Source organism: Dermacentor albipictus, chromosome 2, assembly GCF_038994185.2.
Source record: "Dermacentor albipictus isolate Rhodes 1998 colony chromosome 2, USDA_Dalb.pri_finalv2, whole genome shotgun sequence".
Lineage (NCBI taxonomy): Eukaryota > Metazoa > Arthropoda > Arachnida > Ixodida > Ixodidae > Dermacentor > Dermacentor albipictus.
Genome location: NC_091822.1, coordinates 57,788,651 through 57,931,541, shown reverse-complemented (window position 1 = coordinate 57,931,541; position 142,891 = coordinate 57,788,651). Strand labels below are relative to the sequence as shown.

The 142,891-nt window shown below is 46.0% G+C and overlaps 2 protein-coding genes across 6 annotated transcripts; one reads left to right on the top strand and one right to left on the bottom strand.

Moving 5' to 3' along the window:
• Positions 1-27,532: 27,532 nt before the first annotated feature.
• On the bottom strand, positions 27,533-48,201 carry LOC135901887 (monocarboxylate transporter 9-like). Its single transcript, XM_065431714.1, has 5 exons — positions 48,126-48,201; positions 43,050-43,285; positions 40,858-41,001; positions 32,361-33,248; positions 27,533-28,324 (listed from the first exon to the last, which is right to left on the bottom strand). Exons 2-5 carry the CDS (start codon positions 43,282-43,284, stop codon positions 28,038-28,040), a joined length of 1,554 nt encoding a protein of 517 aa, XP_065287786.1. The 5' UTR covers position 43,285; positions 48,126-48,201; the 3' UTR covers positions 27,533-28,037.
• Positions 32,487-124,667, top strand: LOC135901885 (monocarboxylate transporter 13-like). Of its 5 annotated transcripts, XM_070533608.1 has the most exons (6): positions 55,540-55,683; positions 89,127-89,366; positions 109,258-109,401; positions 121,233-121,625; positions 121,800-122,087; positions 124,424-124,667. In XM_070533608.1, exons 1-6 carry the CDS (start codon positions 55,653-55,655, stop codon positions 124,642-124,644), a joined length of 1,317 nt encoding a protein of 438 aa, XP_070389709.1. In that variant the 5' UTR covers positions 55,540-55,652; the 3' UTR covers positions 124,645-124,667. The 5 variants fall into 5 exon arrangements, with proteins under 5 accessions (XP_070389708.1, XP_070389709.1, XP_065287785.1 ...); XM_070533607.1 differs by lacking the exon at positions 55,540-55,683 and adding an exon at positions 32,487-32,577 and having other exon boundaries at positions 121,233-122,087; XM_065431713.1 differs by lacking the exon at positions 121,233-121,625.
• Positions 124,668-142,891: the final 18,224 nt, after the last annotated feature.

The following is a 142,891-nucleotide window of genomic DNA, read 5'->3' as shown; positions in this document are numbered from 1 at the left end:
GTAACCTACATACAGCCATTTCTCCACAAGTTGAGAGCGCCTATTCCCCGGGGCCACCAGAGCCACGACCACTGATGGCATCATTTCTGGTGTACTGTGAATGCTCTTGCAAAGCGAATCCTAGCCCCTTGGGTGCACTCCCTTCCAGGCTCACATGGGCTTTGTGACCACAGGTAGTGCATTCTTCACATTGTTGAGACTTCAACGCAGCCACCATCCCATCTCAAAGAGACTTCAACCAAGATCCGACAGGATGACATGATCGGAGATTGCGTACTCGATGCAGTGCTGAGACAACCCCCCCTCCCCCTCCTCCCCCCCCCCCACAACGACATCCCTCAAAAAACGAAAAACAACCAGTTCACCTCCTTTCTTCAGTCATGAATTAAGCCGAATACGTGCAGTGCTGACCGTCTACTTGACAGAAGGTGCGTCCAAAGATGGCCAGAATTCATTTACTCCAGCTAGACAGCACCGGAACTGTTCCAAGCTATCGTCTAGAAGAAAGGCCACGTGCACACCGGACAAAAATTTTGGCCGCAGAGGGAGACTAACTATTCACTCGCAGAGTGTGAAGTGTGTGCAAGCCGATGAAAGCGAGTTCACCAACCTCACTTAAAGCTGAATGAATTCTCCATAGAATGGCACTAAGGCTCATTGGGTGACACTGTGCAAATGATAAGAATGGAATGTGTTACCTACATGAATAGACGCTAAATTAACCTACGTGAGAGCATGTAACTGAACACTGTATGCCTGTGTGACTGAAATTTTCATCTGGTGCAGCGTTAAGAACAAAAAAATCTGCTTCAGTGTCTCATCCCCGATCTCATTTGCTGTGAATAACCCAGCAATGGTGCGATGCAGCTGTCTGAGCCAAAAGCGACTTCTGATGCAACAGTAAGGAAAAAAAGTTGCTTTAGTGTTTCATTTCTAATTTGATTCTGTTTAGCTTGTAACTGGCTACTGCCTTCGAATACAGGAATTCGGCTGCAAAAACAGTTTTTTTTATTTATTGAATAGCCTGCTATGATAAAATGTATAAGCGTGAGCAGAGTCATTAATTAGGCCTGTTGGTTGAACATAGTGCTATGCTACGGCACTGGAACAAACGGAGACAACCGAGGCACACAATGAACACAGACACAGCGCTAACTTCGAAAAATATGTTTATTTTATCAGTGCGCAGCTAGTTTTAAAGCGAACACTTGGCAAAAAGCAAGAACATCACACATGCGCACGTAAACTGCTCGTACCGTCATCGCACCCTCAATTTTCAATCAAGGTAAGTCAGCTCTTTTCACACAAGGCTATCGGGGGACAACTTACACAGTTATTTCCTGCAGATGAAATTGCGGCAGCCTGGATAATTTCTCTAGTAATGCTCAATTTTCTCGCTATTGGAATCTTGCATTTGTCGAAGGCAGGTTTGCACCCACATTCTCGACAGTGCACGACTAGATGACCTTGAATGGTGTTGTTACCGTTGTTGTGGTGCTCTTTAGCCGATCTTTGATGCATCAACCGCTTTGCGCGATGTACACTTTAGCACATGAGATAGGTATGTCATATACAACGCGCTGGGCAGACTATGTGAAGCGCTGTCTGTGATTAGTTTTACATTGGGCCTTCTCTTGGAAGATAGCGAAAGTTTGCGTACTCAGTGATGCTAGTTTTTTAGGCGCGGAAAAAACATCAACGTTTGCACTCTGGCCATCGTTCTTATGGTTGTGTAAGATTCCATGAAAATACAGAATAAGCTGCCTTTGCGTTGTCACGACTTTGTCCTTCCGTGAGCTGTGTCCGTGCGCGACCAGCTCTTTTAACTTTCTCAAGTGAGCCTTCCGCGACAGTAATCTGCAAACGTAAGGCATACCCAGCTGCGCGAAGGCAGATGCAACAATAGTTCTCTTCACGAATTTAGAATGTACAGTCCCAAATGGAAATAAAGGCTTGTTTGCCCTTGGCTGGAACACCCAGCGCATGTATAGTGTCAGAAACTGAAACTTCAGGCCTATAAAAGGAATGTTAATTTCTTCAGAATGCTCGAGAGTGAAAGTTAGGGAGCTTAAAACAAAACTAGCACAGTTTTCACTGCTACAAAGAGTTCACCGTTATTTGAAACATCAAGAAGAACTAAAAAATTATCGCCGCACCTAAAAATACGAACAACATTTAAAACTTGCAACTGTACGTTAAGATTCCCATCATATTTAGCTAAAGATGTTGTTGCGAGGCGGACACACACACGAGTGTTGCTTATGGAAGGCTAACGCTGTAGGCACCAGTTAACTTTAGATCACGTTGGCCGAAGGGCCCGAAAAGTTTATAATCGTTTGAAACCACAGACGTTTGCGGCCTCTGTGTGCGAAAAGTTTATAAAAAGTTCATAACCGTAAAGCTTCGGAATTGAAATCCATGCATCCGTCAATTCCGCCGCCTCCGCGAGATGCTGCGATGAGCACGCTGGCCTTCAAGATGCCCTTGAAACTTCGTGCTCGGGTGGGGCTCCTTGTGCTATGTGTCTCCAGGTGCATGGGTGTTGCCAGAAAGTCCAGCCCGAGTTTTCAACGTTCGTGCCGAAATGCCTTTTAGAGTGTGAAATAGACATTCTAGACAAAATCCCTAATGATTTCCGGTGCCGGGGGCTGTTTTAGTCAGCGTGCATGACAGTACGAAAAGAATTGGAGGGGGGTGCTGTCCTTAGGCCCCATAAGCCCTCCGCCTGGCTACGCCCCTGACAACATTCTTCGACTTCTCAAAGTGGCATACCAGCCCCACTACGTGTTTGGATGTGCGCCACAGTACGCTGACGTGGACTGAGTGAAAAGCTAGTGCAACGTGATTTGAGATCCTACAACTTTCTACAACTATTAGTGCATCCAACTATATAAGGTCGTGCTGGACGGCATTACGCAATCACAGCGGAGCTGATCAAAAGCTCAAACCATCCACGCGGTGGGTCTTAAGCCATTCTACGCGCGCTTACCAGCTTTGGGACGTTATTGGTTTTCTAATAAACTGGGTTTTGTTTCTCGCTTTCGTGCTCTTTTTGCAGCATCGGGAGGATGCTTTTGAAGAAGGAGGCTATTGACGCGCGTAACTATATTTTTCAGGTGATCGCTTTTCACCGCATATCAAATGTTAAACGCCATTGCTCGGCGCAAGACATTCCTTTGTGCACAGGAAGTCTCTCCAATGTTATCTCTGGTTCTCTTTGCTACCTATGTTTTCACCGAAATTTCTGTAATCAGATTGTGTGCGGGACGGGAACCTGCCGCTATCTTTGTGCTTGAGTGTTGCTTTGTGGGCACCAGTTTGGTTCACTAAGACTTACCCCGTATTCTTAAACACGCCTTCACTCCACGCTTGTGCTCGACTCAGCCAAGTCAAGGCGACGGGACTTCCTTCACTCAAGGCACCGTTGCGTTTCATGAACACTACTCCACCCTTCCTCCGCCGAGGAACGCCTCAAAAATGCGCCCTTGACTCGAGTGAAGTGCACCGTCCAAGAAAAGTATCTGATATCGAGACTATTCCTAAATGTTCCTGTAGAAACTATCATTATTTAGGACAAGTATGTGTTTCCATTAATTCATCTTCCTAATCAAACGGCTACATGGCGCAATGCACAAATTTAGCTCGGCAACGCTGCCATTGCGAGCATTCGACTGAACGATCAAGCCGGAGTTGTGTTTGAGGCCTGGTTGTAAATCAAGAAAATTTGCACCGGTATTTGTCAGCTGCTCCTTGTTTCCCAGTGCTTCATTGGTTGTTCAGGTTGCGGTTGTTAATCGCGGTTATTATGGGTGATTTTGTCCGTGTGTGTATAGTAACTGAGCCAGATTGACTTCGAAAGAGGCCACAGATAGAACGGCCGATGGGCAGCTTTGCTTACCTTCAAGATTCAAGATCGATTGGTGCTGAAAGTTTGCTGAAAGCAACGAGAGGACAGAAATACGGGTGAGTGAAGCATTTTTGCATAGAAGCACATCATGTTGATGCGGTTTTCGCAAGGTTGCTCCGGCGCTGTCGATAAAAGGTTTTCAATATGCTAAAGCATGAATGTTGTTCATGTTACGGGCATTAGCACCTGAAGCATATTTGAAGCAGCATAAGCTTGCGCAAAACAATTTTTTTTACTAATCGGAGTTTGTCGGAGATTTGGCAGGACAGTCTGTTATTGGTTCCACTTTTTAAAACAAAAATGCAGAATGTACCGATCGGCGCCTATGTCCAACGGCCATTCCGATATAGCGTATGAAATCTTTCAGCATTGAGGGGAAGCCGTTATAGTGTTAATGTGGCAGAATGCATATGGTTGTGTGCATAGCACCGGCAGGTTGAAGAAAAGCGTTTTTGAGTCCTGTACTTTGTTTTCGAAACCGTGGTGGTTGGTCGGTTTGTTCAAAATGTAGCACACAAATTCAGTGAACCAGCATTTGTACCTGCATTTCCAGTGCTTCTTCACTTCACATACACGCTACACAATGTTTTAATCTTCAGAAAATTTCACTTGTCAGTAGTTCATCACCAACATTAGTGCTTTTTCTCCTTGCCTTTTTCAATGTGCTATGTGGTAGCATCTGATGCATATTCCATAAACTGCGCCTTAAGTTTACGCTCTGGCCACAATTTTTTAGTTGTGCTATGTCGTTTCATTTCCGTTGCTTAGGTACACTGATTTTACTTAGCGCGCGACCATCCAGTTTACATACCATTTCTGGCATTCTGGTGCAGGATGTGAGCTTCTTACTGCCCACAATTTGTTATGCAGCAGTTTCGTAGCATTTGCAGCCAGCACTTCAGTATTCTGAAGCTACTTTAGCACGAGCTAGTGTACATTAAAATTATTCCATAATTTTATGGTTAATTGCAGCTTGTTTTATTTAGCGGTAGTAATACACTCTATGATGTATTTTTCAGGATCGTCATTGTGACAGTCTGCAAGATCATTTGGCCTGATTTGGGATCCTACAAGACACGCTACTACCCTGCGTTTTGTTTCTCGGTCAAGGGGTGCAGTTCTGCAAGCCCCATAACAGCCAGCTCGCATTAGTGTCCAATAGAAAAAAGCGACATTCAGTCATGAAATTCATTCTTGCAACTCACATAATTCATCTTAAGCTCAAGCTAGAACCAGAGCAGACACAGCATATATTCTGCAAGGGTTGCCATTACATGCCATCGGGTGCCTACACCCGACAGGCTACTATCTGGAATACAGGTGGAGTTTTATTCTAGAATATATTTGTAAGCAATACTACTGTTTCTGTTTGCAAGATCAGAGCTCACGCTGCATTTTCCTAATATCAAAGTACAAAAAAACGGGCATAATGTCAAGTTGGTTTAGAAAAAATAATGGCACTTGGATTGACCAGCAGTTATTAAGGGGTACGTGCTATTTTAAAAAATATGGCTGAAGAAAAACACCTGTATAAAAATACAATCACTTCAGCTACAACGTGCCTATGAAGGCAAATGCATGCAGTCAAACTGCTTTTAGTGGTGACGTTGGAGTTGATAGGATGTCAGATACCATGGGATAGACATAGTCACCAAAATATTGCGACAACTATTGCAGTGCAGCAGGACACATTAACTGGAGTTCTTCGCGTGCACACTAATGCAAGCGCATCCCACACAGCACACTTGGAAACACAGTTGCTCTGCGTGCTTGTGTTGGCAGCCTGGTTCCTGCATAAGACAAAGAGTAGGCGATAAATATACAATGATGTTAAGGCGCATCAAAAGAAGCTTAGGTTCTGTACTCGTTTTCTTTAGTTTACTTTTCGTGCTAATTAAATTCGTTTAGAAGTGTTATCTTCTAGAGCGCAATTTTTTTTTACTATAATAAACTCGTACTATTTTTATTTATATTTGCAAAGAAACATTTCTCAGCTGGTTTGGCGCTTGCGCAGCCACACCGACTTACATTGATCTGACACTTACCTAATGAACCCTCTAGAGAGCGGGGAATGTTCGCAACAAAAATATGCGAGATATATCTGCTACCACGTGCTAGCAATGTCTGTACTAGGAGCTGTCACTGCACTGCTACAGCTTCTTTATCACATTAAAGGATAGTGTGATGTGCAAAAAGTACACTCTGTTCTATCGTTATTGCGTTTTTTACTCAAATAAAACATTCCATTCACCTGTGCATACATGCAGGTACAATACTGAATTACGTTTCATAACTGGCCACTTCCTTGTTGGGCTCGGATGTTCATAGGCATGATAAGCTAATAAAACTTAATATATTGAAGCAAGGCTCACGTAATTATTGTTTACGACTTTAAATCCACCTAGTACACGCGGTCTACACAAAATGAAAGTACATTATTTTGGTTTCCCTAGCGCAACGGCTGCATGGAACTAAAGAAAATCAAAAAAATTTTAAGTTAACGCACCTGCTCTTTTATAGAGATAATCGCCTTGGTGCAGTGTGCTTCGCCGTCATTGGATTACAGTAGTCAGTGACGATCTACTTTAGTGCAAATCGCGCGAACGCGGGCGACTGGCGGCACTTGCACAAGCAATACACACACTAATCGCAGGAATCTTCGTCGTTGTTTTCTTTTCGTGGGTTTGAAGTCCACCGCACTTATGTATCGAGCGGTGCTTGAAATGATGCGGCCTTGTACGATCAGCTGCGAGAAACACGCAAATGCTCTAGCGACAATAGTAGTTTTAAAGCACTCTCGCGAAGAATGCCTGTATGCAGTTCAACAACTGGCTCATGCCAGGAGTGATACGACAGTCACTGCACTAGCTCGCAATCTTCTTCACAGGACGGCCGATCTGTCTCGGCGCTGCACTGGAATAATTACGTTGCCTAAGTGCTCCAGAGGATTGAACCGGTCCCAAAAACGAAGCGTTTGAGAATGCGGAGCATCGTTAACCAAAGGAAATCTACGGAGGGAACTGGCGTCCGTACGAAAAAGCTGACGAGGCGAGCGACAAATAAGAAGGCCGCCATGTTTACGCACTAACTTCATTCAAGGAGCGATTCAAGGTAGCTGCGAGGGTACCTTGACATTCTCGAGTAAAACGCTCGAGCTTTCCTTCACTCAAGGCGCGTTTCGAGTGGAGGGCGATTTATAAAACGAAAAACCGCACTCAAGGAGCATTTCGAGTGGGGGGTCTAGTCCAGGTGCGTTTGCGAATAGAGGGGCTAACTTAGTGACTCGAAGTTGTGCCACTGTCTCATTCTTGAAAGTCACTACAACATGACAATACTGTCTTAGTAACTCGGTGTAGAGCATTGTAGGACCTACCCGTTAGATTTACGGCAACGGACACACAACTTAATGGGGAGCTCCGAGAGGGTGGCGTGTATGAGTTCTAGCAAATGAGCTCGAGCAGCCGTTGCACCATCCGAGTCTCTTCACGTGATTTCGCTTTCAGGTTGTGATCCTACTTAGCGGTACAATGTTTTAGTGCGCATCGTAGACGCAGCTTCTAATATTTTATTTAAAACGAACAAAGGCGTCGATTAGTGACGAAATTATCTGTGGTGAGCGAAACTGCATAGCTGAGCTGCTGCCGCTGGAGAGATGCTTTGGGTCAAGTCTGGCAACAGCACAATGTCAACTCCGCACGCTCCTCCGGTGGCGGTATTTCCCACGTTTCAACTGACTTTAGAAGCTGACGCCTCCGCAAATCCACCTGGCATTGCAAGAAAATTTGATCAGGTCTAAAGGGCAGGATATTTGTTCGGTATATGGAGCAGTATAGTATATTTAAGAAATAAAAGGATGGCAGGTAACGCAACAAATTATGAAAACATTCCGTTATATAAATTTGGAATTACATGCTAGTCCAACTGTAGCCTTTGACCTTACAGCCGATATTTTCAACAAACAAAAGCGTGGTTATAGTTGCGCCTTATGCCAAGACTTTCCCTGAAACCGCAAGATCTCCTACGTTTTCTAAAAGTGGACAAGTACTTCAGGCTGCTGAAAGTAGTTTTGCATTTATTTTGGGCGCACTAAATGGTAGACAATACATTGTTCTTTGTTCGAGTTTACGCGAGCATTCATTTCTCATAGACGTTGACAACAAGGTATTTCAACGTCTTGCTGATGACCGGAAGCGCGATGTTTCGACGGTGCGCACTATTTTCTTTCGCCAGCACACCCAGTACATTTTCTTCTCATCGGTCCGCCAGCACAGATCCTCTACATTTCGGATGTTCTGCGATAGGCACGTGTTTAGAACCAGAAACCGCTTAAGATACCACACAGCACGGATCACACCGTGCTCTGCCGCCTGGGAAGTGCAATGCCCACGGAGCACGAACCGAGTGCGGCCTTGGCCAGACTTGTCCATCAAATCTACCACATTGTGCACCTGGGCTACGGCATCGCTTGCCTCTCCAACAACGTTAATTTCAACACGAAGAAGATTTGGCAGCGTGGAGACCATATTGAGGAGCATGTTGCCGGAGCATCTACCGTAAACTGTGACACTTTCAAGTTTCTTGCAGTCGTACAGCAATTTGATGGCCTTCGGTGTAAGTGTTCGGGAACTAATGCTGACATGCTGAAGCTTCTCTCCACATATCTGTAAGAGGCGGCTGATCTGGTGCTCATCCATGTGGAGCTGTTGCACATCAAAGCATTCCAGTCCTCGTGGCGTTTTGAACCCCGAGTGAATCCATCCGGTGCCGCAGTCACCATCCACTGACAGTATTCGTAGCTTCTGGAAAGCCTGAAGAGCCTGGGCCACTGTGACGTTGTAGTCATTTCGAATGGTGGTCATCTTGAGTGACTGCAGTCTCGGACAAGCCTTAGACACGTGCAACAACGCGCTGGTGGTCATCTGACTTACCGAGAGGCATATAAGCCGCTCCAATGATTCGAGGCACTCCCATGTGCTTCTATTGCTTATGTGATCCGAGCTAATGTGGAGCCGTTCGAGCATAGGGCAGCTGAAGCATATCTCCTGTAAAGCTTCGTCTTCGATGCGTACCTCTGGCGAAATCGAAACCACTTTCAGACATTTTAACGTCGTGAGAGCACGGACGCTATTCGGCAGCAGCGCGCCCGGACCACGCAAGACGATGGTGGCTAAAGACGGGCAGTTTCGCAGGATGAACGGCATCCTCTCATGTGACAGCACGTGGCAAGGGATCAACAGTTCTTTCAAGAACTTGAAGTTGTGGGAGTAGGAGGCAATCTGTTCAATGTAGATGTTTCCATTGATGTCGAGCTTGCGTATCAGGATCGCTCTGTCCAAGACATCGCGCACATGCAGCACGCTACGCATTTCACACCAACGGATACGCACCTCGGTCCAGAGACAAGGGTCGAAGGCTAGGGTCTTCCATCGCTCAGAGACTTCGGCTATCGAGGAAAGAACGAGGTGTGACAGGTAGGAAAATATCTTTAGGATGAGCTCTACTGGAAGGTCGTCGAATTGCGCCATCACTGCGCTGCATTCTTCTTCGTTTTCGACTTCTAGTGCCCTCTGTGTGCATTTCAATATTGTTGTGATGCAAGAACAGTGCACGTGCCTACATAAGCTTTTTTCTTAACTGGAAACCACAAATTTTGAATATTTCTCCAGGATGTTTTACTGCAGACAACAGTGTTGTTCATTCTTCGGTGAAGTTTCTAGGAAATACCGAATAATTCCAGAAAACCACGCTGCGTTGCGCTTTTGCACCCGCGTGACCCCGACAACTTCGCCCACATACTGCAGCGTTGTAGTAGACCTCCTAGCGACCACAGGAACTGTGCTTTTCGATAACATTCGGCCATTTCGTGTCAGCAAATGCGCCGTTTGTACTAAAGCTGGTGTGTCAAGCTTCTCACCCGACTGGGAGCTGGCATGCAAAAACATAGAAGCAATAGCAGTGCTTGCACTCTCTGCATTGCACGCGGCCATGGATAGAGCCTGGCTGGGCACATAAGGCTAACGCAAATGTCCATACAGGCGCACGTCTTATTATTCAAAATGCGTCATTTTCATAGCCTCTCTGCAAAGCGCTATCAGCATATCATAGCTGTACATTCAAGCTGCCGTAGCGCCTCTTGATCAGGAATGCATGGTTCTCCACATTACCAATTTTTGACGCACCTGCCGGAAGATGACGAGCTGACGCCCTTCATGCCATGTTTTTAAGCCAAAGACCACTGTATATCGAACTGGAATTGCTAAAGAATGTTGCTGATGGGCGGCGAAGGAGTAGAGAAGGGAAGGAAGACGAGGAATAACACGACCAATTCCACAAAAATATGGCACTCACGACTGTGTATGGGCACGTCAGAATAGTACATACACTAATATGACGGGCACCCTGATTGTATACTCGCTAAAGTGAGTAGGCACCTTTAAATTTCATCATATCCTTTATGCACAGAGTTTCACTAGTCAGTGGTTGGCCCATTTCGTTGGGACGCACAGTAACAACGTCAGAACGCTCCATTCTTAATTGGTCTGGGGCAGCTAAAACGGCATGTACCTAGGGACCGCAGCCCCCTCTGCCTTAGCTAGGGAAGGCTCGCTTCGCGCCTCTCGGCAGAAGCCCTCCATGTCAAGCGTAGTGGTGAAGTATAGGACAAAAAAAAACAAGTACGGCAGAAGTCAAAGAAAACAAAAAAGCAAAATGCAGCAACGAAAAAGAAGTTTAAAAATTGCCATCATGCGTTTCAAAGACCGGAGCCAATTGTTATTGCCCTACATTATTATGGCGTTGCGTTACGGTGCCGCCATGACACTTTACTTCTTTGTTGCCTTTTTCTTTCGCATATGAATACGCGAGTATAAAGTCTCAAACATTCAAACGAATCTAACTGGCCGGCAGATCTCACGCGCTGTGGGAATGGATGCTATACTAAGCAGTGTGCAGAGAGCCTACCATGGTAATGAAACGAGCATGAGAACACCAAGACGTAGGCGGTGTTTTATGACATACATGACGCGCCTGTCCTGCCACTCATATATCAACCCTATCCTTTATGTACCTCATACACTCTTGTCATGTTATGCCAATTTCGGTACACACGAAGTTAACGAAGCGGTCATGAGAGCACCAAGACATAGGCGGCTGTTTCGTGAACTACATGACACACATATCACGACATTCATGCGACGACGATGTTCGTCATATTAGGCCAATTTTTGCCTACCCTAAAATACCGAAACGACCCTGAGAGCACCGAGACATAGGCGGTAAGATAGATAGATATCGTCAAAGTGGATAATGTTCGCCAAAAATCCTTCGCATTTAAAAAACACAGTTGCGGCTATAAAAAGTAGTTAGCAAGGTTTCATCGAAGCCAAGTCATCAAGCATAGTTTCGGCAACAAAGTGAACTGCGACGCCATAACACCAGAGAGAATGGTTCGCTATTACACACGTTGTGGATTGAAAGCTGTTAGCCGGTCGTGACTATAGTGACCGGCCCTTCACAATAATAATTTGCTAAAGAGATAGAGGGCTTGGGCTAGGGCTTCGGTCTTTATTACATGACAGTTTTTCTCGTATCGCAATCCGGCGGCTATCCAACTTTCTAGCCTTCTAACTTCAATGGCATCAGTAGAGCGGCCACCAGGAACCATGGCGTCCTCTGGGCTAGTGCCATAAAAACTATTACCGTACTGACTGATGGACTGCGTGCTTGCGTTCTCAGTTTCTCTGTGTTAGACTCGCACGCCATGCTTCAAGAGGTGGCAACCAAGATGGCGTCTCTTCTCCGAGAACCAGACCTCAGTGTGACTACTGAAAAGTGCACATCGGTTTGCTTTACGCGCAAATAAATGTGATTGCATCCCGTTTAAATCAATGGTCTAGGTGTGTCTTATGTTAAGACGCATCGCTTTCTGGATGTCATCATTGACCGCAACCTCTCGTGCAGCCCTCACTGCGTCTATCTGAAGAAGTTAGTTGCCATTGCTCAGGTGTTCAAACTTCTCTGCTGGAACAACTGTGGTACACCAGTCCATTCGATGATGCAGCTGTACAGGGTACTATTCCTCAAACTCCTACGTTACAGTCTACCAGTGTTTTCAAATGCATGCAAGACGAACATTCGCACTTTCGAGATCATACAAGGCCAAGCACTACGCACGTGTTTAGGGCTGTCTCGGTGTACCTCATCAGCAGCAACAATTTCCATCGCGGGAGACTGTATTATCCAGACACATGAAGCTATCGACTCTCTCAGAGCGCACATTCGCCATCTGTCAAGGATTCCCGACTATCATTTGGCCTGTCTGCCAGCCAAGAGACCTCAAGCGACCTTTTCAAGATTGAATGGCGCTCATCAAGAGTGCGCACCATCATCTTATACACCAGTGGCGAAGCCTTCATCTCCCCCTGTCGTGCCTGCGACAGCCTCAGGTGAATTGTGCTATTCCTTGAACTGCAAAGAAGGTGGATCATCCAGCGCCAGCCCTTCAGCAACTTACACTCTGATTACTGCACCAGACGTATCATAACCACATATATACAAAGCCTATGGTTCCACCTAACTTACCAGCTCAACTTCCGCATTCGTCGTACCAGCTAAGACAGATTTCAGTTAGATTCATATTGTCACACATGCCCACATCTACATCGGCAGAACTTGCAGCTCCGAATGCCGCTATGACATACAGTCTTGGTAAAAAAAAGCTGCGCTCCGCTATTGCGGTGCTGCGACCGTCAGCGCGCGCCGCTGCTCGCTTGCGCCGAAAAGAAAGAGGGCGAGGGAACCACGTCTCTTACTCTCAAGCGTCGTTTGATAACAGCACTTCTGGAAAACTAGTGCGGCGAGCGCAGCGCGAACGCGACGGTGGCGAAGCGGAAGCCACACGACCGGCTAGCATGCCGTTTGCAACGTATGCTGGCTGTGCGGGCGGTGGTCTCTGGCGACCGCTGTGAAACGCGACACGTTCAAATTTCACAATGCCGAGCATCGTCATCATCCGTTAATGTATTCTGGGACCCAATTAAAGGAACGAGGTTATGAATAGCCCTGCTCATGCTCGAACACCGGCACTTTGCGAGGATCGTAGCTGAGATCTGATTTTGCAGCTGAATGCTATAATAAATAATGCGCCACAGTGGCATCTAGTATTTGTAATCATGAATGTCACAAGTAGCGAATTAATCAAGAAAGCATAAGCTTCAGGGTGTCTCTCGACGAAATGCAGGGGGGAGCATCTCTCGAAGAAATCGCAGGGGGTAGCATGCCTTCAAGGCATTGTGTGCAGCTTGGTCTGTGGTTGCCCCGAACTGTTGCAGCTTGCCCATTTGTTTGATTATAAACTAGCCAAGGTCTCTGGTTAAAAGGACGCTACGTGTAACCCCTTTTTTTAAACTGCCTGAGAAACTCTTTCTCGTAGAAACGAACGATACCACAGTAAACTATATCCAAAATACGTCCAGTGAACCGGAGACAGTGACAGCACCGCCGGTGTGACGCCTTCACTATGCGAGATTCCTATATTCTCGTGGCCCTGGTCTACATTATGCAAATCAAGCGCCCGATTCCCACTGCAAACGGGATGAATTTACACTGGCCTCACATGTGCTTGAAACTCGGCCCTAACGACAATGAGGTAGCGTGCACGATGATATAAAAAAGGCGAGGTAGTGGGCACTTTCCGAAATGCCGAGGGAGTGCGTCTAACTGAATCTGCTACTCAGGCAGGGCAAATGTCTTCTAGTCCCGAAATGTTTTCATAATCTCACTGTAGGTTTAATTAAAGAACTTCAACGCCAAACGCACTGGGGTCGTTATGGAGAAGTGCGGCTTACGTATTTGAAATATTCTAACGGTGGTTACAGGCCCACTCCGAAGAGAGCCTTTGTAATCGAAATTACTGCTTCTGGTCTTCTCTAAGCGAACGATGAGTGAATTGCCCGCATATTACAATAAAACCTGGAGCAACGCTAGAGTGTACTGAGAAATGTCAGTTTATATTTTATCTTTTGTTTTCATTGCGCTCAGAAACACATTAAAAATTTGTATCTAGAAGCATAATGCGGAGGCTCTCGCCTTTGAAAGTGTAGGATAAAATTGTAATAGGAAATTTTGATGATTAGGACAATTGTTGCAGTATAATACGCTGCATGGAAGCCGGGCAGTTTTGCAAAGGCGAGCGCATTTACTCGCACGAAGCGCTGGTACCCCGGCGGCCACAAGACGACCACGCAGCTTGCAGGACGAACGTCGCACTAGTTTCTCACGAGCGCTGTTATAAAAGGATGCTTGAGAGTAAGATGCATCATTCCCTTGCCTTCTTTATCCTCGGCGCAAGCGAGCAACGGCGCGGGCCGGCGGCGGCAGCGCCGCGATAGCGGATCGCCGCCCCTCGCCAGCCGTTCAAAGCGAGTTCAAGTTTTTTTACCAAGACCGAACGTCACCGAAGAACCGACAGAGAAATAGGTCGTATTTTGTGACTCTAAGGCAGCTCTTCACAGTATCGTCTGCATTAAATCACAGAACGTACGAGCAGGTGATACCTCACATCGCGGAAGTGCACTACCATGCTCTGGAAAGAGGGCACAACATTATCTTTAAATGGATTCCTGCTCACTGTGGCATCGTCGGCAAGAACCTTGCTTACAAGGCTGCCTGGTCTGCCCACGAACACTCCGAGACGCGGCCAACACCTTTGGCAAGATGGGATGATGCCAGGGAAGTTCGCGTACTTGCACGCAAAAAGTCACAAGGTCTCTGGATTTCGAGCGCCTTCAATGGCCGATTTTATCAATTGGATTCCACGCTACGGCTACAGCTGCCATCTAGCCTGTGCTGCAGCGAAATGGCCTTGCTACGCCGCTTGTAGTTTGGAGAGGCGTTCACGAACGCCTGCTCTTATCATATATGAACGGCCGAGAGCCCGGTGTTAGTTTCCTGTGGGTGCGAGGAAACCTTCATGCACCTATTGTGTACCTGCCCTCGCTACGATGTACAACGCCTCTCTCTGCGGGCAACGGTAAATTGACTGGGCTCAAGACCGTTCTCTGATTCAAAGGTACTCGTACTGCCGACACACCCGCCACTGGCACGAAAATCGATTCATGCACTAGTGCAATACTTGAAGTGCACCGGCTAAAGAGACCGTTTATAGTGTCCCTGTGCATCCTTCCACACGCACTCAGTGCTCACTCTATCCCTCTTACTATTCCCCTTTTCCCAACACTGAGTGTAGGGTAGGGAACCGGGTGCTCGCCTGGTGGACTTCCCTGCCTTTCCTGTTCTTGCTCTCTCTCTCCTAACGGACAATTTTTTCTTGCAATGCGCACAACGGCCACAGAAGCCTAGCTTTTGCACTTGTTTATTTTGGAAACATGTTTGTACCTGCTTGTTCTGCACGTTTTGTACCTGGAAACCTGTTTAGGTTTCCGAGATTTATATATTATCCCTTGACGATAACGATGACGATGATGATAACAGTTATTGGCATTCGCTCTTTTTGACGGCATGGTGACAAGTAGTCACCCAGCATGCTTGAGCTAAGTAGGTATTGCCTATATGTATTGCAATTTATCATTTTGCCTGTATCACTCATTTATTTCTGTATCAACTAAAGCCCATACTCTAGAGTTCTCCGGCTTTAGGCACAGCGCAATATATACAGGACGCACACAAGAATACACACACAACCCTGTTTTCTGCTGTGTATCCTGTCCACATTGCCTTGTGCCTGTAGCCACGAATAACCAACAAGTCCAACTTTTCGCATCTCTTTGGCTTGTCTGGACTGATTGCCAGGTAATGGTTACATCCGTTTTGAAACCCAGCGTTTCTGGAAGGCAGACATATCCTACGCCTCTTGCTGGGTGAATATTCTGGCATTTATTAGGAATTGCTGAGTCATTTCTGGACTTTTGCTGCAGCAGGAACATGCGCGAATAGTTGCTGCGCTTGTTATTGTGCCCAGGCAGCAAGGCAGGGCATTCAAATACCAACGCACTTCTCTTTCTGATACCGTGAACATTTTCTCTCATGATGTTTATCTTCCCGATTGTTTAAATCTCCATGGATTTTTTGTTTTCCTCCTTTGCGTCCAATTTAGTCACATTTTTTTCTCACTTTATTGGGACTTCTGCTTGTCTACTTGCAATTTCAGTTACCATGCACTTAGCTGCCCGCTTTCTTTACCTCTTCTTTCATTCCGTGTCCATGGTTTTTAGGTGCAGGCTCGCTATGACGTGAAGCTACTCCAAACTTTTCTATTGCGATCCCGTAATCAGCCCTCCACGATGGCTCAAAAAATGTTCGTGCCGCCCTCACTTCACTCTTTCTCACGCAACGTAAGGAAAGCAGCTATAGCTCCCTATCTGGTATGAGGTGTACACACTAAATATGCATGAATAGACCGAATAAAAAAATGATTACTTCTGATTCGGCCTATTTTTCTCATTCATCATCAGCCCGGTTACGCCCACTGCAGGGCAAATGCCTCTCCCATACTTCTCCAACAACCCCGGTCATGTACTAATTGTGGCCATGCCGTGCCTGCAAACTTCTTAATCTCATCCGCCCACCTAACTTCCTGCCGCCCCCTGCTACGCTTGCCTTCCCTTGGGATCCAGTCAGTAACCCTTAATGACCATCGGTTAACTTCCCTCCTCATTACATGTCCTGCCCATGCCCATTTCTTTTTCTTGATTTCAACTAAGATGTCATTAACTCGCGTTTGTTGCCTCACCTAATCTGCTCTTTTCTTATCCCTTAACGTTACACCTATCATTCTTCTTTCCATAGCTCGTTGCGTCGTCCTCAATTTAAGTAGAACCCTTTTCGTAAGCCTCCAGGTTTCTGCCCTGTAGGTGAGTACTGTTAAGACAGAACTATTATATACTTTTCTTTTGAGGCATAATGGCAACCTGCTGTTCATGATCTGAGAATGCCTGCCAAACGCACCCCAGCCCTTTCTTATTATTCTGACTATTTCCGTCTCGTGATCCGGATCCACCGTCACTACCTGCCCTAAGTAGATGTATTCCCTGACGACTTCCAGTGCCTCGCTGCCTATTGTAAATTGCTGTTCTCTTCCAAGACTGTTAAGCATTACTTTAGTTTTCTGCAGATTCATTTTTAGACCCACTCTTCTGCTTTGCCTCTCCAGGTCAGTGAGCATGCATTGCAATTGGTCCCCTGAGTTACTAAGCAAGGCAATATCATCAGCGAATCGCAAGTTACTAAGGTATTCTCCATTAACTTTTATCCCCAATTCTCCCCAATCCAGGTCTCTGAATACCACTTGTAAACACGCTGTGAATAGCATTGGAGGTATCGTATCTCCCTGCCTGACGCCTTTCTTTATTGTGATTTTGTTGCTTGCTTTATGGAGGACTATGGTTGCTGTGGAGCCGCTATAGATATTTTTCAGTATTTTTACATACGGCTCGTCTACACCCTGATTCCGTAATGCCTCCATGACTGCTGAGGTTTCGACAGAATCAAACGCTTTCTCGTAATCAATGAAAGCTATATATAAGGGTTGGTTATGTTCCGCACATTTTTCTATCACCTGATTGATAGTGTGAATATGATCTATTGTTGAGTAGCCTTTACGGAATCCTGCCTGGTCCTTTGCTTGACAGAAGTCTAAGGTGTTCCTTATTCTATTTGCGATTACCTTAGTAAATAGTTTGTAGTTTTCGTTCTGTGCCCACTTCGCCTGTCTGTAACGTGGCGCCACGAGAACGCGAAAACTCACCGCTTCAAAGGGACGTCTACGCGTTAATGATGCATAAATATCCCGAACAAAATTGAATTCTTTTTATAAAAAGCAGGAGACTGCAGTGTTCCAAATGAAATATTTGATGGCTGCCCGCCGATCACTCAGGCGACGCCCATTCGCATCTGCCAGAAAGCATGGTTTTATTCGCGTATAATAAGCTCTTTGCGTGGCAGCATAACGTTATCGAGCCCTTTCGGCACGTATACGACATCGCTCTGCCAGCTCTCCTTTGCTAAGGATCCGTTTTAGCAGCGTCCTTAACCTTCCGCAGCACGCCACCGCAATTTTCGACCAGCCACCGCAAGCTAAGTAAGTGGAAGGCGACCAATCACAAACGCCGGCACCACTCTCCTCATCCGCTTCTCTATTTTCACTGCGCTGGCTTAACCCCACCGAAACCATCTCCGCTTGAGCAAGCTCCTCGCCTACTGTCCGCCAACTAGATAAGAATCACCGCTCGTAGTAGGCAATTGTATTCCCTCTGAAAGCAAACAAATCTGACCACCTATAAACAAAGATAGCGTTCATTTGGGCTGTTCAGATAACACTGCGGGTCACCGCGATATGCTTGGGTAAACGATTTCGTAATTTTGACGTCAGCAGATCGAAAAAAAGAACAGATTGGCACAGTTCGAAGTTACAAGGCTCCAAGCCTATATTTGGGCACTCTACACACGCATTTATTTCTATCCATGTTCCTGAAGCTTTCTTCTTGCACTAATTTTGCTCGGCGCTTTCCCGACTTCAAGAGGTCCTACCCTTGTCACCCTGCAATATCTGTGTGCTCTTACCGTGGCCCCACACAGACGACCGGCTCCCCGAGCCATCGGTGATTTCTAAACGCGGTAGCATTACTGGTTTTAAGCAAAAGGATTGCATTTGGAACGTTCAGCGCTTGCACATTTACTCCTTTCCCAATTTCTCTCACCAGCTCGTATTAATTGGAAGCCCGGTGTTCTATGTTAATTATTTTTTGCATTCCACTTGCATTTTTCAGGTTATCTTCGTGGGTCGCGCGGTGAAATCCCGGCCGCGGCAGCCGCATTTCCATGGGGGCGAAATGCAAAAACAGGCATAGTCCTCTGCATCAGGTACCCTCCGGGCTATTCCCCTATTCCTTCACCCTCACCTTCCTCCTGGGAGACTGCGCTGGCCAGCTCAGGCCCGCAAGAGCAGCGACGGCTGATCCGGCGCGCACGTGGAGTGGCGCGAGCCAATGCGGCCCTGAACTAACGGCTCCACCCTGCGAGGAAATCGGCCAATCTCATGACAAATAAATGTTTTCTCTCTCTCTCTCTCTGTTAGTTCAGTTCACTGCTGACGGCTCAGAGTGAGGCAATGGGCTTCGATTTCCTTATTAAGGAGGGCTATTTTAGCGCGGAGGCGCCTGTTGAGACGTTGCCCTTTCCAGCGGGATAGGATGGATGTTTTAGCCGCAAGGAGGTGGGCCAGTCTACTGTCCATGCGCTCGACGGGGACATCGGTGGTAATGGTGTGCGTGGCTGCATTGGTATCGGAGTGGAGATTTCGGGTCCATGCATCAATGTCCGCTATGCGTTCCGCGTGCTGGTCGGCGGATCGATGCATGCGAAATGCATCCCAGTCAACCCACGTGAACTCACGGGGTTTGGCAGTAACTGCAGCTATCCGAGGGAGAAGTATGGCAATGATGCAGTGGTCACTACCGAGGTCATGTTGTGTGTTGCTCCATTAGGCGTTGGTAACGTTCTTGGTAAATGTCAGGTCGGGGGTCGTGTCGCGGAAGTGGAGCTACCGAGGCATGTGGGGAACGTGGGGTCTGTAACGAAAATGAGGCCGAGGTCTTGGGAGTCTTTCCAGAGGTTTTGTGCAATACTGCTGACGGACAGATCCATTGTCCCTCATCTTGGAAGGTTCTCAAACACCTCCTCCATAGTCAAGCCACCCGCTCTTCCCAACAAGATCGCCTCACTAAACTTCTCTATACGGAAAGGAAGAAACGGGGCCGCGCCCAAGTATTAGACTACCTCACCAACAAGTATCTCCCCGTGGGCCCAGTGCAATCTCACGGCTCCTACACCGGGGCCCCCAACCCCCCACTGGACGAAGACTTTAGTGTCGCTGAGATCCAAGCCGCCCTGCATAAATTAAACAGCCGTTCTGCGCCTGGGCCCGATGGGGTCACTAACAAAGCCCTCCGTCATCTGGATGATGCCTCCGTCACCCACCTGACAGATTATATCGATGACTGCTGGCGTAATGGTGCCATTCCGCCGGCCTGGAAAACAGCAAAGGTCATCCTTATTCCGAAACCTGGCAAACCTTCTAGCCTCGATCATCTTCGCTCCATCCCACTAACCTCATGTGTGGGAAAGGTTATGGAGCATGCCTTCCTCACGCGAATTAACACCCATCTGGAAGACACTGCAGCGTATCCTCACTCTGTCATTAGCTTCCGGGCCCACCTGTCGACCCAAGACGTCATGCTACAACCTAAGCACCATATACTAGAAGATAGAACACGTACTACTAAAGCTATGCTCGGCCTCGACCTCGAAAAAGCATTTGACAGCATAGCCCATTCCACCATTCTTGACCGCATCTCACGCCTTAATCTCGGTGCGCGCTTATAATTACGTCAGAGACTTTCTGTCTAATCGCACGGCCTTCCTTTCGGTGGGGGATCTCCGCTCCGACGCCCAGACTTTGGGCAGTGCGGGAACTCCCCAGGGCTCCGCTATCTCCCTAATGCTTTTTAATCTTGTCATGATCGATCTTGCCAAGGAGTTGCAGCAAGTGGACGGTGTCACCCACACTATATACGCTGACGATATAACCACCTGGGCCCACAAAGGCAGTGACGGCGAAATAGAAACGGCACTACAATCCGCCATTGAAACAGAAAGTGAGAGAGGCACAAAGGAGAGATGCCTCGACCTGCACCACTAGTGTATCGCAGGTGTGAAGAGAAAGCCGAATTTAATATAAAAAATGAGGGAAGATATCCAAAATGCTTTTTTTAGAGAAATAAGAAAAGAAAGAAAGAGGAAAAGAAGAGAGTAGAAGATAGAAAGAAGTAATGTTCATCACCGTCGGCGAAACCACAGCAAGGGAGCGGGTTGGTGCGGGATTCATTGATCAGTTATTTACGTATATGTTTCTTCATCTTGAATACAATGAATTCCTGAGGCTTGCTTGCCTCGAGCCTTGCATCTTGAGGCTTGTTGCTTGACTTGCCCTTGACTTCAGGGGTCTTGCGTCAAGTTGAGTCGAACCTTTTCTCCTACTCTTCTTGGTGGTAGTATGAGGTTCTCTATTTTTCCAGATGTAAAACGATTGATGTCCTGCTTCCATTCTACGGGGATTATTCTATAATAGCTTGGGAGTGGAGCAAGTGATCCCTCGACTTTTCCCAGGTGATTAAACTAGGTAAGAGTGAGTTGGTACCCGATGCCGGACGAAAGTACGTCTTACACCTAGCCCTTCCGGGGGTCGGTTCTCCTTCCGTGAGGCATCCGGTCTGTGTATAAAGTAAATTATATTTACGTGAGTTAAAATTTAAGTTTTGTTGCTATTAAATTTGTGGGATAGAGTCTGTAATTATCTTTACCATTTCTTCGATAATGTCCAGAGCTTGATTGTTTTTAATTATTTCTGGTTTTCTTTTTTTAGGGTTATTTCCAACAATTTTAATTAATTGTTTTCGTTGGATTTCTGTTATTCTACATGATTCCAGATAATGATCAAAATTTATGGCTGCTTGTTGACATTTGCATGTATTCGTGTTGTACAGGTGAAACCTAAAAATGTAATGAGGAAATCTCCCATGACCTGAGATTGCCTGAGATGTATAATAGTTACCTATAAAATTATCTGGGATTGTTCTGACATTTTTTATCCATTCATAGGTAAAGCTATTTTTTCCCTCATTTTGCCATACCTTGTTCCATCTGTCCTTCACAAATATATTGAGTTGTTTTTTTAATAAATGGTTTGGTAGCCGGTAAATCAACGAACTCTCCTACTATACTAGCCTCTTTGGCCAACAAGTCCGCCGTGTCATTCCCTTTGTTGTTGTTATGTCCTTTGACAAATGATAAGGTTATTCTTCCCCGTGGTAATCCTAAAAGTTTTTTCTTTATTTTAACTATGAGTGGGTTATTGTTTTTGGGATTTCGTAGTGCTTGTAAGCACGAAAGGCTGTCTGTGAGGATTTGGAATGTATAACTAGTTTCCTTTGATTCTATGTATTCTATTGCTTTTAATAGTGCTATCGCTTCAGCCTCATAATTCGATGATATTCTGGTAATTTGAACAATTTTGTTGTTAATGTTTCCCCTCTTGAATTATATACAACATATGCTGCTCCTACTTTCTCTTCCATTTTGGAGCCGTCTGTATATATTTTTATGTCCACGTCTTGTTCTTTGTCTGTGAATGGAAAGGATAAGTTTGTAGACGGGTGAAATTCCCACATATCGTATTTTGATACCACCTCATTTTCCGTAAACACTTTATCTTTCCATAAGAAGTTTTTACCTTTTGCGAATATTTGATATGTTTCTATTTCCTTTTCTATAGTTAATGCTATTGGAGGGATGTTGGCTAATATGTTTAGAGAGTAATTCGATGTAGTTCTGTATGCTCTGGTTAGCAGGATTAAAGGTATTCTTTGAATTGCTTTGAGTTTTTTATTAATCTCGATCTTTTTACTGTACCAAACTGGAGAAGCGTAAACAATCATCCTCTCAATCCCTCTAGTATAAATAGTCTTTACTTGCTTCTGTTGTATTCCCTTTCGCCCTGCAGTAAATTTACTTAGTTGGTAAGTTAAATGGGCTACTTTATTTTTAATGTATTGCATGTGAGGGATAAATGACATTCTTGAATCGAAAATAACGCCTAGAATTTTTAATTCCTTCATCATTTTCTGTCTTTTTCCTCCAAGTTTTAAATGTGGTGCATGACTATCATATTGTTTACCTATAATTATAAAGTTTCATTTTTCCGTGTTGAATTCAAGTCTCATTTCTTGTGCCCAGTTATTTATTTGAGTTAGTACTTGATTGGCTTTGTCCTCTAGAGCTTTCCTTGCTTTTGCATTAAGTACAACTGTAATATCGTCTGCGAAGGCCATTACGTACGTGTCTTGAATACTTTTAGCTTCTAATAATTTTGCCACCATCAGGTTCCACAAGAGAGGACTCAAAGGTGAACCCTGTGGGGATCCTGTTGTTAATTTCTATCTACTTTTGCATTGTCTTGATCATATCTTATTTTTCTGTTGGTTAGTACAGAATTTATCATTGATCTTAAGTTATGTGGGCAATTATACTCTAGAAGAATTTTAGTTACTATGTCCGCTCTAATACCGTTAAACGCATTCTTAATGTCTAGTGAAATGATTAAACTGCTATTTTTATCTATTTTATTCCTATTTACTCTCTTTGTTATTTCAAGGAGGGCTGTTGTTGTCGAGGTATTGTGGCGAAACCCAAACTGTTTTATGTTTAAGTTATTATTTTTAAACAGGAAAAAATATAATCTGTCTTTAATTAGCTTTTCTAAAACCTTTCCTAAGATAGAATTAATAGCTATGGGCCTGTATTTGCCTACTCCTATTTTTTCCTCGTTATTTGCTTTATTTATTAGAATTACCCTGGATGTTTTCCATTGTGTAGGGAAATGGCCAAGTTTTAAACAGGCGTTAAATAAATTAATAAAATATGTTTTCTGTTTCTCGTATATTCTTTTAACAAATTCAGTTTGTAAGTTGTCAGGTCCTGGTGCCACATCATTACGCAAATTTTTTATCACAGAGTCCACCTCTAAGGTGGTGAAAAGCGGTTCAATGCTTCCACTTCGTGGTATAGTTGTATTTTCTTCTGATTCCATTACAGGGTGGTCATTGCACTGGTGATCACCCTGTAACTGGTGTTCTAATTTGTTATGAGCTTGGTCTAAATTCCTAGTAAAGGTGCTCTCTTCTACTGGGTACAGTTTTCCTAAAATGTATTCTACGGTTTCTTGTAATGTTTGAGTTTTTTCACCATCTTCCTTTTCAATGCTGGATATAGTAATTTTTTTCTTAATTTTATTATTAGCTATTTTATAAGGGAGGTTAAAAGGGTTTTTTGAGCTAGCTGAACAGAAAGCTTCCCAGTTTGAGTCTTTTGCTTTGTTCAACATGTTGTTATATATGTCATGCTCTGTATAGTATTCTTTTTTGTATGCTTCTCTTATCTCGCCTTTAGCTCTCTGATATCTTCTTCTCATCGCTCGAACTTTTTTCCTTTCTATTTCAAGCTCTGTTGTCCACCAAGCATTCATTTTGATTTTAGAAGGTTTCAATTTTTTAGTATATTTTATTTCTAGATTCTTATTTCTAGAAAGCATTTGACAGCATAGCCCATTCCACCATTCTTGACCGCATCTCACGCCTTAATCTCGGTGCGCGCTTATAATTACGTCAGAGACTTTCTGTCTAATCGCACGGCCTTCCTTTCGGTGGGGGATCTCCGCTCCGACGCCCAGACTTTGGGCAGTGCGGGAACTCCCCAGGGCTCCGCTATCTCCCTAATGCTTTTTAATCTTGTCATGATCGATCTTGCCAAGGAGTTGCAGCAAGTGGACGGTGTCACCCACACTATATACGCTGACGATATAACCACCTGGGCCCACAAAGGCAGTGACGGCGAAATATAAACGGCACTACAATCCGCCATTGAAACAGTCGAGACCTATATCCATGGCACGGGGCTTCGCTGTTCCCCTGCGAAGTCCGAACTCCTTCTCTACAGGCCTACTCTCCGTGGCCGCCGTCCAAAATACTCCACCGCTAAACCCCATTACGAAGACATTGCGCTTCGTCTCATGGATGGGAGCCCCATACCCCTAGTTACCAATATCCGTGTACTCGGCTTGCTCATAGAGGCGAACGGAGCGAATGGCATGGCCCTCGCCAAAATCAAGATGAATACAGCCAACACCATGAGACTTTTGAAGCGGGTCTCCAACCACCGTGGCGGCATGAAAGAGGAGAATCTGCTCCGATTAATCCAGTCATTCGTAATTTGCCACATCACCTACGTTGCTGCGTATCTAAACTGGTACAAGGCTGGACACACCAAGATCAACATACTTATACGCGGTGTCTATAAACAAGCCCTCGGCCTCCCCAGTTGCACCAGCATTGACCTTCTCCTTCAACTAGGCGTCCACAACACACTGGACGAGCTCATCGAGGCCCAACGTAGCTCTCAGCTGGAGAGACTCACTCTCACAGTGACGGGTCGCCATATCCTCACCTCGCACGGTATCACCTACCACCATCAACACGGCCATAAGCACCAGATCCCCTCCATCATACGAGCTTGGATTCACGCCGATCCTATCCGCAGAAATATGCACCCCGAATACAACGACGCACGTCGCACAGCACGTGCCACGGTTCTCACCAAATCCCTTACTCACCACGACGGTGTGAGTTTCGTCGACGCCGCCGAGTATCCCCACGGTACCCGCTTTGCAGCCGTCACCACGCGTGAAGGCTCTCTCCACCATGCTATCAGCTTAGTAACCCCACACGCTGAGGAAGCTGAAGAAGTGGCCATCGCGCTAGCCACACTAGACCCAACATGCCATACCATCGTCTCTGACTCCCGCTCCGCCGTCATCAACAATATCAACGGCCGTATTTCACACCAAGCCTTGCGCATCTTGCAACATGCGCCCCGCTCAACCGACCATCAGGTTACACTCGTCTGGTTCCCGGCTCATGTAGGCACCGTCCACCCGCACCTCCCCAAACTCAACGAGGTTACCCACTCCCTAGCGCGAGGCCTACATAACCGCACGGGAGAAGGGGAGGCTGCCCCCACCGGTAGGGATCGCCTAACACGCTACAATGATTTTGTGAAGTCCTTCTACTTAGAGCGTAGAACCTTCCCCGGCCCACAGAACAAACTATCCCGAGCGCAGGCTACAACTTTCCGCCTGCTACAAACCAATACTTACCCCTCGTTACAACTTTACAACAAGATCTGCCCAGACATTTACCCCAATCCCACGTGCCATATCTGCAAGACACAGACAGCCACACTTCCACACATGCTTTGGGACTGTACACACCAATACCCCGACACTAACCCCACGACCCTCTCGTCGAGATGGCACGCTGCCCTGCGTAGCCCCAACCTTGACGACCCAGCAGGCCTGCGAGGCGGCGAAGAGGCAACACCTCGACGTCCCCACGTGGGAGGCCTAGGCCCAGCTACCATCTCTTGATGGTTTCAATAAAGTTTATTCAGTCAGTCAGTCTCTCTCTCTCTGCATCAGGGGCAGGGTAAAATTCCGCTGGTGGTGAAAACTATTTCACAGTCCCTGACTTCCACGTACCTCATAATGAAATCGTGGTTTTGTCACGGAAAACCCCAAAATTCAACTGAATAGTGTATGAACATACAGGATGCCCCACCTAACTTTAGCCAGAGTTAAAAATATGCAAATGCCGCGTAGGTGGACAGAAGAAAGGTAATTTTGTTTGCCGTATATTGGAGATACACGGATATTTTTTTTCATTCTGCCTAGTTATAACTGAATATTCCTAATTATTTAATCGAATTCTCAAATATTTTAAATCAGTAAAAAGTGTAAATAAAAAAATTCTAGAGCAACACGAAAAACTCCTGATACAGCTTCTGTTGCTCAATACGTGCTACACAAAAGTGTGTTGCCGAGAGTGAAAGAGGCCCGCCAATACACGCACATTGCCTCGAGCGGTCAGTCGCGCGGCAATTTTGCCTGCATTTTCGGCCTTCTTTCATGTTCGGAAAAATACTTTCATGTAGCACGTATTCAGCAAAAGAAAGCTGTAACCGGAGTTTAGCACGTTGCTCTACAGTTTTCTCATGGACACTTTTCATCTAGTTATAGTATGTGAGAAGTTAAGTAATTATTTAGGACTAATTACCGAATTGAGGCTGGATTAAAAATATAGCTTGAGTATCCCCAAGAGATCGCGAACAGCAACAACGGAACGACCAATCCCAGAGTTTTGTTTCTTCAAGAAGGACGCTTGCACAGCTATAATTGTTTTCAGTGCCGTTGCGTCCTATGGTACCTACGTGTGAATACAATGGGTCGGGTTCAGGGCTAAAGGGCCCCTCACAAGGTCCCATAGCAAATTTTGGTTATACGCTGGAAGTTGTCACGCGTCCTCTAGGGAGCGTTCTGCCGCAAAAAGTTTTCATATCGGCTCATTATTAGCAGAAGTAGAAATATTTCAGCATTTAAATATTTCAATACTTCAAATGATTTCAGCAGGTGGGCTCCACTGCATAGCGAGACTCACTCTCTACTCGCCCCGTATAGCCTTCGCAAGCGAAATTCATCCCTGCGTTCTCCCATGCCGCACCTCGAGGATCGAGTCACACACACGTCACGGGCCACGCCTACACTTTTTTTTCCCCTCACTTTTTTTTTCGGCGATGCACATTTTTGCTGGCGGCAGTGTGCGCGAGCTGTTATCGTTTCGCGCAGCGCACGATTTTTAGCGCTGTGCACATGGACACACGGCTAGCAGCATAATTCAGTGTACACAAATACTGAGGCAGAACAAACGGATCGCGGAGCATGATAACGCGCTGGAACACGGTAGAAAATGCCATATTTGCGGTACTTTCGCACGTGACCGCACGGCCGTGAGAACAGGCAGATGAAGCGGAAGTACATCTCCCGTGCACCGGTGCGAATAAAGCAAAAAAGACGCAGGCATTCCATTTGTGCCTTTTATTATTTCTGTAAACTTTAATTCGCCAATTCAAGCAACAGAACACACAAAGACCAGATGGTGCCTTGAATAATTCTTGAAGTCACGTGTGACCACGAGCGAGATCACACTGCGGACTCGAGTACGTAGCCGCAGGGACGCGAGTACGTCATCCTCCGGCTTGGAGAGCGGCGGCCGCGAGGAGAAGAAAAAACGGCGTTCGGTTTTAAATTTCGAATCTTTCTGCGGCGGGTAGCGATGTAATACTTTGCAGAGATGATCATTATCACGCAATGTATGCTCTGCGCCTGTCAGCTCAAAATGGCCAGACCTGGTGAGGGGCCCTTTAAGCTCAGTATCCCGAGACAGAATATGTATGCACACAATCCCCCGTCACCACTTGACTCTAACCGCAGAAATGAAGCCTAGGCCGAGCAGGATATATTGCAAATCTAAATATGTTTTACCTGGACAACGAGGAGCCAATATAAGTAAACGCCATCATAACGATGCTTTGGAATCGAGTGATCTGGTCGTCATAATCTCAGATTTGCGAACGCCTGTAATTCAGACAGGATGAATTATTTTGGGGAACTTTATTTACAGGCTTTTCCACATTCTAGATCGAATTTCTTCACGCCGTCCGCGGTACAACAGCCAGCGCTGGGACCGTGGGCGGCGCCTGCGAAACCTGGGTTGCAGTAAATTGCGTGGCCAGCGACGATGATGGCATCGGTGGCTCCGATGGGCTGCGGCTGCCATTCCTTCCGTTTGCGCCGCTCGCGTAGGAACACGGCTAGCCAAACCAGGCCCAACAAGAAAACGCCTCCGGACAAAAACCGGTACATATTGCTGTAGCAACCAACGTGGTCTCGAAAATAGCCTGCATGAAGAAAACAGGGCTTACTCTCTGCATTTTGCTTTAGTTAGAGGCCCGAATTGGCCACCCTTTCTGCCGCTTTATTACAAAACATCCGAGAAAGCCTACAGATTATCTATACTGGATATTTCGCTCAATAGTTTTGCAAACGAATGCACCAAGAGTCCGAATTTTAGCTGCTGCAATGGACAGTGAGAAGCGCGCTCATTCAGCGAACTTAATATGTGACATTTTTTTATGTTTCAAAGGCCCAATTATAAAGGATAAATGGAGGCATTGGAGGCTTGAAGTACACAACACTATAGCTCTGCCACTACCAATTAGCAAAGAAATATTCAATCACTTTGTTTTATTCTGCTTGGCTGCCTCCATCTCTTTCATCGAAGTGAGGTTGCTGCCCGACAGGAGTGCCACCACAGCCACTCAGCAAACTTGCTTTTACTGTGGAATAAAGCGAGTCAACTCTCCGTTTTCAACCTGTCAAAACGCGTACTACTTGCCTGCGCTAAACCAAGCTCCGAAGAGGTCCGACATTATGTGTAGGGATTCCTCTCTGAATGGCAACAGCAATCAACTTATTTCATGGATTGTGGCATGAAAGGAAATTGGCACGCCATCATTTTCTGTGCTCTATCGCGCAAATGCCCGGCGATAATATGCCGAACCTTAGCGTCAGCGCAGCGCGGCGTTCCTATCCGTTGACACAATTGCAAAAGTAGCTAGTCCCGCAGATGTCGGACGGATAAAAAAAAAAAAGATCCCACAGTTACGAGATCAAGCGACTTTTGTCTGACGATGCCTGTTGCGACGCGCAGAGGGAAAGAAAACTAATAAAGTAAGCACGCGCATAGTTCCATTCCCAGAGGAGGAACTACGGCGCGAACCTCACCGCAAAACCTTCATCAGCGGCCACTTCGAGTTAGAGGATTAACCGTGGGCAGCATTGCTGTCCCGAATGCTGGGAAGCTTATACAACAGCGTTTTATCTTGTTAAGTGAAACTTCTCTGGAAGTAAAGTTTAATTGATGGCTTGCTACTTGGCTGACGAAAAGAAAAGAAAACATCACTAATAGTTAAGCCATATCTTGGATGGCTTCACGGACTTTTCCTTGTACAACATTTTCTCACCTCCTTACGTTACGAATAAATCTCCTCTGCATGCGTTCCCGCTGAACATGTTAATCGTTGCGAACGCACACTCCTCCTCTGTGCACGAAGATGGTGGCGATGTATTTGCAGCTCTGTTGAAACGGGGCGCTGACAAACGGTCACTGATGCGCTTGATTGATTCAGGTTTTACTGCATCTATTGCCGTCTAGCTATTTGCTTCTATAGTGGTAATCTTAACTTTCGTATTAAAAACCTGTTTCACTATATTGTAACTCTTCGCTCGTGGTACCTCGTATACATGAGAGTATCTCGACGAAGGTAATCGCTCCGTCAGAAAACATAGCTTGCTTTGGGTCACACCACAAAGGAAAAGCTAGTAGCAGAGATGGCTAATGTGGCGGACGAACTGGGAAAAAAATTTTAAATAGAGATACGGCACAGCCCGTTTCCGCTGTTTCTGAAAGATAAACACAGTGCAAGTTGGTCCATGCGGACAACTAACCGGCGGCGTGCACACGCAAAGCCACATAAAAAAGCAACGCAACTTCAAGTCAACAATACGCATGCAAATGAACACTTACACACAGATCCGAGGTGCTGTGTGAGGCAATGGCAGTGCCAAACTTGTCGTAGGCAACCCACAACGGCGCACGACAACGCCACGAGCAAGCCCGTCTGGATGTGAGTTTTGTGCATTACACGTAGACAAACCATAGTGGTCTACGCGAGGTAACATTTAAAATCACCTCGCGGCTTCCTTATGTCATCAACATCATCTCCAAATGTCAATTAATGCAAACGCCGCAGAATGCCTCGCTTACCTGAATTAAAAAGTGCGAGGGATGTGCATAATCTTTTGCACGTTACAGTCCTCCTAAACTCTATAGGTATATTACAAATAAAATAAATAAAACGACCTGGTGTGGCTACTTCCCTGCTTCATCAGCAGCCCTTCACATTTTGTCTCTTTTCAAATTTGTATTTAGGCATTTAGGTTCGCCATATTTTCTAATTATATCCTCATGGCATACGTAACAAACACTTGTAATTCGCACGATGTGCGCGCGGGACCGCACTGCGGTATTTACCGTTGGAACACTTACAGCATTATCAGGAATTAATCGACCTGGCTTGGCCTGCTTAAATGAGCACAATGACGAGGCTGCTGCATTGCATAGCCGAGGATGCTGCATTTTACTCGCTACTCCAAATAAATGCTCGTCCCCCTAACGGCAGCGACGGGAAGCAGCTAATATAGTTTCTGTAGCAAGTTCACAAAATACTAGTGATCAAATCGACGCGATGCCGCCACACAAAAAACGCCCCGAAAAAAAAAACGATGTCGAAATAATTTTGCTGTCTACCATTATGCGTACCACAGCAGTGGAAAGACAGCAATTCTTCATTTCATCATTGCCCCAAACTAGGGGACGAAGCGCAGCGGAGAGCGGCACGGATAATAATCTTGCACATTGACGAAAAGGCCGCTATCGTGGACAAGCTAAGCCGAGTGAGAGCCTTAGGCGCGTTCTTCTTACCCCGATGTCCCTTTTTCTTAGCACCTTGCTGCATTCTGGCGAAGCTCTCGCTTCTACCACCTATGTTGTGATTACAATCAAAATAATGCAATGTTTTTAATATTCTTTTTAAAGTTTCTGTGAACAGCTGTCTAATAGACTTTAAGAAGAAATTACGATGGTTTTTTATTCTATATTTAAATAGCGTTCATTTTCATCAAAACTTCACATCTGAGGTGAATTGTCAATATGGTAATCTGTGATACAGCAACAGTATTCAGCACAATTGTTTAATAGGTTAAAAGTCTCACAGTCCATGAAATTTCAACAGGCTACATGGATTGGTGTATTCAATAAAAATCGTAAATAAAGCAACTTTTGAAAATTGTAGGAAATTAAGCAGTTATTCAAAAACAATCATTTTTGCACAGAAGCCTCAAAGAGTGCTAGCTGACACTTCTTTAAGTCTACGTTTTACATACAAAAATGTATTCTTTCTAGCTTTAATATATTGAATTTCATATTGTTGTGAATTTGCGAGAATGCCTTGTGCACGAAATGGGCGCCTCCACGCTGAAGAAGTTCGCTATGTTTTTCCTCCTAAAATATTCATTTGGCAAAGAAGCCACGTCCACTTTCGCGCTAATGAGTAATATGCGCATAAAATACAAAATATTCAATAAAATCTAAAATACGAATTTTCCGAACCGTGTTGATCTCTCGTGGAATCACCGTCCTTATCATGGAGCAGCTAAGCAATCTTTTTTTATAGCTCACCTATTTGTTTTCATCATAACATGTACGCTTCTTCTTTCATCTCAAAATATGTTTTAATAGCGTTGCTCCTCCGTCTCTTTACAATTGAACTCGTTATCGTGAATTCGTTCCCTTGTGATTGCGAAAGGCTTCTGAAAAATAGCTAATTGCGAACACATAGTGCCTTTTTGTTACTTGCTTGATCGCTTTTAGTTACACTTTAGCTTTGATCGTAGCCCTGCTGTTTTATTCAGTGCTCGAAAGTATATTTTTCTTGTCTAACTGCTGCTATAACTTTTTTTGTGTACACTTTTAGAATAAAGGGGTCTGTTGAAAAGCTTAGACCATTTTGAATTTCTTTTTTTTTCATGAGCGCTATTGGGATATGGAATCATTCAATAAAGAACCATAAAAATGCGGAGACACGGCTTCTACTGGGCGCTTTGCAGTAGACAAAAAAAAAACCATTAGACGAACTCATCAAACAAACACAAAAAATAAACCGCTCTTTTTATCAATGTTTGACTTGCCTCTACGGTGATTGCCCTTATGTTCCCAATATGTTCACTTTGTAAGTTGATGCATAGCAGCAGACACTTATGTAATGTTGTATAAGAAATACACCGCAGAAGAAGTTTGTGGAAGAATATACTTACCAATAAATAAGGGTTTAAGTAAGAACAGGGGGCCAGCCACAGTGCCAACGATACCGTAGCTAATCGGTAGCCGCTGAAGGCCCATGTAGTCAGCCATGAGGGCTGGGTACATAGTGACACTGCAACCGATGGCCATGGAGAGGCACATGCAGGCGGCCAGAATCTCATAGTAAGTGCTCACGAGAGGAAACCCGAAGAGCACGAAAGACATCCACAGGTAAGTCACTGTTGCCAGGCAACTACGCGTCACATGCCCTCTGTCCACCAGCAAAGGAATGAACAGGCGTCCAAGCGTATCAGTCATTGAGAACAACGGTATGAGGCCCACGGCAGCCTCCAAAGCTGTGCCCTTGTCGATGGCAAAGTCCACGATAGTGGCCATGAAGACGTCGAAGTTGTAACCAAACACAATGTACGTCAGCATCACAGCATAAAACATGGGATTCTCCAGTACGGTGAGTCCGTGCCGGATGCTCCAGGGATTCAGCGGGTTTTTTTCATCACTATGTGTGTTCCTCACATTCTTCACACCAGAAGTTTCAACAAATGACGTGCTATTCAGTGCCGCTTTCGTGACCTCTTTCTCAATGGTATAGATATCTTTGGCACGCTTCAACGCCAAAGCGTCTTCCACTCGCTGTCGCCGTATCCACGATGGCTCTTTCAGCAGGAGGCTAGCGGCGGTGACATTACTGACAATGGCACCGAAAATCATAACGCTACTGCGGAAATTGTAAGTCTCCTCGAGGTAGAGCAGCAGCCTCGGAAAGACAAAGGCGGAGCTTGTGGATCCTGCGTACGTAATGCCTAGGGCGAATCCGCGGTACTTCTCGAAGTGTTGGTTGATGTATAAAGGGAGTGTCATGAGGACAAGGCCAGATCCTACACCTTGAACACAAAGAGAAAACAGAGAAAGGAGAAAACAACATTTGAAAATTTTAAACAAGGTAGATTGCGCGCTAAAATATAGAGTAATCTTCCATAGTGCACTAAAGAAAAAGTAAAACCAATATCCTCTTTACAACACTTCACATATCACTCTGCTTAGAGTTACACGCCACTAGAACGGTAGGTAACACAGCGTCTCGGTAACATAGTACCGAATTTCAAAAGGATTATATGGCTGACAGTGGTCCTATCTTACATTGCGGAATTATACCTACAAGAATGTTGGCTATTATCACAGCGTATTTTGTGGGATTTCCCTGTAACCATGGACATGTAGTTCTAGACAGAGTAGGATTTATCGCCTATTGTTTGGAGGCAATGAAAAGAATCCGTTATGCACTATGGAGACTCGTGCCACCAGTTCGGAGGCCAAGCCAGAACGTGAACGACGGGCGCCATGTACTAACTTACCTGGGCTTCATCCTGTGCGCTTTAAAAGGCATTTTATGCTCCTTTATAACCATGTCTTAGCTGCTTTTCTGTGGAAAACTTTTTCTACAGAGCCTTTTGACCCGCATTGAGCCGCATTTGCAACGTAAAATTTTGAAGCCAAAGTGCTCTAATCGGCATTTTCTGAAAGTAGTCTTCTTAGGCAGCACATAACGCGGCTTCAGTTGGACCTTAGTTTGACTTGGCCTAAGAAGTGCTACCAATAGAGCAGTGAGAAAGACTACAAATATATTTCATTTATGCATCCAGACCAAAACGCCCCAATGAAATCTTTGTTTCAGCTTTTGTACGTGTGCCTGCGCCCTTCTTTCACTATATATATATATATATATATATATATATATATATATATATATATATATATATATATATATGAACGAGAAGAAAGTGGGTTAACCGAGCGGCCCGATTTTTTATTAGTCATGTCATTTCATCTACATTAATGTCCATCATATTTATCATTTCTTTATTTCATGTATTAAGCACAAGTCATTTCCCCTATGTTGTTCTTGGTGTCAGTGTGTGTTGGCTTCTTATGATGTGACTAATATATATATATATATATATATATATATATATTGTCACGGCTCACTTGAGACAAGAGCGGAGAGCGTTATTTTAACCTTGACAATTAGAACAAGCGTTCAGTGTTCGCTTCTTCTTCTATAGCACGCTCGCTTGCACACACGAGGTCGTCGTCCTCGTCGTCAGCGTGGTTGGGCACAGATGGCGTCGCGGCATTTGCCCCCCTTCAGAAGGAGCATCGTCCCGATGCTTGGCGGGTAGCACCCGGTGTCCAGCCCACCAGCAAGTGTTCATGTCATTCAGTCAAATAAGGTTTCATGCGCACCACGTGCACAGTCTCAGGCAGGTCCTGACGGCGCCTCGAGCAGGATTGGCTGGCAGGAATGACTTCATAGTTGACGTCGCTAAGGCGTCGTAGAACCTTGTACGGTCCGAAGTATCGGCGCAGAAGTTTCTCCGCGAGGCATCGGCGGCGCACGGGAGCCCAAACCCAGACTCTTTGGCCGGGCTGGTAGACGACGCATCGATGGCGTTGATTGTAACGTCGCGCATCACGGTCTTGCTGGCTAGTTATGCGAACGCGTGCGAGCTGTCTTGCTTCTTCGGCGCGCTCTGTAAAATCTGCGGCGTCATTCTCGGAATCGCTCGAATCATGAGGAAGCATAGCATCCAGCATTGTAGTCACTTCTCGACCGTGGAGGAGACTGAATGGCGTCATTCTTGTTGTTTCTTGTCGAGCCGTATTGTAAGCAAACGTTACGTAGGGTAATATTTGGTCCCAGTTCTTGTGTTCCACATCGACATACATGCACAACATGTCTGCAAGAGTCTTGTTGAGGCGCTCCATAAGTCCATTGCTTTGCGGGTGATAAGCTGTCGTCCTTCTGTGTGCTGTGCCACTGAGCGTGAGTACAGTTCGCAAAAGTTCAGCCGTGAATGTGGTTCCCCTGTCGGTTACGATGACCGCTGGAGCACCGTGCCTAAGAACGACGTTTTCGATGAAGAACTGCGCGGCTTCGGCTGCTGTACTGCTCGGAAGTGCTTTGGTTTCTGCATAACGCGTAAGGTAATCTGTCGCAACTATGATCCACTTGTTTCCTGCAGTGGATATTGGGAATGGGCCCAAAAGGTCCATCCCAATTTGTGCAAACGGTGTTTCCGGCACTTGAACGGGATGTAATAGTCCGGCAGGTTTCGTAGGTGGCACTTTTCGTCGCTGACAGTCAAGGCACGTTCGAACGTAGTGCTTCACGTGTGTTGCGACCCGTGGCCAGTAGTATTTCTCTTTGATCCGTGCTAAGGTTCTGGTGTAGCCTAGGTGGCCCGACGTAGCTTCATCGTGACAGGCCTGCAAGATTTCACTGCGGAGAGTTTTAGGGATGACCAGTAGATATCTCTTCCCTGTTGAAGAGAAGTTCCTCTTAAAAAGAACACTGTTTCGCATGCAGAATGATGACAAGTTCCTTGAGAACAATCTGGGCTTGTTTGTGGTGCGGCCTTCTAAGAAATCAATTAGTGAAGCGAGCTCGTGGTCATCTTGCTGTTGTTGAGAGATGGTAGCTGCACCAACAACTCCTAAAAAGCCTGCGGATTCGTCATCATCTCGGCCTGACGACTCGATCGGTGATCTGGACAGGCAGTCAGCGTCTAAGTGCTGTCTTCCCGATTTATAGACCACTGTCATGTCGTACTCTTGAAGCCGTAGGCTCCAGCGTGCCAAACGTGCAGATGGATCTTTCATGTTGGTCAACCAACAGAGAGAATGATGGTCACTTATGACTTGAAATGGGCGGCCATATATGTACGGGCGGAACTTGGTAATGGCCCATACGACAGCCAAGCATTCCTTCTCTGTGGTGGAGTAGTTCGACTCGGCACGTGACAGTGTTCTACTCGCGTAAGCGATGACACGCTCAGCGCCGTCTTGCCGCTGAACAAGGACGGCACCTAGACACACATTGCTGGCGTCGGTGTGGATCATTGTCGGCGCATCCACGTCAAAGTGGGCAAGAACAGGCGGAGTTTGTAGACGGTGCCGCAACTCGTTAAATGCCGCCTCCTGTTCCTCGCCCCACATAAACGTGACATCTTCTCTGGTTAGGCAGGTGAGCGGTGAGGCGATGCGTGCAAAACCCGCAATAAATCGCCGGTAATATGAGCATAGGCCCAGGAAGCGTCTGACTGCCTTCTTGTCCGTAGGCCTTGAAAACTTTGCGACGGCTGCGATTTTCTCAGGATCAGGTCTGACGCCTGTGTGACTTACAATGTGGCCCAAGAACTGTAGTTCTTGATAGCCAAAGTGGCACTTTTCAGGTTTTAAGGTAAGCCCAGCGGACCGTATGGCTTGAAGAACTGACCGTAGCCGACTGAGATGTTCATCAAATGTGGCAGAATAAACAATCACATCGTCTAGGTACACTAAGCAAGTCTTCCACTTAAGGTCTGAGAGAACAGTATCCATTAGTCTTTGGAACGTGGCTGGGGCGGAGCACAAACCAAAAGGAAGAACTTTGAATTCATAGAGCCCATCAGGCGTCACAAACGCAGTCTTTTCGCGATCCCGCTCATCGACCTCTATTTGCCAGTATCCACTTTTTAAGTCCATCGATGAGAAGTAACGTGCATGCCGTAGCCTGTCGAGGGAATCGTCGATGCGTGGTAAGGGATACACATCTTTTTTCGTGACCCGATTGAGCTTGCGATAGTCGATACAAAACCGCAGGCTGCCATCCTTCTTCTTAACGAGTACCACGGGCGATGCCCAAGGGCTTTTCGACGGCTGGATAACATCATCGTCCAGCATTTGCTTGACTTGCTGCTGTATTGCTTCACGCTCTTTCTCAGCCACGCGATACGGATGCTGTCGGATGGGTATTGCTGTTTCCTCCGTAATGATGCGGTGTTTCGTCAGTGGTGTTTGACGCACTCGGGACGTTGTAGAGAAGCAGTCTTTAAAATGGTCAATCAGTTCTCTGAGCCCTTGTTTCTGTTGCGGCGCTAAACCTGGGTCAACGTCGACGACGGGCATAGATGGCATCGTATCGGTGGTTGATTCCTGCTGTACAGCAAAGCAGTGTTGGACGTGGTCCATTTCGTCAAAGTACGCCACAGCGGTGCCTTTACTGATGTGCCGGCGTTCATTCGTAAAATTTGTCAGTAGTACCTCTGTGCGACCGCCGATTAGGCTGACGATACCCCGAGCGATGGCAATACCTTGATGGAACAGAAGTGCAGTTAGTTGTTCGGCTACACCGTCCTTGTCAAACTGTTCTCCGCAACTTACGGAGACAAGACTGCATGATAGAGGTGGTATGCAGACGTCGTCGTCGGCGACACGTAACGATGTACGTCGGCGCTCTTCGTCTTGGCTCGTGTCTGTACTAGTTGACAAGGTTATCTCACCGTCCCGTATGTTAACCACGGCGCCGTACTCCCGCAAGAAGTCCATTCCAAGGATGAGTGATCTGCAGCACTCTTTTAAAATCATAAAAGTGGCGACAAAAGCTGTATTTCCTATCTGGAGCCGTGCAGTACATTTTCCTGTAGGTACCATTACCTGGCCCCCGGCATTTCGAATATAAGGGCCCGTCCATTGCATTCTGACTTTCTTAAGCCGGTCTGCCAACTGCTCACTCATAATCGAAAAGTCTGCACCAGTATCAACTAAAGCTGTGACGTCGTGCCCATGAATTGTTAAGAGTAGGTCGGCACTTACAAATTCGTCGGCGGCCCTTTTCTCCGGGTTGCTGTGCTCGTTTCTCAGTAATAATGGGGGATTTTCGGCGGTTCGACGACTTGCAACCTTCCCCCCGGAGGTCGCTGATTTCAGTTTCCCCGCCGTGGGCTTGGAGAGCGGCCTCGTACCACGTCGGCGAAGCTGCGACGGTTCGGCGAAGAATAACGTAATGGAGACGGCGAGCGCGACCGCAGATCAGCTGAGCTGCCTTGTTCCTGACTGACGCTGTCGTCGAAGCGTGGATGTCTCTCTGGAAACTGGCGCGGAGTGGCAGGTGACATTTCCTGGATGCCACGCTGGCGATGAGGGCAAAAACGATAAATGTGCCCTGGTTCGCCACAGTGAAAACACAATGGTCGGCGGTCAGCAGTGCGCCATACGTCGGTCCTGCGAGGCTGGGGTCGCCTGAAATGCTCCCTCTGTGTCCAGGCAGCAATAGTTGGCCGCTGGTGGTACTGCTGTACCGGCATGGTAGAAAGCGGGCGACGGACAGCGTCTGCGTAGCTATATGCGCGTGGCTCGAAGCGCGGCTCGGGACTCAGTTCAGGGAGCGACTCAGGAGGTGCTAATGCTTGCCGAATTTCTTGGCGAACAACTTCAGCGACCGAAGCAACAGTAAACTCCTTCGGTGTCACAGTCTGCTTCGCAATCTCCTCGCGCACAATGTCTCTTATCAGTTGACGCAGCGAGGTCTCGTCTGTCACTGTGAGTACTGCGGCTCCTGCAGGCGCATCGTTAGTCAGGCGTTCGTATTGCCGACAACGCTGCTGGAGCGCCCGCTCGATTGCTGTGGCTTCCTTAATGAATTCTTCCACCGTTGTTGGCGGGTTACGCACGAGACCAGCGAATAGCTGTTCTTTGACGCCGCGCATGAGATGGCTCAGCTTCTTCGAATCCGGCATGTTGGGATCCGCGCGACGAAACAAACGAGACATGTCCTCGGCAAACATGGAGACACTTTCATTGGGCTTCTGAATGCGCAACTCGAGAAGTCGTTGTGCATTATCTCGGCGATCAGTGCTTCCGAAGGTGTCAAGTAGCCGACGGCAAAATTCGTCCCACGTTGCCAAATGTGCCTCGCGGTTTTGGAACCACGTCCTTGCGCTACCTTCAAGAGCGAAGTACACATTAGAAAGCTTCTGGTCCGGACGCCACTGATTGACCTTAGCTACGCGTTCGTACTGGTCCAGCCAGTCTTCGGCGTCTTCGTACGTGTCACCGTGGAAGCTTGAGGGGACTAGATTGTTTTGGATAGTCACCTGTGTTGGACTTGGAATCGCCATTTCCTGAGTCATTGAGGTCGCTGACGAAGTTCGTTGCAAGAGACCGAATTCCGGGCACAGACCTTGCAGGCGGCGGCTTGCACGGTGCACAGGTGTCTCGACGCGGGGATGATGTCTTGAAGGGCTGGACGCAGGGCTACTCGCAGGAGTCGTCCCTATCATGAGGCGATGATGCGATACCCAGCACGCCCACCAGTGTCACGGCTCACTTGAGACAAGAGCGGAGAGCGTTATTTTAACCTTGACAATTAGAACAAGCGTTCAGTGTTCGCTTCTTCTTCTATAGCACGCTCGCTTGCACACACGAGGTCGTCGTCCTCGTCGTCAGCGTGGTTGGGCACAGATGGCGTCGCGGCAATATAAACGAGAAGAAAGGGGGGTAACAGAGGCGCCCGATTTGTATTAGTCACATCATAAGAAGCCAACAAACACTGACACCAAGTACAACACAGGGGAAATTAATTGTGCTTAATTAATTAAATAAAGAAGCCATAAATTAATGGAAATAAAAGTCGATGAAAAAACAACTTGCCGCAGGTGGGAACCGAACCCACAACCTTCGCATTTCACGTGCGATGCTCCACCGTTTGGGCTACCGCGGCGCTTTTCTCCGGCGCAATTTACCACACAGTTTCTCGTCACGTATGCCTACGACGAATCTGTCGCGGACAAGGCGGCCCTCGACGAGCGGGCTGCTATAGCTGCAGCGCTTTACCAGGTTGCGTAATGCCGAAAAACGTCATCCACAGACTCGCCTGGCTGCTCAGTGCGGCGGTGGAAACGACGACTTTCGTATATATCATTTACTGGATGCACGACGCGCACGCTCGCTTCTTTCTATTCGCTTCCGCCATGTGCACGAATGCCACCTCGTATCTTTTTTTTGTTTTTTTTTCATTATCCTTTTTCTTTCTTTCTGCGTGCCAACTTTCCAAAAGCGCTTCGGAACACTTTCCCTTTCGCGGGAATCTGTTAGTTTGCGTAGTTGCTGTGTTTCACAGGCGTCGTACGTGCGTCGTTAGCGCAGTGGCGGTGATAAGAAGAAAAAAGAAGGACGATAAGGTTAGAAGGAGGGCGCGTGGGATCTTGTCTTCACTTGCTTCGCTGCGGATATTGGTTTTACGATTTATACACACAATTGCCTTCCAGTGATCTAGAAGCACAGCGCCTGTGAGTTTACAATATTCAAATATTCAAACTTATTCAATATTCAAATATTCAGATTGGGCGAGGGAACAAACGCGAGTTAATGACATCTTAGTTAAAATCAAGAAAAAAGAAATGGGCAGGACATGTAATGAGGAGGGATCTCTCATCCTGATTACATGTCCTGCCCATCGTCATTAAGGGCTGCGGACTGGATTCGAAGGGACGGGAAGCGTAGCAGGAGGCGGCAGAAAGTTAGGTGGGCGGATAAGATTAAGAAGTTTGCAGGGACCACATGGCCACAATTAGTACATGGCCGGGGTAGTTGGAGAATTATGGGAAAGGCCTTTACCCTGCAGTGGGCGTTACCAGGCTGATGATGACCTTAGATATCTTAAAGAAGCCTTACCAAACACAATTCCTTGAGTCACAGTAAGCCATGTTATGGTTGGAGCGAAGCTTGAAGCGACGATGCCACAGCACATAATGATGCTACCCGCAAAGGTAACGGGCGGCGGTGTGTACTTCTGGCATAATGGACCAGCCACGAGACCTGCAGGAATGCGATGGCAAAGCATGATTCGCACTGCATTCCACCACGCTGCTTTAGTTTGATTGAATAGAGGTGCCTCATATATACACACACAAGCCAAGTCCTAAATCATAAATATAACCATGAAAAGAAGAGCCAGAACCGTGGTACTTTTCCATATCATAGGAAGCCAAGAAGCAAAGACCCGAAATAAGGGAAATTATTTGTATTTATCAAGTGAAAGAAAGAAAAAATAAAGTAATGGAAATTAATGTGAATAAAGAAACTGACCGCAGGTGGGATACGAACCCACGTACTCGCATTACCAGTATGATGCTCTTACCAATTGGGCTACCGTGGCGCCAGTCTCTGGTCCACCTTCTGGGGTATACATTTTAACTACTATAACTAACCTTGGCTGGATTAAGCAGTGCCACCATTCACAAACATTGGCGGTGGATGTGCAACATCCTTTCTGCCGCAGGCGTCACTTGTACGTGAACTTTTTAGCGGAATGCATCTGGTCAACAAACTCGCGCATGCTTTAATGCACAGTGCTTCCAACCCGGCAACGCTGCCGGAATCGAGACTCTCGCTGTGTAATGAACGAAAAGAAAGGAAACGTTTTAGTTATTTTTACTCTTTTAGTGTGCCAGACAAGTATTACATCAAATGGCTGAGGAGATTGGAAGAAAAACCACTCTATCGCAGCTTGGCAAAGCTCTTATCACCCGTAAGTACATGACATAGTTGCATACAGAAAGGTGAAGAACTCTACAAGCACATTACAGATCCTATTTTCAGCTAATACTATAATAACAGACTGACATATAAAACTATAGGTAATCCAACAGCTATATAACCTCATAGGCCTTACAATAGTGCCTAATTGAGATCCAATGACTGAGTATTTGTCTACTCGAAGTAGTTGTACATAATCAAAACAAATATGCCATCACAACTCTGTGGTCTTTTACCCTGACATACTTAATTTTTCAGATAACTTTGCAGCTCGCGTTATTTCAATATGGGTGCGTTTTGCAGTGTACTGAATTGAGTTTTGACAAATAGCCGTGTACCAAACAGAAAATTACACGAGGGAAATGGATCTGTCAGGCAACATACCCTAGACCTGTTTTGCCCACTTGTGTAAAAGAAAGAAAATATTATAATTTGAGTATTGTTACCTAGGGTGGGTCGAAAAATTAATCTGCAGAAAACTGAATAATGTTTAACAGGCTCGGAAAAAAACAGCAGTTTACAATAGGTAGCGAGGCACTGGAAGTGGTAAGGGCATACATCTACTTAGGGCAGGTAGGGGGGTGACCATGCATCCGGATCATGAGACTGAAATAATCAGACGAAGAAGAATGGGCTGGGGTGCGTTCTGAGATCATTCATGATCATTCTCAGATCATGAACAGCAGGCTGAAATTATCCCTCAAGAGAAATGGGCATGGGCAGGGCATGTAATGCGGAGGAAAGATAACCGATTGTCATTAAGGGTTACGGACTGGATTCCAAAAGAAGGGAAGCGTAGCAGAGGGCGGCAGAAAGTTAGGTGGGCGGATGAGATTAAGAAGTTTGCAGGGACAACATGGCCACAATTAGCCCATGATCGGGGTAGTTGCAGACGTATGGGAGAGGCCTTTGCCCTTCAGTGGGCATAGCCAGGCCGATGATGACCTAAGAAAAATGGCCACTAAAATGCACTGGCATAACTGTGTTGTTTCAACAAACATAAAAAGTTACTGTAGAACAAATTTGTCCGGGACGAATATTTTCGTTAGGTGACATGACTTATCATGGTGTTGCTGCCTTTAATCTAACAATGTGAATATATTGTGTACGTGCCTCTAATCGTGGGACTCTCTTTAGAACGGAAAGGCAAATCGCAAGGAACATATAAATTTTCCATGCATAGCTGCCTTCCTTATCATTACTTTCTTAAGGCTACAGTTCACATGAACGTCTCGTGGGTTGACCTATTTTTCCTTTCTCAGTGCTCTAGTTTTCCCCATTCCTTCGATTTTTTCGCAGTTGTAGCCTAGAGATGTTTCTTAACTCACCGGCAATATTGGCCATGGCTCCCATGAGACAAATTGGCCATGCAGCTTCACCGCGACCCACTTGAAATTCATTCATAATTCCTATGTAAAGAAAGCCTGATGACCTGATTGTTGCGTTAGTGAGAAACGTGGTCATAGCGCATATCACAGCCACGTGCCAGCATTGGTCGACGCCTAGCGAAGCTCGAGGTGGCGCTTTCGTCGTCCCGGCACTGCTTTGTTCTGTAGAAGGCATCCTGCATTGAACAAGCCAATACGTATTCTTTCAAAACAATTTAAAATAACCACGCAGATGCAGCAAGTTGCACCTTGTGCTGAGGTGAAGTGCAAACAGGAATAATAACATGAAAAGCTCATTACGTGATCAAATCTCCATCTAGCACTGTTTCCAAATCGCAGTAGACGCAAGACACATTTGCTTCGTCGCCTCGGAGCTCTCCAGGTAACCTTGGTTTTCTGACGCTTTCTGATGCAAGCGTGCCTGCAAAAGTTAAGCGATTTTCATTGCGCGAATGTACTCGCATGAGCGATGGACTTCCTCAAAGGGATGGAAGCTCACTAAGGTTAAGCAATCGATCCAAGAACCTTTCTACGGATCAATAAATGCGTTGCTTGCGACAATTTCGTTTTTATTACAGTTTAATCAATTGAAGGCGAAAAAATGAATGAGCATCGCTGCCGATGGAGCTGTTTCGCGTTGTGCACAGCACGCTAGGCGATGACGATGTATGTCTACTCATGGAAAGATTCGCTGACTAGCGTCAGTACATGCATGAATCACTCTTTCTGGGAAGGCTTTGGGCGAATAGCGCTAACTTTCATTTTTATCTCGCGTGCGTACCGCCGAATCTGTATAATAATTCGTCCAGTCGAAAGGTCCGATTTCTCTGGACAATATTTGTGTTGTATGCGCAGCCCTACTGTACACTAAGAACTGGTTTCGCCACACAAACTCTATTTGGAAACGCTACAGAGTGCAAGGCGGGGCAGAAACATACATACATCACCCCAATATTAGTGATACTTGCGCTATTATGACGATTACACACAATGCAGTTTTTATATATATTTCAATTGGGTCGCAACGTCAAATAGTAATAAATTATTCTATAATAAAAACATCATCTGTGACTTTACCCCAGTGCTCATTGAAACAAAAATAATGCTCTATTTTCTAGGCATCGCAGAGTCCGAAGAGAAATCGCTCCGTCCTTTCAATATAATATTAGCGAGGCCCTTCCGCAGACTTCAGGAGTGAATCAGTTAACCAATGCATAATTATTAGAAATTTTTTCTCGTGTACATGGAAAGGTAGCGATGTAGAAATGGCTGTGGCAGCCCAAAATACGTCAGCAATTACCCCGTCACGGCCAAATTTTCTTTTTCTGAGATTACAATGTTTGTGAAGGTGCTTGTGGTGATTGTGCAATAGCAGATTAAGCAACAGTCAAGGCAGGGAGTCGCCTCAACAGCAGCGTCTCTGTCAGCGACATAAAACTGAGTCGCCACAGATGTGAACGTCAGCCGTCATGGAGAAGCTCAAATACCTGCAGGGCTCGGTATTCAGGATGATCTCGCGGCTTTCTAGGAGGACACAAGTAAAAACAAATTTAGGAGTTTACGTGCCAATACAACGATTACGTTAAGAGGCATGTCGTTGAAATGAACTCGGCGTTAATTTCCACTACCGGGGGCGGGGTCCTTACCGAGAAGCCAGTGCGAGGTGCGCGCGTGTTTTCGCAGTCCATCCTCATAGAAATGCGGCCGCGACAGCAGCGTTCCAACCCACGACCACGTGCTCAGCAGCCCAGCGCCAAAACCACTGAACCCCTTCTACGTATGGGGATTGGAGTTCCCGCATAAAATCAGGTGGAAATGCATTTCTCCGAAGCGCATTCAATTACACCGAGCATGGTAACTCCATAAATCAGTGCCACGCGAATCTTCTCTTCCATCCAAATTGGAATGCACACAGAGTGCGTACTGTGCACACCCCTTCTCGGCAACCTCAGATGATTTTGCGGTTTGTTCAGATTGGGAGAAGCTAGGATCCTGGGGGTGCCAAGGCCACGCCACCCGCAGCAGCCCGAAGCTCCGCCGCTTTCACACCCCGTATAGTGGCAGCTGCCGCGCGAATGGCGCGCGCCTGGCTCGGAGTCGCGCCCTCATCGGTGGAGCGATCTGTTAGCAGGCGCGCCTCAGTACTCTCCGCAGCTGCTTCTATCCTCGCAGTGCGAAGATGCCTCGACTAACAAAGGCGAACTTCGCTTCAACGTCACGCGCCGTACTAGCCAGGGATAGGCACGGCTACGCCAATCTAACGGTAGAGAAGGAAGAACGTTTAGCTCGCTAACGCGCGAAGATTGAGCTAATATATACTGCTTTGCGCCATGATAATTCCCCTTAAGGAAGTTCTCGCGGTGTATTTTTTTCTCTTCTCTATTACTGAGTTGTTACTACGTTGTTATCAGAAAAATATTACAATGTACGATTATTGCTACTCGGAATGATTTTATTGCGCTTATGTTGTTTTTCTACTAGCAATATTGTACTTATAAGGAAGTTTGTTAGCCCAGCAGTACCAATGAGCCTACAGACTCGCCCTAGAAGTGGCGATGCCCACCGCAAGACGGATGAAAAATTGAAAACCCATTAAATGTTCAACCACGGCTACGTGGACCTATTATAAAAGGGTCCAGAGTATGAATAAATATGCGCATCATTCTCAGAAAGACGTATATTTTTCTCATGAGTCCTGGCGTACGTTCCTCAGCACAAAAGGAAAAAAAAATATGACGGAGATGTTCCAGTGTACACAGCGACAGAGAGGTTTCAGGCCTGTTAGTTTTCATTGTTGTCCCCATATCATTGTATAAGCCCGACTTTCGTAAAATGAAACTGATTCTTGCAAATATGTACTTATGAGATCGCGACAATAAACAGACGAAACTACGTTCATTCCTTCCAAATCAATCCCATTATTGAGGCAACCACGTCTGATATAGGCAATGACTGGCGGTAACGTCCTAAATTAGGGAGTAAGCAATATCGAAGTAGCGGTATGCGTGTTATATTCAGATGAATGATTGTCATACTATGAAATAGGCATCGCACCAATACAAAAAAGTAAGTTTACGCTTTTTCCCAAGACAAGCCGAGTTATTATAGCGAAAGCAATACCTCATACACATAATTAGAACGAAACATAAATCTGCATACACTTCTGGTGTACCGTAGCTTCTTCCGTAGAAGCGAACGCGTGTTTTTATATGAGAGCCTTCAAGTTGCTGTATATCCGCCTTAACACAATACTTATATAGTCCTAAACCAAAATAAATAAAGAAATACATAATCAATTTTGTTGGAGGAAGCATTTAGGATGTGAATTTTTTTAGCCCTTATCATGTGGCAACGAATGGAAAATGATTGTCAGCAACAATTAAGATACTCAGTTGTGTACAGAGCCATGTCCCTGACTGCTCGAAACGCCAAATTAGCCGCAAGAAGCAATATATAACCACGTACAATGACAGCGCTTATGTGGCGGGGGAAAGTACCAAAATTAAACAGTTATGCGCCTTCTAATGCTACAATATAGAGCATCCTTTTCGCATCTTCCTACGCAGTTTAAGGTAGTATGCGACCAGGAAGGCATTCAAACAAGTCGCCAAACAAAATGCCCTGCAGCTCCGCCCGCTGACCACGCACACTTTATTGTACTGTTCTGCAGGTAACCTAACGGCACGTTATTCGGTTCTTTACAAATAAATTGCTCAATAAAGCAATAAATACGTGTCTCTCTTGGTTGTTCTTCATTTAGAAATGCCTAACTACACTTTTTCGTCACATGGGGCACTTTAGATTGCGATCAGACCCGATCCGGAGGAAAGCTCCTCGTAATAGTCGGGTTATGCTCCAAAGCCGCTGTGATAGTTCTGGCGGGAAATATTTGCTTAGGTCTATGTCGCGATTGGTCATCAGTGCGTGCCGCCCCACCCAAGAGGGCGCTTCGCAAGTTCTTGCGATTTTTGAAAATTCAAAATATTTTGTTTTGTTCCAAGACCCTTTGTGAACAGCGACATGTACATCAGCTTCCTAGTGGGTGCCACGATTGGTGTTCCTTATTAACGACTGCGTCTTCCAACAAGTTCACATGTTGGAGTTGCCAAATATCCCATTTGTTTGAGGTTTAGCTGCTGAAACGGCCGCGCCTGTTGCAATTATTTATCTTAATGATCACAGAAGTGGTAAAAAGTAGATATTTCAGGGCCTCCGTGCATCATCTGGACGGTTTTATGATACTGTGAGGAGCAAAGCAGAAAGCAGTAGAAGAGACAGGGCAAGCTTCTGAGTATCAAACCGAAGGACAAGAGCCAGCAAAGACAAGCAAAAGGGACTGTTTCAAGATGCAATTAGAAGAGAAAAATGGTGGATATTGCAGGAGCGTTCTCGGCTTTGTTTGCTAGACCGAAATTTTTAAGTTCTATTTTATATCAAAACCGTATAGTTGCGAAGATAGAGAAAATTTTCTAAGCAACCGGCAGTCATTCGAAAGGGAGATTTTCTCCTATAGTTGCCGAATGTCGGGCGCACATGGTGAAAGCCAAAAAAGCATGCCCGATTTAGAAGTTTAGAGTAGATTAGTAAATGTGTCCTTAAAAGTTAGTCAAGATGTAGTCATACAGCATATCAGTTTTTTTTTTCGACTTATTGGTTGTAGTAATAATTCGCGCTTTGGTTCAAAAGAAAGCCTTGCGCGTCGAAAGAGAAGTTGAACAAATCTACGCTGTGTAACATAGCAAACTTTCTAAGAATGTTCTTGAACAAAAGTAAGAAACTATTTTATTGGTATGCTTACACCTTAAAATGATTTGAATATTTCTGTGCAACTTGCGACACGTTATTAGACTAGAGCATTTCAACAACGCGTAGAAAATACGAGCCCATTTGCGTAAAATTAAGCGTAGTGAAAGAGAACCGTAGCTAAACACTATAAGTTGCTGCTGAAGTCGCTTTAACTACAACGCCACTGCATCGGCCGTGGCAAGCCGGGAGAACGGGCAAAATAGTTCATACCTTCTATGCAGCTCATGTAGCCCTGGAAGCGCTCTGTAGATGTGATGACGAAGAACAAAGGCTCGTGACACTCGCGTGCTAGCTTTTTAGTCATTTAGCCGGCAGGCTATCAGATAAGCCGGCGTGTTATAATCAGCGATTTTGAAGGGCAAGATGGGCGCTTGCGCAAATTCGTTGCACGCTCGCCTCATGCGAAGAGCAAACACGAATGCAGCGGAAGAGGCTGTGCGATCTGAAGAAACTCACATGGTGCAAGATACGCGTGACGTCACCACATATTTTTGCGGCATTAACAGCGTGTCATTTATACCTATCTTGATTGCCAAGGACACTGTCAAGCATACATAGAAGGATGATGGTAAAAATAACAAGCTTTAAAGGCGGGGGGGGGGGGGGGGGCGCAGTGGAGAAGGCTTTCAGGACAGTATCTTTGTGCTGCTCGCTCACGTGAAGGTCGAGTCAAATATAAATTGCACTTAACTGAAACAGCGGTCTGAACCCAATCGCTGGTAGCATCAAGAGTAGCGGCACCGATTTGTGTGCGTTTATTTAGTGTAAAGAAACAGAAAAAAATATCGCCGACAAATCGCAAATAAACAGCCTAATTATGAACGAAATACCAAATCACGTGACTACATAGCGCCTAATTGCGAAAGTTGAGTTGATAATATAATATTTTTAGCCTATCTGAATCAATAGCCAGTGAGATGCTATTTTCACTGTTCGGTAGACAGCGCCGCAATTCACCAACATCATCAGTTCATCATCAACGTCAACAAATTTGGGGTGCACAGATTTGGTGGCGTATTAAAAGGCGCCCGCCGGGCCTTCACTCCTGTATTACTACTTCCTCTTTTTTAATTTGACCCTAGTTCCCTCAACATTGTTATATTAAGGACGTGGGTGTCAGCAATTAAACAAATGTTTCATCATGTATAACGAGTTTCCACTACCAGGGGTCATTGGGCAATCCTCTGCTGGTTTTAGTAGACCCTAGCTGTGTAACCCGAAATGCCCTTATTTTCCTTTAATCCGCCGCCCCACTGCGATTGAATGCCCCTCGCTCTGGCTTTGCTCATCAAGCCTGTATTGGCCAACGCCTGCCGTTGTGTCCTTTATAGCCCCTATATTGCTTGAAAAGCTTGGCGCAGCGTGGCGAAGTGCAAGCTTTTTGTTAGCCAGTCAATAACGAGAACTTCCAGGCTCGCACCGATTAATAGTATGATCATTCATTGTCCAGGTCAAGCTGGTACAGGGAAGGGGTTTCGGCGACCTTCAACCGCACCTGCTTGGAGCTGGAATCAGGTTCAACATTGCACAGAGTTCATCCGGGAAGACGAGGGGATCTAAAAAGAAAACCAGAAGTTTAATACATCATTACGGATGAACAGAGTAAATACATCTATATGCACAAAATGTATATATGTATATATATATATATATATATATATATATAAACGAGAAGAAAGGGGGTTAACCGAGGGACCCGATATTTTTTAGTCATATAATGAGAAGCCAACAAACACTGACACCAAGTACAACATAGGGGAAAATGCATAGGGGAAAATGTTTTTTCAGCCACTTTAATTTCCATTAATTTATCATTATTTTATTTCATTTATTAAGCACATGCAATTTCCCCTATGTTGTACTTGGTGTCAGTGTTTGTTGGCTTCTCATTATATGACTAATAAATATCGGGTCCCTCGGTTAACCCCCTTTCTTCTCGTTTATTACATAACGAGGGTCTCGAATCCCGCAACATTGATGCCTTCAGGTAGCATATGTGGGTTTATTGACCAGTTGCCTTCAGCCGAAAAGATCACGTTCTCGTGACGCCTCAGGCAAAAAAGACGTTCCACGTCCGCCGCCAAGGTCTGTGAGTAGGGGCGCTGGCTAACACTCCCAGGGTTCTACTAGTACACATAAATACCCAAGAAAGTGGATGGGGAAACGCCGCCGTGGTAGCTCAATTGGTAGAGCATCGCACGCGACATGCGAAGGTTGTGGGTTCGGTTCCCACCTGCGGCAAGTTGTTTTTTCATCCACTTTAATTTCCATTAATTTATCATTACTTTATTTCATTTATTAAGCACATGCAATTTCCCCTATGTTGTACTTGCTGTCAGTGTTTGTTGGCTTCTCATTATATGACTAATAATTATCGGGTCCCTCGGTTAACCCCCTTTCTTCTCGTTTATTACATAACGAGGGTCAGGAATCCGGCAACATTGATGCCTTCAGGTAGCATATGTGGGTTTATTGACCAGTTGTCTTCACCCGAAAAGATCACGTTCTCGTGACGCCTGCGGCAAAAAAGACGTTCCACGTCCGCCGCCATGGTCTGTGAGTGGGGGCGCTGGCTAACACTCCCAGGGTTCTACTAGTACACATAAATACCCAAGAAAGTGGATGGGGAAACGCCGCCGCTGTAGCTCAATTGGTAGAGCATCGCACGCGACATGCGAAGGCTGTGGGTTCGGTTCCCACCTGCGGCAAGGTGTTTTTTCATCCACTTTAATTTCCATTAATTTATCATTACTTGATTTCATTTATTAAGCACATGCAATTTCCCCTATGTTGTACTTGGTGTCAGTGTTTGTTGGCTTCTCATTATATGACTAATAATTATCGGGTCCCTCCGGTTAACCCCCTTTCTTCTCGTTTAATACATAACGAGGGTCACGAATCCGGCAACATTGATGCCTTCAGGTAGCATATGTGGGTTTATTGACCAGTTGTCTTCACCCGAAAAGATCACGTTCTCGTGACGCCTGCGGCAAAAAAGACGTTCCACGTCCGCCGCCAAGGTCTGTGAGTGGGGGCGCTGGCTAACACTCCCAGGGTTCTACTAGTACACATAAATACCCAAGAAAGTGGATGGGGAAACGCCACCGCTGTAGCTCAATTGGTAGAGCATCGCACGCGACATGCGAAGGTTGTGGGTTCGGTTCCCACCTGCGGCAAGGTGTTTTATGCGAAGCATATTACGAGGGCTCAACCCAGCTCCTCAGGCGCGGCGGTGACCATGAAATCACGTGACACCGTGACGTCACGACAGAGGAGAAGTGGCTTTGGCTCAACTCTTGCAAGACGGGCTGGGTGGGAATCGAACCAGGGTCTCCGGAGTGTGGGACGGAGACGCTACCACTGAGCCACGATTACGATGCTTCAACGCGGTACAAAAGCGCCTCTAGTGAATGCGGTGTTGCCTTAGAAACGAGCTGTTTCTAAGGCGTGCGTCTCTTGCTCAGGCGCACATTTCGTTGCCGCGCCGAACGCTGCTTTGCTCGACGCTCACCGCGTCCAATGCGGGGCGCGTAGTCGCTGCCCTGTAGCCCATTGTCTTACACCCCTTGGCGGGTCGACGGGAACGCTGTCGCGTTCCACTCTTGAAGGCGAAGAAGTAATGCATGAGTTGTTTCTTCGTCTAGCCGAACCAAATATAGCCAAGCAACAGCAGTTCACCAGGCTAAACAGTGGTTCAACAACTAAAATAAAGGCTAGTATGCTTCGCATCCTGGGCTTAACCTTACCTAAGCCACAGCCATTTTTTTTCATCCACTTTAATTTCCATTAATTTATCATTACTTGATTTCATTTATTAAGCACATGCAATTTCCCCTATGTTGTACTTGGTGTCAGTGTTTGTTGGCTTCTCATTATATGACTAATAATTATCGGGTCCCTCGGTTAACCCCCTTTCTTCTCGTTTATTACATAACGAGGGTCTCGAATCCGGCAACATTGATGCCTTCAGGTAGCATATGTGGGTTTATTGACCAGTTGTCTTCACCCGAAAAGATCACGTTCTCGTGACGCCTGCGGCAAAAAAGACGTTCCACGTCCGCCGCCAAGGTCTGTGAGTGGGGGCGCTGGCTAACACTCCCAGGGTTCTACTAGTACACATAAATACCCAAGAAAGTGGATGGGGAAACGCCGCCGCTGTAGCTCAATTGGTAGAGCATCGCACGCGACATGCGAAGGTTGTGGGTTCGGTTCCCACCTGCGGCAAGGTGTTTTTTCATCCACTTTAATTTCCATTAATTTATCATTACTTGATTTCATTTATTAAGCACATGCAATTTCCCCTATGTTGTACTTGGTGTCAGTGTTTGTTGGCTTCTCATTATATGACTAATAATTATCGGGTCCCTCGGTTAACCCCCTTTCTTCTCGTTTATTACATAACGAGGGTCTCGAATCCGGCAACATTGATGCCTTCAGGTAGCATATGTGGGTTTATTGACCAGTTGTCTTCACCCGAAAAGATCACGTTCTCGTGACGCCTAAGGCAAAAAAGACGTTCCACGTCCGCCGCCAAGGTCTGTGAGTGGGGGCGCTGGCTAACACTCCCAGGGTTCTACTAGTACACATAAATACCCAAGAAAGTGGATGGGGAAACGCCGCCGCCGTAGATCAATTGGTAGAGCATCGCACGCGACATGCGAAGGTTGTGGGTTCGGTTCCCACCTGCGGCAAGGTGTTTTTTCATCCACTTTAATTTCCATTAATTTATCATTACTTGATTTCATTTATTAAGCACATGCAATTTCCCCTATGTTGTACTTGGTGTCAGTGTTTGTTGGGTTCTCATTATATGACTAATAATTATCGGGTCCCTCGGTTAACCCCCTTTCTTCTCGTTTATATATATATATATATATATATATATATATATATATATATATATATATATATATATATATGTATCTATATATATATATATGGCTCAGAAGATATCTCCACGTGGCGGCTCGCTGATATTCTTACACGCTCCATTATCCGGGCTACCTCACTCTCTCTTGCTTCCTGGTAAAGGGCCTTGTCAGCACACGTCCGGTAAACCCACACAAAGGAATACAGAGAGAAACCCCTCCTGGCGTAGAGGGGTGAATCTAGGACACATCGGGTCAACCTAGACACAACAATGCGGAGAGAAACCTTGCCTGGCGTTAAGAGGGGGCGGGGCGTGAACGTATACGAGAAAGGACAGTAGTGCATATTCCCATCTCACTCATCTGACGGACAAGTATCTTCATGTTTAAGAGCGTGACGGTTAGGCACGTTGTGTCTCAGGCGCTTGGCGCCCATTCCATTCATTGCCGCACGAACTAAACCGTAACGGATTGCCCTGCCACCAAGGAGATCCCGATCTGCAGAGAACGACATCTCCTGGCCAGAGGGATGATGCAGTTGGGTGCTTGTAGTCGTCGTCGATTGTCGCACAGCTATCTCGAGCACGAAACACTGTGGGTGTTTTATCACGTCGCCCAGTATGTCGGTCCGAGTCTAGATGCCTCGGAATGGTCTGCAGCAGTTCATAATATGCGTTGGCACAACTACACCGACACTTTTCTGCTCAGTCAACAAGCGCGTGACAAGTTCTCGCTTAGCTCCGCTAGGCTTATTTCCCATTCAAGAGGACAGTTATACAGAACTTACAGCAGCACTATATAGACACACGAACTTGTTATAGGCTCCATAAGACGTGACTCAACCCAACTACGTAAACCAAGATAACAACCGTGCAATGCTATGTCAGGAATAAAAACACGAGCTTTATAAAGTAAGACTTCTGTGCTCCCTCCGAAGCAGCGCTGGCGCGATTTGATTTCAGCAAATACCGTGACTGACACCAACTCAGGGTCTTGCAGTAAACAAAATCATGTTTGACGTAATAGTTCTGCGGAATCCCGCATGGTAGATAGGCGTAACTAATAAAGGGAAAACGAGACGTCCACCCAGATGTACAAATTCCTACAAAGGAAACCCATATGAGTTCCTCGAAACAAAAAGCATCGCAGTTGAAGAAGAGTTCGTCCTGGGCCGGGAATCGATTCAGAAACAACCGCCTTTCCGGGGCAGCCGCTCTACCATCTACGGTAACCTGGCGGCTAGCAGATAGGAGGGCGAAGTCGAATCCATCAACAACTCCAACCAAAGGCAAGAGTGCGGCGTGATAGTTCTGCGGAAACCAGCAAGTTGGAGAGGAATAATTAAAGGGAAAATGAGACATCCATACAAACGCAGCAAATTGCTACAAAGTGCTAAATTTGACGCCGTAGGGACGCATTGCCGGTACTCGTGTGTCTGGAAAGCGATCCGCGACGTCGCTGAAGTGCACGCCCGAGCGGGCCTCATCTTCAAAGTGATCTGCGATGTTTGCTAAGTGCCCGTAGCACCGGTAGCATCGTGTGCGCTGTGCTTTCGACGTTTCGTCCACGCTGAAGCGAGACATGCATGAAGGTCAATTCGCTTGCTGCTGCTGCGATTCCTCACTCCAGGAATTTCCCAGCGAGCTTCCGCGCTCATCGAGCAAGATGTGTTCATGGTTACCGGTGCGCGCGTGACACCGCGCTGGTTACTTTTGTTAAAAAACGTTGACGGGCGAGTCGGTTTGAATCCATGTTATAGTGTGTAAGCGCGACTGAACAATCACGCAGAAAGAAAGAAATACACAAAGACAACGCTGTCTCTGTGTGTTTATTTCTACGTCCTCGTTGAGTCACGCTTACGTATTCTATCATTGTTAATTTAGCTAGTAAGCGAATGTTTACAAGTTTATACCACCGATAAAGCTAGTATCCCTACTTTGTACGTCGATCTACTAATTTGTTATCGCAATCGGTGTTTCGCCTTTCGGGTGGAACTGCGAATTTTTTCTTGAAAAGCTATATCTGTGATTCCCATAATAATTACTAATAAATGATTAACTGTTTGTACGTTAGAGCTGAAACACTTTCCTTCCCTTGCTGTTTAGAAGTCTCTTCTTTTCGAACAGAAACACATGGAGAACTACAGGTAGTTTGCACCACCCACATGGTTACATTTGAAGTTGGAGAAATAGTAAGGCTGACTTTAGGCGGAGATGCGGCAGTGTTTGCCAAGTTGTCATTTAATGGGGCGTATGATGCACTGCCAATAAAAATGCATTGAGGTATTGCAGAGCTTAGAACAGTACTCTGGGCGGTTTGTGTTGCAGTCTGGCTGTCTGTGTCAGTCGCTGGCGTTGCCTCTGGATCACTTCCCTGTAAAAAAAAGTAAACGTGCTGCAAAGGCTCCCCTGGGCACTCGTGGATATCTTTAAGGAACGAGTGACGGCGAGATAACGAAGCATTCTGGCGACAGCCTCTGACGATGAGGTCAAACATCTACAAAGGACTATGTACAGTGCCTCACAATTTATCTCTATATTTATTTTGTTTGCGACTCTTGGGAATGGCGCCGTGGCATTGACGTTTTATCAGGCGATAAGGAAAAAAAAACTGAGTGACGACAACCCCCCCCCCCCCCCCCCCCCCCAAGTTACGGTACTTGTGATAGCACCTCTTGTGCAGCAGTTGTGTAGCAAAACAACTGGTGGCGATACAAGGCAGGATAGTGGAAGGTATCGCGCGTTTTTCTCGCGGGCTTACTCGTCCGCAGGTTTCGCATGGTTTAGTGATTGTAATATATTTCGTGGAGTTCAACTTCAAGGACTAGAATCTTTCAGCAAGAAATGGCTAGAACGGGTACCTGCCATCTATGAAAGTATCATCAATAGGTTCCACCTCTGGTAAGCTTTACGCTGGAATCAAATGCCTGTGTTATTTTTGTTTGATGAATGGAATGGACAGCACAATAAAAACATTGTAAATTCCTCGAAGTTCTAGATCGCCGGTAGTTGTTCCATCGTCGTCTTGTTAGCATGCCGTAAGTTCATTGTTCATTTTTTGTTTCAAATGGGTGATGTACTTAAAAATTGTCAAGAGCGTATACCGCCATTGTTCGGGCTTTCGTGGAATGCTCGAAAAAGCGGATAGTATAGACGGATACTAAAATTGCGTTTTCTAGTTGCCTGGTTAAGAAACCTCCACTTATGCTTAAATATTTGACGTTCAAATAGAAGCTCAAATTTCACATTTGAATCCGAGGTGCTGTGAAGCGCCTTCGAATTCATGACGCACCACTTTTGCGGTATATAGCCATAAAATAGGCTAGAAAATACAATGGTGTTTCACTTAACTGCTTCCCAGAAACTTGCCTTTAGTACTTAGAAACGATCTAAACTGCAGTGCCAGGAAATTTTTTTAGGAGAAATTGGTAACGATTATCTGAAAACTGTTATTAGACTCAAAATTTCTGCGTAGTGTGCGTTATCATTATTCCGCGAGTTCATTTCTTTCAATGCAGCAGCTCACCCAGTTATAATAGTTATGTGGTTAATTATTCAATATATTCAATTAGCAAAATGGACCTTGCGATTTTTCTTGCGTGCAGTTTTCGCTTCTTCCAGAAATAGACCTAAAAGACGGAATAGCCTAGCATTTCACAAGCGATTTCTTAAAGCAATCTCCTAAAGGTTACAAAAAAAAAGCATGGCTTATAGTTTAGTTCTCATGTTGAACGTGTGCGCGAACAGTTCATGAAACATTCCAGCAAATTGTGAAAGCAGAAGTGCTCAATTATAGGTATTTGAAGCCTGCATTCCAACCACGGACGAATCCAGCGTAGCCCCGGGATGGAAGGGTAATAGGTAATTAAAGCTTCAGGAAAAATGGAGAGGGCAGAGGCTCATGAACGCTGAGTTTTGTCAACGCTGAGGTACCGGCATATCTGGGATAGGGAGGCGGGGCGAGGGTGTGTGCCCGCCTCCCAGCACCCAATCTTGACGCACCGGTAATGATAATGTTAACGTTTTCATGTATATTTCACGGATGTATTAACTAGTACAAAATATTGTCACAGTTTCTACTGTGGGAAGAAGAGGACGCTGACGGCACCCTTGGAGACGACGAAGAAGAGTTTACTTTTTTTTCGCTGCTCTGCGCTTGTTTCCTCCTCCACTAAAAGCGATCTGTGAATAGACGTACTCTTCTTCCATCCCGTAACATCATTGGTGGAGTTGCTGGGTAATCACTTGCGCAAGCCGGAGCTCCGCAGGGCACGTAACCGTGCCACCATGTTATCTGAAGGAGACTCTTCAACCACGTCCCCGTCGTCACCACCGACGGTCATCCTGGCCCAGTCTCGTCACCCTGCCATGTTTTCCGGGATTGACAATGTTGACGTCGACGACTCATTGCGGAATTACGAACGAATTAGCGTACACAACAGGTCGTATAACACGCCTATGCTGGCTAATATGATATTCTACCTAAAGAAGACAGCACGGGTCTGCTTCGAGACACATGAAGAAGCGATTACAAGTTGGGGCCAGTGCAAACATAAATTTAGAGATTTGTTCGGCAAGCCCGTCAGCCGCCAACGTTCTGCTAAGAAGGACCTTGGGACCCGTGCAGAGACGTCTACTGAATCTTACGTGGCATACCTCCAGGACGTCCTCGCTCTTTGCCGCAAGGGGGATCATAATATGGCAGAGGCAGAGAAGCTTAACCACGTTTTAAAACACATCGCAGACAACGAGTTTAACCTGCTTGTTTACAAGAATATAACAACGGTCGATGCGATCACTGACGAATGTCACCGCTCTGAAGACGCGAAGAGCTGCCGCATAGTTCAACAGTTTACTCGTCCATCCAATACCGCAGCTTCATCGTCACGAGCCCACCTCCCTTGAGAACGTCGTACGTATCGTCCGGCGAGAAATCAAAGCAGCGTCTCCTGCCACGGCAGTGACGCAGTACTTTGACGATTCTCGGCCGCTCGTGTCCCTGAATCAGTAGGTCATTCACCAAGAACGTTCCAATGTGGGTCTTCCGTCCATCTGCTCCGCCTGCCATCCTGACTTTGCTTCGTCTGCTGCCTCTGCCCCTGTTCACCAGAACCAATACGATCCATAACCAAGCTACCACAACCCGCGCGATTGGAGCACACATGATGATAGACCCGTCTGCTTTTATAGTGGACGTGTGGGTCACATGTCTCGCCACTGCCGAACATCCCGGCCAGCGCACTCTCCACCTAGCTTTGCCGCCCAGCGCCGCTCCCCACTGAATCCTTGCCCACCTGAACTCTCTACCAAGGTTGAAGACGCAACACACAACGCTCGAGCCACTGCGACTAGCCACTTACCATCACCACACAGTGGGCGATCCCGTTCGCGCCAGCTGCGCCGCTCCTTGTCCCCAGCTTACCGTCGCCGCTCTCTAACGGGAAACTAACTGGGGCAGCTCCTGGAGGGAACGCTGCTGCAGCATCCCGGCCTGAAATTCCTCTGCTAACCCTGCCTACTCATCGAAACATTCTCGACGTGGACGTGGATGATTTGCCCGTTAGAAGACTCATCGACACTGCAGCGCAAATTTCCAGCATGAGTTCGGACCTTCGAAAGCTCATGAAGAAAGTACTTATTCCTTCTCCGACTCTACAGCTCCAGGTCGTCAACGGTCGAGCTCCGGCTGCGCTCGGAATGTGTACTGCACGTGTGAGTGTCACCGGCCGCCAAACGTCTGTTTTGTTGAGTGTGCTCGAACGTTGCCCTCGCGATGTGATCCTCGGACTAGACTTCTGGACTATGGTGTTGGGCTGCTGAGCACGAGGTCGCGGGATCGAATCCCGGCCACGGCGGCCGCATTTCGATGGGGGCGAAATGCGAAAACTCCCGTGTGCTTAGATTTAGGTGCACGTTAAAGAACCCCAGGTGGTCCAATTTCCGGAGTCCTCCACTACGGCGTGCCTCATAATCAGAAAGTGGTTTTGGCACGTAAAACCCCAAATATTATTATTATTATTATTAGACTTCTTGACCGCTCAATCTGCTCTGATTGACTCTTCATCCGGTGTTGTACAACTTGACCTATCTCCTCCCGTTGGCTTTCCTGCTCAAGCTCCAACTCCGCTTTATTCTGCGGATTTTAGCCGCTTCCCGCCTCTAGCAGCAACCTGCACCACTGTTTTAGCCTGCCCATCTGTACCTGACGGGCACCCTTACTCCGGTGACTTCGGTCCTGCTTTCTCACAGTGTCTCCTTCCCACACATCTTCATTTCTGTAGCGGCCAATCAGACATGTCTTCCAATCCTAAGTTTCTGACAGGGCCCACAGGTACTTTCTCGAGCCATGTTTCTTGCGACGTTGTCACCGTCGCACGAGTGCCGCATTTCCTCTGTATCTGTTTCGCGGTCTTCGACCAGTCCACAGTCTGCGCCTTCCGCGTTTGCTCCACCCGTCGACTTTACAAAGATGGTTGCACCGGACCTCTCAACCCAACAAGCCACGGAGCTCCGTGGCCTCCTCGAGTGGTACTCTGACATTTTCGACCGGAATGACCGCCCTTTGGGTCACTCTTTGCATCGTCGAAGGACACATCTGAGCTGCTGCTGCTTGCTCATGGGGCGACTTGAATTTATGTCGAAGTCTGGTTCGGGAACTATAGTCGCCCATGTACAGGCTCGTCCACTCTTAGGGTGAACACGGCTCACCGCGGCCGCGTTCGGCGGGGCGCCAGTGCGTCCGGCGCGGCGGCGCATCGAAGCAAAGCGGCGCAGGCGCACACAGACCTCGGGGAGGCGCTTCGCGTCGTCTGCTACAGCGCTGGAGCGCGCAGTCTGGCTTTGCTGTAAAGTACACTTCGCTAGACCCACGTGGCTGCGCACTTCACTAACGGGATCATTTTCCAGCTGGTTTGGTCTACAGCTTGTGAACAGCCTGCTTAATCAATATTCATTAACAGAAACAAGCCTCTCACCACATAAATCACTTAGCATGTTTTTATAAGTGATGAGTGTAAAAATACAGTAATTTTTTGCGCTCTTTATTAGGCTGGGGCGTAGAGGCAACGCTTGATCGTCGTGTCAGAGACGCCACCCAGCCTGAGGCTGTTCTTAATTTCCTGAACGGTGGAGGTCGGGTTTGCAGCAGCCGCCACAACAATGGTCATGTATTCAGCTTCAGTGGTCACTCTTTGCCGGGCTTTATGGGAAGCATCCATAATTTTTCCATCTTTCTTGTAAGCCTGGACGATTCGATGCACAGATTTCAGTGGCCTTTTTGTCATCTCCGATATAACGCGTTGAGAATAGTTTTGTAAGCACAGATCTACAATGCGTCGTCTTTCTTTTTCCGGTGCCCGCGACATGGCTAGTTTCCGAAAGTGCACCGGGGAAAAAAAATTATCCTGCACTGTTACAGCGATTTTATCGCTGAAGTGCCATGGCAACCAGCAACCGAACAAAACGCAATTCATCATGCAAGCCGACAGAAATGCGTTTAATGGAAACACCTCTGGTGTCTTTCGATTTGATGAGTCATCCCAGAATCTCTAACTCGTGAGAGGCCAGTCACTCATTTGAGGAGCCATTGGCTGCAGCGCATCATCATATTATGCTAAGATGGGCTAGCGTGACCTAAGCAAAAAAAAAAAAGCGGGGTGGGGGGGTTCGGCGGTACATCCGGCTGACTCCCATGGTCAGTTAAAAAGTACACTGGCCCGACCACAGCAATATGGCTTGGGCCGGGCTTGGCTTTTACAAATGTCGAACCCGTTTGCCGACCATCGGCATGCTGACGGCAGACGACACCGGGCCGGCATCATGACCGCCGGTTTAATTATCGTGGCCGCGTTCGTCGAACACACGGACCTGCCCCTTCTCCACGACGGCAACAGCATTGCTTGTTCGCGGCAAGGGTTCCCGTGCCATATTCATATTTGGGTTTTACCCGCTCAGCCTCCCCCCCCCCCTACCCCTAAAATAAGCGAAATCAATTCCTCCTTTTCTCCAAATTTATCCGATGCCCACCTATATGGCGTAACGCAGAGGCCATGTGTCGCTTCGGAACGTATACCGCACAATTAACAGATTATTATTTGCTAGTGAGAATATGCATATGACCTATTCCGAGGAAGTACTCAAATGAAATAGAAGCGAATAACGACTTAACTGCCCTGCAAGACGTAATTTAAGCTAGAAAACAGACATGTAAATTATAGATTTTCCACTCCAATTACCTATTCAAAACGGGCACAAACAGCATTCGCATGCGGCGTGCATTGACTCTAAAGAGAAAAAAAAAAACAACCAACAAACGACGGCGCCACATGTTTTACTTCACCCAATCAATGTAATCAAATAATTGACTGACGATTCCTCTAAATATGAATGTTACTTCTCGCGTCAGGTAGCCGTCAAAGGACTGGCACCGCTTCGGTGATTGTACCCAAACTGTGACAACAAAAATTAATTGTGTATTTTTATAGGATGTAGAAAGATGAAAAGCGAGAGCGAAATTGCCGCCAAATCAGTTGCTATGCCGGGGAGAGCACTTTCTTACATCGCGTAAAGCGCTCCATGCACCCCTACCAGCGACATTAACGCGTCAATAAGAGAGTCGCGAAGTAGTGGATGTCACTTCTTAGTTGCTGTCGAAGTAATATTATTTCCCTCCTTAATGGTAAAATCGATGGCAAACATGATGATGCATGATTGAACAATCGCTCCATAACTTTCTGTCGAATTTATTGCGGGGTTCGGTCGCTTTCTTAGCTCAATTAAGCAAATCGTTCCAGCATCAAGACATGCGCGAAACGGCGCGCTAGGCTCATCACATGATGACTCGAACGAAGAAGAGCGCGCCTAATAGGTTGCTCGGTATGCACTGCACGAAGTGCTGTGAGAGTAAAATAAAATGGCCCCAGCCTAATAAAGAGCGCCAAAAGATGACCGCATTTTTACCCTCATCGCTTATTAAAAACATGCTAAGTGATTTATGTGGTGAGAAGCTTCTTTCTGCTAATGTATATTGATTTAGCAGGCTGTTCACAAGCTGTAGACCGAGCCAGATGGAAAATGCTCCAGTTAGTGAAGTGCGCCTTCCCGCAACGCCGCCTCGGTCGCTCAGTTACCTGGGTCTAGCGAAACGTACTTTACTGCAAAGCAAAAGCTGTGCGCTCTAGCGCTGTAGCAGACGACGCGAAGCGCCTCCCCTGGGTCCGTGTGCGCCTGCGCCGCTTCGCTTCGATGCGCCGCCGCGCCGGACGCACTGGCGCCCCGCGGAGCGCGGCCACGGTGAGCCGTGTTCACCCTAAGAGTGGACGAGCCTGTACATGCGGCACAATCCCAGAAGACAAATACATTGCTGGTTTCTACAGTTTTCTCCACGTACGTAATAGTCGCACCCTTCTTGACGTGCTGGAACTCCTGGCTGAATTTCTTCAGCATCACTTTCGCATTGCCTCAATGAAGTCGAGCGATCCCCCTTGCGATCGAGCAGCAGACGCTGATCACCCTCAATGACACCTTCTACTTCTATGGGTGTTTCCGTTCCGAAGGAAATGACAATGGGAACGAGGCGCGATGCACACTTGATCTTCAAGCACACTCATGGCTTGGTGACTACGAGGGTTGTCCGGCGGTATCGAGTACACGTCGAGAATGATGTCTCGTGCACACTGCTGAAGGATAACGAAAGTGGCAGGGTAAGTCTGATCATGAACAGTAATTATTGCCTGCGCATTCCAGTGGGCATAATTAGGTGTCGTCCAGCGGTCCGAATTTGAGGGTCTTCCCATGCATGCTTAACTTTCTTGAACTGGGCGGCGATGGGCCCACTCATGACGGACAGTCGGCTCCAATGTCTACACGCGCAGTGACCTCATGGCCATAGAGACGCACGTCGAGGTCTGTGGTTATCTGCCTTCCGTTGCAGTTAGGCCTTGGCTACGTCGCGTTGACCTATGGCTGGTACGTGACGATGTCAGGCAGTCTTTCGTCGGCGTATGCTTGATTTACCGGCTTCGTCGGGATGGCATTGTCTCGTTGATATGTCGTCGAAAAAGTATTTTTGGCGCATTCGTTGGCGGCAGAAAATCTTTGTCAGTGCAGCGGAGAGCAACCGCACCTCCATTTTTGCTGCTTTTAGTTTTCCCGATATGGGCTTGCTGACCGGCCCTGGGCTGGGCCAGTGCACGGTTGACGTTGCGGGTACAGGTAGCGGCCGGCGACGGTGAACAGGATGGCCGTAGAGGGCTCCACTGGGTGGCGTCGGGGTAGTCGCGATGTTACATCGGCAGTCACCTTGCTGCGAGCACGATGCGTTGATGGCGAACCCTCGCACTCTCATCTCGCGGCAAGGGCATTGCGGTAGAGGTGGCCCACTTCTGCGCAGTGATAGCAATGCGGATGGTGGTCGGGGGTGCGACAAACGTGAGTTTTCCTTGGAATGCTGCGCGGGGCAATGCGTTGGCGTGATGGCCGCGCCGGTGGTGGAGGACGGAACTGTGGCGTCACTGGACCCTGCCGCGGATGCAGAGGGGGAAGTTGACAGCAGGTTACGGTTGCGTAGGTCATCGCTTGCGGTTGAGGCTGTGGTGATTGCGGGACCACGAGTAATTGTTAGAGCTCGTCACCTACGACGTCGGCAATCGAAGCTACTTGAGGCTGTGATGAAGGGAGCAACTTCTGAAGCTCCTCCTGCACAACCGCTGTTATGTTCTCACGCAGGTCTTCGGTGGCCACTGATTGAACTCCTGCGTAGATTGTTGAGTGCATGCGGCGGTGGAATGGTTGGTTCCGCATTACCAGCGTTTCCTCGATGTTGGTTGCCTCGCGAAGAAACTCTTTGACGGTCTTCGGGAGGCTTTGTATCAGTCTGCCAAAAAAATGGCTGTGGCTTAGGTAAGGTTAAGCCCAGGATGCGAAGCATACTAGCCTTTATTTTAGTTGTTGAACCACTGTTTAGCATGGTGAACTGCTGTTGCTTGGCTATATTTGGTTCGGCTAGACGAAGAAACAACTCATGCATTACTGCTTCGCCTTCAAGAGTGGAACGCGACAGCATTCCCGTCGACCCGCCAAGGGGTGTAAGACAATGGGCTACAGGGCAGCGACTACGCGCCCCGCATTGGACGCGGCGAGCGTCGAGCAAAGCAGCGTTCGGCGCGGCAACGAAATGTGCGCCTGAGCAAGAGACGCACGCCTTAGAAACAGCTCGTTTCTAAGGCAACACCGCATTCACTAGAGGCGCTTTTCTACCGCTTTGAAGCATGGTACTCGTGGCTCAGTGGTAGCGTCTCCGTCCCACACTCCGGAGACCCTGGTTCGATTCCCACCCAGCCCGTCTTGCAAGAGTTGAGCCAAAGCCACTTCTCCTCTGTCGTGACGTCACGGTGTCACGTGGTTTCAAGGCGACACCGCCGCGCCTGAGGAGCTGGGTTGAGCTCTCGTAATATGCTTCGCATAAAAGTTTTTCTTTCACACCACGCATGAGTAAGCGGACTTTTGCCTCCTCGGATATTTCAGGGTCGGCGTGGCGGAATAGAAAGGTGATTCCTTCCGTAAACATGGCAACGTTATCCTTAGGTAGCGGCACTCGGGCTTCCAATGCAACTTCGGCCCTTTCGTTCTGGGCGATGCTTGTGAAGGCCCTGAGGAATTTACTGCGGAGCAGGTCCCACGTTGTAAAAGTGGACTCCCGGTTCTCGAATCATGTTCTCGTGGCATTTTACAAGGTAGAAGTACACGCGGCGTAGCTTATCACCAGAGGTCAAGTTATTGAAGACCGAGATCCTTTTGAAAGTCTCGAGGCATGTTTCCGGATCCTCTGACGAAGCTCTATGGAAGCTAGATGGCTCTCTAGGTTGTTGAAGCACGATGGGAGACGCTGGTGCTCCTATTGTGGGGGTCGTCTTGACAACGATTTTCCTGGTCGGCTCAGACCAACGTCCGTGCTCCGGCAGCAGTGCTTGCAGCCTGCAGCTAGCTCGCTCGTCTTTGGCGACGTCGGTGTTGTCTTCGTGCTTCGGGCTTGGTTGCCGGCTTTGCGGGGACGCTTGGTACATGCACGCGCTCACACGTCCACCAGATGTCACGTGGTAGCGACGGTGAAAAATATAGCGGTAAAACTGTGAACGATGAAACTAACTTTTTATTGAGCGAACTTGTTCCACAAAGCAAGCTACACTCAAAGCACAGCAATAAGGCGAACATGACTGGCGATCGTCGAAATGTGATCAGCTGGTTATTTGCGTCGGCTTTTCTACATCAGTCATCGAAGGTGCCAGAGTTATCGCTGGTGTCCGTGTGTCTTCCAGAATAACCTAGACCCTTCGCGTCACCTTTATATGAATTCATATTACGCAAGCTTCGCTGAAAATAGGCAGCGGATAGGACCATAGATAACATTCTAGAAACTTCCCATACATGCAGGCGCGTCATGCGCTGAGCGATAACATTTGTTAGACGATGAAACCCGGTTCCCCGATAAACAAGTACACGTGTCAATATCATAATAGTATACATGGGTGTTTCATCTAAATTTAGGCAGAGTTTGAAAGTATGCCGATACACTCTAAGAAGACGTGACCAAATACACGTTGCTCACATTTATATGCAGTGTGTCACACTGCTTTTTGTATTTTGTTGAATTAGATGGTCAAGGTTAATTAACCAACTTCTCAAGCATCGAAGCTATGAAAAAAATTCCTGTTGCAGAGCGGGTTGCGAAACGTCTGAATGAGCAGTTTCTTTCTTTCTATCTATTAAGTATTAGTGGTTTTCAGCTTCCTGCAGATACCCGCGAAATAAAAAAAGAAACACACCACGTGACATGCCCGGTTGCGCGCCGTGATTGCAGCGGTGCTAAGCGCTCCGCGTACAAACGAACATATCATTTAGCAGGGTGTGCTGCCGCTGTATCTTCTTATCGCTACCATGAACCGCCGCGAGGACAGCACATCAGTGACGAAAGTCGCACTGCCGACACCGGTGTCACTGCCTTGTCGCAATTTTAACCGGGAGCACACCCTGCTAGATGCTGTGTTCATTTGTACGAGATAGCTTTGAGAGCGCTGCAATCATTACGCGCAGCCGGGCATGTCACGTGGTGTTTTTTTTTATTTGTTGGGCATCCGCACTAAGCTGAAAAACACAAATACTTAATAGTCAGAAAGATATAAACTGTTTATTCGGACATATTGCAATCCGTCCTCCCACGTTTCAAGTGAAATTTTTACTAGCTTCGTTGCTTCAGAAGTTGTTCAATTATTCTTGACTAATTATCTAATAAAGAAAAATACAAAAAAGCATGACACACTATACACAAAAGTGAGCAAGATGCATTTGATCGCGTCGTCTTAGAGTGCATCGGCATATTTTTAAGCTCTTACTAAAGTTAGCTGAAACACCTTGTACAAAGGCATCCGCTATTCCGGTCGCGGTCGTCAGCGCATACTGGCTTTGTGACGCCAATCGTGTGTGAATATATATGCGTGTGTTTGCAATGTTTTCACGTTATGCGCTTCGGAGTTCATAATAAAGTGCATATGTCTAAGTGAATGAAAAGCGGTGGGTCTGGGTGCCAATGCAAACGAACTTGCGCCACTCATGCGCTGGTGCGCCAGGAATGACAAGGGTGCTCTACGCAAAAACTGTCGGACTATGACTGAGTGCTGAAACGCATGGTGAGGTATGTCCGTAATTACGTTTACATTTAGCAAGAAATTCATCCATGTACTATGGCCAGATGAAATTTTCTAACGGCAGAGGGAATTCACCGAAGAGTGAAAGGGCATTACAGAACTTTATTGTAGTTGATTTCAATCGCCCCATATTTATAAAATGTCTCATTCAAGGAGTGTCCATTCATTGACACACCACGATTATGCCTAATCTTCACTTTTCATGCGTTGTCAATACTTGGACTAAGATGTAATCGCAAGCATTTGGCGCTTTATCATGAAACAAGGCCGGTGAGCACGCATGTTCTTGCACAGCAGAATAAAAATCGCGAACGCGCACCGATATGTATGCGAACTACGGGTAGGTTACCAAAGATGATGACCTAGTACCATGCTAGTACTGTGTGTACTGTCAGAAAAAAAGGAGAGAAAGAAAGAAGGAAGAAATACCCAATGCTAGGTTGGCGTAACGATTTATCCTTTATTTGTGTTGTGGCCCAAGATGCAACACCATTTGTTCTATAGACTTTATTCTACCCGTGGTAAAAAGTTATTAAAACTCATTATTTAACCTTTTGTTAATGCACCAACCAGCCCAAGCACTAACCCCAATCTTTGCCCGATCAAAGGCTTTCAAATTCAGTTATTTTCCAAGAACTGTGGAAGAATGGAATTCTTTGCCTTCTGATATTTTTGGTTCCGATAATTTTCTCGCTGAGTTGGAGTGTTACCTTCTCTCTTAAGCTTTATTTATCTTTTTTTTCTTTTTGCTTTTCTTCTTTCTTGCTTCTTTTTTTTTGTTGTCTGTTGCTTTGCACATTCATGTTGGATGTAACCCACACCTGCTTGGGCCACCACATTGGCCTGCAGTATTTTGAAATAAATAAATAAATAAAGCTAGCGCCATACTTGAGCTTATTGACGTGTCGCAATGCACTGCATTGGACTGCATAGCAACACTTCGGTTCCTATCCAAAGCACCAAGTCGGACTCTCGTCTGGTTGACCTCCCTGCCTGTGTACTACGTTGCAGGGAGAGTTCAATTTTTGTCAAGGAAACATTTTACTTTTCTAGCAAGTAGAGCATAAATATGAAGATAAACGCAATTCTGCTTCATTCTCCATGCTCACAGAGCGTGACACCAGGTTGTACAGCGCGCTGCGCTTCCGATCTCGAAGGATCTAAGGAGCGGTTGACGATGCTGCACATAAGTAGTCAGCCAGCTTTTGCGCTTTACGTTGTAAAAACATTATTATATCGAAAATATATCTTTATTTGTACTCAACAGTGGTGCAATGTCCCGAGGAAAAGAGATTGGCGCATCGTCAGTGAAGAACAGAAGCGATGGATGTTTAGGCTGCTTGAATCTCAGCAAGTTCGCATCATCGCTGCTGTGGGGTGTACGCTTGCCTGCTGGTCATGTTCCCTCATGGCGTGGGGATATTTGCGCCTAATGTGTTCTATTTTGTCTACAAATATCTGCACGCTGCGGTATCGAAGAAGTTGTCCTGTATTCGGGTGCACGTGCGCACTTGGATACGGAAGAACCTGACCTCAACGGATGTTCAACAGTCTACGCGCAATCGTAACTTGCTCATTAGGTAAGCCAGTCGCACTTTGTTTGGTTTGCATAGCGTAGGTGTCAAAATTATGTATGGTAAGTGGTGTCCCGAACAGAAGTATTGTTTCATAAAACCAGTAAACAGCGTCTCGGGGCGAAAATGAGGTGGGAACGGGAAAAAGAATCACCTATCATTTCAGACCGGTTTCAATGGTAGCGCAATAGGCTCGATCGCGGTCGCAATTTTCAATGTGAAACTTATAAGCTCATGCTCACTTGCGTAAATGCTTACAGCAAAAGTACAATAAGTGGCGCACATAACATGTATTGACGCCTGTACCAGTTTGAGAGCACAGCGTATGCAATTCATCAAAATCTTCAGTTAGAATACTGTCACAGAGTTGTATGCCCGCGCTCCTCTCAAGATGGCCGCCATTGCCGCAGCAGCAGCAACGCCGCTTGAACGGCGCTGAGGGAGAGCGATCCCCATTGTCCCCGAACCCGCCCGACGGGTTGATCACGTGGGTCGCCCGAGCGCCACGGAGGGACGCGGCGGCTCGGCGAGCGGCAGAGCAGCTTGGAGGACGAAGGAACGAGGTCGTGCACCGGGGGACAGCTGAAGATGTGGTCGGCAGGCTGAGATCTCCAGGCCGAAATCTTCGCCGGTCGAGCGACAGACGGTGCAAGTCCGTCAGGATCTTCGGCAGCGAGGTTGCAGCAGCCCGACGCTCTTCAGACCGGGACCACGGCAAGCACGCCCCAGATAAGCCTCGTCTTCCAGGCCGCTCTCAGAACTTTCCGCCGGACTCGCGTTTCTAATCGCGTTTAATCTTTCATTTCTCTATCCATCGCGTGTTAATTTGTTTATGTTCTGTTAGTGTAGTGCTTGCCGTATTTATTGTCGCGTGAATTTTTCGTTTGTGTCGCGTATTTTGTTTGTTATTTCACGAGTGTAGGATTTCCCACGTGGTGGGGCTTAGCATCGCGCGAGTGGCGTCAGGGCGTGTGCTGTGTGACCCGCACGCCTTCCGCGAGCTAGGACCCACTACTGCAAGTTTGCATGTGTTTTTCGAATATGCCTCGTACATGATTTTATTGTATTAAATTGAGTGTGTGGTGTTGTAGCGTCGCCTCCCGTCTTGTGCCTCTGGTTCACGGTCGATCACGCGTGGACCTTATCGCCGGTCAGCAGTCGAACCCTCAATAAACGCACGCGGGGTGGGTTTGTTGTCGCCCCATCCCCTCCGGTTCGGAGAGTGCGAATTACCCCACCATCAATCCTTGACAAATACGGAACTAAATGCTCGAACTAATAGCAGTGGCTCACTACCTGTGATCATTGCTGCCTTGCTTGCATGCACTTTTTTATTGGAGTGAAAACAAAAATTGCTCCCTCTGGCTGTTCTGCTGTCTTTCCTTGGTGCAACTGTTCGCGGTGCAGCAAGATGTTTGGATTCAAATGATGCCTGCACAGTTTAGGGAAAACAGGGAGAAGGCGGGAGATGGAAATTCAATACAATGAGCAAAACGAGAACAAGGTGAAAGCAGTCAAGGCATTCCTGTCAGTAAACAAGCTGTAAATGTTGTATGAGCTGCAAAAAAATGGGCTTACGAGAGAAGCAACTTAAATTGTTATAGACTGTATTCTGTGCATAATTAGGTTGCATTAGTAACGCGGATAGCAGATATGCATCAAAATTAGATAATTATGCTGACACTTAGCAGAAACAAGGTAAACCATCATTACAAATTAATCATTTTCTTTTACTGAAAGACTAGCTTTTGTTGCCCTGCATGAGCTGAGTAGAGGTCTGCCGCCTAAGATTGGCCCATGTATTCAAACTTATCGCAGTATTGTTGATCTCAAAATAACTAGATTTTCTTCTCAGCCTTTTACTACCTAAATCCAGTCCATCTCCATAGCTGTGCAGGTGATCACTGGAGCGACATTCGAGTGCTAGTGGTCAAGCACCTCTTCATTGCAGCAATACATCTGACAGCGTACAGCTGTGGTATTATGCGAAGGTGGTAATATATAAGCCAAATTACATTGTCTCACTTATTGCTTCATGATATTCATGTCATTAGATTGTGATCTAGCAGGCGAAAGTGCTAAAAATGGAGAATTCATTTTAATTTGCTCTTCGTGAGTTGCGCAAGCAAATCAATTAAGCTGTGACACATGAAACGGGCCATACGTAGATGTGTGCTACAATTCTGCAGCCCTTAATAGCTCGAGAGTTAGGTGCTGCCACTGTAATTTCTTTGCAAAGCATGCAGCAAGGCTCATCTTTGTAAGAGGCTGGCGTCAACAGACGTCTGCATGCAGTGAAGTTCTAATGTAAAAATGAGGTGTTCCTGTTATGGTCACTGCACAACCTTACTTACTTTTACTCGTGTTGAGGCACACCTGGGAAAATTGACTCGTTTTGGACAATGACAGAAATACAAGGGCAATACTTGTACACATAGACATTACGTCGCTGTTACATATCCAAGTCTTGCACCTGCGTGCTAAAATTTACAGTGCTCTGATTGATGAATGTCAACTCTTGTTGTAACATTGAGGCTACACCTTTGATATTATGATAGATTAACATTATTGCATACCATCATAGCGTAATGATATTTGCACTAAATGTGTTTCACTTTTTCTATGAAACACGCTGGTGCATTATGAAAACTTATTTTTATGTCAAATATATATGTCATGCAGCTTATCGATCTGCAGGAATATAACGCAACTTTTTTTTTCGATAGCTTCAGGACTGGGAATGCGCTTCGCGCTATATTGTTCTTCATGGCAAGACTATAATGTAGTCTTTTTTATATTTTCTGGATCTTCAAACTGTGACGAGCGGAACCACTGGGAAGCAAGTCTGGGATTGCTGCTACGTGTGAAGCCGTTTTCAAACGCGAGCAAGTATGGCTTTGCCTTGTTAAATATTGCCGTGGAAACTTCTTTAGTGCTGCCTGAACAATAACCGTGATAGCATACAAGAGCTACCTGATTCTATGCGTTCTCTTCTGTTTCGTTGTGCTATCACATCATATTGCATTATAATTCCGATATATTTTCTTGTTCGTTTTCTGAGAGGTTCATAGTTTCATAATTGTGCTCGCATTAAGTTTGTCCAAATGACCAGTGCTCCAACTTCCATTTTATCGCAATGTAAGCCACTAGTACCAAAGCAATTCTGTATAGCAGAAAAAAAAAGTTGAACTACTGAACAGCACCAAGCAGCATCCTTGGTGCACAATCCCAATTAGACCGATTTCACTAGTCCTGAAAACGTGCAAACACACCTGCTTATTATTTGCTGAACAGTTAAAGGGCCCCTCACCAGGTCTGGCCATTTTTAGCTGACAAGCACAGTGCATACAATGCGTGCTCACGACTGTGTCTGCTAAGAATTACATCACTACGCGCCGTGGAACGACGTGAAATTTCAAACTAAACGCCGTTTGGCTGTCTCCTTGTGGACGTAGCGCTCCAAGATAGTGGGATGACGTATATCAGCAAAGGCGCCTACCTACATACACATGTTGTGACGTCGCTCATAGTGACACGTCATACTTGGATTATTATTCAAGGAAACAACTGTTATTTGTGTAATCTGTTGCTTCAGTAGAACAAAATATCTTTAGACTGTTGGTATCCCACCGATGGCACCGGCTGTTAGAACCTCAGTGCTGACACCCGTTATTGCAGTCGCACCGCTGGCACGAGTTGTTGCAAATGGGTCGCAAGCCCCAAGGGTAGCGTTGGCCTGGCGGCCTGGGAAGACTGGAAGCATCCGAAGGTCCGGGCAAAGCATGAGTCGACTGCTAACAGAACAACTTGTTTATTCTAGCTTCGCAAAAGAGCGGCCGGTCAGGTCGACCGAAGTGGAGAGACGGGAGAGCACGCTTCACGACGGAAGAATTCGGAGCCTCTCTCTTGGCGTCCGGGGACAGCTGCATTTATACTCTTGGCGTCGCGGGCGAGAAGGAAGGTCACGGGATGACACCACGTGACAGCGAGGCACGGACGAGCTGAGAGACATGTAGAGACGAGTGTAGTGACGCATCAGCCGGGCCGGCGCCGGTCACACCTCCTCGCTTCACACTTTGGGAGCTCCTCTCCCCGGCGGCCGCGCTTTGACAAGCGTGGGCACACACACGCACACACAAAGACACGTGGCACTGAACATACCGGGACGCGCTCGGCGGGGATGCGTCGGGGCCGCTCCGAACGGGCCAAAATGTCCGCCGCTTTGAACGAAGTCCCGGCGTCCGTTGCATCCGCGCCGGCTACACCGCGCGTCGTAGGCGAAACGTAACAAGACAAATAATAAAACACACAAACCGAATGACTGCGTAATCTTGTTTTACTTCGCACCGCAGTAACCGAGATGTACTTCCGTTTCGTCTGCTTGTTCCCACGTCATGCATGTGCGCGCGATGAGAGCAAAACTGCGCCATTTTCTACCGTGTTCCAGCGCACGATAATTCTCTGGTATCCGCTTGCATCTGCCTCAGTGTTCGTATAGCACTGACTTTTGCCGCTAGTCACGTGTTCTCGTGCACAGCGCGCAAAAACGTGCGCTGCGCTAAACTAGACAAACGCAAGAGCTCGCGCACGTGACCGTCAGCGGAAGTGAGCCACGCAGAAAAAAAGGCAAGAGAAAAGAACAGGTTTGGCCCGTGGCGTACGTGTCACGTGATCCTCTAGCTCAGGTATGGGAGAACGGACGGACGGAATTTCGCTTGCGAAGGCTAGATTGAGCAAGTGAAGTAAGTGTCCTTGTTGGCGTTGACGCTCGCCTCCGTAAATCATGGGTACGCGGTCCTGAAATATTTCTATCTCCACTATTAATGAACCAATCTGAAAAATTCTTGCGGTAGACTACTCCCGAAAGGACATGTGACAACCTCCAGTGCATAACCAAAATTTGTTATGGGCCTGGCGAGGGGCTCTTTAAGGGGCAAAAAAATTGAATATTTATGTAGAATAAACGGCGCGACATATACTAGTAAAAAAGGATTACTTGATGTGTAAATAGGAATCGCACCAAATGGGCAATCAATAGCCAACAATGTGTAAACCTAAAGCATTGGTTGTGCAGTTTGATGGCTAAGTAGATGGATAAGTAGAAATACATCATAAACACTTGACAATTACATGTTTACTTGACCCAGGACTAGAGCGTACAATAACCATACTTGCCTGTTGTAGCCGTGTGCCATGCAAATTTAAATTGTAGTCCAGCATTCTAGTGTACGCTTTTGTTTTGCATCCTGTCAGACTGCTGGTAATCCTTTTCGCATTTCTAGCAACTGGCCTGTCTAGCAAGAGTAGTAAAAATATGTGAACTATACATTTTAAACAGTTGGATAGAACGTGTAGGCAGTTCTCATAGAAAATTAAAGCCATCCATTCAACACAATGTGATGTGAGTTTTTGTGAACATGTGGCAGGTTGAGAAAAGTAAGGTTTCTGCAGTTGCCAGTGTTCAGAATAGAAAGGAAAGCCAGCATAAAAGTGTGCACACCCCTGATCTCTAATACACGGGGCTGAATTGTGCATCGAGTGCTGGCGACTGAAACCAGCCTTGGCCAACTTTGCGGCGACGCTTCGCCTACAGGGGAGTGCGGCATTTCTTTCCCTAAAATACACGCATATTGTGCCGCAAACTACCCAAGCAGGACAGAGCAGTGTTCCGAGAAGATGTCCAGAATGCTCCATCGAAGTGCCAACAGCATCTATAACATGAGTGGCATGCCCTGGAAACACTAGTAAATTATAAAACTCTTTATGTCAGAAAATGCTATCGCATATGGGTTTCGGTTCCAGTATTAACGCTTACCAGACATGTAGAGACCACAACTCCTGCAGTGCGAACTACAAAAAGGGGTTTTTTTGCAGCAACAATATTATGTGACCGCACGCACTAGCAAGTGGAGCATACACCTTGCTTCGAGGACACGCCGCTGCACGACGCCTATCGCCGCTGGCTTCACCTGCGTCCGGAACAGCGAGCGGCAAAGCGGCATCCAGAAAAACATAGTAGAGATCAGGGGTGCACACAGTGTTTTGTGTCCCCTTTCTCGATGCCAGGTATCTCAGTACATTTCGGTACACGGTACCAGTACCGTGTACCTCTCGGTACACGGTAACTCTTTCCTATGCAGAAAAACTGAAGGCAAGGGCTCTGAACGCATTGCATCTAAATGTGGCTGGTACTGGGTAAACCAAGTACGGTGTTATAGTAGATTTGCACGAGGCACGCTGCGACATCAAAAAAGCATGCTGGTTGCTTGCAAATCGCCAACGTATCGTTAACATGTGCGAATTCCGTCGTCATCTTCATCATGTCTTTCTGTAGTGCAAATGACCGTCACAACTGGAGAAGCCGTTGAAGCATGAAACAATTCACGAAACCATTTTCACTATTCGGGGTGTCCCAAGCAATTATAGCCGAAGTTTAAAGATATGCGAATGCCACGTAGCTGGACAGAACCAAGGTAAGGTAGTCTGTCGTCACATACTCCAATTATTTATTTCATTCCACCTAATTGTATAATTACACATAAATAATTATTAAGCTTCTGAAATATCATATCATAATTAATTAAATTAGAAGTGTCAATGAGAAATTTTTCAGCAACAAGAAAAACCCCCGATACAGCTTTCTGTTGCTCAATACGTGCTACATAAAATTGTTTTTCAGAGCGTAAAAGAAGCCTGCAAATACACGAAAATTGCCTCGAGGCGCCATTCGTGCGTCAATTTTGCGTGCATTTGCGGGCTTCTTTATCCCACGGAAATACACTTTTATGTAGCACGTATTGAGCAACAGAAAGCTATACTGGGAGTTTTTCATGTCGCTCTACAATTTTCTCATTTACACTTTTTATCTAAATATGATGTTTGAAAATTTGATTATTTATTAGCACTAATTATCGAATCAGGCGCAATTAAAAATAAATTAAGTATCTCGAAGTGAGATCAACCAACATTACTTTGGTTTTGTCCAGCTGCGTGAAATTTGCATATTCTTAAACTCTGACTGAAGTTAGCTGGGACACACTGTATAACACCCTGTACAGCCGTTTGGACACCCTGTACTCAGTCGTTTGCCGCTCATCGACACCCCGTTCGAGAGAGTGGCTGTGGACTTAATCGTTCCTTTATCTCCAACTTCTAGTAAAGGGAACTGGTATATCCTTACATTGGTAAACTTCGCCCGGCGGTATCCTGGTGCTGTAGCGCTGCCGGCTGTTGATTCAGGTACAGTAGTGGATGGTTTACTAGAATTGTTTTCTGGGATCAGCTTTCCCCAATAAATCATGTGCGATATGGCTTACTGTTTTACATCTCAACTCTGCTTCCGATTATCCAATGTGGAACGGTTCGGTTGAACGGATTAACGGCGCACTAAAGGGAATGCTGCGAAAGCTGCGTCAACAGCAGCAGAAGATTAGGGACCGGTATTTTGCACTTCTTCGCATACAAACAGTTGCCGCAGAAATATCTTAGGTTCGCATCCATAGAACTAATATAAGGTCGTCAGGCAAGAGGACCAGTGAGCGTTACGAAAGAGCTATGCCCAGAAGATGAATTCGATGAGGAAACCAAAACCACTGAGAGATATGTACTGGACCTTAGGGAACGATTGGAACAAACGATACATCGAAGGCATCAGAACCTTGCCAGGGCACAAGAATCACAAAAGAAATATTATTAACGAAAGGGTTGCCGTAGACAGTTGAAGGTTGGAGAGCAAGCACAGCTATTACTCCCCATAAGACATAATACATTTTTGACGCTCCGGAAGTGATCCTTCGTCGTCATGCGAAAGAAGAACAATTTCGGCTATTGTTTGGGCCTTGGAAATAACAGCAAATTACTCCACATCAACATGTTGAAACGTTACAAATAACGCCAAAGTTAGAAAAAATCCAAGCGTCGACATTCATTGTGATCGATGAAGAGGCAACAGATAACCTGATTTCCAGCCTGAACATTTGAGGTGGACCCCGGAGCGAGAAGCACTGTTCGAAGCTGCCAGGAGTGCGACGACTTCCAAGCCTATCGTCAAAGCGCCAAACCTCACCAAGGAATTCCTACTCCGCTGCGACGCGTCCGACGCGGGCACAGGAGCTGTTCTCAAGCAAGAGCACGACGGTGTCGTATTTGGCATGGAAGTAAACAGTTGGTCCACCTGAAACTCGGTACTCCGCCATTGAGCATGGATGCCTGACACTGATGGGGGCGGTGCAGAATATTCATATTTTTCTTCATGGGACTCCATTTAAAATTCCGACTGATCACCAATCCTAAGTATATCTGTCGCATGCTAATCACCTAAATAGTAGGGTCCTGCGGTGGAGCCTAGTACTAAAATAGTATTTTTTCAATGTAGAGCCTATGAAACGCTTTGAAAATGTGGGTGCAGATTATATGAGTAGAGTACAAGCCTAAATGGTCTACCCTAGGGTTTTCCACTGTGTGTGTTTATTATGGAGGTATCGCATTATTCAGATGATCAGTGGTTTGTTTTTCGCTATATCCCTCACTCTGTGCCGCGTTTTTTTATATATAAAGAACAGTTATTGCGGTGGACACTTTTTGCAACGAGTCAGTGGAAAGCGGCTGTTGTAAACTGTTGAAAAGCGCAGTGACAAAACACTGCGGAACAGCGGCAGCACCTATACCATCGCGTGACCAGCAAAGATTATGTTGGCGTGTGGTGGCACGAGCTGTAGGACGACGGAGAAGGAACGTCACCCAGTCAGGGGGCGGCACGAAACCAGTAGGACGAGGAACCAGGAGAGAGATGGAGAACAGACTGGAACGCGTGGAGAAAAGAGTACTCGAGAATCGGGCTCGTAGAACGCTGGTGTCGAGGTCGGTGCCCTCGGGGTCAAGACCCGAACACGACAGACTCGACATCACCAAGACGACGTAGGCTGTTCCTGGAGAGATGCACCGAATGCATGGCTCGGTTGTTGCGGCTGCATCTGCTGCTGCTGGTGCTGATCCTTATCCTGGTCCTTGCCGTGGTCTTGACCCTGAGCCGTCGTGATGACAGCTGAGGTTGATCGTAGTCAAGCAGATACCCGGGGCGACGCTCGTGAGATGCGTCCGGCAATAACAGCGAGCCAAGAAGCCGGTATTGGCGCCGCTCTGCTGTGACGGTCGGGCTTGGATGGCTTTGGACTCCAACAGCATTGGCCTTTGAATCGGTCGCCCGGGGTTGGCTCTTCCATGCGTCCACGTCCCTCGTTTGCCGCTACTCGCCACGCCGCTACCACCGTCAACGCATCGCAACCTGATATACACAAAACTTCCGATGTCTGAGTTTTTTTCCTTGTTTTCCACAGCATGGGCTAACTCGGCCAACTGTATTTTTCCTATTTGGTACCTTTTGTGTGCTCCTGTTATTGTATTGTTGTCCTTTTCGTCGTAAGAAATATTATTTCGTTTTTGAAAAAAAAAGCTGGTTTCGTCTTTCCTGAACTGAAGCTCTGCCTCAGTTGAATACCTCCTACAAGAAGTGGTCCTACGTGTTATTGTACAAGTTGTTGAGGATTTCATTTCGAAAGTTTTCAAGGCATTATTCATTTAGTGGTGCTATGATTCTACTCAATGTTATTGATTGTTACTTTCATATGTTGTCCAAGCATTGCGGTAACAACCCTTGGAATACAAAGCAGTGGTGCACTTCACATGAGCTGGTACCTTTGGCTGCATTTTGAAAAACTGCTTTCTTGTTCAGTTGAGATTTTAAAATTGACATTGTTTATTAGTTGTGTCGTGTTTCCTTTTTCTACAGCTTCTTAGTTAAACATATGATTAGTAAACACCACTTGACCTTTTTGCTTGAAATTGCACACCTTGCTGCAAGATAATTTCATTTCAAGACTGCTTGCACTTTACTAAAATAATCACTTCAGTAGCCACAGCCACCAACAACAGTAGCATGAGAAGGCTATGAGAATTGTAATATTGTTGGTTGATCTATATTGTGTTTAAACACGTGGAGCCCTGTTTTTGGTCTAAATGGATTGGTGGTACCCAACCATCATGTTCCAAATCAAAGAATAAACAGAAGCACAAATGATTTTTCTACGGTTTACTACAGAAGCTCACAGCAATTTTCACTTGAAAAGTAATTTCAGTGGAAATAAGTTTACAGTGCTTGGGAGATCACTACAAGTGTCTCATTCAAATATTACCAGATACAGAACCTACAAAACATTCAACTATATTGGTTGCGCTTTACTTCTATATACGGGCCTGTCATTTGTTGCAAGCTGTATTGACAACGGCCACACCTCATTCATGAGTATGGTCATAGTTATCATCATCATCAGCCTATCTTACGGCCACTGCAGGATGAAGGGTTCTCCATGCGGTCTCCAATCGCAACTGTCCTGCGTCAATCGATTCCTACTTGCACCTGCAAATTTCCTTGTTTCATCACCCCGCCTAGTTCTTCTGTCATCCGCTTCCCTTCTCTTGGCACCCATTGTGTAACTCTAATCGTCCGCTGCTTTTCTAACCTACGCATTACGTGGTCTGCTCAGCTCTATTTTTTCTCTTAGTGTCAAGTAAAATATCAGCTATTCCCATGTACTTGCTGATCCACACCGCTCTCTTTCTGTTTTTTAACGTTACGTATAACATTCTTCGTTCCATCCCTAAACATCTGTATTGTACAATAAAGTAAGTAAGCTTGTAAATGATTATCGTTGAACCCTGTGTGAATGATGTATCTTCCCTTTTATGAATGTACCCTTTCCTGCCAAAGCCTTCGTTAAGGCTAGCAGTATGTACCAAATAAATAAATAAATAAATAAATAAATAAATAAATAAATAAATAAATAAATAAAGTTGGCATCGCCCGTGAAGTGTCACAAAGGTACATATACAACTGAAATGTTTTTTTAAGAAAAATAATTCAGAAAATTATCCTTCTTAAGGCAGCCTGTGGATTTCTTAGAAATCTCTATGGCACTCAAGAAAGATGCCGAGACCATAGCCGTGGACCACATAAGCCGAGAACACACGCAGTTGTTCCTCCAGCGACTGTAAAAAGGTTCCCTGGGTCAAAAGTCTGATTCGGTGCCATCACCTTTCTCCTGCACTTTTTCTAGTTGCCTAGTTAACCAAGTGGGTGAAAAAAGGCAAACGGAAAGGGAACCAAAAGCTTCAAGTCTAGCACTTGCTCAAGCTCAATGCAGTTTTAGTGTCAAAGTTTTTAGTTATCATTTGCCAAAAAAGGGAAAATAAATAGATGGGATAGTCCTTGTATGAACGCCTCCTTCTGGCATGGAATCGGCAGTAAAAAAACGTCTTATGGGTAATACTTTGAGCGTTTCTGGTAAATTTAGCCGTAGTAGGCTGAATAACCAAAGCATTAAGATATAAATGAGAAGACATCTTATTCCAGTGCCAGAATTTTAAATCAGCCCATTAATTATTCTGTCTGATACTCTACGCGTGTCGAACGACAGCGCTTCTTGATGCCTGTCTATTAATAACATCATTCTTATGCTGCCCAATTCGACTGTTTAAATTGCATATTTCTGCTTTACAAGTAATGTTGCATTCATCACAAAAAACCTTTTAGGTGATTTTCAGAAACTTGCTGATGAGATAATAGGGTGGTATGTACTCCTAGATTTCTTAGATATGAGTTCAACAGCCTCAGATCTTGCATATGTTAAAGACATACCACTGCTGAGCAAGTTCTGCTGAGGAAGGTTATTTGCGAAGGTGAATTTGCCTCAGTTGGGTAAACATTCAATCTAAAACATGTCAAGCGATATCGTTGAAAATGCAGCACATTCCAACTAACGTAAATAAAGATAAATATAGCAGCAAATGGAAGATGATGCTACTCTTTCCGTGGAATGAAATTTCTCTTCCCATCTAAATATGGAATCCTTTATAAGACCTGAGATGCCTAAACAGCAGTGAAAGCACTCTGATCCGAGCACTCAATACTTTATGTTGCTCCAGGAATCAGTTCCTCGGCCGGCTGCGACATCCCACGCTAACAATTTTGAGCAGCAAATGCGAGACAGAAGGCACTTGACACCTAGAGTTGTGCTATTCCGTTCGGCTGTTTGGGAATGAGGATCATTGTGTACATGTTATGGCCATACATGTAATTACTTTTAAGCAACATTAAGCGTATCGAGTTTTTCAAACCTGCATGGAGGTTTTTACAGTGTGTACATAAAAATAAAGACCTCCACAACTTATACTAAATGCACTCTCCAAAGCTTTACTCTATACAGGTGCACTAGGTTACACAAACCACACCATTCACCTCTCGTCACGGGCCACGTGGTCATTCAGGTTCTTCAAAGGTGTTTTATTGTATTGGATGACCAATTGCGCTTCACTTATTTGCATGATATTGCATTACAATTCTGTCTTATCAGATAAATTTATTAGAGAGTCTGAACTTGCCGTAAACATAATACAGCTGTGTGCCGGTAAACTGGCAACGGCTTACAGTAACTACAGCTCATGGAAATGTAATTGCAACAGCTATAATAAATGTAACTGCTAGCGCACAGGCATCAGGCAACAGTGATCGTTGTGGTACACTTGCTTCTTCTATTCTGGAGTATGCATCCTCCACCAGATTGTAATATGAAGTGGGGTCTCATTTGTCTGGTGTTGGCATCGGTGTCGGCATCGCCGTCACCGTGTAGTTCCGTATGAGTGGTGGTGGTGATGGTGGTGAAAGCTTTCATTCAACAGAGAGGGTGAAGCCCGTAGGCTCCACTAAACTAGGTGTCGTCCTTACTCCGGGACGTCATTGGTGGAAGCCACCGCTCGAGCCCGTTAGATTAGAGCTTGTTGTTCTCTAGTCCGGAGCTACTGAGCAGGGCCGCCTCGCAGTCATCCCTGTTGGGGTGGGAAATAGGGGATAGCTTGGGATTCTATGGCAGGCCCAGACTGTGTGATATATATCTGCCAAATCACCACACTGATATTACCACCGCGTTGCCAAATGATATTAGGATCGAAATCTTTAACTATAGCTGGGCAGATCAACATATTAGTTTGGAGGCGCCGTAGGACGCGTTCTTCTCTTTTGGATAGGCCTTTCGGCGGAGCGGGATACACCCGTCGCTGCTCGCAGAAGTAATCTCGGATTGCACTGAACCGTAGTAGAGGGGTAGGATATTCAGGCTGTTTAGGGCAACAACGAGGTTTCCGGGAAATGAGTGCGCGGGCCACTGCATGTGCAGCTTCGTTACCTCGGAGACCCTGATGGTCTGAAATCCAGACTATTCGTTTTCGCACGGGATCTCGGTCCCTGATGCAGAGTTTGAGAATTTTGTTGGCTAGCGGAGAGATTTCCCCTGCCAAGTAGCTTTCACAGGCCCTTCCAGAGTATGTAAGTATGTATTGAGATGACGGGTCTGCAGCCACCAAGGCGATAGCAAACTCATCTGCTTGGTTTGGATTCGCGGCTCTAAATGAGAGTGGATCCACTTGAGTTCCCCTATGTATAACCGCGGCCGTCTAATATCCCCTAGGCGATAGTCCCCATACATTAACATAGTAAACCCTAGAACGGGATCTAAGCAGTCTATTTTGCGCTTCGGCAAGCGCGTGTCTTAGTGAAGGCTTGTGAGGGTGAGACGGCGAACGGGGTTCAACCATGCGTGTGCGAGCGAGGAACGTGGCCCAGATGCGTGCCCTCTCCTGTAACGCGCGAGGCAGGTTGTGAGCCGGGGAAGGAGGGGCGTTCTTCTCCGTCGGCTGCTACGGTTCCTCGATGTCCTCCTCGCCCGCCGCTCCGTACAAAATGAAGGCAACCATGGCGTCTACTACGGCGTTGCCCGTGCGAATCACGGATGCCATAGTAGACGCCCTTGGCGGACGCCGTAGGTTCGCGTTGCCGGCGCTCGTGTGTCTTCAAAGCGGTCTGTGACATGGCTAAAGTGCGCGCCCGCGCGGGCCTCATCTTGAAAGCGATCTGCGATGCTTGCAGAATGCGCGTAATGCCGGTAGTTTCGTATGCGTTGTGCTTAGGACGTTTCGTTCGCGCTGAAGCGAGACATGCATGAAGTCAATTCGCTTGCCGCTGCCGCGATTCCTCACTCCAGAATTTTCACATCGAGTTCCCGCGCTCATCCAGCGAGATGTGTTAATGTTTAGCTGTGCGAACGTGGATCCATGCTGATTACTTTAGTCAAAATACGTTCACAGGCTGTTTGGTTGGAATCCCTGATAGAACGTGTAAGCGCGACTGAACAAGGACGTAGAAAGAAGCGCCACACAAAGACAGCGCTGTCTCTGTGTGTCTGTTTCTTTCTACGTCCTCGTTGAGTCATGCTCAAACATCCTATCATGGTTAATTTAGTTAGTAAGTGAATGTTTACAAGTTTACATGACCGATAATGCTCCTATCCTTACTTCGTGCAGCTATCTAATAATTTTCTATCGCAATTGGTGGTTCGCCTTTCGGATGGAACTGCGAATTTTTTACGTAGCAGTGGCCTATTACAAAGACTATAATGATCCCGTCCTTTTTTTTCAGGCCTTCCTCTTCTTTCCGTCTTTACTTCCCCTTTCGCTTCCCCTTGTGCAGGGTAATAAACCACAGGCTTTAACTCTTATTAAGCTCCCTGCCTTTCTTTGATTTGCATCATTCTCTCATAAATATTTCTCCATGTCTGTGCCGCAGATCATTGTGCTACGACTGTGAGAACAGGGTAGCTGTTTATAACACCCGTAGAGAACATTCTGCGAATCTTTTGTGAGGAGTAAACATAATGAGTAATCGAATAATTTTAGTATCTTTCAATAAATTTACACGTTTCACCTTCCAGTATGGTGTATTTCGTATGAAAAGATTGGCACGTCTGCACAAGGTTTTATTTCAGGATGTCATTTTGCACAAAAGTGCATTTGTGTGCATAACGCGTCAACGGCGATACTCTGCTGCGCAGAATGTTGTGAGTTTCCTTATGCATACGTCACATCTTCTATAGGGCTCCCAAACCGGTTGCTCCTTTGGGAGTTGGAGTGCAGCAATACCGCAAAGCACCTTTGGCATTCGTACAAAAAGAATCGTGCCCTCTGATCCCCTTACTCTCCTCAATTGATGCCTAGTGTCATAATAGCGTGATCGACACCATGAGCGTCAATGTAGTGTGTAATTATTATGTATATGGTGGTTGAGGATGCATTAATTTTTGCAGCTTTTGAGGATGACTTGAATAAGTACTGTACAATCATGTTTCTTTCCTACACACATTTTTATCAAACTTCACTTTCGATTGTGGCAACAAATACAATACTGTTTGCTAGTGCTCCTGCCAACCTATATATACTGTGAAGGCATCTCATCTCAGCTTACCCTCTCATACCTTCCACAAACCAACGGCCAGACCAAGCGATTGAACCGGGCGCTTACATATATTCTGGCGAAATATGTTTCATCCAATCACCGCAATTGGGACGCCGATCTACCTTACAATATCTTGGCCTATAATTCTTCTCACCTTGACACTGCCGGCTATTCCCCCTTCTATCTCTTGTGTGGCCGTTAATCCACGCTACCGGTAGAATCCTTGCTACTATCGATTACGACCTCGACAAGTTCATGTGCACATGATGCCGTCGATTGCACTGACCAAGCTCCACAACTGGCACGCGCTCGGCTACCCGTGTCACAAGAGAACTATCAGCGTTGCTACGACCTCGGTTACCATGAAGTGGCCTTTTCATCGGGCACCTTAGTGCTGCTTTCGTCACTTTCCCATTGAGCAGGCCATTGGGAGAAACACCTGTCTTGTAGAAAGGCCCATAATGCGTGGTTCGTGAAGTCATAATCTCACCCTCGAAATCGTTCCAGCTAGATTCGCAACGTACTCCGCTCCGGCCAGCACTGATACCGCCCGTGTGGCCATGCTCGTACCCTACAACTCCATGCTTGCCAAAGTCATCTAACGGCACGGGGACGTTGCCTTCGCCGCCGGGAGTTGTGCTGGTAAACAACAGACGGTCAAGAGCCACGGCGCAAATAAAGACGAATACTAGCATCTGGGTTTGGCACGAGCTGGTTTCTATCTTGGTCTCCGGCTGCGTTTCTCTTGCGAATACAGTGTAAACAGTTTGTTTTGCTTGTGTGTTTCCACACGTACCAATATTGCCCGTACCAATTTTCACAGGCTTTCCTTTACTACTTCATGGCCATATGCAGTTGAATATTTGCTGAATATATTTTTTGTTGAAGGATGGTGGGGAGATTGTTCTAGGAAAACTAGCCACCCTGTGTAAGCAATGCATCATTACTTCGAGCGTACCGGAATCTTGGAAGAACACTAACATAATCCAAATCCATAAGAAAGGGGACGCCAAAGACTTGAAAAATCATAGACCGATCAGCTTCCTGCGCGTGGCCTAGAAAGTATTTACTAAGGTAATTGCAAATAGAATCAGTAACACCTTAGACTTCCGTCAACCAAAGGACCAGGCAGGATTCTGTAAAGGCTGCTCAACAACAGACCATATTCACACTATCAATCTGGTGATCGAGAAAAGTGCGGAATATAACCAACCCTTATATATAGCTTTCATTGATTACGATAAAGCGTTTGATTCAGTCGAAACATCAGCAGTTATGCAGGCATTAGGGAATCAGGGTGTAGAAGCGCCGTATGTAAAACTACTGAAAGACATCTATAGCGGCTCCACCAGCCACCGCAGTCCTCCATAAAGATAGTAACAAAATCCCAATAAAGAAAGGCATCAGGCAGGGATATACGATCCCTCCAATGCCATTCACAGCGTGTTTACAGAATGTATTCAGAGACCTGGATTGGGAAGAGTTGCGGACAAGAGTTATTGGAGAATACGTTAGTAACTTGTGATTCGCTGATGATATTGCCTTGCTTAGTAACTCAGAGAACCAACTGCAATGCATGCTCACTGACCTGGAGAGGCAAAGCAGAACTGTGGGTCTAAAAATTTATCTTTAGAAAACTAAAGTAATGTTTAACAGCCTCGGAAGAGAACAGCAGTTTAAGATAGGTAGCGAGGCACTGGAAGTGCTAAAGGAATACATCTACTTAGGGCAGGTAGCGACCGCGGATCCGGATCATGAGGCTGAATTAATCAGAAGCATAAGAATGGGCTGGGGTTAATTTGGCAGATATTCTCTGATCATGCACAGCAGGTTGCCATTACCCCTCAAGAGAAAAGTGTATAACAGCTGTGTCTTACCAGTTCTCACGTACGGGGCAGAAATCGGGAGGCTTACGAAAAGGGTTCTGCTTAAATTGAGGACGACGCAACGAGCTATGGAAAGAATAATGATGGGATAAGAATATAACAGATTGTGTGAAGCAACAAATGCGAGTTAATGACATCTTAGTTGAAATCAAGAAAACGAAATGGGCATGGGCAGGACATCTAATGTGGAAGGAAGATAACTGATGGTCATTAAAGGTTACGGACTGGATTCCAAGGGAAGGGAAGCGTAGCAGGGGGCGGCCGGAAGTTAGGTGGGCGGATGAGATTAAGAAGTTTGCAGGGACAATATGGCCACAATTAGTACATGACCAGGGGAGTTGGAGAAGTGTGGCAGAGGCCTTTGCCCTGCAGTGGGCGTAACCAGGCTGCTGCTGCTGATGATGATATTTTTTGTCGCTCGTTCACAAAATGTCTAACAATAATGCATCTTTATTTGTCATTTCTATTGATCTTAACTACACGCACCTTGATACAAAGTTTATTTGCTTTAATTCCTCATTACTTGTTTTCTAAATGTCCACATAGTTTATCTAAATTAATATTTTGATTTCTGGGAAGACAAGGTTCACTGAAGAAAATGCTTGCTTTCGTGTGTACATCGTTTCTGTTTTGTCACCCCTACTCTTTACAAGGACTTTCCCTGCTGCCACTACCGGTTTCATAAGAAACCTTTGTTTTAACACTTCGGCTTGTCTTGACCTATTATAGCCAACAGCTTCCCCTCCTCCAATGAAGGTAGGGATGAGGAAGCTGTGTACACAAAAACACGCTGACAAAGAAAACAATTGCTGCCCTGACGACAAGTTCCTTTGTTGAAATGTCGGCTACAGCAACATCTCTTCTTCAAACAATGTTGATCCACGTTCATGTTTTTCTAACACAGTGATTATCCTTTTTTGATATTGTGATTATCCTTTTTCCCCGATTCCTTTAAAGTGAAAATTCACCAAAACTATTTGTTTATCCTAACAGCATCAAGTTTATCCTTGCAAGCCATTTGGGGCCAAGAACAAGTTTCACCAGAAATGAGTGCAAGAGGAGTAGTTGAAGAAAAAGTTGAAAATAAAATTGCTTTTCTGATCTGAAGAACTTGATGACTTAAATACTGCACCCACTATACAGTGGACTCTCGTTAAACGGAACCTCAAGGGACCGGGAAAACATGTTCCGTTTATCAGGAGTTTCGTTTAGAGAGAGAATGTTCAAGATTTCGCAATCCGTTCCGGATTGCTTGGTCCCGACGAGGCAGGCGTGCGCGCAATTGGCAGTCTCCGCTGAAGCGGATCTCAGATGCAAAATCTAGGTATTAAAGAGGACGGTACGCTATGGGCACAAACTTTATTGCACAAAAGCGGTAAGCAATGAACTTTTTTTCAGAGCACTACTAAAATTTAAAAAAAAAATCTCAGTAGTCCACTTATTCCGCGGAGATCAGTGGGAACTGCGATTTATTGGCTTGTTAAAAAGGACTTTATGTTTGCTTGTTTGAGCTCTCGCAACCGTTTTCTTTGAATGGCACCACTCATACTAGACAGGCTGCTCAAAAACAGTTCAGAACCTTCTTCTCGTTGGAAGAAACTCTTCAGCATTTGGACTGCCGGTTCCGCCTGCGCAGGTGTCACCACAGGATCAGAGTCGGCAGTCTCGTGTTCGACTTCTTCATAGTCGTCTTCGCTTTCATCGGGGGGGACAGACATCAGCTACAATGCTGATGTCTGCTACAACACTTGGCGACGAAATGTCGCAGACGACGCTAAACAGAGGATGTAAGGCTGAAGCCTAACAACAGCAAGCGCACCGTGACAGAGAGCAAGCGATGCGGTTACAGTGTGCGAGAAAGAAGGGGAGACAGTGATGCGTACCACGATGGGGCTCTGCGTGAACGTCAAGTTGTGGTTTCGAGTCTATTTTCGGTTCCGTTTATGCGGTGGTCTGAAAATTCGAGTTCCGATTAACGGGATTTTTTTTACATTGCCTTAATACAAAACCAACCAACTGCGAGGCGTTTGTTCCGTTTAAGCGTTGATTCCGTTTAACCGATTTCCGTTTATCGAGATTCTACTGTATATGTGTCATGCAATTAATTGAAATTGCAAAGCGAAAAGTGCTTTATTTTTTCACCTATGTAAAGTCTTGGCCAGACAATATTTCTTAATAGCGACCTACTGCTTCTACGAGCTGCCTTCATGACATTTGCAATAAAGGATACTACTGGGGACAAAAGTGCCCAGGAGACGTACGAGCTTCGTACAACTTGCATCGCTGCCCTATCAGCCGGGATCAGCCACGCTATTACCTGCGATCAAGACTACTGGAAGCCATGGGTCACGTACGCAGATTCAGTAGAGGATATGTTAAGGCAGATGAGATGATAACGCAGCTGATCCCGGCAGGTAGCCCATCCGTAAAATTCGGTTGACGTTCGCCCGTCCTGCCCTCCCCCCCCCCCTTCTTTTGTTCTCCCATAGTGCATTCTCCTAACAACGAATATGCTCTGTAAGAAGTAATGCGGGAAGCGCCCGCATTTGAACCGTTCGACCGTATAGTACAGATTGAGCATACATTCTTTCATTCTCTGAATACAGGACGCACCTGTACTTCAATGGCTGGGCCGTGTAATAAAGATTCAGCATACAGTCTACCGTTTTCGAGATGCGAAAGCGCTCGAGTTTTTTTATTACGGGCTCTATTCTACTGCTACCCGTTCTACGGAAATGAGCGTTCTTTATTTACGGAAAAGTGTTTGGTCACGCATTACAAGCAGACTAACCGCAAAGCCAGGGCAATTTTTTTTTACAGTCGACATCACATTTGTCCTCGCGATGCACAAAGCTACCAGGCCATGAGTCGACCTTCTTGTTTTTTAGCCATAGGATCCTTTTACATTGCAGGAAATATGATAAAGCCCAGAGACTAAGCGACAAACACAAATATACATATGGAAGCGCACTGGCGACCAAAGGTTATTGAAGTTCGGCATGCCCAAGTATAGGTAGATGAACCGACAGACACCTGACGCAACATGCCTATTTATGGACTTAGTTTAAGAAGCATACTTCTTTTCATGATATGAAATAGGAGGATTTTTAAGCCCAGATGATACTTTACTTATTATTACTTCTGTATGTTCTCAAGCACAGTTATGTATGTGAGAGATCATTAGGCCACACTTTGAAAACGCAAACGAACAATGTCGGCTGTCATTGCAATGTGCTCACACTATCTGAATTTCCGACTCCGCCATGAAGCGACATTCGCCAACGTACTTGAACCTTTTACTGGTTATGACTATTACAGTTTCTTGCGTACATTTATCTATGTGAGAAATTATTACGCCGCTCTCTTGGAAAAAACGGAATATGTCTGCTAACAGAAGAATTTGTTGACAATATATAAGTATCCGACTCACCCAGAAAGAGGCCGGCGCTTTTACGGTGACGAAATCCTGGACAATCCAGTTTATGTTTGGGAAATCTCAAACGAGCTACGGAATAAAACGCTCCCGTGTTACAGCGAAATAATTCGCACTTTTTGTTGATATATTCATGCATCCATACAATTTGTTATTGTTTACGTCGTCTCTTTATCGTGGAACTTAACGCACGCTGCAAGGCTAGACGGGGAACTGCAACACAAAGTACTACGGAAAAAAAAGCTTTAATATATCTCCTGCAATTGTACAATTTTAATTAAATGCAGACACATTAAAAAACGCAATTGAAGTGCACGATAACTTATACATTACTTGCGAGTGGTTACGCCAATTTCTTACCTTGTTTAGCTATGCAATGTCGTTTGTCGCATATCACCATCGATCATCTTGCAGGCGTGCGCACGACCATGAAAGCTTGCATGGGCGTGGCTTGCGCGAACGCGCAGCGCCAAAAGGCAGCGCAGCACGAGTGCTGGCACGTGGCAGTGATCGCCTGCCTACTGACCTGCCTCGCCTCGGCCCTGACTCGGTCATCGGGTTTCCTGTACGTCGGCATCATGGAGCAATACGACGCTGATCACGCGGAGGCATCGTGGCCCATCGCCGTGGCATCCGTGTTAAACAACATGGCCGGTGAGAAATCCTCCCTGCACACTCACCTTTGTTCACGTGGCTCATTATGCGGATAAAGGAAAGCGGTGCTAAGATAAACCTTTATATCCAAGGCGCTTACAATGAAACACGTGGTGACATGCAAGCGTTCTTGCTTTCCAACCACTACATCAAATTGGATAAGCATTGTTACATTTACGTAATAGCACCGACAATCAACAAGAACTTGCCACGAGATGTAGCTAGAAAAGAAAAGACCATAACATATAGTGCCTGAATTAAGCATGCCGTTCGCGATTTAAATAGGATTTATCATTTCAAGATAGCGCAGAAACTTCGACATACAGCATGTCGCGCCAACTTGCGGTGAAACTTGCTACTAAATAATAATGCACTAGAATTGTAAGTCGGCTGTTATTGGCTGCACCATACTTTTGTTTAGGATCGAAGTCTTTATATTACATAGGCGTTGGCGCTTTGTTCTATGCCTAGCAGCAGATAACGAAAGTTCGCGCTAAGAAGCAGCGGTGCATTCACAGCTACGAGCGGAACGGCATGCCTCCGGCTAGCCCTGGTGTCCCTAATTGCATGGTGGCGCCGACGAATGCTTTTGTGCGCGTTCGAGTTTGTGATGCAAGCACTTTGAGTTCTGTGGTATCCCTGTGTCATTGAAAATGCGGTTCTTTAGGCATCAAAAACATACAATTGGCTACTGCAACACGCTGAATTGTGTATCACGTACAAATTCATCATTCGGCTTTCAAAATTTGGCTCGCCTAAAAGAACGCCTTGACTTCTATCTGGATAAATAAGTTTGACAGAAAAACTACGGAAGCACGTAGCTGTAATTCTAGAAATAATTGAAGACCTAAGAAAGGATGAACCGCAGGATCATCGGCTCCTTCGACAAGATATTACTTTCTGACAGCTAGAGCCATGCCTCTCGTGTGCTTCACGTCAATGCCAGCATACCATTGCTATCGCGCTGTTAATATCGCTGTTGCGAGTATGTTTCCATCGTACGACTTAATGAAAACGATCGCGACTGCAACTACAGAAATTATAATGAAAAGTGTTTTACGATTTTTTCTGGCGTTACCAATGTGAGATTGCAGAGAAAACACGGGGAAATAAGAAGATGGAAATTCAAGGCGATGTTTAAAACGAGAACAAGGTAAAAGCAGGAGCCAACGTTTCGACAGGTGGACTTGTAGTTTTCAGGGCGGCATATGCTTTCCTCGGCACAGTATATATAGGTAGGGTTATTCTAAAGGGCAGATGGGCTAACGTAGGTGGGTGCGGCAACGACCGAATTTGTGTTAGCGGCGAGGGTGCAGAGATGAGGATAAAGCAGTGCTGTGCACAAGGTCGGTGACATGGCCGTATGTCAGCCGGCGTGTCAAAGGCCGTGTGCACAACGACCGTGCCCACCACCACTGAGTATTTGCTCAGTGGTGGCGGCAACGTTGTGAGTTCTCAATGTAATCTCATTTACCATTTGGGAGCATACTCGGGCATAAGCGAAGCGGCTTTCAAAGCTAAAGATGGCGCGTCAAATAGAACATGGAATTGCCAGACATGTCTTGTCTTAGCTGCCCGTAGCACTCAATGTGCAAGTGGTAACTTGCGGGATTGAAAAGCACTGCAGAAGGTGCTCATTGAAATTAATAGAAAATTGTCTCAGTTACCTGCAATTCAGAGAAGGATGGATGCCCTTTCTTCAATTAAGGAAGCAGTCGACAAAATGGAACACTCCCTTCGGCATCTGTCTGAACAGCACGACATGGTACTTGTAGCAATAAAAAAAAACTATCAGTAGAAATCATAAGCCTTGGGAAAAGAGTCGATATGGTAGAATCCTCCAACAAGAATCAGGAAGTGTCTAAATTGAACGAACAGGTCCCCACCCTCGAATAATACAGTAAAGGACAATCTCTAGAAGTTCATGGATTGCCAGTTAGGGTGAATGAACTGGCAAATAAACTTCACCTTTTTGAGTGGACCCATACCGACTTTGATGCCTTACACAGACTGCCTGCCAATTCTGGCAAAACCTCGGTAATATTAGTTCGTTTCACATCACGTGACATGCACGATGAATGAATGGCAAAGAAAAACTAGCTTACATGTGCTCAATTGTCGATACATTTCATAGACAATATAAAGCCGAAGAATAAGAAACTTCTGTAGATGATGAAGGCAAAGGCTCGGCAAGTGCGCTGCGAATTGACATGGCAAAAGGATGGAAAGCTTTTTATACGTAAGGCATCTGGCCAGCGGGCAGTGCGCATCAACTGCGAAGCTGATCTGGATAAGATTTGTGGAGTGGCCACAGAATAGCACCTCTTAAAATTTTCCTTCTTATGATTGCTGCTTTCGATGGCTGACTTTGCTAAAGTTTTGTATCACGATGTTTCTTCTTTTCAATCCCGAGTACGTACCCTTGGCAGAGGAAGCGATAACATGTAAGTTTTCTACACAATATGAGAACCTTAAGAAACAAGCAACGTGAAACAGAGGCATATTTTGAATTCTTTCATTACAATCTTACCTTTATAGCATTTACGGAAACTCGGTTTCACAATCTTCAAGATGTTGTACACGTTTCGGTCTATATTTGAGGGGGTGTTTACAGATCAGATCGTAGAGGTGGAGGAACTTCATTGTAGATTAAGGATGCTATTGCCTATGATGCCTTGACGCATTTTTCTGGTGTTAGCGCGCATTGCTTCAATTTATCACCCACATTCTGGTGAAGCAAAAGCATTCTTTGAATATATTGCGTCCGTTCTTGAATATGTTTTCGCCGCAATGCTTCTCATTGTCCTGGTTGGCGATTTTAAGATTGACTTACTAACAGACACTTCACAATCTGGTCGATTCCTACACACAATTGAGTCATACTCTTGTACAAATGTTGTACGTTTGCCAACAAGAATAACAGGAATTAGTGAAACTCTGGTTGGTCCGTGTGTAATTAGTGATGATAAAAATTACGTTATTCGTGGCATTAGTTCAGTCAATGTGAGTGCATTCTGACCTGTGTCCTCTCGGCTACAGCCATTCAAATTCGGTGTGCCGAAAAGTTCTATGCTCTGTATACTGTGTTTTATTATCTACATAAATGATATCATGCCTATAGCACTAACTTCCTCTATAGTTTTGTATGCGGACGATACCAGCTTGTTTTTTTTTCTGGCAGCCGTTTAAAATATTTAGAAAATGCGGCGAACAATTGATTTATCTCGCTTTCATACTGGCTTGACTGTAATCAGCTACAATTAAACGCTTGTAAAACTGAGCATATTTAATTCAAAGTCAGAAATAAGTGCTAACGTTGGACCATTTCTATTTGATATAACCATAATTACATTGAACATGTCCCGTTGTTAAACTTTTTGGGTGCACTTTTTCATAAATACCTCACTTTGACACCGCAAACCAACAAAGTATATGTCGGTATGTCTAGATCAATTTCTGTCTTATATGAACTTAGATATCTGGAACAAAACTGGCTAAAGCTCCAGTTATACTACTGATTAGTTCACTCTCATCTCCATTACTGTCTCTTAATCTGGGGTACGACTTCAAGAAAGAACCCTGAAAGATTAACTGTTGTAAAAAATAGATCTGTTCGCTGCATAGATAATCTGGGACCAACTGAACACACTGCTCAATTTTTTATAAGCTTAAATTACTTACTGTTAACCCACTCTATAACCTTGAGTCCGCCTTGTATATTCGCAAGGAAATTGGAAATGACTTGAGCAGTTGTATGACTCATTGCTACCTTTTTATTGTTCCCTATGAACTCCGACGCGAGTGATTTAGAATACCGCTATTCAGAACCATTTACGGGAATCAAACATTGCACTACCTAACACCTAACCTCCTCAACAATAGTTAGATCCATGAATTTATTGAAAAATGTAGTTTAATACATCGTTCAAGGAAAAATGGTACAATGTACTTACTCTCTGGTACTGCGTGCTAATTAAGTTCCTGTGTTAAAAAAAGTCTATAACCTTTGTACTTAGCGATGTACGCGTTTGTTCTTGTTGTGGGTTTTTGCTGTTGCATTATTGTGATTCTGTTACACAATATAATATACCTGTTCGCGATGTTACTTCTGATTTCTAAACATTTCTTTAAGCATATTCTAATTTTTAACGCCCTTGCTTATCGTGTTTTACTTCTTATTCTCAGTGCTTAATTCTGAGCAAATGTATGAGTGGATGGACCTTAGTCAGGCAGAGTTCATCTGCCTTAGACCTCTAAGCCCAGGCAATGTATGCTTAAATAAACTGAAACTGAAACTGAAACAGAACCCCACTAATACCCGCTTCACTGGTGGTCGTGCACTATCGTGCCTCTGAAAGTGATAATGAAAGGAGCGACACGATACCGTGCTTGTGAAAAGAATAAATAAATTAAAACAATACTAAGCTGGAATAAATACATAAAGATAAAAAAACGGAAATAAAGGAAGGGAAAGAAAAACCACTAAGCAACCAAACAAATGTTGTTGCCTTTAAATTGAAACTGAGCATAGCGAATAGATTGTAAAGGTCCCTTTGAAACGTTTATGCTTATTGGTTGCAGTGTCTTGAATCTATGGATAAGTTATGATTCTCTGTATTTACCTTGCCTTATGACTTACCATACCTTATCCAGAATCATTTCGCTGTGCTAAATTTCAAGTTACAGGCAACGACACTTATGATCGACAAGTGTTTCATATATATATATATATATATATATATATATATATATATATATATGTATATATATATATATATATATATATATATATATATATATATATATATATATATATATATATATATTGTTTCTGAAGTTCAATCATTTTTTCCTTCCTCGGTTCATTTTGTCCACAAGCCCGGTTTTTTGCCGTTTCACTTATTATCTCTTTCAAATACACGATAGCCCATGACCGCCAGCGAAGCAGGTAATAGAGGAGTGCTGTGCACAAGGCCGTTCACTCGCCGGCTTTCACACGGCCGTGTGAGCGGCCTTGTGCACAGGACTCCTTTATTCGCAATTCTACACCCTCGCTGCTAAAACATCTTCCGTTGTTGCCGCACCCACCTGCCTTACCTCCTCTCCTCTTTAGAAGAATCCTACCTATATATACTGTGCCGAGCAAAGCATATGCAGCCTTGAAAAGGACAAGTCCACTTGTCGAAACGTTGGCTCCGGCTTTTACCTTGTTCTCATTTTGCCGCCATGTAGAATTGGCTACGCTGAGCTTTCTGTAGCACTTAAACAACAAATAAAAATGAGTACCCTTAAGATTCGTGGTTGGTTACTTTAAAAAATTATGTTAAGGTTTATGAACTGCGTGAACTGCGGTTTATGAACTGCGTGATCTAAGGCGAGGTTCCCCTTAGAGATTCATTTTCTTTTATAATGCAGCCTATTGGAAGGCATCGAAGAACAATGTAGAAGTCATTCATGTAGTGTACTTTCTTAATATTCGCTACTTTTTGCGCCAATGGAAGTGGTGAAAGCAATTTCTATTGTGCAAAGCTTTGCTTTATAGCAGGCCTACAAGAGTTATAAAATTTTCTACACTGTTCAGTATAAATAAACACTTGCAAGTAAGCTCGAAAGCTATGTTGTTTTACTTTTAGTATATAAAGAAATCTCATTCTCGACTATATTTAGTGAGGGTAGTTACGATAGGTATTTTTATGGTGAATGAATAAACTTGCTAAAAGCTACATTGAAACCTTTATACTGCGCATTTTACACTTGCTAATTTATGTGCATTCAAAAGTGATTACTGATTGAGTCGCATTAGGTGCAAGAATTCTTGCGCACAAGTAGTAAAAATAGCGTACAGTTGAATAAAGAGAACAGCGAATTTGAAAGTTTGTAAGCATGCCATTTGTTGATGCCTGGCCTGGCATCATACAAAATGTGGACGTGCTCGGCAAGGTGCGCCGCAGTGACCAAAAGATGGTAAGAACTCGAATTAGCCTGGACCTGAGGAGGGAACGGAAGAAACTCGTGCATAAGAAGCCGATCAATGAGTTAGCGGTAAGGGTGAAAATAGAGGAATTCCAGATCAAGCTACAGAACAGGTATTCGGCTTTAACTCAAGAAGAGGACATTAGTGTTGATGCAATGAACGACAATCTTGTGGGCATCATTAAGCAGTGTGCAATGGAAGTCGGTGGTAACTCCGTTAGGCAGGATACCGGTAAACTATCGCACGAGACGAAAGATCTGATCAAGAAACGCCAATGTATGAAAGCCTCTAACCCTACAGCTAGAATAGAACTGGCAGAACATTCGAAGTTATTCAACAAGCGTAAGACAGCTGACATAAGGAAGTATTATATGAATAAAATTGAACATGCTCTCAAGAACGGAGGAAGCCTAAAAGCAGTGAAGAAGAAGCTAGGAAGTGGCAAGGATCAGATGTATGCATTAAGAGACGAAGCCGGCAATATCATTATTAATATGGATGAGATATTTCAAGTGGCTGAGGAGTTCTATAGAGATTTATACAGTACCAGTGCACCCACGACGAGAATGGAAGAGAAAATAGTCTAGAGGAATTTGAAATCCCACAAGTAACGCTGGAAGAAGTAAAGAAAGCCTTGGGAACTATGGAAAGGGGGAAGGCAGCTGGGGAGGATCGGGTAACAGATTTGTTGTGGGCATATTGTCCGAGAAAAACTGGCCGCTCGAGGCCTCACGACCTCGAGCGTATGGAGTCTTAGAAGAATGCTAACATGATCCTAATCCATAAGAAAGGGGACGCCAAAGACTTGAAACTGTCAGTTGCCTACAAAGTATTTACTAAGGTAATCGCAAATAGAATCAGGAACACCTTAGATTTTTGTCAACCAAAAGACCAGGCAGGATTCCGTAAAGGCCACTCAACAATAGACCATATTCACGCTATCAATCAGGTTATGGAGAAATGTGCGGTATATAACCAACCCTTATATACAGCTTTCATTGATTACGAGAAAGCGTTCGATTCTGTCGAAACCTCAGCAGTCATGGAGGCATTACGGAACCAGGGTGTAGACGAGCTGTATGTAAATATACTGAAAGATATCTATAGCGGCTCCACAGCCACCGTAGTCCTCCATAAAGAAAGCAACAAAATCCCAATAAAGAAAGGGGTCAGGCAGGGAGATACGATCTCTCCAATGCTATTCACAGCCTGTTTACAGGAAATATTCAGAGACCTGGATTGGAAAAAATTGCGGACAAAAGGTAATGGAGAATACCTTAGTAACTTGCGATTCGCTGATGATATTGCCTTGCTTAGTAACTCAGGGGACCAATTGCAATGCATGCTCACTGACCTCCATGGAGAGGCAAAGCAGAAGAGTGGGTCTAGAAATTAATCTGCAGAAAACTAAACTGATGTTTAACAGTCTCGGAAGAGAACATCAATTTACAATAGGTAGCGGGGCACTGGAAGTGGTAAGGGAATACATCTACTTAGGGCAGGTAGTGACGGCAGATCCGGATCATGAGACGGAAAAAATCAGTAGAATAAGAATGGGCTGGGGTGCGTTTGGCAGGCATTCTCAGATCATGAACAGCAGGTTGCCATTATCCCTCAAGAGAAAAGTGTATTATAGCTGTGTCTTACCAGTACTCACCTACGGGGCAAAAACTTGGAGGCTTACGAAAAGGATGCTACTCAAATTGAGGACGACACAAGGAGCTATGGAAAGAAGAATGATAGGTGTAACGTTAAGGGAGAAGAAAACAGCAGATTCGGTGAGGGAACAAACGCGAGTTAATGACATCTTAGTTGAAATCAAGAAAAAGAAATGGGCATGGGCAGGACATGTAATGAGGAGGGAAGATAACCGATGGTCATTAAGGGCCACGGACTGGATTCCAAGGGAAGGGAAGCGTAGCAGGGGGCGGCAGAAAGTTAGGTGGGCGGATGAGATTAAGAAGTTTGCAGGGACAACATGGCCACAATTATTACATCACCGCGGGAGTTGGAGAAGTCTGGGAGAGGCCTTTGCCCTGCAGTGGCCGTAAGCAGGATGATGATGATGATGATGATGATGATGATGATGATGATGATGATGAAGCTTGCCGTTCCTATGCAGATAATCAATTTTCATGAAATTTAGCCAGAACGTAGAAAAGCCTTACCAAAAGACGTCTAACGCTCGAAAATTTTCATGCTCTGACGTGGCACTCAGGACCCTTGCGAGCTTCTTCCTTCAGCCAGGCATACTTTCAGCGAAATTTCAAATTTTGAGGCTTCCCTAAATACCTGCAACTGCAGCAGCAGCAGCGGCGGCGGCGGCGGCGGAGGCGCCGGCATCAGCAGCAGCAGCAGCCGCCGCCGCCTGTTTTTGTGTCCACTGCAGGACCATCGCCTCTCTGAGCGATCTCCAGTTACCCCTGTCTTGCGCTAGCTGATGGCAACTTGCGCTTGAAAACTGTCTAATTTAATCACCCCACCTCAATTTCTGAACTCCTGGACTGCGATTGTTTTGCCGCTGACTCCATTTTGTCGCCCGGTTATCTGCCCTATGTACAACATGGCCTCCCAAGCTCCATTTCTTTTACTAAGGTCAACTAGAATATGGGCTATCGTATTCTGTTTTCTGATCTAAATTTTTCTTTTCGTGTATCTTAACGTTACGCCCAACATTTTTTGTTCAGTTGCTCTTCGCGTGGCATTAATTTCTTTTTGAGCTTGTCTGCTAATCTCCAACTTTCGGCCCCGTATGTTAGAGCCAGTAGAAAGCAATGATTGTAGACGTTTCTTTTCTTTGACAGTAGTAAGCTTCCAGTCAGGATTTGGTATTACTTGACGTACGCACCCCAACCCATTTTCAATCTTTAGTAAGTTTTCTTCCGCTTAACGGAGTGTCCTCTGAGTATGTTGATAAATGTACTCCTCTACATGTTCTAGACAGTAACGATCATCAACTGTTGTGCCCTTGCCAGGCTATATAACATTGCTTTTGTCTTCTCCATATTATTGTTCAACCGTACTGTTGCACTGTAGTACTCAAGGTCCTCAAACATTTGTTCCAGTTCATCACCAATGTTGCTGAACGGGACACTGTATTGTGCAACCCGAAATTTGTTGCTTATTCGCCGTTGATACTTATTGCTAAGCCTTCACAGCTTAAGAGCTTGAATACTTCTAAATATGTAGTAAATGACATTGGAGAGATTTTGTTTTCTTCCCTGACCCCTTTCTTAATAGGCAATTTTCTTCTTTTCATACGGATATATAGGTAAAGTAGCTGTGGAATCTTTGTCAATAATGCCCAGTATATTCACGTATGCCTTATCCACTCCTTGATTACGCTATGCCTCCATGACTACTAGTATCTTTGTTTATCGAAATGAATGCTCATTACCAATGAAATCTATATAGAGAGGTTTATTTTACACCGCATATTTGTCCATTACCACATTGATGCCATTGACGTGATCCATTGTAGAATATCCCTTCCTGAAGCCAGTCTTTCTCTTGGTTGACTGGTCAGGTGTTGTGCTGATTCTGCCGGAAACTATTTTCTTGATCATTTTGTACAATACTGGACCAAGCTAATGGGCGTATAAGTCTTGAATACTTTAACGTCGCCCCTTCATGGATTCGATAATACTGGCGTTCTTCCACTTCTTTGGTGAACTTGAAGTAATGATGGATCCCTTATAAAGGACTGCGAGCTTTTCAAACCTTATATCTCCTCCACCATTGACTGAATTGAACATTATTCTATGTTCTCTTGCCACCTTTCCCCGGGAAGCGCCTCGCAAGGCCATTCTAACTTCATCACCAGTTATATAAGCAACCTCAGTATCCTGTTCACTGCTTCCAGTGAATGCGTGGCTTCTCTGATACTATAGAGTTCAGGCGCGCCCATAACGCCAATCTATTCTAAAGTCTCTGTTCGATTTCTTCTATCAGCCCTCCCCGATTGCTCAGACATTTCTCGCTTCGCTACTGTGTCACGCGCCGCCACAAAAACGGCAAGAACCCATCTGATATGATCTTTCCACACTGATTAGGCATGATTAGACCAAACAAACGAAACAGAAATATTTCTTTTTTCCAGGTTTTCACCACCAGGTCTCGACTGTTGGTCTAACATTTTCGGGCTGCTCCCATTTCACTTTTTTTTTTGGCACGTGACGGCTCAAAACCACCAAAACCTAACCCCGCTAATATGACGATTACGTAATAAAGATATTATTTCCGAAAGATATATTCGTCTGAAGGGAACTGAATTTTTTTCCTCTGGCTACTCGGAGATGCCCTGTAGAACGAATTTATTTACCTGTTATAAAAGTTTTCAAGTGGGTGTAGAACGTCGTCGAGCGTTTCAGCCCATATAAAACATCTCTCTGTCAACTCTTCTTCTCTGAGGGTCTCCATTAGCGACACTTTTACCTTCCATTGCTGGCCGCCGCAATGCTTTATTAGCCACAGCAATCTAAGCAAGGGGAAGCGCGGCTATCACACACGCCGGTGCTAGCCTTATCATCCGGTTTTCTTTTTCGAATGCTCCTACCTCAGCCCCACCGGAGCCCTCTCTACTTCTGTGTGCTCCTCGCCTGCCACTCAGTTATATGAGAAAACTCTGCCAACGTAGGCAATCCTATTGGCTTTGAAAGCAAACACAAGTGACCTCCTGTAAACGAGGAAACCATTTGACTGGGCGATTCAAAGAGCGCTGCGGTTCACTTACCTACGCTTGGGTCGGAGGTTACGTAAAGTTGACGTCACGATATTAGAATAAAAACAGATTGGAATAGTTTTGCGTTAGAGGGCTTCAGTATCGAATTCTTCTTGTGCTTTTGCAGTGTCCTCAAAATTGCTGATGATATTGCAGTTCTGGCTAAAGGTCACGTCCTCTGCTACCGCGGAGGAAAGAGGAGGGGGAGAGCAGGCTTGGGAACAAGCACGTGGGAGCTGTGGCATCGATTCTAGCACTACTGTAGGAGAAATGTTGGTAGAATTAGCGGAAATGAAAAGACTCCAAACAATGAATACTTTCTAGAGGAAGCGTAGTAACACGAAGTGCACCGGGAAAAGTCCTAATGGAGGAAAAAGAAATGAAATAAATGTCATACTCTCTGCCAATACTAGTAAAGTGCAAGATGTAGAAGTCTTAGTTAGGGTAAAGGAATGTCATCATAAATTATTGCGGATAGGATTGCTTTCAACATCAAAAGGGAAATAGAGAAACTAGTAAAGAAGCAGGCCGACCTAGACAAAGTAAGGGCAAAAGCAGACGAATTCAAGCTGGTGCTTTCAAACAAACATGCAGATATAGAACAGGAAGATGATGGTAACAAAGAGGTAATGAGTGAAATATGTAACTAGGCTGATTTCAGAAGCGGTAATTTAACTGGGAGGTAAGGCACCGAGTCAACCAGTAGGTAAGCGCTTCAATGTGACAAACTAAGGACCTCGTAATAAAAAAGCACGAAAGTGTCTCAATTAAGAGACAAGGTAGAAATCGCTGAATTGTCAAGGCTGACAATCCAGAAGCAAGCTAGCAATATTCAACATTATAACATCGCAAAAATTAGGGAAGAAGTAAAAACAAATGGCTTAGCATAGGACAGGGGAAGATGTGTGCTGTAAATGATTAGAAGGGTAATGTTACCAGAAATGTCGATGATCACCTTTATGCGTATACCTTTTATGTTTTACATTTTTATGTCCCACATAACTTGAAGAGAAGAATTTCAATATGTAAGGTGCGTCGAAAGCGCATTGAATTGAACGCAGACTATTCGCACTCATCATCATCATCATCATCAGCAGCAGCAGCAGCAGCAGCAGCAGCAGCAGCAGCATCAACCTGTTTTATGTTCACTGCAGGACGAAGGCCTCTCTCTGCTATTTTCAATTACCCATGTCATGCGGCAACCGATTCCGACTAGCGCCGGCGGATTTCCTAATTTCATCGCTCCATCTAGTCTTCTGTCGTCCTCTATTGCGTCTCCCTTCTCTTGTTGTCTATACTGTAACCCTAATGGTCCAACGGTTATCTAACCTGCGCATTACATGACCTGCCCAGCTCCACTTTTTTTCTCTTGATGTCAACTAGAATATCGTCTATACCCGTTTGCTCACCGATCCAAACCGCTGCCTTTCTGTCTCTTGACGTTATGCCTTGCAATCTTCGTTCCATCGCTCTTTGCCCAGTCCTTAACTTGGTCTCAAGCTCTGTCAGTCTCCAGGTCTCTGCCCCATATGTCAGCACTGGTAAAATGCCCTGATTGTACACCTTCCTTTTCAATGATAATGGTAAGTTCCCAGTCAGGAGCTCGCAATGTCTGCCGTATGCAATACAACCAATTTATATTCTTCTGTGAATTTCGTTCTCATAATCAGGGTTCCCTGTGATTAATTGACCTAGGTAAACGTACTCCTTCACAGACTCTAGAGGCCGACTGGCGATCCAGAACTCATGTTCCTTTGCCCGGCTATTTATCACTATCTTTCTCTTCTGCATATTGATCTTCAATCCCACTCTTACACTCTCGTTGTTAAGGTCATCAATCATTTGTTGAAATTCGTCTGAATTGTTGCTGAATAGAACAATGTCATCGGCAAACCGAAGGTTGCTGAGATATTCGCTGCCGATCTTTCTTCCCTAGCCTTTCCACTTTAATAGCTTGAATACTTCCAAGCACGCAGGGACTAGCATTGGAGAGATTCTGTCTCCCTGTCTGACCGCTTTCTTTATAGGTATCTTCCCGCTTTTCTTGTGTAGAATTAAGGTAGCTGTAGAACCTCTGTAGATATTTTGCAACGTGTTTACGTAAGCGTTCCGTACTCATTGATTACGCAATGCCTCTATGACTGTTGGTATCTCTACTGAATAAAATGCCTTTTCGTAATCTATGAAAGTCATATAGAGAGGCCTATTATACTCTGGAAATTTCTCGATAACCTGATTAATCACATAGATGTGATCTAATGTACAGTATCCCTTCGTGAAGCCAGCCTGCTCGCTTGGTCGCCTAATGTCCAGTGTTGCCGTTATTCTATTGGAGGTTATTATGTTAAGTATGTTATATAATACTATGAGTAAGCAATTGGGCCTTTAGATTTTCCATTCTTTAAAGTCTCCCTTTTTTGATTAGTATAATGTTTGCATTCTTCCAGTTTTCTGGGACCCTTGCAGTCGATAGACACTTCGTATAAAGAGCCGTCAGTTTTCCAAGCACTTTGTCTCCTCCATCTCTGAATAAATCGACTATTATTCTATCTTTTACTGCCGCTCTTCCTCGTTTCATGTCTTGCAAGCCCCTTCTGATCTCATCGGTAGAGATAAAAGGAGTTTCTGTATCCTTTATTGTATTACTTGTGCATTACTGTTTTTATCCTGACTCCTCTGGGTACTGTACAGGTCAACATAGAGTTATTGCACTGCTTTTACTATATCTTCGAGATTGCTGATGTTATTACCCTGCTTATCTTTTAGTGCATACATCTTAGTTTGTCCTATGCCAAGATTCTTTCTCACTGATTTCAGGCAGCATCCATTTTTTACGTCTTCTTCAGTCTTTTTCACGTTATGGTTTCGAATATCACTTATTTTCGCCGTGTTCATCAGTTTTGATATCTACGCGAATTAAATCTTTTCTCTTGAGTTGGACACTTTCATTTTTTGTTGTTTCTTTATTAGGTCCTTTCTTGCTTGGGAGAGATTGCCTACTGGTTGCCTTGGTGCCTTGCCTCCCGCTTCTATTGCTGCCTCTGAAGCCAACCTAGTTACGGTTTCATTCGTTAGCTGTATCTCATCATCATCTTTCTGCTCTAAGGCTGCATATTTGTCTGCAAGTACCAGCCTGAATTTGTCTGGTTTTACCCTTGCCTCTAGGTTGACCTGTTTCTTCTTGACCAATTTTGTGCTTTCTCTCTTCAAATTGAGGTAAATCCTAGCCCTCACCAACCTATGATCACTGCACTTAACCCTACCTGTCACTTCTACATCCTGCATCCTGCAGTATGCTGGGATGAGCAGAAAGTATAAAGTCTATTACATTTCTTGTTTCACCATTAGGGCTTTTCCAGGTCCTCTTTCTATTGCTCTGCTTCCTTGAATAGATTTTCATTATTCGAAGCTTATTCCTTTCGGCGAATTCTCTCATCATATCTCATGTAACGTTCCTAGAGTCGACGACGTAGTTGCTGATTGCTCGTTCACCAGCCTGCTTTTTCCCCACTTTTGCATTGAAGTTGCCCATTACTACAGCATACTGAGTTTGCACTTTTATGATCCCTAATTCAACATCTTCATAAAAATTCTCTACTTCCTCATCATAAAAAATTACCGACGATTACGTTACTTCCTAATGCGAAATTTGAGCGCAGCAAATAAGCTGTTTCACCTTTCCGATAGATTGAGGCAAAGAAATCGAGCAACACATGTATGCGCTATCACAGAATTTTTTTTTTATTTTTCACACGTATTCCTTTAACAAAGACTCCACTAACAGTTCTTGACAGTCATGAAGGAAGCTTTGTGGTTGGAGAAATAGACTGATATATGTTCGACTTGGTACACCAATGCTTGATTCTCAAAGACGAGATCTATACAAGTGCCGCGCGAGGTTGTCACAGCCGTGGGACGCGTTACGAGCGAGAGGAACGGGATGTTCCCCGCATAAGTGTTAGGAAATTGCTTTTTGTCTTTATGTCAACATTAAAGTCCCCCACTACTAACATCGGTGTGGATCGATGGACGGTTAATGCGAGTTGCAGGAAGTGCACGACGTCTTTCGTGAGTGCGGTAGCGGACTCACGAAAGCGGTATCAGTCGGTCGCTGCTAGCGCTGGGGGGATGAAAGGGGGCGGAGCTGGTTACGAGGCCGACGACAACGCCGACGCGAAACCCAGGAACGGACGCTAAAGAGCCATTTGTGTAGCCAGCCCTCCTCCACAGTCTCTCCTCCTCCCTTCCATCATCCTCCCTCGCCCGGAGAGCCGACAGCGCGCATGCGCGGCGGCGGAGCAGATTCGTCGGCGAGCTGGTTACGAGGCCGACGACAACGCCGACGACGACGCGAAACCCAGGAACGGACGCCAAAGAGCTGCGCTCTAAAAGAAATTAAATCATTGTGTTTTAAGTGCCAAAACCACTTTCTGATTATGAGGCACGCCGTAGTGGAGGGCTCCGGAAATTTCGACCACCTGGTGTTCTTCAACGTGCACCTAAATCTAAGCACACCGGGTGTGTTTTCGCATTTCGCCGCCATAGAAATGCTGCCGCCGTGGCCGGGATTCAATCCCGCGGCCACGTGCTCCGCAGCCCAACACCATAGCCACTGAGCAACCACGGCGGGCGCTCGGCCTTCGACAGATATCCTAAAGAAGAATACGCCATTCTCATGGGGCCCGGAGCAGGCTCACGCATTCGCAGCTCTCATCGGTTTTCTTACCACCCCTCCCATGCTATCGCACTTTGATCCGTCTGCACCTACTGAAGTCCACACTAACTAAACTAACTTTTATTGGGCGAACCTGTGCCCACAAAGCAGGCTACACTTATAGCACAACGATAGCGGCGAACACGGTTGGTGATCGTCGAAAATCTGATCGGCGGGTCAAGCGCGTCGGCTTTTATAGATCAGTCGTGGAATGTTCCAGATTAACCGATGGGACCCGCGTGCCTTCCACAAAGTTCTGCACTATTCGCGTCACGCATACACGCAATCAGATTACACAAGTTGCGGTGAAAGACAGTGCAGGGAACCATCGATAACATTCCAGAAACTTCTTTTACATGCAGGTGCGTCCTGCGCTGCACGATAACATTTGTTAGGCGGCCAAACGTGGTCGCCCGATAAAGATAAGTACACGTGGCAATATGAAGCTACCGTCACTACATGCATTACCCGCCGCGGTTGGTTAGTGGCTATGGTGCTGGGCTACTAAGCACGAGGTCGCGGGATTGAATCCTGGCCACGGCAGCCACATTTCGATGAAGACCAAACGCGACAGTACCCGTGTACTTAGATTTAGGTGCACGTTAAAGAGCCCCAGGTGGTCTGAATTGCCCCAGTCCCCCACTACGGCGTGTCTCATAACCAGATAGTGGTATTGGCACGTAAAACCGCATAATTTAGTTTTGACTACGCGCACACCTAAAGCCGAGACCACACGTACGCTTGCGGACGCGCGCAAGCTCGCGATCATGCGCCCACGCATGCGCAAACGGTGCGGCATGGCTTGTGCGCGTCGAAACTCGGCGTTATCTCGGGGAACAGCTCCGCTCTGTTATCGAGCGCTGCGGTTGGCTCGCGTCGGCGCGCCTAGCTACGCAGCTATGGCGCGAAACGTTCAACTCTCGGTGAAGCAGATTTATATCATGCAAGAAAGTGGTTCTTCTTTCCTTTTTACGCTGCTCTAACAGCTGTAAAATATTACAATTACGTTTATATAAATTGAAGCATTTTGATGAAACACTGTCGATAACAAAGTACGAAGCGGTGCCTACCAAGGCGTCTGTTAGTGGGCCCAGTGAGCGCGCGCTGTCGCGCGTCTTTGTGGGTGCAGACCGTCATTATTCGCGAGGCGCGGCAGGCGCTAGGCGCGCGGACGCGAGCTTACGCGCGTCCGCAAGCGTTCGTGTGGTCTCGACTTAAAACATAGCAGGTCGCTTTGAAGATCAGGCCCGAGCGGGCGCGCACTTTAGCCACGCCGCAGACGCTTTCAAGACGCACCAGCGCCCGTAACGCGTCCCTACGGCGTCTGCTGAAGCGTCTACTACGGCGTCCGCGATTCGTGTGGTCACCGCCGTAGCAGATGCCGCGGTTGTCTCTGCCCTGCACGGAGCGGCGGGCGAGCGGCACAACGAGGTACCGTAGCAACCGACGGGAAAGAGCGCCCCTCCTCCCTCTCATCGACCCCCTGCCTCGCGCGCCACAAGAGATGGCACGCATCCTGGTTGCGTTCCTCGCTCGCGCACGCGAAATCGAACCGCGTTTGCCATCTCACCCTCGCACGCTTGCACTTATACGGAATCTCACGGTGACGACAACACCGACGGCGGAAATGCGCCTGGGGTGTCCATATAATCGCTATCACAACAAAATTATCTGGTGAGAAAAGTTACATTGAGCAAACTGGCAGTTGCGAGAATGAGCTGCTGAGGGAAGCGCACTAAGAAAGCGAACAAATCATTGCCGGATGGTTTTCCTAGCCTTAATTATCAGAAAAGTGGTTGCGTTTCCCGCTTCTAAGGTACACTTATCATTGGGAAAAACAAACGTGAATTCACTTATCTAATCATTGAAGGTGCTCGCAGCATTGAGTCATACGGCGAAGCATGTATGAGCAAGACGGCTTTGTCACTGCCAGAGAAGGAAATAGAGTATTTACGCATGGGCTACCCATAGAATTTGGTTCATTTGCCATGCTTCAAATCTAAGTGTTGATATTGCTTTCACTGTGAGTGCACCCGTGCCTGGGACGTAACGTGCGTAAGGTATATGTTTAGGTAGTTACGGAAATAAAATCATTCTTGGAAGTTAGTGCATCGCATCTGTCCTGTTCTTCCTCAGCATTTATGTAGTAGCTGCTCTACATGGACATGCCTGCATGCTTTATAAAGGAAGTTTTAGGGGAACGAGAGCAGAACAAAACATTGAGATATTGCGATGAATCTTGCGATTAACTTTACTCGTTTATCATTTGGATAGGATATCAGTATTTGAAATTGTAATATACCTATTCTTCTATACTCAAACGAAAAAAAGAGCCAGGGAGATATTAAATGTACGGATTCGATAACCCAGTAATATGTGTGATTCTCTTGGGCTAACCTTTACTAACATCCAAATTTATTAGGTATAATTCGCACCATTCTGGAATCTTTCTAAGGTCTGTCTGTAGCAGGAAGCCTGCTAAATAAAACATTATTCCTCACGTGGCAGTCGTCTCGAACAAGCATAATGTGCGAAATAGCATTTGATAATTAAGTACACGTTAAGTGCCTATATTAAGCATACACGTATTAGCCAGAAATGTAGCCATACATTAGTCATTTATATGCATTGGTAGCAAGCACATTGAAGCTAATAAAATTATTGGCAATAGAATGTTAGGGATAATAAGCCGTCCCCGATATCTTGGCGAAATAATATCTCCTGGTCAGTGGAAAGAATTTGGAAATTTTAACAATTTCCCCATAATTCACACAAAACCACCGCTGGCTTTGCTACTTCGTGATTCGCTGCCTTCGATATTGGCGGGCATGATGCCTGGTGTTTGTTATCGCAGGTATTGGTTAATCACTCCCGCGGTCGTCAATAAAAAAATATTGAATGACAAAAATCGTTGCGCACGTGACCTATGCAGTTCATCTTCTGTCATGCTGGTATTGCACAGAATAGGTATAATCACCTAAAATTAAAGATGAATTTCAAAGCGTTGACTTTCGTTAGGTCATTTCAGTTTCACGCGGTAGTCGAAATTCACAGCGCAGACCTTGGCAGCTCGTCAGTTTGGTCACGGGGCACAAAGCTTAGTTTGCTGGAATAACAGCAGATGCTGTTGCCTCCGTGCATCACGGGCGGCGCAACCCATCCATTGCGCACGCATGGCCGTGGCGCGGTCACGCGTCGCCTTTCCCTTAGTGGGCCGGTGGAAGCATGGGTGTTTGTGGACGCGTTGTGTTAAGCAGATCGAGGGTGTTTACCATCATGGTGTATTAATTTCTAGCCGGGACCACCTGTAGCGATGGCTCACTCGATGCCCTGCTCCAGACCCAGCTGTGTCAGTGTTATGATAGGAGCACAGTAGTTTAGACCACAATGTCAAACATAGTAAACCCTGAAATGTTGTCGAAGAAGCTGGACGTCGAGACCCCAAGTGATTCAGCGAGCTCGAGATGGCAAGCGAAAATGCCCAGCCAGCACCAAGCTAACGCTTGAGAATTCACATTACAAACACGTAACTATTGCATGATTTCATTGCGGGTAGCATTCGTGGCATTTTCAGACGACTTTTCTTGCCAGCTATCTAGCTAGATGTCTACCTATTCCCCGAAAATGCAAAGCAATCGCGATGATAGTACAGTCTAATATGTCGGGCGGTGGCGTATACGCGTGTAAGTTGGCTCCTATCTATACAGTTAGTATGCGCCGCTCTTAACTAAACCTTTCTGACGCCAATTTTGGTATGTGCCACTGTGTATATGCCTCTCCGCCCACAGGACATAAGCCATAGGGTATGCCGCCCCGCATAAGTGCTGCTCTTCAACTTCTCCCTTTGACGCCAACTTGGATCCCTGTGCACTAGTGTGTATGCGTGAACATCACAGCGGTGTCGCTAGAAGGCGCAGCTTGTCCAAAAGGATCGCTACGACCGAATCTATTGCAGTTATAGCTAGCGCTACAAGGCAGATTTTGAATGCTAAAATGAATGATTAATTTTATTTATAGAAAAATACTAAATGAAGAACATGCTTAGCATAGCTGAATAATTCAAGCAGGCTAGGCGACTACTTCCCACTGCCCCGTTTCAAAGGGGATGCCATGAAATCATCATTATCATCATCATCATAGTCACCACCATCATCGAAGCGCGAGATAGAAGAACATCACACACTATGCACGAGACATTTAGCCTATCCGCATACTTGGATAGCCATCACAAATGTCTTTGCTCCAAACTGATCTAACGCGAATGCCACGTGTTCTACCGGACGCCACTGTGCTTCACATGATGTGGATGCAGTGCCTTAGCATTAGTCCATCTAGGGGCTACTAAGTGCCCCCTGAATATTTTTTTCTCGTCGAGTCATTTTCGTGCAAAGTGGTCTTCGAAATTAAAGCACTAGGTCAAAAGTTGATGCAGGCCTTGCTTAGCATTCTCTTTGAAGATTTTTCGCTATGACCCTCAACGCAGGGCTCGTGGCGGGACCTATATGCCAGAAGATTGGCGCAGTCCCCGTCCTGCACGCAGGATGCGTCATCATGTGGCTGTCGCTTATCACCAGCAGCTTTTCCCGAAGCATTACTGGACTGACATTCACCATGGGTGCCTTGTTTGGTGAGCACATACACTGCATCATTTTATTGTAGTACTGCCTTTAACATCTTCTTGATGCTTAATCGCGTGTCAGCGGCAGGGCTTGATCGGAATCTAGTGGCCGGGGGCTCGTTGTTCTATGCATTCAACTTCTCATTGCTTGATCAGACTGAGCTGAGCAGGGCCCACGTGTCTGTTTGTTGCTTAAACCATACACCTTTGTATAATTTAATAACTAAATTAGGGTAGCGCGACAAACAGGGACGAATGCAGAAGGACACAAGAAGGGCTTGCTTGCAAATAAAAGTTTATTCGAACAAACCGAGCATTTGAAATCAAGCAGTTTTGACGGCGCCATCGCGAGAACTCCAAGAAAACTACTTGGCAAGGTGAATGTAATAAAAATATAAGAAACAAATATAGAGCGAAAGAATAAAAGAACAATGCCAGACAACTTATGTGCCAAAATATTTAGTTCTGTTAAATGGATTTCGTTAAATTCTCGTGACTGCGCACACCGTACTGGTTGCCTGAATTACGTTTTTTATTGTACTATTAGTTGCAGGCAAGCGATTGTGGGGTTCTTTGTTCTTCGCCCTCAAGTGTCATATCATTCTCATTTCTTTGCCCTAATTAGTCTTGTGTCACTTTCATGAGCTGTGACTCTGTGGGGCTATTTAAATCTCTAAAGCCTAAATTAGTTTTGAAAGTGAACTCATGATGCAGTTATTCAAACAGCTGCTTAGATGTTTGAACTTCACCGAATGGGCTTAAAATACATAAGTAAATGCCCCTTAGCTTGTCACGAAACTTTGTTGAGAGCTTCAGACAAGGACAAAAGGCGCCAGAAGAGGCGCTGGCACAAGTAAGAGAGAATGAATAAGTCACCGCGGTGGGATGACCGGAACAACGCGATAATGCGAATTCTTACCAGGAGCAATGTGACTCCCGTATTTATTACCGCATGTTTGTGGACTGAACATGCAACGGGAACAGAAGGAGAAGGAATTTAGCATCGGAAGCTTATGTGCTTATCTTGCACACCACAGCGGTTATGTGTACATAACCCACTAGGTCGCAGATCTCACGCAATATGGTTTCGTCGGTGCAGTTTATTTATTTATTTATTTATTTATTTATTTATTTATTTATTTCATTACTCTCAGGGCCCGACGGCAATGCAGAGGGTAGTGGGTACGTTGCATGAAGTGGAAAATAAAAAAAAGCAGCAGTAATTGTACGAAACTACAAAAAAATACAAGGTTATGTCAATACAATAAAGGAAATTAAAAATAACTTGCGCGCAGCACATGGAGAACGAAAAAACAGTTGGCCAATAGCGATTATCTCTGTCTTTGCGCTTAACTCTGAGTTTAATATTTCAATTTTCTTTTTTAACTACGTTAATCGATATTCGCTCGATGATGGAGTGCATTTGCGCAAGTTGGCGGGGAACGTGAAATGCGCGTGCTGGTTCTAAACTATATATGAATGGCATTGACGTGAAAAAAATTTTTTTCCGCCAGGCTATAGAATTAAGTACGTTCATGCATTGATGGTGTTAAGCGTCACAAAATATGGTTCTGAGAGGGTGTCTTACCGCTTCAAAACCCGCGAACATGGGCTCACCAGTACAGCCTACGTAGTGTTAGGAATGGCCGTACGGGGTGGCAACGTGCGAGCTTTCAGCCCGCTGCACGTGTTCCAATCCCACCAGACGGGGCGCACTTCGGAGAACTGCGAATGGCTGGCAGCCACGTGGCGCGCGGTCAGCTCAGGAATGTGGCACTCCGCCGCGCTACCCGGGACAAAGCAGAGTTCTACGAAGCCCTCTGACGTCGGCCCCGAGAGCTATGCGGCACCAAGAGCTATTCGGCACCGAGAGTTCTACGAAGCCCTCTCACGTCGGCTCCGGACACTCGAACGTGTGTGCCTTTGTGTGTGTGGGGGCTCGAACGTGTGTGCCTTTGTGTGTGATGGCCATCCTGCGGGAGGCGGCTAGATTACAATGACTGGACGAACGTTTCCGTCCACTGGGACTCCGTCCACGGGGAATCCGTGCACGGGGCCCTCGAACGGTGACGTCGAACCATGACGTCAAGCGGAGAGGATATAAGCAGCGTTTCCCGGCTGCTAGTGTGTGCTCGTCGTCGGAAGCTGAGTGCTCGTTGGCATGCTAAAGACGTACTAGTGAACAGTGTGCTCGTAAGCTGTTTGCTGTATGTTAGTCTTGCGGGCTCCATATGGGAGTCGCGCTAGACTGCCAATGTATCTTGCTTAAAGAGTTCAAAATGTAAATACTGCCATTAAACCCTGCTCGCTTAGTTCCCCGTCAAGGTCCTTCCTACAGCTACGACTGCCAAATCCGACAGTAGCCACTGAACCATCGCGGCGGATGAAGAAATTGTAGCAACACTTCAGATGAAGATGACGGCTAGAAGGAAATAAACGTTTGTTGAATCATTCTTTTGCGTTGACAACTCAGGCGCGGTAGGAAATAACGTCTTTGAGCACAAATTATGATCTGTGCTAGCTGCGTCTCCCCTTGCAGAATAGCACCTTTGCTTAACGAAAGTGCAACATGGTAGCCACAAATGAAGGATATAATATAGGGGAAACGCAAACGGGTATCAGATCAAAGAATGAAACTGTCTAACTAGACGAGGCTGTTTCTTCGGCTTAGAAAAGTGATTCGGCAGGCCTTCAGAAATCCTAGGAATGGCGTCTGCTTTCTGTTTAAAGAAATAACTTTGCGGCAAAATATTTTGCTTCCCCGCACACTCATCTGCACGAAAAATTGCATTGTCAACAAAATGTTCTCCAGATATGCGAACGCGCGTACGGTCGTAAGTGAAGCCGATAAATTCTCACCAGCAAATGGCTCGCATCCAGTGGCGTAGCCAGAAATTTCGTTCGGGGGGTGGCTCGGATGCTCCTAACTAAATACATGTAGAAGGATAATTCGTTTTTCTCGGCAACCACTGCACCAAATTTGACGAGGTTTGTTGCGTTTAAAAGCAAAACTTAGATTCTAGTGACTGTTTGTTACGGAATTTCGATTTAGGTCGTCAATATTTCATTGAAAAGTGGCAAAAATCGAAAATCTTCAGAGAACGAAAATTTTCAAAGAACAACCGCGATATCTGTTCTCGATGCAGAGCTATTCTTTCTAAACTTCGTCTTTTTATATTTTTCGAACTTTAGAATTTTTCAAAAAAGTGTTTAAACAAAGTTCAGGCCCTAAATTGGAATTTCGCTTCCAACAGACACCCGAATTTAACTTACTCTCTCAAATGCAACCAATTCCATTAAAGCCACTCAGGAGTTATCTCAGAAAAGTGTTTCTGCGTTTTACATGTATCTGAATAGGCCGCGTTGGAGTTGGGCCCGAGCTGAAGCTTGGTCTTAAACAATTTGCCTAGGTATCAAATACACAAATAATTACTACACTGCCACTGCCAAAGATTCTGCAAACAAATTCTAGAAGGTTACGCACTGTCAATACAATTAAAACGTGTATTTTTTCATAAAAGAATATACTCGTATGTGCCAAATATTGTGCCCTACATAACTGATGTGAATGCTTCTATGTTTTTGTCTATTTAATAAGTAAAGAAAATATCACACGAACTTTAGAAGTACATCAGTTCCAAGCAAGCAAAGCAGTGCATGCCGCTGATATGAAAAATGCAAAGGCTATGAAATGAACAAGTTGAGGACAAATATTTTAATGAAACTTTGTCATTCAAGGTCCTTGTTTACATACTTCTACATATGCAATGGCCAGTGGAAAATCTCAATGACGCTGGCATTTGTTCCGATGTAGCAGCAGCTGTCACCGGTCGTGTATCGCGAGCGATTGCACCGAAATTATAGTTGCAACAGAGAGCACCTATAACAAGCAGGAGTTCTGCAGAATATAAGAGGGTGAGTCAAATGAACGTGAGCCAATGCGAATATGTGACAAACGGGGCACTTTAATTAAAAGTAGCCTCCACGAGCATTTAGACATTTGTCCCATTTACTAACGAGTCGTGTAATTCCCGTCTCATAAAGCTCTTTCGGTTGCTGCTTCAAAACGTCTGCAACTGACTTACACGTCATCGTCCAAGACAAATCTGGTTCACTTGAGCTGTTTTTTCGGTTGCCCCAAAATGTGAAAGTCGCAAGGCGACAGGTCTGAGCTGTATGGCGGATCTTGCAGCGTTTCCCGCTTGAACTTCGCCAGTTTTGTATTACCCGATTCAGCAATGTGGGGACGGGCATTGTCGTGGAACAAGGTGACCCCAATCGTCAATTTTCCATGGATTTTGTTCTTGATTGCGACACGCAGCCGATCCGGCGTTTAACAATATCGGAAACAATTGATAGTCTCTCAAGATTTAGCAAATTCTATCAGTAATGGCCCCTGACGATCGAAAAATAAAAGTCAACACCTTTCCGGCGAAAATGACGACCTTTGCTTTCTTTGGGGGTGGTGAATTCAAATGTTTTCATTGTAAGCTTAGCCATCGTGTTTCAGGCTCGTTTTAGGGGCATGATGGTTCGTCTCCTATCACAATTGCAGACAAGAAATCGTCACCCTTATTGTGATGCCGGATCAGATGAGTGAAGGCAGCGCCGATCTTCTCCGTATTCTGGCGGTGGTTCAAAATCTTGGGCATCCATCGCGCACACAACAGCCAATGACTGAGATGTTCATGAATTATGGCGTGAACTGTGGCTGATGTTCACAGACTCTGCCAGTTAATCGATGCTTATCCTCCGTTCTTGTCTCATCAGCTCATAAACCTTTGCAATTTTGTTAGGGGTGATTGCACGATGGTTTTCGCCCGGTCTGGGATCGTTTTTGCAACTCCCACGTCCTTCTTTGGACCGTTTGTTCCAACGCTTCAGAGTGCCCAATGAAATGCAAGGTTCAGTGTACACAGCAGCCATGCGGCGACTAATTTCTTTTTGGGAAACACCTTCAGCTGTCAAAAAATTAATGGCGCCAGGCTGCTCAACTTCTGGAGCGTCCATTACGGCTCGAAACCATGTTCAACCCAGTGTATGAGAGCATTGAAGAACATTTATCCTCCCACCTGCGCGTCACTTTTGCAAATGAAAGATGCCTGTGTGCTACGCGCAGGCCTTGTAGATAATGAACAGAACCATAATTGCGCGGGGTGGGTAGGCTCACTTTCATTATACTTGCCCTCGTACATTAGAAATGCGAAGATACAATGGAATATACAAATGCAAAGACACTGCTTGATAAAGGGCAAAAAAGTGCCGCTGGAAACACGAAGTTCACTGCACGTATACACAAAACCTCGCAACAAGATATCTAAACATGCGTATATGTAAGTCTCCAATAAATCTACGTATCTAAGAAAAAGTCACGGTATATAATGCGTCAAACAAGGCAAATAAACATGCTGCGCATTCACAGATTCACAGAATATTAGATCCCACCCCCATGCCATCCTCTTCCCCGGATGTATCGCGCGCGACGGAAGGCGGCGCTCTTGCTCTTCACTTTTCTCCCTTGCGCACACAAGACTGAGCCGCCATCATCAGCTCACCCATTCCCCCCCACCCCCCACGCGCTTTCACTCGCACATACAGCATGCACCGCGGGGTCACGATGTTAAAGCCCTTGAACTATATGCGGAACATAAGGGTGACGGGGACGGCAGGAATGCGCCTAGAGCGCCCATATAATTGCTATTGCAATAATAAGAGTATCCGGCAACTGAAGCGCCCGATGGCCCATTACTTCCCGCAAAAGAAGTAACAAAATAGGAATTTCGCTATGAGACAATTCGCTGCACCGCAACAACCCTTTTTATGCGAAGCATATTACGAGAGCTCAACCCAGCTCCTCAGGCGCGGCGGTGACCATGAAACCACGTGACACCGTGACGTCACGACAGAGGAGAAGTGGCTTTGGCTCAACTCTTGCAAGACGGGCTGGGTGGGAATCGAACCAGGGTCTCCGGAGTGTGGGACGGAGACGCTACCACTGAGCGACGAGTACGATGCTTCAAAGCGGTACAAAAGCGCCTCTAGTGAATGCGGTGTTGCCTTAGAAACGAGCTGTTTCTATGGCGTGCGTCTCTTGCTCAGGCGCACATATCGTTGCCGCGCCGAACGCTGCTTTGCTCGACGCTCACCGCGTCCAATGCGGGGCGCGTAGTCGCTGCCCTGTAGCCCATTGTCTTACACCCCTTGGCGGGTCGACGGGAACGCTATCGCGTTCCACTCTTGAAGGCGAAGCAGTAATGCAAGAGTTGTTTCTTCGTCTAGCCGAACCAAATATAGCCAAGCAACAGCAGTTCACCAGGCTAAACAGTGGTTCAACAACTAAAATAAAGGCTAGTATGCTTCGCATCCTGGGCTTAACCTTACCTAAGCCACAGCCATTTTTTTTATGCGAAGCATATTACGAGGGCTCAACCCAGCTCCTCAGGCGCGGCGGTGACCATGAAATCACGTGACACCGTGACGTCACGACAGAGGAGAAGTGGCTTTGGCTCAACTCTTGCAAGACGGGCTGGGTGGGAATCGAACCAGGGTCTCCGGAGTGTGGGACGGAGACGCTACCACTGAGCCACGAGTACAACGCTTCAAAGCGGTACAAAAGCGCCTCTAGTGAATGCGGTGTTGCCTTAGAAACGCGCTGTTTCTAAGGCGTGCGTCTCTTGCTCAGGCGCACATTTCGTTGCCGCGCCGAACGCTGCTTTGCTCGACGCTCACCGCGTCCAATGCGGGGCGCGTAGTCGCTGCCCTGTAGCCCATTGTCTTACACCCCTTGGCGGGTCGACGGGAACGCTGTCGCGTTCCACTCTTGAAGGCGAAGAAGTAATGCATGAGTTGTTTCTTCGTCTAGCCGAACCAAATATAGCCAAGCAACAGCAGTTCACCAGGCTAAACAGTGGTTCAACAACTAAAATAAAGGCTAGTATGCTTCGCATCCTGGGCTTAACCTTACCTAAGCCACAGCCATTTTTTTTTCCTATTGTGGGGCGGGGGCACCGTAATAAAAAAAAAAACGCAAAGTATGTTGGTCATAATGGAATGCCTACTCTGGGCAACTAATGTGGCTATTAAAGGAATATCGAAGAAGACACAGGACGCTTGGTCCACCAAGAACCATGCGCACACTGCTCGGTATCCTACACTGGCGAGACAAGACTTTCTGGAGAGGTTGCGCTCAAACGAACGCGGTGCAATCTGTCGAGTCCCCACCTTGATGGCGGCTAGCGACCATTGTTTCTTTTCCTCGTCTGCTAGCTAGAAAGCGTTCAAAGCTCTGCCAGACGAAAATTCACTCGGCCAGAGAAAATCGAACGCGCACCAAAGTGCGCCGCGCGGTGGCCGGGACAACACGAGAAAAACGCATGCGCTCTGGCTGGCTCTGGCAGCCCGCAGGTAGGGGAGCGTGAACAAAGGAATTGATGAGGCTCAATGTGTCCTCGCGAATTAAAGTCAAAGAAGAAAAAATAAATAAGAACGTAGTTACCTTGGCTGGCTTTAGTGTCTTCACTGGGTGCTTTGGCGCAGGTGACAGTGACAGTGACAAGAACTTTATTGGAGTGTCCTGAGCAACTTGATTAGGGGGCAACCGAAGGCTCCCCGATCAAGTTGGTGGCTCCACCCACGACGGGACAGGGAGATGGTGACTCTCCGCGACGTCGCGGGCCCTCTGGACGGCCTGTAGTTGGCTTGTGAAATCCGAGCTCTTCAGCAAGGCGTCCCACTTGGACTCGTTATGAAAGTCGGAGCCCGCGTTGTACTGGCACAGCCAGAGCATGTGGTCGAAGGAGCAGCACGCGTGACCGCATTTGGAGCACGATTGCGGAAAGTTCGGGTCTATCCAACTAAGCGCTCTCGGGGTGAGGTACGATATTGTCTGTAAAAGCCTGAAAGCAACAGCCTGAGCCCTGTTCAGTTTCGGACTGGGGGGAGGGAATTTTCTCCTGCTGTGTCTGTAATGTGATGTAATTTCGTGAAAGGTTGTAAGTTTATCTTTGAAGGGGCAATCCTGCGGGAGAGCCGGACTGCTAGCTCTGGCGTGGTTCGTGAATTCACGCGCCAGGCAGTTGGCCCGCTCGTTAGGGTTGCAACCCGCTCGGTTAGTTGCATCGTCCATGTGTGCCGGGAACCATGTTATGTTGATATGACCTGCAGTTTCTTCTCGCGTATTAATACGAAAGCATCTGTTAACGATGTTGGCTGCTTGTTTACAAACTAGAGCGCACGAGAAAGCCCTGACCGCCGTGCGCGAGTCAGAGAAAATGGACGCCGGGCCTTTTGCGGCTTGAAGAGCCAAGGCTATCGCGGTTTCCTCCGCCTCGTTCGCGTGTTTGGCGTAGATTGATGCGGCACTGATAAGCGTTCCGCGCGCGTCAACGACCGTGATTGCAAACTTGTCTTCGCTGCCATATTTGGCGGCGTCAACGAAGAATGCATCTGCCCCGTAAGGATCTATTCGTCGAAGGATGGCTCTAGCCCGCGCTCTTCTGCGACCTTCGTTATATATTGGGTGGATGTTCCTTGGCACGGGATCGACCTTTATACCTTCATAGGCTAATTTAGACAGGGGGTGTCGGTTGAGCGGTGCCTGTATAGGGAGTTGACCAGCTTCATCAAGAATTTTGATACCCGGCTTAGTTGACGAAAGCCTGGAGATCTGTGCAATAAACTGTGCTTCAATTAATTCGTCTGTGGTATTGTGAATTCCGAGTTCAAGTAGTTTTAATGTGCTAGCGGATTGTGGAATACCGAGTATTCTTTTGATGCCGGACCTGATGAGTGTGTCGAGTTTGTTCTTTTCAATTTTGCTCCACTTGAGGTACGGTGCCGTGTAAGTAATGTGGCTGATAAAGAAAGCTTGGAAGACCCTGAGTAGGTTGTCCTCCTTGAGTCCCACCCTTTTGCTTGCGATTCTAGTTATGAGTCTTAGTATGTTTTTCGCCTGCGCGCTCAGCTTGTTTAGAGCTTCTGCATTACAGCCTTTGGCGTTGATTAGAAGTCCTAAAATTTTGATGGAGTTCACCCTCGGAATGGGGTGCCCTTCTCGTGTTGTAATTTCGACTTGCAGCGTTTCCAGAAGCTCGAGGTTCCGAACGCCCTGCCTCGACTGTCTGTAGAGGAGGAGTTCGGATTTGGTCGGTGACAGCTTGAGACCCGTGCATGTAAGAAATTCTTCCGTTACATCTAAGGCCGCCTGGAGAGATTGCTCTAGATCGGCCAAAGATCCCCCCGGGGACCAGATTGTGATATCGTCTGCATAGATTACGTTGCCTATTTTTGGAAGTGCGGCCAGCCTTTCAGAGAGTTTATGCATGGCGATATTAAATAGTAGCGCAGGTGAAAAAATTTTCATATTTTTTTATTCGACATGACGGCACGAATGAACCACCACAACGCTTCGTCTCATCGGGCCTCGCTGCGGGCTTTGTCAACTTGTCTGATAGCGTGTTCATTTGGCTTGTCTCGTTGTATGGCCCGATGTACGACTTTCGAAAAGTCAATGCCCCTTTGGCGTCAAATATTTATGAGAGCGTAATGGGAGGGAAACTTAAAGTTCCGCAATTGAAAATCTAAAGCACACGTTTGGAAATGTCAATGCACCTTTCACATCAAAAGTTTATAAGAACTTTATACCCATAATGTTTCGTAATTGACATCCACGCGCTCCGTAAATTCTATCATAGAGTGTACGATTCCGCGGCGAGCCCGTTCGCCATCAAAACATCCTTGAAACTTTGTGCTCAGATGGGGTTGCTTGCGTTATGCGACTCCCGGTGCGTGGGCGTTGCCGCGAAATACAGCCCGAGTTCGCAATATTCGCGGTGAAATGGGTTTTCGAGCGTGAAAAGATGTTCTAGACAAAATCCAGGATGATTTCCGGCGCCGGAGGTTGCTTTGGTCGGCGGTTCATGGGCAGCACGAAAAAATTTCTGGGGGGGGGGGGGCTGGAGCCCCATAAGCCCCCCCCCCCCTCCCCCCTGGCTACGCCCCTGCTCGCATCCACTTGTCTCGTAGGTCCCCGTTACTGGGCAAACAACGTCGGCGCCCTTCAATTCGACAGACACGCAGGCCCACATCAAATTTTAGGTATTGTCGCTGTCTTGAAGCACTGCTGTCACCACACGGGGAGATATGCACAGTGCTCAGAAATAGAAACTTGACAGTGACTAGCACAATTTACGCGTAATGGCATGGAAGTTCGACATGTAAATACTGTTTGCCCATTATACGTTTTCGGGTCTCAGTTAAGGAGCGGTCACAAATTCCGGTAAATCTGGAAAGAAAACAACGCATTGCAATAGTTTCAAAATTGTTTGCGTTTTGCTTTTCGAGTACTGTACAAAAAAATTGGAGTGGCAAATTTCTCGTTGCGCCAGCAATATTCAAACACTTCTAATGACAGTCGACCGTTGCGTAGTAGTTGGCGTAGGCACAGAACGCCCATGTAGCTCTATTGGCGTCCACCCCGATGTCCTTTTATATACGCCAGCACCGCGGTACGTCCACTTCGGGCGCTATGATCAACACACCAATAGCGTAACGGCGGAGTCTCTTGACCACAAGAAAAGTATCGAATGACCTTAGTAATACCGATATTATAGTAGATTATACGTTTTTGTGGAAGGCTTCTAACGTTTCAAATAACTATGTTTTACAATTCTTAACCATCGCGCAGTTAAGAATTAACCACGCAATGTTTCTGAAGCTGATAGCCACGTAGCTCCGCTGAAGCGTCACTTTCATTATACTGAGTGCTGTCATATTGCTGATTTGACATGTCGTTGACGCTGATAATGTCCGTGTTTGAGTCGCTTTTATTCATATTTGATCGACTTAATAGAGTAAAAGCTCGTTAATTCGAACCGCAAGGGGAAGCCGCTTCAGTTCGAATTAACGAAAGTTCGAACTAACGAAAGTGAAGGAGAGCAACAGTACACTGCGATTTGGAAGCAGTAGGGCATGTCAGAAATTTGGCGTGTCAGAAAGTGATGGCGTGTGCCGAAGTCGAAGTCGAAGCTCTGGGTCCGACTGTGCCACACCACCGATGTCCACCGAAACGAACGTTAGCCGAGGCTTAACACTATCACAATGATTCGCGACGGCCGATACCTCCTAAGCTGAAAACAGAGGTGCACAACCGATGAAGACTGCCGAGACAAAGACGCTGAACATGTGAAGGTCGCGAAGGCCCTGATTCGTTGGTTCTTGATTGCAAGCGCAGCTGCGACGTACTTGATTCGCCCTGTTTTGGCGCTTGCCGTGCCATCTCCGCACAACATTAGCAGCTGTACAAGATTTGCAAAGCCTCCGAGATTCGCAACGGGCAAGAAGTCTTGGAGGTTACGTAGAACGGAGAGGCGGCAGCCGCCACTGCCTTCTGGCTGACCCCGCGTCGGTTAGATTTTTTTCCGATTTTGCCTTCTCTCGCCGTTCTCTCCGTTTCGGAGGCAATGCAGCCTTGTGTGTAGGCAGTAGGCGCTTTTCTCTGGCCGTGTGCCAGGTGAGCGTAGTTTGAATTATCCGTGAGGGAACCTTCTCGCGTTCGAATTAACGGACTTTTTTATACATAGACTTCTGTGAAGCTTGGCCGGACCAAATCGTACAGTTCGAATTATCCATAAATTCGAATTATTGAAGTTCGAATTAACGAGCTTTCACTGTATGCCAAAAAGTCCTGCATCTTGGGTAAACTACGGTGCTGTAGTTATGTGAAATAAATGAATGAATAAAATGAAGGGCGCTTAAGTTTCCTGTAAATTATTCAATAAGTAGCCCCCCGCTCGTTTTGGAACAGTGAGTGACATGCTTGTTTTAATTCCCTTCTCTCTTAGGAATTGGCTCTGGTGCCACGTTCATTACACTGCACGTCTTAGTGAATCAGCATTTCAAGAAATACAAAGGGCTTGCGCTCGGGATCATGTACACCGGCTGTACGGCCTCTGCCTTCATTTTCCCTAGACTCCTGCTCTTCCTTGCCAATGGCTACGGGTTTCGAGGAAGCATGCTGATATACGGTGGTATCACGATGCACGCAACCGCCCTGGCCTTGCTGCTGAAGAAGCCAGACTCGACGCAGCATAACAGTGAGCACGAAAAGCCCACGGATGCAGAAAAGAAAGCAGGGATCTTTACTGTTGAAAGAAAAGAGCGCAATAATTTAGAAACTCCTGGCGAAGAAGCAACCACCAACAAGACACCACCGGACCATACTAATTTATTATACGGTATGACGGTGTTGAGGAGTCCCATGCTCTACGTCATTTTGTTCACGTACACTGTTTTGTACTTCAACTTTGGGGTGTTTATGACAACTATTGTGGACTTTGCTGTCGACCGGGGTTCTTCAGTCGCCAGCGCAGTGAACCTCGTGCCCCTCTTTTCTATCACGGACACTGTAGGGCGACTGGGCCTTCCCGTGCTGGCAGACCGCGGATACATACGCCGCAGTACTCTGACAATGCTCAACTATTCGCTCATGGCGGTCTGCATGTTCGCGCTGCCTTTCTCTTCGTCGTACGCCACCCTTCTGGTCGTGTGCATGTTCGTGGCACTGTTCCAGGGATGCGGTATTCCTCTGTATCCCGCTCTCATGGCCGAGTACATCGGGCTTGAAAGGCTGCCTATTGGCTACGGCATCGTGGGAACAGTGGCGGGTCCATTGTTCTTACTGAACCCACTATTCATTGGTAAGCGAAAAGTCTTTTGTCCGTTATCTGCACATATATGTGCCATATATAATAATATATATTATGTGCCATAAAGTTATTCGTTGAACATTTATACAATATTAAAGCGTTAACATTTCAACAATAAATTGCAATTATTAGACATGTGATACGAAACCTTTCGAGCATTATAGCTCAAGCACTACAAATCTGTCATCTGTAACACATAACTTTAAAAAATTTTGGGAGTCTTCTCAAGAATAGTCAATACAGCAAATGCTTTGTGTGCTTTGAAAGAAACTTATCAGAAATATATTTTGCTGATGTGACTTCGTATCGTATAAATATCGCTTACCTGGTTCCAAACTAATAGAAATAATTTATCCAGGGTACCCTGTGAGAATAAACATTTAATACACTTCACACAAATGTTAAGTGCGTGCCTTCTGCGGGCAATCTACAATTAATTAAGGCTCACCCAGTAATTATATCCATTTCAGATTTCAGCAGAAATTTATTAACATAATTGCAGAGTTGAATAAAAATTAATCTGCAACATTTTTTAGGCCGCATCAAATTATAACTCTATGCAGTGTTCCGTAGTAAGCAGCGCTCGGAAAACGTACTGGGCAAAAAAAAAGTGTGTAGAAGATGCTTTAATAAAGTGCGCAAGTCCAGAGCACATGCTGCAATATATGTAGCGCCAATATTTGAGGGGAGGGGAAATTGATTTTTTTTTTTAATTGAAGTCATGAGGGGAAATTGTTTTGTTCAAACTAAATGCAATGGGTGCAACTTTGGCTAATTGGCCCTGTCAAATTGGTATTCTTCTGAAATGTTTATACGAAGTAGGCTTGTACACGTAACAAAAATGTCACAAATACGATTACTATTACTTATTTCATATATAACTGATTGAAGTTTCCCACGAAAGTATCCGAACAATCCCAAAAAAAAGTTACCGATTACTATAACGTTGTTTTTCTCTCCACTTTTACTATCAGTGCAAAATACAGTAAATAGAATGAGCTGGCCTGCCTCTTTCAATGCGTTTATTGCAGCTCTTGACACGCTGTTTACCTGCACTAGCAATTGATTTTCGAAATTTTCTGAGGTAATCTTCCTTCGCTCGATGTGCGCCCTGAAGAGAAGGGCTGTGTCGTGATGTGCTAACACCTTGGCGAACAAAATAGTGGTTGTTCACTATAGCGAAAACCGGTTCTGGGTTAAATATCAAAAGCAGCGCTTCATTGTTGATAGAGCCTGGCGAACACGGCCCGTCATTAAATAAAGAAAAAAGATGCCCATAGGAGATTCTCCGGCATTGGCGTTCGAAATGACCATGTCTATCGATCTACAGAAGCGTTGCTTCTATTTCTCGGCCAACATCTCGTTGACCTTCTCCCGAAGCACTTGTGAAATAACTAGCCATTTAGATTTAAACGACTATTACCGGACGCCAGTAAACGTTCATGTTTCTTGAAAAGGTGGCAAATTGGCAATATAATTTAACATAAAGCTGCATAATACTACGCTCTAAAAACTGTTTGCGTAACATGACCGCAAGGAATAGGTACGTATGAGTCGCATATTTGTCAACCGGATGGAAATATAAAATTTTAATTGGCGAAAGCTTATTCCAATATCGAAGAATTCACGAAGAGCACTAACCAAAGTAGATGAAATGAGTAGCAGCTCTTGTCGCCTATGAAGGCCGCCTAGAAGCATGGCCAGCAGTGAGAGAGAGGAAGTAAAGCGTAAAATTTGGACTTCCAAGACAGTTGGCAATCTTCAAGCGTACCATATGCAACTGCTCGAGACGCAGCTGCAAGAGGCTTATTGCGCGAGGGAAGTAATCCACGTACATGTTTGCATCCCTTGGCAGCTTGTAGTTTTCGTCTTCCGCGAAAATCTGCGAACATTATGCGCGATTGATGGCGATTAACCCTGCTACTTCCTATTACCGGAAGACTGCAGAGCTGTATTTGCGAATTTCCTGCCTGGATATTGCATGCAGCTTAGGAAAACCTACCTTGAATGAGTATTATATCATTTCGCTTGTGTAAAAAGTTGCAACCAAATACTTCACCGCCGTATTGAAGCCAGCGCAACCTATTTTTTCTTAGCCGGGTTAGTCAAATAGTACAAAACTAGTAGAACGTTGTGTTACCCAAACAGCGCCCCCCGGCAAAATTAACCGGGATAATATATAAAAGACATACCGATACTTCATAACTGAACCTCGCAGCAAAAGATATCTTCTAGCAGAAGATAACCATGTCAGTTCTAATATTGTTGTAATATTGATGCTTTGTCATAATCTTAATATCAGGGATTTTTCTTTTTCTATTTTTTAGGATACTTCAGGGACAAGAGAGGTTCCTACGACGACATGTATAAGTTTCAATCCTTAACCCTAATTCTGCTTGGAGTCACCTGGATGATCGTCGTCTGTGCCGAAACGAGAAGAAAAGGAACTTGGACCCAATGCCGCAACAACGGAGAGAACTTGCACATCCTTTCCAGCTCTTCATCTCTTCACTCCTCGGGAAAATATCAGTCGTTTTCGTGCTCGTAAACATAATTCTTTACAGCAAGCGGCCTGCTTGGAAGTGTTAATCATGACGTGCAACGCACGGTTGAGCCACATAATCGTAACTACTTCTGTGCAGTGCAATTCCTTATGGCGCCATACTGACGCCTATGGATATTCAAGTTCTAGAAAAAAAATACACACACAGATACATTGGCACTCTCGCCATAATTCTAATGACAGGGAAGTTGAGTGCTAGTGGGAGGTTTAATCTGTCAGCATTTGAGGCAAGGGACACACTACGTCAGGCGATTCGATCACCAACGCACGATGAAGTGCTGTTTATTGTGTAACAGTGCCTGGTGAAGTAAATGACTCACAAGGCTCTGGCAGTTGTTCATATATATTAAAATCTAGTCTGCGCATTCCATTTCTTCAAAAAGATAGCGATATACCGGCGTTCATAGATAAAAAGAAGCATGCGTATGTCGGGCGTATGTCTCGTGGGCTCCGGGTGCAGTAGGTTTACCATCGCTATTTCGATTGGCACATAGGCACGCTGGCGCGCATGTCTGGGTATAAAAGGACGAGGCATTTTGGCCTCCAGAGTGACAACGGTACTGCGGTACTAAGTGAATGGGAGTAAAACGTGTTACGTCGATAGTGTTTTTGCTCCGTCCGACTTGACGCTACAGACGAGTGACCGGAATACGTGCATGTATATCGCTCGAGTTTGTGACCTCACAAATAAAGCACTAGTCACCTCAATCTCTGCCGTTTATTTTCTATTTTTTTTGTGCTCGCCGTGTGAAGGTACTGAGCCCTGAATGACAAAAAAATGATGGAATGAAATTTAACGCGAGGCTCGCTGCGCAAAATATTGGCCGACTTAAGGCAACCCTTAGTCAATTCCTGTCCTAAGCAATTCGCTTTCACGTTTAAATACATACCATTTAGGAAATGTTAGCGCCGTTAAGTGCCGTCAGCAGCTCATTAGCTCATTGAATGGATGCATAGTAAACATGATCGAAGACGCCTTCACTGAACAAAAGAAAGGTAACGGAACAAAACAAGCTAACGACGAGAAAGCGTTTGATTCTGTCGAAACCTCAGCAGTCATGGAAGCATTACGGAATCAGGATGTAGACGAGTAGTATGCAAAAATACTGAAAGATATTTATAGCGGCTCCACAGCCACCGTAGTCCTCCATAAAGAATGCAACAAAATCCCAATAAAGAAAGGCGTCAGGCTTGGAGATACGATCTCGCCAATGCTATTCTCAGCGTGTTTACAGGAGGTATTCACAGACCTGGAGTGGGAAGAATTGCGGATAAAAGTTCATGGAGAATACCTAAGTAACTTGCGATTCGCTGATGATATTGCCTTGCTTAGTAACTCAGGGGACCAAGTGCAATGCATGCTCACTGACCTGGAGAGGCAAAGCAGAAGAGTGGGTCTAAAAATTAATCTGCAGGAAACTAAAGTAATGTTTAACAGTCTAGGAAGAGAACAGAAATTTACAATAGGTAGCGAGGCACTGGAAGTAGTAAGGGAATACACCTACTTAGGGCATGAAGTGGCGGCGGACCCTGATCATGAGACTGAAATAATCAGAGGAATAGGAATGGGCTGGGGTGTGTTTGGCAGGCATTCTCAGATCATGAACAGCAGGTTGCCATTATCCCTCAAGAGAAAAGTGTATAATAGCTGTGCCTTATCAGTACTCACCTACGGGGCAGAAACCTGGAGGCTCACGAAAAGGGTTCTCCTTAAATTGAGGACGACGCAGAGCTATGGAAAGAAGAATGATGGGTGTAACGTTAAGGGATAAGAAAAAAGCAGATTGGGTGAGGGAAGAAACGCGAGTTAATGACATCTTAGTTGAAATCAAGAAAAAGAAATGGGCATGGGCAGGACATGTATTGAGGAGGGAAGATAACCAATGGTCATTAAGGGTTACGGGCTGGATTCCAAGGGAAGGGAAGGGTAGCGGAGGGCGGCAGAAAGTTAGGTGGGCGAATGAGATTACGAAGTTTGCAGGCATGACATGGCCACAATTAGTACATGACCCGGGTTGTTGGAGAAGTATGGGAGAGGCATTTGCCCTGCAGTGGGCTAACCAGGCTGTGATGATGATGATGGTGGTGATGATGATGATGATGATGATGATGATGATGATGATGATGATGATGAACGGGATGAAAATGGACAACGAAGTCAGGTGATATGAATGCACTAAAGACAACTCACAAGAAAGGTCACTCACGTAACAAACAGCGGAATATAGAGTCAGTTTCTCAGATACACTAAAGACTGGAAATAACGCGAACGTGAAATTTTGTGAGCACCAGATTAAGTGAGGATAGCATGTCGTTGAGGGGCCCCTCATGCTTCTGTACACTACCTGTAAACTATCGACCGTGTGATACGAGGCGAATGTTCAAAAGAAACACAAGGTGTTTTACTGCAGTAGGAATAGGCAGGCAACATAAACTAGAATGTATACACGACAATAAGCTGAACGTCAATCACAATGCACGATCGTCGTGCTTTGCACCATTCGTGGATGATTATAGTTGGCTGTACTCTCGTTTGTTTGTTAGCAAGTTGCCAGGCGCATGCGTATCGTTGCCATATGGATGCTTTCCCATAAAATAACAATTGCGATTGAGTGACCTGTTGTGTCTTGCGCCACCCCTTGTGTCCCTTGCGCGCTGCTACTAGTTTCCTAGTAAATATGAATTCAAATCACAGAGAGCACAAGCATTCAAGCACAGTAAAAAATATAAAATGTGGCGAAATAAAACTGCACATTTCTTGCCTCAACAAGAGAGGCACAGGACTGAAAGGAATGACTCGGACAGAACGCGAAGTTCCAACGTTTGGCTTATTTTCCGAAACTATAGACTATATAGAAAACAGATAGTAGCACGCGCAGGGTGCCTTTGCGACGGTTTAGCAGTTTAGAAGCAGCAAAGATGCACGTGTGCGAAAGTTAAGGTAAAATTTTGTAAATGAGATATGTAGCGGTTGGAAGGTTAACAGACCAGTCTGTGAAGCCCTGCCCTTCTAGCGACTTTCTGCGTTTTGTTTACAAAATTATACTTTTTTCTTGTAACTGGATTAAGAGACCATAGACCCATCTCTTAATCTTGCAGCCACTACATTTCTTCTTTACAACATTTTACCTAAACTTCAGACTCACATGCATGTTTGCTGTTTTTAAAGTGCTAAACGTGTACAAATGCGCCCGCGCGCGCTGCTATCTGTTCTTTTTTTCATATTCACGTGTTCCACCTCGGGAAATTAAGCAAACGTTGACAGTAGCGCTGTGTCGCCACGTCGTTCCTTTCAGGCCTGTGTCCTTTTTTGTGTGCTAAAGATTATTATGGATTACTAATATGAACAACCATACGCTCTAGCAAATAAAACTCTATTCAATAATAGCTCACACCACAATATTGCTTCTTTACGGAAATTTTGTGTAAGGCCACTAGCCTTCGCCTTCTTAAATAGCTGTTGTTCGTCATGGGCCTAAAGGTTTTCGAGTACTGAGGGCCTTTGGTTTAATGCCGTTAGTTCAACTATCAAATGTCCCCATGATGTAGCATATCGTGGGCATACTAGTATATGTTGTGCATCGTCATCAGCATGGGGACAAGTGAACTTTGGACTATGAGCACGTGAATTATTATGCTGAAGTTGCTTTGTGAGCATGGTATGACGCGGCAAACGGTGAACTAGCGTATCCGAATAGTTGCTGGTATCGAATGTCCATGCAATATATGATTCAAGGCAAATATGAGTAAAATAGTTGTCGATATCTTGAATTTGAACATATTTTCTCTGCAGCCACCTACCTAAATGTGTCTTAATTATACAACTTGGCTCACTATAGGAGAAGCCTCATTATTGTGCTTTATTATGCATTTTTCGTGCGGCCTCATGAGCTTCTATATCCTCCGGGATGTTTCAACGACGAGGGACTGCAAAGGTACTGGAAGATTATTACTTGGTTTCATTCGTTTTCTATTCTCATCTCTTTTATTCTTTATAAAATATAGTCGAGCTCTACGAACTTCTTTTAGTATCTTCAAGAGATGCTATTACTACCTGAAAATCACACAGAATAACTCATTTTCTGTTTTCTGTTACAAAGTTCGTGTAGTGTACGACTTTTCTACTACAGCTATAAATACGTCCGTCTTTCAAACTAGTCCTTTTCTGAAATTTTTTGTAGTCCTTTTCTGGCGCATTCGACTTTTACTGAGATTTCCGAAGAATTGACCCCGAGCATCGCAGGGAGGCGCAGGAGGAGCCGACGCGTTCGGATGCACCTCTCCTGGCTCCGTCTTTTTCGAATGACTGCGATCGAAAGATTTGCTTCAATTCTCAAGACTTTTGCACCATTCGACAGATCTTGTCGAGAGGATTCTACAGTCCCTTTTTGACCTGGTAGGCTAATTTCAGTCATCTTTTTCGTACTTAGAAGATTCCTCCCGCCGACTCCACCGCTAACGCTAGGGTAGGGATTGGCGTTGGCGAGAAGCATGGCTGGGCGCCTGCCCTCGCCGTAGGAACGGCATTATGCCGAAGGTGGAGACGGTCGAAGGGGAAGCTCTTTGCCGCGAAGAAGGTGACGCACCTATGAGGCGCACCGCTTTGAGCAATTCTCTCCGGCAGCAAGAGAGTGTTTCTACTGAAAGCATCCACACAGCTAGCTGCCACAAGTCCAACGCGCAGGGCGTCTTTCGGCGCCTTGTGAGCGCGTTGAGGCTCCCCCCCCCCCCCTTGCCGCGGAGTCATATTCGAGTCATTGTCTGACCCAAGGGAGGTCTGGATCTCAAGAAAGTTAGCCAGGTACGCCTGGCCCAAGCTCTGACGATGGCGGCAGAGTCCAGAATGCACTCAGAATGTTCTTGTTGTCTCTACCCCAGAATCCCAGAATGCGGGCGCCTTCGCGGCGCTTCGTCTCATCAGGCTCGGCTCGACCAAGTATCAAGTTTCTGCCTACACCACTGCCTCCGACGGTACCTGCAAAGGCGCCATAGAGGCATAGACGTTGACATTGGCGCGCAGCAGTTGCCGGCCATGATCGTCAACAAGCGTAACCCTAAAGCCATGGAGATACGTCGCATCAAAAAAACGACTACGCTCGTCGTTATCTTCAGTGGTCTAAAGGTGCCCAACTATGTTATTGTTATGTATATCATGGCACCCCCTACATATCCGGCAGTTTAACAAAGGCTAGGCCAGTCGTGGCCGCCAGAGTTGTTCCTTTGAATGGAGTCTGTCACTCGCGGATTCGCGCCGCCGCATCTTTAAACCAAACGAAACTAATTCAAAACACATAACATGGTGTCAGAAGTGTAAGCAGATCGTCCCCGCAACGCCTGAAGTCAACACAATGGCCAGTATTTTCCTCCTGCCCCCCGGCTCACTTCGGAACTGGTGACACTCCTCACACAGAATGGGAAGAATAGCGGGAAGCATTCACCATATTTGAACTGCCTTGTGAGTAGAACACTAAGCCCTAATCAGCGCGCAAGGCATTGTTGCTTCATGTTCTTGGCCCGCATGCATGCTCGTCGCATCGCACAGACGTTCCCTCCAGACCCTGCCGCCGAAAACGACGACGCAGACCTAGTGAAGTACATACTTTACAAGTTTGACGAGTTATATCACCCGTACAAGGACGCCATACAAGCAGCGGCGGTGCTCAACTCAATGGTACAAAAGCCAGGTCAGTCAACTGATGGTTGGGTTACTGACCTTTGACGACAGGCGCAGAAAGGCGACCTTGGTGACAAGTGCGACAGACTCATCGGCGACCGCGTGGTGGTCGGGATGGGGCTCTCCGCGAACGGCTCTTTCGGGAGCGCGACATCACTCTGGAAAAAATGGTCTCAGCGTGCAAGGCAGCAAAAACATCCAAGAAGCATGTGCAAGAGATCGTAACCAGTGATCAGCAGCCAGAAGTGAAAGCCGTTCACAGGCATAATCGGAAACCCACGACGACAACTGGTCGTCCGCTAGGTCCGCTAGGCATCAGCAAGTCTCAGCAGCCTGATCTCTAATCTCAAAGGTCTAATCGTAAATGTTCTCGCTGCGGAATCTCGCACCCTCCGCAACAGTGCCAAGATTTGGCAAAAACTGTTAGAACTGCGACAAACTTGGCCATTTCGCGCACCTGTGCAGGCAGCCATGTTGGCAGACAGCGATGCATCGATCGCGAGTCAGACTGTTTCATGAGCATCCACAACAAGACTCGCACGAGAAATTATACTTGGGCTGCTTGACTACGTGCGGTGTCAGTGCCGGCGCAACAGACTGGAGCGAAACTGTCAGTGTTAATGGACACGAGGTGACATTCAAGTTAGAAACCGGTTCAGATGTCAACATAATTCCAGAACATATGTTCAAGCAGTGGCCGTGCAGACCAGCGACCAAACCAGACACAGCTAAAGTGACTACGTACAGTGGCCACCAGCCTTCAATAGACAGTGAATGTGATCTCTGTTGTGGGGTAAACAACGTGGAGTGCTGCCTGAGATTTCTGCTGGTAAAGGAACCACTCAAGCCGATACTAGGAGGTGCTGCATGCACAACTCTGCACTTGATTTGCCGTGTGAAGACCCTTCAAGCAACGACAAGCTCCACCGACACAGTGCTGCAAGGACAGTTTCAGAAGGTACTGAATAATTTCCCTGACATATTTGAAGGAATCAGCCAGCTTCCGGGACGTTATAGCATCCAGCTGCGTGAAGGTGCCGTGCCGACAGTTTGTTCTTCTCGCAGAGTACACTCTAAACACCATTTGGGGTGAGTTTTGAAGAAAGGAAATGCGGGCAAGACAGGTGACGATTATTGTTGTGTGGCAAATATACACTGCAGAGGCTGTGAACTTTCTTTAGAGTGTACCTAGTGCACTCGAGTATAAGGTCAAAGCAGAGCTGAAGCGCATGGAGAAGTATGGCGTAATCATGCGAGAGTAAGATCATAGTGAATGGGTCCATCCCATAGTGGTGATAACCAAAAAAGGCGGAACTGTTAGTTTCTGCCTTGATCCATGGAACCTCAATGCAGCACCAAAAAGGCAACACTACCACATACCAGTACCAGAAGAGCTTTTTGCAAGCCTGGATGGCTCAACAGTCTTCTCTGTCCTTGATTCCAAGAGTGCTTTCTGGCAACTGAGTTTGGGTCACCCAAGTTCACAGCTTTGCACATTCGCAACACCATGGGGCTGTTACCCTTTTCTTAAAGTACCGTTCGGGCTTGCGAAATCCGCGGGGCTGTTCGAGCAGGCCATTGCCAAGGTATTTGAAGGGCAGGCCATTGTGAAGCCGTATTTTGAGGACATACTGGTTGCCTCAAGGACTTCGGAAGGACACAAAGTCCATCTCAGAACTGTTCTGACCATAGCTAGACAAAACAACCTGAAGCTTAACAAATCAAAAGTGAAGTTAGGACTTCCAGCCATTAAATATCTGGATCACTAGCTCTCCTCAGAAGGGCTATCCCCAGACCCTGACAAGGTCAGATCGTTTGAGGCCATGTCACTTCCATCAAACAAGTCAGAAATGCAAAGATTCGTAGGAATGGTGACATATCTCCCGAAGTTTATCCCTAAATTTTCGGCAACTACCAGTCCTCTGCGTGAGCTTCTCAAGGCAGATGTAGCGTGAGCTTCTCAAGCCAGCACACAGAGACTTTAAAGCTCATCAAACAGAAGATCACAACAGCACCTGTGGTGCGTTATTTTGACCCATCCAATGCGATCAATATTTCAACAGATGCCAGCTAATACGGTCTTGGATCGGTTCTTTTGTAGGAAGGTAGACCAATCGCATATGCTTCTGCAGCCCTTGCACCAGCCCGCACAAAGAGAAAGAACTTCTAGCTGTGGTGTTCGCATGTCAGTGGTTCCACTATTGCACTTTTGGACGCTCTGTAACAGTGCAAACAGACCACAAACCTCTTCTTGGACTGCAGACAAAGGACCTAACAAAAATGTCACCAAGACTGCAAACACTTTTTCTCCGGCTACAGTGCTATGGCAGTAAACTTGTGTATGTACCGGGGGAACAGCTAACTGTGATGATGCTTTGTCAAGTTCCCCAAACCACGAATTCAAGATGGAAACTGCAGACAGTGATTCAGGACTGTTGGTGTCCAGTCTGGTTCAAGCGTCACCCACCAAGCTCAAGCTGATCGAAGAAGCAACAAGTCGGGATCCAGTCTTGCTGCAACTAACCAAGTACATTCAACAAGGATGGTCTGATTGCCTATGTGATGTTCATCCTATGGCAAGACCATACTTTCACATAAGGAGTGAGCTGTATATCACAGAGGGCTTCATTTGCTGTGGCCAACGGCTTGTCATTCCAGCAGTTCTCCAGGCTGATGTTCTTGAGAAACTCCATCAGGCATATCGTGGCATTGTGGCTTGTAAAGGACTATAAAGCCAAAGTGTTTGTTGGCCCACACTCAACAAGGACATTGCCACCCTTGTCTCAAGCTGTGACGCCGGCCGATCCACCCAGAAGGCATACCTTCAGCGACCATTGCTTGGCAGGGATCTGCCAGCACGACCATGGGAAAAGTTGGCCGCTGATTCCTGTCATTGTCAAGGCAATACATATATCCATGTTGTTGACTACTTTTCAAAGTATGTTGAAGTGAAACTTTGGAAATAACTACGGCAACTTCAGTTATTTTTGTCCTGAAAGACAACTTTTCACGTTTTGGACTCCACAATGCGCTTATCTCTGATCAGGGACCACCATTTCACTCGCAGGCATTCAGAGCATTCATGCAAGAATGGGATATTGCTCATGAACCGTCATCATCCCACTACCCCAGGTCCAATGGGCAGGTCGAAAGAACAATGCAGTCTGTTAAGTCCATGCTGATCAAGTCTCACTGCGATGGCAAAGATCTGTCTTTGGTTCTCCTCAACTACCATGCCTCCCAACCATTGGAGCATCTACTCCAGCAGAGCTGGTAATGGGCAAGAAATTGAGAACGTTCATACCGACCTTGCCCCATAATATGAAACCACACTACCCCACAGATGCAGATTAGAAGCTCCTCAAATGCAGACAGAGTGCGCAGCACAGATATGGAGACAACAACGCTCGAATACTTCCCCTCTGACGAAAAATCAGCCTGTATGGGTGATGCATAAGAATGAGTGGAAAAAAGCAGTCGTCACACAGCTTGGTCCTCGACCAAGCCGCTGTATAGTGCAAACCACAAGTGCAGCGATGTATGTGCGTAACCGTATGCACCTGAGGCCACGCACTGAGGTCGTCCATGAAGCCTTTCGTGCAACACAAGACTATATCCTGGCTGAATTGGGGCCAACAAGTGCCCACGATGCCACGCCTCACAACTATCCTGAAGAAGCAAGACGTGCTTCGACATAAGTGACAAGGGCTGGAAGAGTCATACGGCCACCGGCCAGATTTCAGAACTTAATGTCATGAAGTGCATGCTTTATTCTTGTAAACATCACTCTAAAAGGGGCGTGTTATGTATCTCCTGGCGCCTCCTACACATCCGACCGTCTAATAAAGGCTAGGCCAGTCGTGGCCGCCAGAGTCGTTCCTCTCAATGGAGTCTGTCACTCGCGGCTTCGTGCCGCCGCATCTTTAAGCCCAACGCATCTAACTCAAACGACATAACAGTTATGTGCGGTGCGAGCATGCCAAGGTGTACCTTGTGCAAGAGACAGACTGACGTTTGTTATAGGTCTGGGGCTCTCGGTCATCATGCCGTTCTTTGCCCCACCCCGATGAAGAAAGTGTGCCGCGGGTGCGGTGTAAATGACTCAGCGGAAGGCCACCAATGCCAGCCGAGATGTGCCTTGTGCGGGTGGGGGGGGGGGGGGGGAAGACGGCGGAAGACAAGGAAGATGACGAAGAAAGCTCGCCAAGAAGTACCGGCAAGCTCAGCATGTCCTGACATCACGCAATTCCAGCGTGGCCTCTTCTGCGAGAACCCACTCTCCCTCGCCTGCTCTTGAGAGGCGCCGCAGCCGCTCCAGGAGGCGCTCTCGCTCCCGCGGGCGTTCGCGCTCCAGGGGGCGCTCCCGCTCCAGGGCGGGAATCCAAGGGGCTTACACCACCTGGGTGAATCGAGCCAAGCCAAGGCCGGCGCAGCAGCCAGCACAGGGAACGCACGCGGCACTGCCAGAACAAAAGGAAGACCCTAGGGTCGCCTTCCAAATTCAGGAGAATGCTACCTTGAAAGCTCAGCTTCAGCAGATGAGGATCAAGTTCGAAACTCTCAGGAATTCAGCACAGCACCTGACGCGGTCTCCGTTGGCGGAGCCGAGGCCGGCTAAGTGGAAGATGGGTCCCGAAGGAGAGGTTACGGCGGCCTCCGACTGGGCCGTCCTTGGAGCAATCAGGGATTTGCAAAAGTTGGTAGTGCGGCAAGCGAAATGCTTTAGCCTCGTAGCACGTAAAGTCGCAATGACCGAAAGCAGGCTTGGTGTCGGCGAGAAATCTCTTGTCCTCCCGGTGACGCCCGTCTCGCTGGTTCCCCAGGCGGATCCCGGTATGCCAATGGCTCAGGCCGCCGTAAATAAAGACGTGCCGATAAGTCGCCAAAACAGTGGTAGCAATCATGGCTTCCAAGGCAAATTAGTTTGTCATTTGGCAGAGGAGCTGCGGGAAGTTTAGAAAGCGTAAGGCCTCCCTCCAGCAGTGCATTGCGCCATTGGCGGTTAGGCCGCATGTGGTTGCTTTACAGCAAACCATTCACACGGCAGTTGCATTGCCCGGCTATCGTTGTGAATTGGATAGGGGGCAGGGGCAACGCAGTCTGGCTATCTTGGTTGTGAAGAAATATGCGTTTGTAGAACACAAGCTTGATCTAGGACACTCTACTTTGGAGGCCCAGCTGGTCGAAATCATCCCGAATAATTGGCTTACGTGTAGCGTCTTCATACTGAATGTCTATAGTACCCCTCGGAATCACAGGTAAGCGTTTTCCTAGGTGATCGCAAAGGCGGCTGCCCTAGCGGGCAAGTTGCCGCTCGTAGCTGTTGGGGACTTCAATGCGCACCACCAGACCTGGGGATATCCAAAGGCCACTGTTAAGGGGAGAAACCTGGTTGAAGCTATGACAAACTGTTCATTGGAGCTGGTCACGGACCCTCAGTTCCCAACTAGGGTGGGCACCTCGGTTACGAGAGACACCACTCCGAACCTAGCATTTACCGAAAACGCTGTAAGCGCACACTGGGCAAACCTGCAGGAAAGCCTGAGAAGCGATCACTTTATCCGGTCTGTCATCCCGGAAACCTGGGCGGCTTCGCCAAGGGATTTCAGGGTTACGGACTGGGACGAGTTTATAAAGCGCCGCAAGACTGATCAAACCCAATATGCCAGGTTGCAGGGCCTCTTCTCGCGATTAGCGGAGGAGGCGCTCCTCGCAATCAAGACGGTCCAGACTGATTTACAAGTGGATGCAATGGACTCACGTCTTGCGCATTTGTTGGAGGCTACAAAATCACTAGTTGACAGGTGGCGCATGCAGAAACTCAATAGGAGGCTGCGTAAGTGCATAGCGCTCCTCAATAAAGAAATCGAGGACTACTGCTAGTAGCTATGCGAAGACTACTGCTAGTAGTAGCTACGCGAAGACACTGATGTGACCGATATCGTATCCTCACTTGCGTATGCGCAAAGCAGCAGCAACTTTGTCATGTGCGACACAAATTTTATATCGTCCTCTATGAAAGAATAAGCTGCAAAATGAAGAACACCTTCTAGTCATCCCTGCTTCCGTGCGGCCTGGTATTCTTCATGCCGTGTACGGTGCATCAGAAGGCGGGCACAGATCAGCGAGTAAGACTGGAAAAAGTAGCGGAGCGTTATTAGTGGCCCAAAATGGGGAGGGGTGTTCGCTGGTACGTTCGTAGCTGCGAAATATACCAGTGATACAAGTGGTTTCCAGCATGCCCGCATGGGCTACCCGTTCCGCCTCCTGCTACTCCATTTGACATGGTTGGAGTCAACCATGTTGGCCCCATATCAATGACAGCGGCTGGCAATCACTACATCCCGATCGCTGTTGACCACCTTTCCCAGTTTGTGGAGGTGTCCGCCGTGCATTTTCCGGCAGCCAGCTCCGTGACAAGATTGTTCAGAGACAAATTCGAACTGAGGCATGGTCTTCTAAACAAAATAGTATTGGATCGGGGACCCACCCACCATAGCTCCGAACTCTCGCGTCTATCTACGCTGGGGTCTTACATATCGCTGTCATATAGCTCCCTTGCAGCACATCCAAAATAACGCTGTCCGTATCATCGCTTCAGTTCCTTATAACGTTCATGTTGCCCCCATCTTCACTGAGTTAAGTATCCTCACAATAAATAAATTGATGTGGTACAACCACAGCTTCGTTATTTACCGTCTTCTTAAAAACCCACAATTACATTATATCATTTGCAGAAATAGTCTTGCTAATCCTAACACTACTACTTTCTCTTTATGATATAACCTTTTACTTCCAAGATCACGCAGCAACTATGACAAACTAACTGTTGGTTTTGCTGGTGTGAAAATGTGGAATAATTTACCTGCCCAACGTGAAATCCTCACCTACATCATCGTCATAGCAACGTTCACTTAGAGCTTATATCTACCTTGTAAACTGCGTCTATTCATTGAAGTATTTTTATGTTACTTATTACGTACATTTTTTATGTTTTGATGTGTTGACATAGGTTGTATTACTTTAACACTGTAGAAAGTGTGCAATCCGTTCCTTGTTTATAACCGCAACTGACGCCTTTTTATTTATATATTATTAAGTAACTAAGAACAAGAGGGCCCGCTACAGTTTCTCACTGTGGGACCTCTTTCTGTATAACTTCTACCGCATATATGTACCCCTAATGAATGAAACAATAAACTTGAAACTTGAAACTAAGCATGAGTTCAGCACCAGTATGCTTCAGCCTACCATCCGCAATCAAACGGCCTGGCCGTAATAGCTAAACGGAGAATTCAAGCACCTTTTGCTCCCAGCTCTCTCCACCTTCCGCTTTTCCGCAGAACTATTGCGCCAATCTCCGGGCTGAAGTTTACTCAGTGAACATTTGACTACAGAGGACAGCTAGGACATCGCCGCACGAAATAGTCTATGGCAAGCTGCCCCAACTTAAAGAGCGAAATTTAGACACCCCGATCAGATTTGCAATCCCGATCGTGTGATAGACGTCATGCTGCAATATTAGAGAAGAAGCTCGCAGAGAATTCTGCTTTAGCCCAAGACGGTCAAAAGCGTCATTCCGATCGTCGAAGTCATTCCTTGTTCGCAGTAGCAGATAGGAGATGAAGTATGGGTAGAAGGAGAGAGTCGTCCACCGAGCAAGAAACTCTGCGCCAAATTTCAGGGTCCCTTCGTGATCACTGCATGCCTGGTGGAACAAGTCCAAGAATTCGGAACATCGACTACTGCAGCAAAACAGTGCCAGGGGCGATGCAGTCGGCGTAGCTCTATGGGAAGCATTTCTATTTAAAAAAATTGATTCCTTAGCTATGCCCCATTTTTCGCAAATTGCACTTCCAATCGTTAGTCCCAACGGCGGTCTCACGCTATAAGTGGCGCCTAGTCCCATTTCGTTGGCTGGATTTTTTCCCAGGGACACTTTTGTAGACCCGTTTAAAATGCGCGGTGCGATAGTTAAATGCTAATTGCATGGCAGCGACAACTGATCTGCTAATTTCACTCTAGTGGCATTAGGTCTTCCTATATATGTAGGCATAGCTGAGCTAAATTCCGCTTGTTGAATTTTATTTTCCTAGGGCGCGTTTGTTTAGCTATTATGCGGCTAAGCAGCACTATAGGGGCAAAAGATTCATCCGTCGTATTAAAAGGAAAGTGTACGTCGATAATGTTAAAACTCGTAGACTCGAAGATGCAGCCATGATGCCCATTCGTGCTCATATGTACAAGAAAACATGACACTACCACATTCTCTAACAAGCTACGGATCGAATGGCTTTATAGAATGAAATCCAAGCATTAAGTCCAGCTGCGCGTGCTATTCGCTTTCAAATTTCTGCCCATGGTAATATGTTTTATTTGGTAATTATAAAGACGAACATTACATTCTAGCCTAACATATGATAAATAATTAATAATTAAACTTATTGAATCAGTATTTAACTAAATGACTACACAATACAGCTAAATATTATGACTAATAACTAGTGCCCGCTACTTACTGACGCACTATGATTAGTTCTCTCAGTTTTACACACTTGTAAATATATAGATATCAAATGAATTATCACGCAAGTAATTCAACAATGAGGCCTACTGGCAACTGGTAACATGAAGTCACCAGTGATGAATTATTTTTGTTACTGCTACAACAGTTGTTCTGATTCTTCTGCGTCGTCATTGGGGCCATTCGCACTATAAAATGATGGGAAGACGAGTTCTTGATCAGCTGCTAGTCCTGCTTCGCTCTGGTTTTTTCGGTTAAATTCTTGATTCGCACTATAAAATGATGGGAAGACGAGTTCTTGATCAGCTGCTAGTCCTGCTTCGCTCTGGTTTTTTCGGTTAAATTTGTGCGTACCGACGCCCCCGAGGTGGGTACCACATCAAAAGCAATGACGGACGTTCCGCCTCCTCTGCCGCCAAGGTTGTGGGCTGGCCTTCAAGCGGCAAGTCGGTCTGCTGTGCTCGACCACCTCAACGCGACTCTGCCAAGGTCATCGAGCTGCTCAGACATCGACGACATGGATTCTGACGGCGGATATACCGAGGTCTCAAATCGTCGGTTGAAGAGGAAACTTCGTAGGACATCAAGCGTGAGTGAGCTTAACTACAATAAGCCGCCCACACAGCAAGCCCACACAGCAAGCGCCTACATCCCCGTCGCTGCTACAGGCAACCTCAATTCCCTCAATAGGCAAACTCTCACTGCCTATCTCGAGAGGCTGGCTCCAGGGAAAATCAAAGAGGTTCGAATTAATCCCAGAAGAAACATACTTACTGTTGATGTGACTACACGAACCATCCTCGACACTTTGAAAGCTGTAACTGAGCTAGGAAATATACTTGTCCGCTCATTCATCATACATGGAGGCAGCACCACCACCGGTGTTATCTACGATGTCGATACAGATATTGATAATGACGATCTCCCAACGCTAATCTCCTCAACTGTCCATATCACAGACATACACCGTTTTGGACGGTCGAGGTGCATAAAACTCATTTTTGGGGGAGAGACCTTACCAACACATGTAATAGTGGGTTATGTGCGACATCCTGTCCGTCCATACATCCCTAGGCCCTTGCAGTGCCGTAAATGGCAGAAAATCGGGCATGTCACTGCTGTGTGCGTTAACAAGATGACATGTCCGCGCTGTGGTGGTGATCACGTTCAGTTGACGTGTGCTGGCTCTGACTTGAGGTGCCCTAACTGCGATGGGCCGCACAAAGCAACGTCGAAGGACTGTCCAAAATTAAAGACTGAAATGTCCGTGCTAAGGAAAATGGTACGAGATCGATCTACGCACAGAGAAGCGGCTACCAAGGTCCACCGCCGCCAGAGGCGCTCACGTAATCGCAGAAGATCAGCATCGACCAGAAGGCGATCAGCATCGACAACAGGACAACCTGTACTCCAGGAAAAGTCGTCGCGCGCTCCTGCTACTCCTCAAACGTCAGAGCCACCTTTAACTACGTCTACTCTTCTGAACACCAAGGACACTACTATATGGCCTTCCCTGCCATCTCGGAGTACAGAAGTGCATCCGGAACGCCAGCGTGAACATGAACCTTCATCGTCGGATGGGCAAATCAAGGCAATGCTTGCACAGTTGATTGGTTCCTTGCGAATGCTGCTCATCGGAGTTAAGACGCCCGTTGCCAAGGCTGCGGTGCAAATTCTCGACGCACTAGAACCAGTGCTTGCTGCTGTATAAAAGCTAGTAAACGCCATGGCATCATCAACTTCAAGGTTGTCACTACAGGAAAGGATAAGCAGTTCCGTATTATTCCAGTGGAACGCACGAGGTCTACGGGGTCGCCTGGGAGATTTTAAACAGAGAGTGCTCAAGCATCGGTTTCCTGTTATCGTGATATGCGAGCCGAATATGACATCGCCATTTAGACTCTCTGGATATGAACAATTCGCGTCTGGGACAAGTGGAAATACTAGCAAAGTTTTACTGTGTGTGCGATGTGACCTCACGTATTCGCTATACCAAGTTCCGGTGCATAGCAGCAATGAGTACGTCTCTATAACCCTGAAGCTAAAGCGCCGGATAATCTCGATCATCGGTGGCTATATTTCTCCCAGGGGAAGATTTGACTCTGGACACCTGAAACTTGTTCTTGACTCTTACCAAGGACCTCATATTATTGTGGGTGATTTCAACGCGCACCACCATCTTTGGGGTAGTAGGATCACAAATCTTCGAGGAAAACAACTTCTTAACTTCACAAGCAGCAATGATCTTGACATCCTGAACGATGGCTCACCAACATTTCTTCGTGGCCCAACGTACAGCAGTTGCCTCGATTCAGCTATCGCTTCACGATGTCTTTCGTCTTCTGCTGCCTGGTGCACAGATGCTGAAACGTATGGCAGTGATCATCTACCTACTTATGTTCAACTGAGATGGTTTACAAGACTTCCAAGTTCTCATACGCGACGCACTGACTGGGATGCTTTTCAGAACAAGCTAGAAGAATCCTGCAACTGTGTAATTTCACCGAAAGAGATTGAAGAGAGAATTAGAGCAGCAATGCACGCAACAACACTCATCATCCAAACATCAAATTCAAGAACATCCGTTGACGTTATATATGAAGAGGTGCGGGCAGTCCGACGTCGCGCCGAGAGGAAATACAGGCGAACTAAACTGATATCAGACTTGAGGACGGCACGCCGTGTTCAAAAGAAAATTCAAAGATACTTAGACAAGCTCGACAGACAACGTTGGAGGTTCTTTTGCACCAGCCTGGACCCACGAAAACCATTGACCACAATATGGCATGTTGTACAAGAACTACCATCTCCTCCACAACAGCTACGTCCCTTCCGAGCTTTGGCTATCACCCAGAAGCGCAGTGAGAAGGAAATCGCGGAAGATTTCTGCATACACCTCTCTGGATCTGCAACATCGATAGCTTCAGTGCTCAGGTGTGCTCCTCCAACAATGGACGATCGTCTCGACCTCCCATTCACGCTGCAAGAGCTACGTGCAGCGATTTCCTCTTCAAGACACTCAAGTGCGCCTGGTCCTGATGGCATTACCTATTCTACCTTGCGCCATCTAGGCCCTCGAGCGACTGAAGAGCTCCTGGCTTTATACAATCTCTCGTGGTCCTCGGGAACTTTGCCTGCACATTGGAAGACAAGCAAAATCGTGGCATTATTGAAACCAGGCAAGACACCCCATGCTATGCTTTCCTACAGACCTGTGGCGCTTGCCAGTTGCATAGGTAAAACCATGGAACGCATGGTTTTGACGCGCCTGGAGTGGTTTTTGGAGAAACGTAATATATATCCAGACGCAATGACAGGTTTCCGAAAGGGTAGGTCGTCAATCGACAGCGTCATTGACCTAGCAACAACTGTTGAACATCAGAAACGTCGCCGTCGATTAACGGATGCTGTCTTTCTAGATATCAAGGGTGCTTTTGACAACGGTCTACATGATGCAATTTTAGATGCCCTAGAAGAATGTGGCATCGGGGGACGTATGCATCAATGGATAGCCAGCTATCTTCAAGAGAGAACGATATTCATGACAACTCCAGACGGCGAAACAAAGAACCACCCCGTCTATCGTGGAGTGCCTCAAGGAGGTGTATTGAGCCCAACCTTATTTAACATCGTTCTCATTGGACTGGTCAAAGAACATGCAGGCACAGTCTCGGTCTCTGTGTACGCAGACGACATCTGTATATGGACTACGAGCTTAACGCGCTTGCAAGTGCAAATGAAGCTGCAGCGGGCGGTGTCGATAACGTCGACATACCTAAACAGTCGCGGGCTGCAGCTCTCACCGGAAAAAAGTGTGTCCATGGCATTTACACGGAAGTCAATGGCCTGCTACCCCGTTATGATTGATGGGAAGATTATACCTTCAGTAACCCACTACAAGTTTCTCGGAGTCATCATCGACCGTGACTTATCTTGGTCGAAGCAGCTCTCCGGATTAAGAAAACAGCTAGACAGCTTTACTCAGATCATTCGACATATGTCTGGAAAATCATGGGGCCCATCCAAGTCATCTC

Coding starts and splice junctions, on each gene's coding strand:
- LOC135901887 (XM_065431714.1), bottom strand. CDS start 43,284: ATGCCTTCTACAGAACAAAGCAGTGCCGGGACGACGAAAGCGCCACCT. Junction 41,002..43,049: donor AGCCATGGCCAATATTGCCG/GTGAGTTAAGAA, acceptor GCATTCCTGCAG/GTCTCGTGGCTGGTCCATTA. Junction 33,249..40,857: donor GACTCAAGGAATTGTGTTTG/GTAAGGCTTCTT, acceptor TTTGTGTTCAAG/GTGTAGGATCTGGCCTTGTC.
- LOC135901885 (XM_065431711.1), top strand. CDS start 55,653: ATGAAAGTATCATCAATAGGTTCCACCTCTG. Junction 89,367..109,257: donor CGTGTTAAACAACATGGCCG/GTGAGAAATCCT, acceptor CCCTCAACGCAG/GGCTCGTGGCGGGACCTATA. Junction 109,402..121,232: donor CACCATGGGTGCCTTGTTTG/GTGAGCACATAC, acceptor CTTCTCTCTTAG/GAATTGGCTCTGGTGCCACG.